Source organism: Monodon monoceros, unplaced genomic scaffold, assembly GCF_005190385.1.
Source record: "Monodon monoceros isolate NGI ecotype Baffin Bay Population unplaced genomic scaffold, NGI_Narwhal_1 Super_Scaffold_12, whole genome shotgun sequence".
NCBI lineage: Eukaryota > Metazoa > Chordata > Mammalia > Artiodactyla > Monodontidae > Monodon > Monodon monoceros.
In genome coordinates, this window is record NW_021703768.1 from 56,176,828 (window position 1) to 56,304,048 (window position 127,221).

The 127,221-nt window shown below is 37.5% G+C and overlaps 3 protein-coding genes and 1 pseudogene across 10 annotated transcripts in view; 2 read left to right on the plus strand and 2 right to left on the minus strand.

Annotated features, from left to right (window-relative positions):
* Positions 1-4,098, minus strand: part of LOC114892938 (survival motor neuron protein) — a 45,628-nt gene extending 41,530 nt beyond the window's left edge. For all 4 annotated transcript variants that reach the window (XM_029218308.1, XM_029218311.1, XM_029218309.1 and 1 more), the window contains exon 1: positions 3,978-4,098. In XM_029218308.1, the coding sequence (XP_029074141.1) occupies positions 3,978-4,064 (87 nt within the window). In that variant the 5' untranslated portion in view covers positions 4,065-4,098. The remainder of the gene's footprint in view (positions 1-3,977) is intronic.
* A 6,535-nt stretch (positions 4,099-10,633) lies between these two features.
* On the plus strand, positions 10,634-11,059 carry LOC114892904 (annotated as a pseudogene).
* Positions 11,060-24,137: 13,078 nt separating this feature from the next.
* Positions 24,138-27,876, minus strand: LOC114892667 (small EDRK-rich factor 1). The gene is made up of 3 exons (XM_029217857.1): positions 27,664-27,876; positions 26,760-26,868; positions 24,138-24,514 (listed from the first exon to the last, which is right to left on the minus strand). The coding sequence occupies exons 1-3, from the start codon at positions 27,668-27,670 to the stop codon at positions 24,442-24,444; spliced, it is 189 nt and encodes a 62-aa protein (XP_029073690.1). The 5' UTR covers positions 27,671-27,876; the 3' UTR covers positions 24,138-24,441.
* Positions 27,877-32,156: 4,280 nt separating this feature from the next.
* Positions 32,157-117,887, plus strand: BDP1 (B double prime 1, subunit of RNA polymerase III transcription initiation factor IIIB). Of its 5 annotated transcripts, none has more exons than XM_029217257.1 (39): positions 32,157-32,572; positions 34,814-35,090; positions 36,680-36,789; positions 38,017-38,076; positions 39,774-39,902; positions 41,633-41,766; positions 42,756-42,850; positions 51,496-51,550; positions 54,244-54,387; positions 56,774-57,055; positions 58,153-58,300; positions 61,939-62,097; positions 64,957-65,116; positions 66,790-66,881; positions 68,896-69,091; positions 70,014-70,147; positions 72,252-73,296; positions 73,982-74,169; positions 74,622-74,844; positions 77,061-77,239; positions 77,959-78,163; positions 79,473-79,609; positions 81,609-81,810; positions 82,068-82,258; positions 83,087-83,474; positions 87,857-87,982; positions 92,569-92,605; positions 93,091-93,183; positions 94,497-94,719; positions 95,075-95,226; positions 100,816-100,966; positions 101,175-101,355; positions 103,499-103,553; positions 103,940-104,117; positions 104,870-105,074; positions 109,777-109,816; positions 111,283-111,547; positions 113,295-113,541; positions 117,170-117,887. In XM_029217257.1, exons 1-39 carry the CDS (start codon positions 32,361-32,363, stop codon positions 117,299-117,301), a joined length of 7,230 nt encoding a protein of 2,409 aa, XP_029073090.1. In that variant the 5' UTR covers positions 32,157-32,360; the 3' UTR covers positions 117,302-117,887. The 5 variants fall into 5 exon arrangements, with proteins under 5 accessions (XP_029073090.1, XP_029073092.1, XP_029073091.1 ...); XM_029217259.1 differs by having other exon boundaries at positions 94,557-94,719; XM_029217258.1 differs by having other exon boundaries at positions 61,942-62,097.
* The last annotated feature ends 9,334 nt before the right edge of the window (positions 117,888-127,221 follow it).

Here is a 127,221-nt window from a genome sequence, read left to right on the forward strand (position 1 = left end):
TAGAGCCCGTGAGCCACAACTACTGACCCCATAGGCCACCGCAACTACTGAAGCCCGCACACTCTAGGGCCCGTGTGCCACAACTACTGAGCCTGCATGCTGCAACTGCTGAAGCCCACGCACCTAGAGCCTGTGCTCCGCAACAAAGGAAGCTACCTCAATGAGAAGCCCACGCACTGCAACGAAGAGTAGCCCCCACTCACCACAACTAGAAAAAGCCCATGCACAGCAACAAAGACCCAACACAGCCAAAAATAAATAAATAAATAAAAACAATAAAATTCAACTTAAAAAAAAAAACCAAAAGAATTAAAATAGGGAGTTCCCTGGTGGTCCAGTGGTTAGGACTCCGTGCTCTCAGTGCCGTGGGCCTGGGTTCACTCTCTGGTCAGGGAACTAAGATCCCACAAGGCATGGGAAAAAAAGAAAAAAAATTAAAATATATCTACTCCATGACCCAGGTGTTTGCCAAAGAGAAATGAAAGCATATGCCCATACAAAGTCTTCTGCACTAATACTCATGGTGGTTCTATTTGTAACAGCCCCAAACTGAAAGCAACCCAAATGTTCATGAACAAGTGAATGGATAAACAAATTGTAGTATATTCGTGCAACAGGATCCTACAGCAATGAAAAGGAATGAATGACTGATATACACAAGAAAATGGATGAAACTCAAAATAACTATGCTGAGTAAAAGAAGTCAGATAAAAAAAGACTCCGTATTTGTAAAATTCTAGAAAATGCAGACTAATCGATGGTGACAGAAAATGGATCAGCAGTTGTCTGGGGACAGGAGATGAGGAGGGATGAAAGGAAAGGATTACAAAGGGGTGTAAGGAAATCAAACCATCCCACACACTGGGACCACATGGAGAAGCCGAGACAACATGAAGAACAGAGATGGTCTGTCAGTCCCTAGCAGCTCAGTCCCCAGCTATTGTAGCTCCAATTACTATGTGGATGCAACTACACGAAATGTCTGAAGGAGAACTGCCCACCAAGGCCTTCACAAACTCCTGACCCACAGAAACTATGAGAGAGAATAAAAAATGATTATTGTTTCAAGCCACTAAGTTTTGGGTGATTTGTTACACAGCAATAGCAAAGAGAACAGACCATCAGGACTGCCTTTATATCTGTTTCTCAGTCACCAAGAGAAGCCCACCTCTTTCCTTGCAGGCATTTCAAAATGAAATGTTTTCTTCCCCATATCCCTCAAATTACTGTACCAGAGGTGGGGAAGTAATCTTCCTTGTTCCTCACTTCCACTTCCAGATTATTCTTCCTCCCTAAAAACTCCCAGGTTTGAAAATCCCGTCACCAAACTCCACTGTCCACTATCCCTCCTCATTGCAGTCATCTATATCTTCCTGGGTCACTCTTCCTCATTCCTTGAGGTTTATATCCCAGTACTCCCTCCAACACTAATCCTGTCATAATTTTTGGTTATTTAAAAACCCATGTACAGGGACTTCCCTGGCGGCGCAGTGGTGAAGAATCCGCCTAATGCAGGATACATGGGTTCGAGCCCTGGTGTGAGAAGATCCTACATGCCGTGGAGCAACTAAGCCCATGCACCACTACTGAGTCTGAGTTCTAGAGCCCGTGAGCCACAACTACTGAGGCTGTGCGCCACAACTACTGAAGCCCGCGCACCTACAGCCCGTGCTCTGCAACAAGACAAGCCACCGCAATGAGAAGCCCTCGCACCACAACGAAGAGTAGCCCCCACTCGTCGCAACTAGAGAAAGCCCGTGCATAGCAACAAAGACCCAATGCAGGCAAAAAAATAATTAAATAAATAACGATAAAGAAGTATTACTCAAAAATAAACCAAATAAAGTAAGAAATAATTAAAAAAAAAAAACCACGTACGTGATCCTTCCAATACCCTACCCTTGTTACATCTTTTTTTTGTGTGTGTGTGGTACGCGGGCCTCTCACTGTTGTGGCCTCTCCCGTTGTGGAGCACAGGCTCCGGACACGCAGGCTCAGCGGCCATGGCTCACGGGCCTAGCCGCTCCGCGGCATGTGGGATCTTCCCGGACCAGGGCACGAACCCGTGTCCCCTGCATTGGCAGGCGGACTCTTAACCACTGCGCCACCAGGGAAGCCCTGCTACATCTTTAAATGCTTCGCTACCAATGACCTTTTATAGTACCCAATCTCAGCTACTCACTTCTATGGTCTTTATTATAACCATTAACTATAACCTCTCCAAACACTCAACTGCAAGAATCCTACTCTCCAACTACCACCTTCTAGGCTCTGCAACTTATTCCTTCTAGTAGGTTGATGATGACAGTCATTCCACTTCACTGGGACTGGTAAAACAATGATTCTCACACTTTTTACACTGCTTCTCACCATGGTAATGTCCTCACTTCCTTTCTTAGCCAGCTTTAATTCCACCATCGATCATTAAGACAACTCCCTGTACCGCCCCCTTCTCACTTCATACTAGGTAAAACTACAACCCTATTAATTTCAACTACTCATTTACTTTGTGTCTGCCCTCACACACCTGAATTTGAATTTAGCTAGCAAAAAATACAATCATGCTGCCTAGTCTCCTTTTCTTTTTAAAATAAATTTATTTATTTCTGTCTGCGTTGGGTCTTCGTTGCTGTGCACGGGTCTTCTCTAGCTGTGGCGAGCAGGGGCTACTCTTCGTTGTGGTGCGAGGGCTTCTCATTGTGGTGGCTTCTCTTGTTGCAGAGCACAGGCTCTAGGCATGCAGCCTCAGCAGTTGTGGAGCACAGGCTTAGTTGCTCCACGGCGTGTGGGAATCTTCCTGGACCAGGGCTCGAACCTGTGTCCCCTGCATTGGCAGCGGATTCTTAACCACTGCGCCACCAGGGAAGTCCTAACTAGTATCCTTTAAACTCATAACCACAAATCTGAAGTAGGCCTTTAATGTTGCCTAGATTTCCCTAATGCAACACTCATCCACTCTCCTAGACGTTTACTTCCTACCTTCTCTCTTCTCTAATCTCCAACACCTGCCCCCTGCCCCTCCTCACTAGTAGGCTGATGCCCTTGCTTCTTTTACTGAGAGAACAGCAACAATCAAAACAGAATTTTCATGATCTCCTGCCACTATATCTGCCCATCCACACAAATCTGTACCCATATAACTGTCACCACATGAACTGTCAATATTTCTAACAAAGACCAAATCCATTCCCTCTTACTACGTTAGAATGTTGCTTGCGCAATTCTCTTCTCTCCTGCAACGTCAATTATACCGTCCTTACTGGATCTTTCCTATCAGCCCTGAAACATTTCTCCCATCTTAAAAACAAAAACACAATTAAGAATCCTCTTTATCTCACTTCCCTCTCCATCCATTGGTCAATTTCTCTATCTTCCAGTACCCACAATAAAACTTGAAATATTTGCTCACATATGTTGCCTTGAATTTCTCCTCTCCGACTCTCGAACTCGCTCCAATCACATTTCATCCAAGAATGAGTTCTAATCTTACCCCCTTATAAACCTGCCTTACTTGCAGTCTTCCCCATCTCAGGAAAAGGCAACTTCATCTTTTCAGCTGTTCAGAGCAATCCTGGAGTTATCCTTGACTTTCCTCTCTCAAGCCTCTATTATCGCATACCCGTGCACAACCTGTTGCCTCTGATTTCAAACTATATCAAGAAGCCAAGTAACCGGCTGTCCACTGCTAACAGCGGGATTATTCCAATAGACTCCTAACTGGTTTCCCTGCTTCGCCCTGGCCTGCCCCCGCACACCTCACAGTCGGAGACAGAGGTGGACGACCAAGGCACAATCGAGTAGCAGTAGGGCCTAGGCTCAAAGTCATCGGGAGCCCAAACTGGGCGAGGAACGAGCTTGCGGCTGAGGCTCCAAAGTGGGGATGTAGAAACATGCGGCCCCACCGCCTCGCACTGAGCCGACTGGCCGGGGAAAGAGCGCAGGGGGCTAGTCGGGGACAGCGCCGGCTGCGACCTCACCTGGCCTGTGCCGCGCCGGAACAGCACCGTGTCTTCCGGCTCTGGGACGCCGCTGCTACTGCCGCCGCCGCCGCCACCCATCGCCATGGCTAACCTGCTGCCGGGTACGCGGCGTGGCCTAGGTCCCTCGGCGAGTGACGACTTCCGCCGCCCGGCCTCCGGGAGCGGAAGAGCATGGCGGCCTGAGGGCCGTCGGCCGGCGGAGAGGAGTCCCCGCGCTTTCTGCCCTCGGGCGCCGCCTACCCCTGTCGGCCGCATAGGTGTTTCTTCTCCGTATCCTCTCAATTCTTTGATTTCACTTTTTCATCTGTTCCGAGAGTGATTCGACCAGAGTTTTTGTTTGTTTTAAACAATAAATCCTCTTAGGAAAATAGCGTTCGTTGCAGGTCACTTAGAAAATATGAGTAAGCAAGCAGTAAAATAAAAAGCAGTCCCTTGGTAACCAATAAAAATATAGCTACCATTTTTAAAAAGTGCTTTTAAGAGTTTTATATACTTATTTTAATTTTATTTTCACAACTCTATGAATTAGGGGCTATCTTCTCATTTAAAGATGGGAAGCTGAGGCACAGAGCGTTTACACAAATGCCCGGAATCCAGCATGTCTGTAACATTTCCCAGCCTTAGCATTTAGTTTAATATCTCTTCTCCCAAATCTTCTCTAGTAACTTTCTGAATTTAAAAACATGAGATGAATTGTTGTATTGTTTAAGAATGTGCTTTTTGTTTGCTCGTTTTTTCATGTTTGTCTTTACATGGGTCAAGCGGGCTTTTAGTTCTCAGTAGGAGCTTACCCTCTATTTTTCCAGTATTCTTTATTAAACATTTAGGATTGCTAAATGGCTTCCAAGTACCTATTGTCATTTTTTTCTTTTTTTTTTAAAGGTCACCCAGGGAACTTTGATGGCTTCCTTTGGCTTCTGTAGATAGCAGAAATAGATGTATTTTTTAAAAGCTCACTTAGATTTCTTCCATCATAATTCTCACAATGGCATATGATGCAGAAATTTAAACAATTTGGAACCAGGTTTCTTCTTATTTAGTTAGTTTTTAGATGGAATTTACATACCATAGATTCATCATTTTAAAGCATATGCAATTTCGTGGGTTTTGGTATGGTCACAAGATTGTGCAGCTACCACCGCTGTCTAACTCCAAAACATTTTCGTCACCCCCAAAAGAAACCTTGTATCCATTAGAAGTCACTCCACAGCCTCTCCTCCTTCCAGCCTCTCACAAGCACTGTCTCTATCGATTTACTTGCTCTGGATATTTCATAGAAATGGAGTCATATAACGTGACCTTTTGTGTCTTTTTTCACTTAGTATAATGTTTTCAAGGAGGAATTAGCTTTAATGAATTGCCAGCTGTTTTCAATGGCAAGTTCTTTGTTGGAAAAGTATTTCTACTTATCAGGAAGTAGATAAGTAGATTTCCACCTACCTTGTTCCTCAACAAAAATGAACCTATGGCATTTTTTGTCCTCAAAGAAAACATGTTCTTTTTTTCTTGATGGTGACATCCAGATTTGAATCACCATACGTATTTTACAGTTATTCCATATGATAGACAAAGCACTCAAAGCATAATGGAGAGAATTTCCAAAGGAAACCGTTTCATCAGATTTGAAGGCACTTACGTAAACATTAAATTTAACTATGATCATGGGGGGTTGCCAATCTGAGTACCATGCCTGGCACCTGGCAGGTCCCCCATACACATGGCTGAATGTGTAAATCCCCCAGCTGCAGGAACAGCTCCATTTTCTGAGGGTCCCCCCCCAGGATTCTCTTACAGGCTAGTCCTTATGGTTCTGCCTTGTACACACAACACTTTATTTTCATATTCTGTTTTCCCTGCTAGCAGCCCCTGTGACCAGGCGTCTTCATGTTATCTCTGTACCTCCTACAAGGCCAGAGTAAGTGGTGCCAGAAAAGTTTGGTAAATCAATGAATTGTGGGAACCCAACCCAGCTCTAGCACTTTTGTCTGCAGGCTAGTCTACCAGATTCAAAAAGAGGAAGGTTATTCACAAGTGCATAAATTGCACTTGCATAAGAAAGAATCTCATTAAGTAGACCTCCATAAAGTTCAAATTTTGATGATCTGGCCATATCCGAGGTGAAGCTTACCCAGCTTTATAATGAATTTGCTGGAAAGTCACGTAGATAGTCCAGAATATTTTTTAGAAAGCACTTATCCGCCTCCAGGTGAGCAGGAAAGGAAGCTGGGAGGTACACGAGAGGCCCCAAAGAGGGTCTGCTGGGCCATTTCTTAGCATCTGATCCAATTGGTGAGGAAAGTGACAGCAGTCCAAAGAAGGCTCAAAGAAACAGAAGTCTTGGGTTTCCCTGGTGGAGCAGTGGTTGGGAGTCCGCCTGCTGATGCAAGGGACGTGGGTTCATGCCCTGGTCCGAGAAAATCCCACGTGCCGCAGAGCGGCTGGGCCCGTGAGCCATGGCCGCTGAGCCTGCGCGTCCGGAGCCTGTGCTCCGCAACAGGAGAGGCCACAACAGTGACAGGACCGCGTACCGCAAAAAAAAAAAAAAAAGAAAGAAACAGAACTCTTTGCTGGCAATAGCTCTTTTGCCTAAAGTAGCCTTCCCACTGTCACATGGTGCAGTTTTAAAGTTATGGTGAAATGCTAACAAGCAGTTTGGATTAAAGTTAACAGCAAATCATGGCTTCACAGATTAATTGCTGCACAAATAAATTGATGTATAAGTATTTGCTTTTAAATCTTACATGGCAAGAAGTAAATTAGAAGTCAAACCATTTTTTTCTCTGAAGAACTAAAAGGACAGAATGTCTTTGATGACCTTGAGAACAGCATACTGGTTTCAAGGCAGACTGTTGTTGTGTAATCTAACCAACAATGATGTAGAACGTTTTAAAACTTTATTTATTTTATTTCTGGATGTGCTGGGTCTTCATTGCGATGTGGAAGCTTCTCAGTGTGGTGGCTTCTCTTGTTAAGCACGGGCTCTAGAGCGCGGGCTTCAGTAGTTGTGGCACACGAGTTTAGTTGCTCTGTGGACTGTGGGATCTTCGCGGACCAGGGCTCGAACCCATGTCCCCTGTGTTGGCAGGCAGATTCTTAACCACTGTGCCACCCTGTGAAGTCCCTGATGTAGAACTTTTCTTAACAGGGTTATAAAATAAATCTTAGAAGAAAAAAAAATAACTTCATGAACTGGAACCAATCTTTGCGCATATGGAATTCTCATACCAAAAACCTACATTCGGTGACTCTTGGAACTTGCTGATGATAAAGGATTCAAATGACTAGTGATCAAGTTTCCAGTTAGGATAATATATATTGGTATTGTCATGTAGAATAGCGAATAAACAAAAGAGAAGGCCAAAACTAATTAGTTCCTTACCCTTACCTTACCTTCAGAGTCTAGGGTCAGGAGATTAGAGATGTGTCAGTGATTTGTGTACAAGAATGCTCACTGATTGGGATTGACATACATACACTACTGTATAAAACAGATAACTAATGAGAACCTACTGTATAGCACAGGGAACTCTACTCAATGCTCTGTGGTGACCTAAATGGGAAGGAAATCCAAAAAAGAGGGGATATACGTAAACATATAGCTGATTCACTTTGCTGTACAGCAGAGTGAATACAACACAACAACACTGTAAAGCAACTATACTCCAAAAAAAAAAAGACTGCTCACTGAACTATTACTGCAGCAGAAATTTGAAAATTCCAAATGATGTTTTGGAAGAATATTTGAATGATATTATGGACAAATGGTAGTATAATTCATAAATGACATAGATCTAATTAGTCATCCAGTATGTAAGGCTTGGATTCATTACCCTCACATCATATACCAAAATACATTCTGGGTGACTTTTATAAACTTGGGATGGAGGAGATTTTAAGATAGAAATAAGAAACTATGCAAGGATTGAAAACTCGAATACATTTTTGGGGTCAGGCAGGTAAAGGAGATGAGTTAAAGAGGAGTAAGCAATAAGGGGTGGTGGGTACTGTAACCAGTTACCTTGAGACTATCCCTCCACACCCCCCCCAACTCATTCCACCCACTCCCTGCCCAAAGGCATTCAAGTTCATATTAAAAATTCTGGGGGGAGGGGGAATGGGGGAGGGATGGAGTGGGAGTTTGGGTTTAGCAGAAGCAAGCTATTATATATAGAATGGATAAACAACAAGGTCCTACTGTATAGCACAGGAAACTATATTCAATATATTGTGATAGACCATAATTGAAAAGAATATGTATATATGTATAACTGAATCACTTTGCTGTACAGTAGAAATAAACACAACATTATAAATCAAGTATACTTCAGTTTAAGAAAAAGTGGAAAAAAATTTTTTAACATGTCAGGACAAGTCTGTGGGCTGTCAGTCTGCATCTTCAGTTAACAAAGAAACTAGGCATTTAATTAAAAATTACGATGAGGTATCACCTCACACTGGTCAGAATGGCAATTATCAAAAAGTCTACAAATAATAAATGCTGGAGAGGGTGTGGAAAAAGGGAAACCTCCTACACTGATGGTGGGAATGTAAATTGGTACAGTCATTATGGAGAACAGTATGAGGTTTCTTAAAAAACTAAAAATAGAGCTACAACATGATCCTGCAATCCCACTCCTCCTGGGCATATATTTGGAGAAAACCATAATTTGAAAAGATACATGCATCCCAAAGTTCATTGCAGCACTATTTACAATAACCAAAACATGGAAGCAACCTAAATGTCCATGGACAGATGAATGGATAAAGAAGATGTGGTATAGGGCTTCCCTGGTGGCACAGTGGTTGGGAATCCGCCTGCCAATGCAGGGGACATGGGTTCCAGCACTGGTCCGGGAAGATCCCACATGCCGCAGAGCAACTAAGCCCGTGTTCCACAACTATTGAGCCTGCACTCTAGAGCCTGCGAGCCACAACTACTGAGCCCGTGTGCCACAACTACTGGAGCCCATGCTCCGCAACAAGAGAGGCCACCGCAGTGAGAAGCCTGCACATGGCAACGAAGAGCAGCCCCCCCCCCGCCACAACCAGAGAAAAGCCCGTGTGCAGCAATGAAGACCTAACACAGCCAAAAATAAAATAAATAAAATTAAAAAAAATAGATGTGGCATATATACACAATGGAATACTACTCAGACATAAAAAAATGAAATAATGTCATTTGCAGCAACGTGGATGGACCCAGAGATTAACATACTAAGTGAAGCCAGAGAAAGACAAATATCACACGATATTGCTTATATGTGGAATCTAAAAAAAAACCAAACAAATGAACTTATATACAAAACAGAAATAGACCCACAGACATAGAAAACAAACTTATGGTTACCAAAGGGGAAAGGGAGGGGATAAATTAGGAGTTTGGGATTACCATATACACACTATTATATATAAAACAGATAACCAACAAGGACCTATTGTATAGCACAGGGAACTATACTCAATATTTTGTAATAACCTATAAGGGAAAAGAATCTGAAAAAGAATAGGTATATATATGTATTACTGAATCACTTTGCTGTACACCTAACACAATATTGTAAATCAACTATACTTCAATTAAAAAAAAGAAAAAAAAAGAAACTAGGCATTTGATCATGTGAATAAAAATTCTGGCAAAAGCAACAAATAAAACGAAAGGACAGACAATAGTTTAGAAAATATTTGTAACATAAGAGAAATGAATATTCTTTTATATTAAAGAAAAACTCTGTCAAATAAAAATAACAGCAAAGCAAGCTATTCATAGAAGAAAAAACCAAAAGGGCCAATAAATATGAAGATATGCCCATACTCTGGAAGCTCTGTATTCTGTCTGCTTGGATTTATATCCTTAACCTGCCATTTACTAGCTGGGTGGCCTTGGGTAAATTCCTTAACCAAAAATCTCAATTTGTATAAAATCTATAAAAATGGACATAACCGTAGTACCTACATGTGAAGACTAAGTGAAACAAAAAGCATAAAGTAGAGAGAAAAAACATAGGTATTTCACAAAAAGGAAAATCCATGGGACTCCCCTGGTGGTGCAGTGGTTAAGAGTCTGCCCCCAATGTGGGGGGCCTGGGTTGGATCCCTGGGCAGGGAACTAGATCCCACATGCATACCACAACTAAGAGTTTGCATGCCACAACTAAGGAGCCCAGGCGCCATGACTAAGAACCTGTGCAACCAAATAAATAAATGTTAAAATATACATATATACCCCCCCCCCAAAAAAAGGAAAATCCAGGGAATTAATTCCTTGGCATTCCAGTGGTTAGGACTCAGTGCTTTCACTGCCAGGGCCCGGGTTCAACCCCTGGTCGGGGAACTAAGATTCTGCTAGCCACATGGCCAATCAATCAATCTGATAATAAAAATAAATAAAAATTTTAAAAGAAAGAAAATCCAAATGTCCAATAAATATATGAAAAAATGCTCAACCTCTCTGGTCAGAGAATTGCAAATTAAAAACTAAGACACCAGGCGCGGAGAAGTCTGCAAAACAAGAGGTGGAAGATTGGGTTAGCGACGGAACAGTTCGCGCCAGAGCCGCAGGCAGCAGTGTCGAGGTCTGACCTGGCCACTGCACGGTACTCTGAGGAAAAGCTACCGCCAGGTGGACGTGCCGCCGCCACCGCAGCAGCACCATCATGGGGAAGGGCGACCCCAACAAGCCGTGGGGCAAGATGTCCTCATATGCCTTCTTCGTGAAGACTTGCCGGGAGAAGCACAAGAAGAAACACCCTGACTCCTCGGCCAACTTCACCGAGTTCTCCAACAAATGTCCTGAGAGATGGAAGATCATGTCTGCCAAGGAAAAATCCAAGTTTGAAGATATGGCAAAAAGTGACAAAGCTCGCTATGACAGGGAGATGAAATATTATGTTCCTCCCAAAGGTGACAAGAAGGGAAAGAAAAAAGATCCCAATGCGCCTAAAAGGCCTCCATCTGCCTTCTTCCGGTTTTGCTCCGAACATCACCCAAAGATCAAAAGTGAACACCCTGTCTTATCCATTGGAGATACTGCAAAAAAAGTGGGTGAAATGTGGTCTGAGCAGTCAGCCAAAGGTAAATAACCCTATGAACAGAAAGCAGCTAAGCTAAAGGAGAAATATGAAAAGGACATTGCCACATACCGTGCCAAGGGCAAGAGTGAAGTGGGAAAGAACAGGCTCCAAGAAGAATGAACCAGTCCAATGTTCATAGCACCACTATTTACAATAGCCAAGATATGGACACAATCTAAGTGTCCATCAACAGATAAATGGGTAAAGAAGATGTGGTCTGTGTGTATACACACACACAATTAAATACTCAGCCATAAAAAAGAATGAAATTTTGCCATTTGCAACAAGTATGGACTTAGAGGGTATTATGCTGAGTGAAATAACTCAGACAGAGAAAGACAAATACTTATGTTATCATTTATATGTGGAATCTAAAAAATAAAGTAAATTAGTGAATATAACAAAGGAGAAACAGACTCACAAATATAGAGAACAAACTAGTGGTTACCAGTAGGGAGTGGGAAGGAGGGAAGGGCAAGATAGAGGTAGGGGATTAAGAGGTACAAACTACTATGTATAAAAGGAATAAGCTATAAGTATATATCACAGGGGATATAGTCAATAATTTATAGTAACCAGTTTTTTTTTTGGCTGCACTGCACAGCATGCAGAACTTCCCCGACCAGGGATCGAACCCTTGCCCCCTGCATTGGAAGCACAGTCTTAACCACTGGACCACCAGGGAAGTTCTATAATAACTATTAATGGAATATAATCTTTAAAAATTGTGAATCACTATGTTGTACACCTCAAATTTATAATATTGTAAATAAACTATATCACAATTAAAAAATAAAAACATAAAATGTGGGAGGGGGAGAAAAAATGTAGTGTTTTTAGAATGTGTTCAAACTTAACCAGAAACTTAAAATAGATACACAAACTATAATACTAAAGAAATATAGTTTATATATAGTTATATAGAATATATATAACTCTATACAAAATCATCAAACTACAAGGGAACAGACAAAGAGAAAAATAGGGAACAGAGAAGAACTACAAAAACAACCAGAACAATTAACAAAATGGCAATAGGCATATAACTATCATTTATCACTTTAAATGTAAATGGACTAAAGACACAGGGTGGCTGAATTGATTTTTAAAAAAAAGACCAATCTATATGCTGCCAACAGGAGATTCACTTCAGATTTAAAGACACACTGACTGAAAGTGAAGGGATGGGAAAGGATATGCCATGCAAATAGAAACAAAAAGAAATCTGTGGTAGCAATACACATATAAAACAAAACAGACTGTAAATAAAGATTATAATAAGAGACTAAGAAGAGCCTTTCATAATGATAAAGGGGTTAATCCAAGAAGAGGATATAACATTCATAAATACCTATGCACTCAACATAGGAGCACCTAAATACATAAAGCAAATATTGACATAAAGGGAGAAATTGATAGTAATACAATAATAGCAGGGGACTTTCATATCCCACGTGTATCAAATGGATAGATTATCTGGACAAATCAATAAGGAAACACTGGCTTTAAACAACACATTAAACCAGATGTACTTAATACATATATACTGAACATTCCATACAAAAACTGCAGAGGGGGTAGAGTCAAGATGGCGCTCTAGGAGGACGCGAAATCTGCATCTCTGCACAACTAGGGCACCTAGCAGGCACCAGTGGGGGACCACGGACACCAAAGGGGATGGGAGGAACCCCCACGTTGGGTGTGGGGGGAGTGAAAGGGGAGGAGAACTGGATGTGGGACAGGACTGGTGCCCCTGAGGGGCGGCTGGGGGAGGGAAAGGGATCCCACGCCTGAAGGGGGAAATTGGGGAACCATTGGGAGGGCAGAGGATCAAAAGGGAGCGTGGTCAGGTTTACCCTGCCCACTTGGACCCCCAGGAACCTGTTCAGATCCTGAGCCTGATCCTCTGCCCACCTAGGTCCCGTCCAGCCATGCGGGCCCTGAGGGAGTGGGAGGGAGGGAAGGGGGAGCAAAAGTAAAGGCTGGACCTCTGGGACTGGCACCCCTGAGGAGTGGCTGGGGAGGGAAGGAGTTCCTACAACCAACAGGACCCACCCATGGTCAGGGGTCCAGTGGCAACGGGGGAGACGCTGGGAGAGAAGGTGGGGGAGGGGCACGAAGGAAAGGAAGGGAACTCAGCCAGTGCTTTCCCTGTCCACTTAGGCACTGGGGAGCCTGTTGGGCCCCTGGGCCTAATCCTCTGTCCTCGGAGCTTCCCTCCTGCCATGCAGAATCCAAGCCTCGCCCCTACACGCCCACCCAGGGCCCTACTTTTACACTTGGAGACCCCCCTCCAACGAGCTGGGCCTAAACTCCACCCACACACCCTCACTCAAGGCCCCATACTCCAGAACTCAACACTCTAGAGACCCTCCTTTAGACATGCTGCCTCTCCCCTTCGCGCAGGTCCTAAGCAGAGGCACCGCCCTAGGCCCTGCCGCATGCTCAAATGTCACACCACTCCCGCCTAGGTTCTGCCCCACCCTAAACCCCACCCCTGCCTAAGTTCCACCCCTCATCTAAACTTCACCAGCAGAGCCAAGGCTTTTTATTTCTTCCTTTCTTAGATTGGGGTTCTGTTTTGCCTTGTTGATTCATTGCTGTTGATTCTTTCATATTTTTAATTTTCCTAATAAATCTTTTATTTTTCTAATTTTATTTTATTCCTTATACTTTTTTAGTGATCTTTCCTTTTGGCTTGTTCCCACCCCCCCTTTTTTTTTCTTTTCTCTGTTGTGGTTTTATTTTACCTTGTTGCAGTTGTTTCAATTATAATTTTTCCTAATACATTTCTTATCTTTATAATTTTATTTTATTTTTTATTCTTTGATATTGTACTGCTTTTTGTTTGTTTTTTTTTTTAACCCCACCACAAAGCTTGCGTGATTTTGGTTCCCAGGCCGGAGGGCAGGCCCAGGCTCCTTTGGTGGGAGCTCCAAGTCCAAACTGCTGGACTAACGAAGAACCTCAGACCCCAGGGAATATCAATCAGAGTGAGGCCTCCCAGAGGTCCTCACCTCAGCACCAAGACCCAGCTCTGTCCAACTGCCTGCCAACTCCAGTGCTGGACATCTCAGGCCAAACAACCAGTAAGACAGCAATACAGCAGCACCCATCAAAAAAAAAAAAAAAATGAAACGACAAAAAAATATGTTACAGATGCAGAAGCAAGGTAAAAACCTACAAGACCGAATAAATGAAGATGAAATAGACAACCTACCTGAAAAAGAATTCAGAGTAATGATAGTAAAGATGATCCAAAATCTCGGAAAAAGATTGGAGAAAATACAAGAAACATTTAACAAGGATCTAGAAGAACTAAAGAGCAAACAAACTGATAAACAACACAATTACAGAAATTAAAAATACTTTAGAAGGAATCAATAACAGAATAACTGAGGCAGAAGAACTGATAAGTGAGCTGGAAGATAAAATGGTGGAAATAACTGCCAGGGAGAAGAATAAAGAGAAAAGAATGAAAAGTATTGAGGACAATCTCAGAGACCTCTGGGACAATATGAAACACACTAACATTCGAATTATAGGGGTCCCAGAAGAAGAAGAGAAAAAGAAAGGGTCTGAGAAAATATTTGAAGAGATTATAGTCGAAAACTTCCCTAACATGGGAAGGGAAATAGTCAATCAAGTCCAGGAAGCACAGAGAGTACAATACAGAATAAACCCAAAGAGAAACACGCTGAGACACTTATTAATCAAACTATCAAAAATTAAATACAAAGAAAAAATATTGAAAGCAGCAAGGGAAAAGCAACAAATAACATATAAGGGAATCCCCATAAGGTTAACAGCTGATTTTTCAGCAGAAGCTCTGCAAGCCAGAAGGGAGTGGCAGGACATATTTAAACTGATGAAAGGAAAAAACCTACAACCAAGATTACTCTACCCAGCAAGGATCTCATTCAGATTCAATGGAGAAATTAAAACCTTTACAGATAAGCAAAAGTTAATAGAACTCAGCACCACCAAACCAGCTTTACAACAAACGCTAACGGAACTTCTCTAGGTAGGAAACACAAGAGAAGGAAATGACTTACAAAAACAAACCCAAAACAATTAAGAAAATGGTAATAGGAACATACATATCAATAATTACCTTAAATGTAAATGGATTAAATGCTCCAACCAAAAGACACAGGCTGGCTGAACGGATACAAAAACAAGACCCGTACATATGCTGTCCACAAGAGACCCACTTCAGACCTAGGGACACATACAGACTGAAAGTGAGGGAATGGAAAAAGATATTCCATGCAAATGGAAATCAAAAGAAAGCTGGAGTAGCAATTCTCATATCAGACAAAATAGACTTTAAAATTAAGACTATTACAATAGACAAAGAAGGACACTACATAATGATAAAGGGATCAATCCAAGAAGAAGATATAACAATTGTAAATACTTATGCACCCAACACAGGAGCACCTCAATACATAAGGCAAATACTAACAGCCATAAAAGGGGAAATAGACAGTAACACATCAGAGTAGGGGACTTTAACACCCCACTTTCACCAATCGACAGATCATCCAAAATGAAAATAAATAGGAAACACAAGCTTTAAAGGATACATTAAACAAGATGGACTTGATATTTATAGGACATTCCATCCAAAAACAACAGAATACACTTTCTTCTCAAGTGCTCATGGAACATTCTCCAGAATAGACCATATCTTGGGTCACGAATCGAGCCTTGGTAAATTTAAGAAAATTGAAATCGTCTCAAGTATCTTTTCCGACCACAATGCTATGAGACTAGATATCAATTACAGGAAAAAATCTGTAAAAAATACAAACACATGGAGGCTAAACAATACACACCAAATAACCAAGAGATCACTGAAGAAATCAAAGAAGAAATTTAAAAATACATAGAAACAAATGACAATGAAAACACAGCAACCCAAAACCTATGGGATGCAGCAAAAGCAGTTCTAAGAGGGAAGTTTATAGCAGTTCAATCTCAACTCAAGAAACAAGAAAAATATCAAACAAAAAATCTAACCCTATACTTAAAACACCTAGAGAAAGAATAACAAAGAAAACCCAGAGTCAGTTGAAGGAAAGAAATCATAAAGATCAGAGCAGAAATAAATGAAATAGAAATGAGAAACAATAGCAAAGGTCAATAAAACTAAAAGCTGGTTCTTTGAGAAGATAAACAAAATCCATAAACCATTAGCCAGACTCATCAAGAAAAAAGGGAAGAGACTCAAATCAACAGAATTAGAAATGAAAAAGGAGAAGTAACAACTGACACTGCAGAAATACAAAGGATCATGAGAGATTACTATAAGCAACTATATGCCAATAAAATGGACAACCTGGAAGAAATGGACACATTCTTAGAAAAGCACAACCTTCTGAGACTGAACCAGGAAGAAACAGAAAATATAAATAGACCAATCATAAGCAGTGAAATTGAGACTGTGATTAAAAACCTTTCAACAAACAAAAGCCCAGGACCAGATGGCTTCACAGGCAAATTCTATCAGACATTTAGAGAAGGGCCAACACCAATCCTTCTCAAATTCTTCCAATATATTTCAGAGCGAAGAACACTACCAAACTCATTCTATGAGGCCACCATCACCCTGATACCAAAACCAGACAAAGATGTCACAAAGAAAGAAAACTACAGGCCAATATCTCTGATGAACATAGATGCAAAAATCCTCAACAAAATACTAGCAAACAGAATCCAATGGCACATTAAAAGGATCATACACCATGATCAAGTGGGGTTTATCCCAGGAATGTAAGGATTCTTCAATATATGCAAATCAATCTATATGATACACCATATTAACAAACTGAAGGATAAAAACCATATGATAATCTCAGTAGATGCAGAAAAAGCTTTTGACAAAATTCAATACCCATTTATGTTAAAAACTCTCCAAAAAGTAGGCATAGAGGGAACCTACCTCAACATAATAAAGGCCATATATGACAAACCCACAGCCAACATCATTCTCAATGGTGAAAAACTGAAACCATTTCCTCTAAGATCAGGAACAAGACAAGGTTGCCCACTCTCACCACTATTATTCAACATAGTTTTGGATGTTTTAGAAACAGCAATCAGAGAAGAAAAAGAAATAAAAGGAATCCAAATTGGAAAAGAAGAAGTAAAACTGTCACTGTTTGCAGATGACATGATTCTATACATAGAGAACCCTAAATATGCTACCTGAAAACTACTAGAGCTAATCAATGAATTTGGTAGAGTAGCAGGATACAAAAGTAATGCACAGAAATCTCTTGCATTCCTATACACTAATGATGAAAAATCTGAAAAAGAAATTAAGGAAAAACTCCCATTTACTACTACAACAAAAAGAATAAAATACCTAGGAATAAACCTACCTAAGGAGACAAAAGACCTGTATGAAGAAAACTATAAGATACTGATGAAAGAAATTAAAGATGATACAAACAGATGAAGAGATATACTATGTTCTTGGAGAGAAAGAATCAACATTGTGAAAATGACTCTACTACCCAAAGCAATCTACAGATTCAATGTAATCCCTATCAGACTACCAATGGCATTTTTCACAGAACCAGAACAAAATATTGCACAATTTGCATGGAAACACAAAAGACCCTGAACAGCCAAAACAATCTTGAGAAAGAAAAATGGAGTGGGAGGAATCAGGCTCCTGGACTTCAGACTATACTACAAGGCTACAGTAATGAAGACAATATGGTACTTGCACAAAAACAGAAAGATAGATCAATGGAACAGGATAGAAAGCCCAGAGATAAACCCACGCACCTATGGTCATCTTATCTTTGATAAAGGAGGCAAGAATATACAATGGAGAAAAGACAGCCTCTTCAATAAGTGGTGCTGGGAAAACTGGACAGCTGCATGTAAAAGAATGAAATTAGAACACTCCCTAACACCAAACCCAAAAATAAACTCAAAATGGATTATAGACCTAAATGTATGGCCAGACACTATAAAACTCTGAGAGGAAAACACAGGCAGACACTCTATGACATAAATCACAGCAAAATCCTTTTTGACTCACCTCCTAGAGAAATGGAAATAAAAAGAAAAATAAACAAATGGGACCTAATGAAACTTAAAATCTTTTGCACAGCAAAGGAAACCATAAACAAGACAAAAAGACAACCATCAGAATGCGAGAAAATATTTGCAAATGAAGCAACTGACAAAGGATTAATCTCCAAAATACACAAGAAGCTCATGAAGCTCAATATCAAAAAAACAAACAACCCAATCCAAAAATGGGCAAAAGGCCTAGACATTTCTCCAAAAAAGATATAGATTGCCAACAAACACATGAAAGAATGCTCAACATCACTAATCATTAGAGAAATGCAAATCGAAACTACAATGAGGTATCACCTCACACCAGACAGAGTGGCCACTGTCAAAAAATCTACAAACAATAAATGCTGGAGAGGGTGTGGAGAAAAGGGAACCCTGTTGCACTGTTGCTGGGAATGTAAATTGATACAGCCACTATGGAGAACAGTATGGAGGTTCCTTAAAAAACTAAAAATAGAACTACCATATGACCCAATCCCACTATTGGGCATATACCCTGAGAAAACCATAATTCAAAAGGAGTCATGTACCACAATGTTCATTGCAGCACTATTTACAATAGCCAGGACATGGAAGCAACCTAAGTGTCCCTTGACAGATGAATGGATAAAGAAGATGTGGCACATATATACAATGGAATATTACTCAGCCATAAAAAGAAATGAAATTCAGTTATTTGTAGTGAGGTGGATGGACCTAGAGTGTGTCATACAGAGTGAAGTAAGTCAGAAAGAGAGAAACAAATACTGAATGCTAACACATATAGATGGAATATTAAAAAAAAATGGTTCTGATGAACCTAGGGGCAGGACAGGAATAAAGACACAGACATAGAGAATGGACTTGAAGACACGGGGAGGGGGAAGGGTAAGCTAGGACGAAGTGAGAGTAGCAATGACATATATACACTACCGAATGTAAAATAGATAGCTAGTAGGAAGCAGCTGCATGGCACAGGGAGATAAGCTTGGTGCTTTGAGACCACCTAGAGAGGTGGGATAAGGAGGGTCGGAGGGAGATGCAAGAGGGAGGGGATATGGGGATATACGTATACATATAGTTGATTCATTTTGTTATACAGCAGAAACTAACACAACACTGTAAAGCAATTACACTCCAATAACGATGTTAAGAAAAAAAAAAAAAAAAAACCCAAAACTGCAGGGCATGCATTCTTTTCAAGTGCACATGAAACACTATCTAGGAGAGATCACATTAGGCCACAAAACAAGTCTCAATAAATATAAGGAGACTGATATCATATCACGCATCTTTTCCAACCACAACAGTATGAAACTAGTAATCAGTTGTAAGAAGAAAACTGGAAAACAGACAACATGTGGCTGTTCAGTAAACCACCAATGGTTTAATGAAGAAATGAAAAAGGAAATTAAAAAATACCTTTAGACAAATGAAAATGGAAACACAATTTTCCAAAATCTATGGGACACAGCAATAGCAATTCTAATTGGGTAGTTCATAGCAATACAGGCCTGCCTCAAGAACAAGAAAAACGTCAAATAAACCATTTAACTTTCCATCTAAAGGAATTAGGAAAAGAAGAACAAAGCCCAAAGTTAGTAGAAGGCAGGAAATAATAAAGATTAGAGCAGAAATAAATGAAATAGAGGCTAAAAAAATCAATTAAAAAGATCCGTGAAACTAAGAGCTGGTTCTTTGAAAAGATAAACAAAATTTATAAACCTTTAGCAAGACTCATCAAGAGAAAGAGGGGCACCAAATAAAATCAGAAATGAAAGGGCAGAAGTTACAATTAATACCACAGAAATACAAAGAATCATGAGACTACCACAATTACACCAACAAACTGGACAGCACAGAAGAAATGGATAAATTACTAGAAACGTACAATTTTCCAAGAATGAATCAGGAAGAACAGAAAATCTGAACAGCCTGTTTACTAGTAATGAAATTGAATCAGTAACCAAAAACTGCCAACAAATAGATGTCCAGGATCAGACAGCTTCACAGGTAAATTCTACCAAACATTTAAGGAACAGTTAATTAATACCTACCCTTCTCAAACTGTTCCGAAAAACAGAAGAACAAGGAATGCTTCCAAATTCATTCTACGAGTCCAGCATTAACCGATCCAAACCAGACAAAGAGAGTATAAAAAAAGAAAATTATAGGCCAATATCACTGATGAACAAAGATGCAAAAATCCTCAACAAAATATTAGCAAACTGAATTCAACAATACATTAAAAGGATTATACACTATAACCAAGTGGTATTTACCCCTGGGATGCAAGGGTGGTTCAATATCTACAAATCCATCAATGTTATATATCATATTAACAAACTGAAGAATAAAAATCATATAAGTAGCTGCAGAAAAAGCTGTTAAGAAAAATTCAACATCCATTTATGATAAAAGCTCGCAACAAAGTGGTTACAGAGGGAACATACCTCAACATAATTAAGGCCATATATGACAAACCCATAGCTAACTTCATACACAATACGGGAAAGCTGAAAGCTTTTCCTCTAAAATTGAGAACAAGACAAGGACACTCTTGCCACTGTTATTCAACATAGTTAGACATCCCAGTCAGAGCAATCAGACAAGAAAATAAATAAAAGTCATCCAGGGACCTCCCTGGTGGTCCAGTGGTTAAGACTCTGTGCTTCCACTGCAGGGGGTGTGGGTTTGATCCCTGGTTGGGGAACTAGGATCCCACATGCTGTGCAGCACGGACAAAAGCCAAACAAAAAGTCAACCAAATTGGACAGGAAGAAATAAAACTGTTACTATTTGCAGACGACATTATACTATATATAGAAAACCTTAAAGATGCCAGCAAAAAGACTATTAGAACTAAAAAAAAATTTAGTATAGTTTCAGGATATAGAATGAATATACAGAAACCTGTTGCATTTTTATACCTTAATAATGAATTAGCAGACAGAGAAATTAAGAAAACAATTCATTTGGAATTGCATCACAAAGAATAAAATACCTAGGAATTAATTTGCTCAAGGAGGTGAAAGACCTGTGCTCTGAAAACTGTAAAACACTTATGAATAAAATTGCAGGCAACTCAAATAAATAGAAAGCTATTCTGTGTTCATGGATTGGAAGAATTATTATTGTCAAAATGTCCATAACACCGAAAGCAACCTACAGATTCAATGCAATCCCTATCAAAACACCCATTGCATTTTTCACAGAAAAAGAACAAATCTTAACCTCAAATAGCCAAAGCAATCTTGATAAAGAAAGGTTGAAGGTATCATGGTCCCTGATCTCAAACTATACTACTAAGTACCAGTCATCAAAACAGTATGGTACTGGCACAAAAACAGACATATAGATCAACTGAACAGAATACACAGCCCAGAAATGAACCCACACTTAAATGCACAATTAATGTACAACAAAGGTGGCAAGAATACAAAATAGGGGAAAGACAGTCTCTTCAATAAGTCATGGTGGCAAAACTGTAGAGTTATATGTAAAAGAATGAAACTAGACAATTTTTTTACACCATGTATGAAAATAAACTCAAAACAGATTAAAGACTTACATGTAAGACATGAAACCACAAATCTCTTAGAAGAAAATATAGGCACTATGTATGATATTTCACATCAGCATTAGCAGTATTTTTTTGGATCCGTCTCCTCAGACAAGGGCAACAAAAGCAAAAATAAACAGGGAATTCCCTGGCGGTCCAGTGATTAGGACTCTGTGCTTTCTGTGTAGGTTCATTCCCTGGTTGGGGAACTAAGATCCCACAAGCCACATAGCACAGCCAAAAAAAACCCCCAAAACCAAAAATAAACAAATGGGACTACACCAAACTAAAAAGCTTTTGCGTGGCAAAGGAAACCATCAACAAAATCAAAAGGCAACATCCTGAATGGCTGAATGGGAGAAGATATTTGCAAATGATATGTCCAATAAGGGGTTAATATAAAAAATACAGAGAGAACTTATACAACTCAATATAAAAAAAAAGAAACAATCTGATTAAAAAATGGTCAGAGGATCTGAATAGATATTTTTCCAAAGACATACAGATGGCCAACCAATCCATGAAAAGAAGCCTACCACCACTAATCATCAGGGAAATGAAAATCAAAACCACAATGAGATATCATCTCACACTTGTCAGAATGACTTTTATCAAAAAGAAATAATGAGCGTTGGTGAGGATGTGGAGAAAAGGGAACTCTTGTGTACTGCTGGTGGGAATGTAAATTGGTATAGTCACAATGCAAAAGAGTATGGAGGTTCCTCAAAAAATTAAACATATCTGAAGAAAACAAACACACTAATTTGAAAAGATTTATCTATCCCTATATTCATTGTAGCACTTACAACGGCCAAGATATGGAAGCAACCTAACTGTCCCTTGAGAGATGAATGGATAAAGGAGCTGTGGTGTATATGTACACATATACAATGGAATATTACTCAGCAATAAAAAAGAATGAAATCTTACCATTTGTGACAACATGAATGGACACAGAGAGTATTATGCTAAGTGAAATAAGCCAGATGGAGAAAGACAAATACCATATGGTTTCACTTACATGTGGAATCTAAAAAACAAAACAAATGAACAAACATAAACAAAACAGAAATTCACTCACAGGTACAGAGAACAAACTGGTGTCACCAGAGTGGAGGAAGGTGGGAAAATGCACAAAATAAGGGAAAAAGATTAAGAGATACAAACTTAGCTATAAAATAAAAAAGTCACGGGGATATAATGTACAGCGTAGGGAATATAGTCAATAATATTATAGTAACTTTTTGTGGTGATGGTGACTAGACATTGTGGTGATCACTTTGTAATGTACAAAAACACTGAATCACTATGTTGCACACCTGAAACTAATATTCTTTTTTTTTTTTTTTTTTTTTTTTTTGTGGTGCACGGGCCTCTCACTGCCGTGGCCTCTCCCATCGCTGAGCACAGGCTCCGGATGCGCAGGCTCAGTGGCCATGGCCCACGGGCCTAGCCGCTCCGCAGCATGTGGGATCCTCCCGGACCAGGGCACAAACCCGTGTCTGCTGCACCGGCAGGGGGACTCTCAACCACTGCGCCACCAGGGAAGCCCTGAAACTAATATTCTAAGTCAATTATACTTCAACTAAAAACAAAAAACATTAACATATCCACACACACAAAAAAGGCACTCTTAGAAGGCAAAGAGTGAATCCTAATGTAAACTATGTACTTTGGGTGATAATGATGTGTCAATGTAGGTTCATCAGTTACAGCAAGGATACCACTCTGGTAGGGGATGTTCATAATGGGGAGGCTATGTATGAGTAGGGCCAGGGGGTAGATGAGAAATCTAAATTTTTTTGTGACCCTAATTTTGCTCTATAAAATAAACTCTATTAAGAAAAAAAAGGCAGGGGCTCCCCTGGTGGTGCAGTGGTTAAGAATCCACCTGCCAACTCAGGGGACATGGATTCGAGCCCTGTTCTGGGAAGATCCCACATGCTGTGGAGCAACTAAGCCCATGTGCCACAACTACTGAGCCTGTGCTCTAGGGCCCACGAGCCATAACTACTGAGCCCGCATGCCACAACTACTGAACCCGCATGCATAGAGCCCATGCTCTGCAACAAGAGAAGCCACTGCAATGAGAAGCCGGTGCACCACAACGAAGAGGAGCCCCCATTCGCCGCAACTAGAGAAAGCCCGCATGCAGCAATGAAGAACCAACACAGCCAAAAATAAAATAAATTTCTTTAAAAATAAAAAAGAAATTCTTTTTTAAAAAAAGGCACTTATTCCAGAAAATTTTAAAGCTGTAAGTAGAACCCTTACTGAGACCTCATTTAGTTTATGTTCATTTAGTTGCTATTCCAGGTGGTTTTTACTATTTTTTGTAAAATTTTCAAGCAAACTAGTTGATTACAAAGCAAAATTAGATAAATGTATCTTAAATTCTATTACACAATAAAGTCGACTTTAAAGATTACTTTAACAAAGTTTATGACAAAGATTCTAGATTTATATACAATATCCTGTTACCTGATCATATTACCTCTCTAATAAATTGTATAAATGCTCACTGGTGATAAAAAACAATGTTCACCAATATGTCACATGCACAGTTAGTGTTTTATTCTTTGAAGAATGGTTCTGAAACATCACACTAAGTCAGGCTGAAAGGTAAAGTTTAAAATAGTTTTATAAGGATATAACATATGTACTGACTGTTCACTCTACAAAATCTTGATCATAGAGCTTATGATACACTTAGTTAGCAGCAGCACCCAGGTTTTCCAAATAGTCATCATTTTTCTCTTGTCTGCATAGACTTCTTCTCATTGGCTGCCTTCTGCTTTTGCTGCATGATCTCAGAGTCCCTATATGGGGGGAAAAGGCTGTAAGTTGTTACAGGAAAACTGATTTTATGTTCTCATTTGTTTTCTATAATAATCCATTCAGTATATTAGAAAACAATTTAAAAGAAGATATAAACTTTCATGTCTTTCCATTTTCATGGACGGAGATAGAATGGTGAAGATAGAAGGTGAAGAATGGAAAGGCTTTGAAGTCAGATCTTATTTTGAATACAATCTGTACTGTTGTCATGACCTTGGATAAATGACCTCCAAGTCTTTTCAAAATTAGAGTAATACATATCAGGTTGTTCTGAGGAACACATACACATACACACACACACACACACACACACACACACAAGCACACCATCTGACATGAGGCAGCTATATGTAGAAATAATGGCAATTAATCTTGGTTGTCAACAAAGTTAATTCACTATAAATTTTTTCGTGAATGAAGGGGCATTTCAGCAGTCTTCTAGATATCCTAAGTGGTACCTAGGGTTAGAACATAGATGTTATGAATCAATTCAGTTTCTTACAAGCCAAAAAGCAGGATATTCAGGGCATTTTCCTAACCCTTTGTGTCTCTGGCTGAACCTTCACATACTGTGAACTAAAACCAGATTACCTGGGCTGGATGGTCCATGAGCCCATATTAAAAAATATATTAAATGGCTATGTATTCAACACCTACTATGTGCCAAGCACTTTGCTGGCTCTGGATTAAGTCCCACGACAACTCTGAGTTATTGTCCCTGTTTCAGATTTTAAAAAAAAGTTAAAGGCTTAGAGCTAAATAATTTGCCCCAAATCACACAAAAAACTAAGGTCTGTCCAATTTCAAAGACCAGGCTCTTTCCTATATTGTTATTGCATATATTTAGTATTAGATTTTAATTCAGGATGAGTAGCTCTGTCCATGTTAGTAAGACATTTCTGAGAGGCCAATAGCAAAAACAAGGAATGAGAAGGAAGGAAAAACAAGACAGCTACAAAAAAAATGAGGTATCCTGAATAAAAACAGTAATAGTTATTTTTCTGTTTGTAACCAAACTCTGCTGTGCTTGCTGTGTGATCTTAGTAATGTTATTGAAGTTCAGAGCCCCAGTCTCTCATTGCATGTATTGGGGCTAATAGCACTTTTCACAATTATGATGAATAGAGGTAATAAATATAGAGCATCTAGCACAGAGCTTTGTAAGCAGTGGGTAGTCATTAAGCAGTGACTATCACTGAGCCAAACTACACTAAGTTTCTCAATAAAAATATTATTTCAGGGTTACTGATCTGTACCATTCCACTGACTGGTTCACTTCTACTCCAATGTAAGTAAACAAATTTAAAGCAAAGCTTATCACTTTAACAATAAATGTCATAGAAAGACAGTGTGAAGTGATAATTAAGGGCTTCAACTTCATTAAATTCTGACTGCATATCAGAATCACCTGGGGAGCTTTTAAAGTCAGGTTTAACTTAAGTATAATAAAATTTACCTAGAGCACCTTTTAATGTCCAGCCCCACACCAATTAATTCAGGGCTGGGTGTAAGGCACAGGCTTGAGCAGACATCAAGTTTTCCCAGGTGGTTCTAATGTGTAGCCAGCCTTGAGGACCACAGAGAAGCCACGATGGAGCCTGTGTAGTCAATTCTTCACCTGGCCTCCGAGTTTCACATGAACAACAAAATTTGATTTTAGAATAAAATGAAATTTGGCTAACCTTTTTTAGAAACATGAATGCTTTTTTTTAAAAAAAACTTAAGCTGTAGTCTCAAAGTATTGATATTTCTGTAGCAGTTTTGTATTGTCACTTGTATGTCAAGGCAGTGCACCTGCATTCTCTCCAATCCAATGGATCTTCAGAAGTCAGTATAACTACATATACTTTGTGTCTCTTTCAGAAGTTATCAATATAATTGGTGACCTGTCACCCAGAGTAGTATGAGTAGGATGTCTGCTTGGAAAATGTTTACCCTCAGCACCTAACAATGCCTTGCACATGGAAGCTGAATGAAATTCTTATGGTTGTGGTGGAGCTGCATGAGATTCTCTGCAAGACAAATTATAGCTTGAGAGCTTTAAATTCTTCATCCATGGGTTGGGATAATGACTATCGCTTATAATTTTAGTATGCCTGGCACACAACAGATATGCAGCTGTTACCCCTTCCTTGCAGGCCTAGTTCTACTAAGGATTTTAAAACTGCTTTCCATTCTCCAAAATGAAAACTTCTGTGACTTGAGAATTCCTTTAGCATAACTCACCTCTGTTTCCTCTGAGAGGCAGTCAAGCTATCCTCTTTTCTTTTTCCTTTACTAATTTCCTGGGATTTCTTCATGTTTTTCTGGCGGGCAAGTTCTCGTTGATTTCCACCTACAAAGAGAAATAGTGATGTTATTTTTCCATCTCCAAAATTAATAATTCCATTCTAAGGGTCTTATTTAAATGCATCTGAAGTTTGCTTTTTAAGAGATAAGCCAGCAGAGTACTGCACTGAATGGTGTTCCGGGGATCTGACGACAAGGAGGAAGCTTAAAGGTAAACACTAAAGTTCCTAACAGTATTATGATACCAGTTAAGGTGTTCACTGGCTATAAACACCAGATCTCTTAAAGGAGGCGTTCCAATCGTCTGTCTCTATGGGCCAGTATTCCAAAATAAGTTCTGGCTTTTGAGAGTTGTGGGTGGAGAGAGAAAGATACACCACAGATTACACCTCGCACACACGTTGGCCCATCATAATTCAACTGTTAAGCGAGCATTACAGATGCTTGTAAAACATTACCTTCGAGGGCCAAACAAAAGAACTAGAGAGGAGACTTAGAGTTCCCTGTCCTCGTTAGGCCTCACGACCTTAATTAAGTATTGAGTACCAGCTATAAACCACCTCCAGACCAGGATCCCTCCCGGGGCTCCACACACGTCACCACCGGGGAGGTGTTCCTTACCGTGTAAACTCGCACCCGAGGGGCAGGCACCTGCCCGGCCTTTCAGGCCGGACCGGAGCCAACCGTCCCTCTCCCTCTGCTGACTAAAAACCGGGTCACCACCGCGCCGGACGTAAGGGGTTTCACCAGCTGGCCCCAGCCTGCCCGCCCGCCGCGCCTTGGAGCTCGACTTCCTCGCCGGACGCTCCCCGCCGCTTCCCCTACCCGTCCGCATACTCACGGGCCATGTTGACCACCGGACCGACCCTGGAAAAGAGCGACTCGGAAAAGCAAAGACTTCTTCGCACGCTCAGCGGCCGTCCCCACCCGTCAATCTGGAAGTCTAAGCCCGCGCGGGCCCTCAGCAGGGACACGCCTGTGCTCCGTGGACGGCCCAGCCCAACGAAGCCAGACAACAGCAGTCGCCGTGGCCGGCGAGTGACTGCGCGTGCGTGGCCGTTGGGGGGGGCGGGGCGGTGCCCGAATAGGGCCCAGGAGCCGCAGCTCCGGGGTTAGTCATCCGCCCCCGGGGCGTTTCGGCCGTGCAAGTTTGCTAAAGTCGAGAAAGCGGCCCTGTGTCTGAGCGAGGCATAGACGTGTGTAGATTTTCCCTCGGTATACCGGTCACTGGGACTTAGCCAGCCCCTATTTTTTTGATAACGACGTTAAACGCTACAATATCTAACTTTTCGAAAAGGAAAGTTAGCTTTTTTTCATCCCGTTGCAGAGGCGGGAAAGGGAGGAAGGGGACAGAACAGATTGAGGGTTAACTCTTTGAAAGCCAGTGTTGGCCCTTCATAGTTTCTTTCTTTCTTTTTTTTTTTTTTCTGGTACGTGGGCCTTTCACTGTTGTGGCCTCTCCCGTTGCGGAGCACAGGCTCCGGACGCGCAGGCTCATTGGCCATGGCTCACGGGCTCAGCCGCTCTGCGGCATGTGGGATCTTCCCGGACCGGGGCACGAACCCGTGTCCCCTGTCATTGGCAGGCGGACTCTCAACTACTGCGCCACCAGGGAAGCCCCATATTTTCCTTCTTTATTCACGCACCAAGCCTGCAAGGTAGACTTCGTTGTTCTCATTTTACGAAACAGGCAACTGAGACTCTGAGACCAGAAGCGCTGACCTAATAGGTAGGGACGGGTAGAAATAAGATTCAAATTTAAAACGGACTCTAAAGTCTGTTCATTTCCCGTTTGATCCCAGTGCGCTTGTCACGGTCGACAGTACTTTAGGAGTTCTGTGGCTCTGTGCCTGGGTTGTGTGATGGGGAGAGAATGCTAGGGAATGCAGTCTTACCACGAATTCAGAATAGCCCAGAATAACCTTAAACCTATGTAAAAGCTATGGAGCATCTGCCATTGCTAGAAACAGACGTGTAAAGATGCTTGATACTTATTTTCTTCATCTATTCCGTTCATTATTACAAACTGAGAAATGTGTAGAGTTAGTCTGGACACCCTGAAATCACCCTTTTTTTTTTTAAAGTTTTTAATTTGGAAGATTTCAAACATATACAAAAGTATAGAAAATACTATAATGGACCTCCAAGTATATAAGACCAAGCTTCAACAATTTTTATTTCATCTCATAAAAATTACCTGAGGGTTTTGGAGATGGAATGTCTGGGTTGAAAGCCCAGCTCTCCCAATGAGTAGTTGTGTGAACTTGGGAATGTCATTTCATTGCATTAAAGCTTCCTTACTAGTAAAATGGGGAGGTAACTGTACCTCCTTCATTAATCAAATTAATATATGTGAAGTAGTAAGTGCCCAGCACAGGATAGCACTCAACATATTAGCTATACTTGTCATCATTCTTTCAACCTCAGAGAGCCTTTCATGCTTATCACTCTCCCTACGTCCCACCCCTCCTCCTCAATACTGCTTACAGGCCAGGTGTCTCCACTTAGGGACCTCTTCTGCAGTAACTTTAGCAGGGGAAAAGATTTGACTTTCTGGCCAGGTTCTTGATAAAGAGACCATCTAAAGAGGAAGGGAGGGAAGGAGTTTGGGATTGAACTTAAGTAGAGTTGTTTCTGTATGTGGTCTTAAGAGTCTAATTGAGCTTTTTCTTTGCAACTGAAAATATAGTTTTTGAGTTGTAGGGATACACATGATGTATCCCATGCATACAAGGAATGTTGGGTGTGTCTGCCAGAGAAAACTAGAGACTTTTAAAATTACTATGATGCCGTTAAGACGGTACAAACTAGGAGGAATTATGTGACCGCCCAAGGTCACACAGCTAGCCGTGAGCTGAGCCACGATCAAAACGCGAGTCTCAGAATTATTTTAAAATGATGAATTGGGCGATTGGGATTGACATGTATACACTGATGTGTATAAAATTGATGACTAATAAGAACCTGCTATAAAAAAGTAAATAAAATAAAATTCAAAAATTCGAAAAAAAACACTGTACAAACTTGGGATGTGTAACAAATAGCTTATGATTTTATGTTAAATAGTAAAATTGAATCTGACTCTGTTCCCATCCCTTTACAAATAGGAAATTAAATCCTAGTCATTATTTACTTCTTTACCTGCAGAAATGTGGGAATACCATAGACTCTTAGGTGAAACAGAGCGTTTGGGGAAAGGCCTTATGTCTTCAGTCTATACTGGAATATGTTGTTCAAAGCTGTATAGTTCTGGCAGTAGCTCCAAGATTCCTGAGATATCTGCAGCAGGGGTTATTTTTCTCAGGTCCTTGAGCTTCCTTAGGTGTGTCTGAGGTCCTATTCCCTCTCCAGAGTACTGGAGGGAGCCCACAGACCTCCATTTCCTTCCCAGTCTTGAAAGAATCTTTTGTCTCTGTACTTTCAGTCTTGCTTTCCTACTCTTAGACACTTGTCTCTCTTCTTTCTCCTTCTGGACCTAGCAATCTCTTCAATCAGTTCGGGATTTTATTCCTTTGACATTTTGTCATTAATGTAGCAGGATGTTCTTGTAGAATTTTCTTCTCCTTCCAAGAAGGAAGTCAGGCCTTTGTTTTCTATGCATCAGGGGAATTGTACTACTGGTTCAAACACTGGCCCATAATCTCTAGAGTCAGCCTCATCTCTGGACATTTTTCCTCTCATCATAGAGGACTTCCCTAACCACCCTACATAAAGTAAACCAGCCTCTCATTAACCTCTGTCATATCACCCTATAAATTTCTTTCATGGCATTTAATAATTCTTAAATTATCTTGTTCATTTGTTGAATTTTCCTTTCCCACACAGAATGTCTTGCTTATTGCTCAGTTGCTCTCTCCTGAAGCAGATTAAGAACGCTCACGTTAATTTACAAAGTTTTGGGACTAGCCTGGTGGTCCAGTGGGTAAGACTCTGAGCTCCCACTGCAGGGGGCCCGGGGTTCGATCCCTGGTCAGGGAACTAGATGCTGCATGCATGCCACCAGTTAAGATCCCGCATACCACAATGACGATCCCGAGTGCAGCAACTAAGACCCAGTGCAGCAAAATAAATTAGAAAAATATATATATATATTTAAAAAGTTCCATGTTTCTCCTAAAATGAGCCTAATAACATATTTTTTTAAAAATTTACAAAGTTTTAACCATATTTTTTTCCTTTTTTCTTCTTTTTAAACTTTTGGCTGTGCCGCAGGGCTTGCGGGACCTGTTTCCTGATCAGGGATGGAACCCATACCCTCAGCACTGAAAGCGCGGAGTCCTAGCCACTGGACCGCCAGGGAATTCCCATTAACTATAATAATTTTTGAACAGGTATTACAGTCACATTAAAAAGTAAACAAGGGTATACAGTGAATGTTCTTTTTTCCCACGATGTGTTTCCCAGGAACTCAGTTCCCTTCCTAGGAGTTATCTATTATCACTTTCTTCACACTTTAATTTCTAATCTATGTTTTACTCATTTCAGAATTTTTAAAAATATATATTTATTTATTTATGGCTGTGTTGGGTCTTCGTTGCTGTGCTTGGGCTTTCTCTAGTTGGCGGTGAGCGGGGTCTACTCTTCGTTGTGGTGTGAGGGCTTCTCTTCTTGCGGAGCACGGGCTCTAGGTGCGCGGGCTTCAGTAGTTGTGGCACATGGGCTCAGTAGTTGTGGCTCGCGGGCTCTAGAGCTCAGGCTCAGTAGTTGTGGCGCACAGAGATCTTCCCCCGCCAGGGCTCAGGGCTCGAACCCGTGTCCCTTGCATTAGCAGGCAGATTCTTAACCACTGCGCCACCAGGGAAGTTCCTCATTTTAGAATTTTTTTTTTCATTTTAGAATTTTTAAGCCTTAGGGATGCGCTGATGAACAGGCAGCGTTCTACAGGACCCTCTTAAAAAAAAAAAAAGCCAGCAATTTGTTTTTGTTTTTGCCTGCATTCTCACCCCCCCCACCCCCCCTCGCCGCGCAGCTTGAGGGATCTTAGTTCCCAACCAGGGATGGAATTCGCACCACCCCCAGTGGACGCGCGGAGTCTTAACCACTGGACAGCCAGGGAAGTCCTACGGCCAGGGATTTTAATAGTTCCTGTAAGAGTTTGGGCTGAAGGACTGCCTACCTCCTTCTGCTCTTTTGAACAAATCCTAAGGAGCCCTGGAGAAGGAAGAGTACACCGTCTGGCGTCTCAATTTCCGGTTCACCGGTAACCCAGGCTCCATAACTTGACGGTTACCATGGCTCCGGTGCTGTGCGTCATTCCGCGGCGCTGGATGATGACGTAATCAGTTCCGGCGCCCTCTGAGGGCGGGGAACGAGGTACCGGGGGAAACTTAGCTATTAGTGTAGCAGGGTCATGAAGAAGAGGCGGCGGCGGGAGATCGGAGGCGGCGGCGGGGGCGTGAAACTGCGGTAGCTGCCCGCTGAGCTGTTGGTGTGGCTTTGTGGGAAGGGCGTAGTTCCTAAAGCCCTCTCCAGGCAGCGGTCGGGGCTCGGGGTTGAGAGCGGCCGTGGGGTCGCCTCCCCGGGCCCCCTGGCTCCGCCATGTTCCGCAGGGCACGCCTTAGCGTGAAGCCCAATGTCAGGCCTGGAGCAGGCGCCAGGGGCTCCACCGCCCCCAATCCACAGCGTGAACGAGAGGCTCCCAGGCCGCCGGAGCCTGCAGCGGCCTCTGTCCCGGAGCCCGCGGAATCCACAGATGTGCCCCCGGTGGATTGTGGGGAAAAGGAGCTCCGAGAAAAGACTCCCAAGAGCAGGTAAGTACTTGCAGAGGGGAGCATTTTCATCTGCCCCGCCTCTCCGGGCGTGTCACCTGGAAGCTGAGCAAAGAAACTTTACCGTAGAAGTACCCCCTCGCTTGTACTAAGCCTGACAGTTGAGGCCGAGGAACACGCTGCCAACTGTAGTTGGTCCCTCTAACCACGGTGAGGCAAGTGTGGATTTTGTTACAGCGTGTAGATTCTCGGGGAGGCGACCATGTCTTCAAGTGGTGGTGGGAGGAATCCAGGTCTAGCAATCTTCAAGAAAATCCACACGTGGTACTATTCATTAGAGCATTTAGATTATCGCAGTTTTCATTCTTTTGGAGTACTTTACGGGAGTAAGTTTTTTTTTTTTTTAATCTTGAAAACATTTATTTTTAAAAGAAGAGCAGTGTTACTTTGATTCTGCTGATTTATGTCAATGGAAAGGAACTGGTTACTTGTTTTGATTTGAGGGTGTGCCCCTTTAACTATGGTGACCATGTTTTCTGAACAGAAAAGCATGTGTCATGTACCACATTACGTTCAGGATTCTTCTACTTAAGTTAACAGTTTATGGACTTTACCCAGGCAGAATGTACTCATCTGCAAAACGGGGATAATGTAACTCTTTATTGTGGAGATTAGAAATAACTGATATAAACTGTCTTGCACGGGACATGACAGAATAGTTGCCTACCTTTAGGTGTTTAAAGGTGATGGAGCAAAGTAGTTAAAGTTAAGACATGTTGAGCTAATAATGGCCTCTGTTTTTATACTATAAATGTGAGGAAACCAATGAAAATCAACCCTATTAAATAACAGTGAGATGGTATAAATTTATACTGTGACAGGAAGGTGACAATTTTATTCTTTTCTCTTTTGGCTTGGCTTCTGTTGACCTCAGCTGGTGCTTAGTATAGAGTATTATTTTGATAGCTTAATGATGCTTAGTAATTTCCAAGTTTCTTACATGAATTTGTTTCAGAATTTCTCCCAACAGTGGAATAGAAATACCAGTTACTGTTAAATTAATAAAGTTCACAGAGATCCTGTTAACTTCATGTGAATGTATGATTATTGATAATTTAGTAAATTACTTATTCTGTAGTCTTGAGACATTTAAGCTCAAGGATATTGCTTTCTTAGACTTGACATTTAGGGACTATACTCGGTTTTTTATCATGTGTTTCCTTTTTCTTTTGGTGGGTCTTTGCTAATTGTAAAAATCCATAGGGTATATGTTCTGTCCTTATGCATTCATCTTGATTGGGTGAAATGCAAATGGCACATGTATCACATTATAAGGGCTGAGATAAGAATTTAAATTGGATACTTTTTGGAAAAGTTATTCTATAGTTTAGGCATTTTTTCACTTTTATATAAAACTAATCATAACATATGAAAAAAGTAGACTGCTTTTAATTCTTGACTTACACCCTCTTAATTTGCTTTTAAGCAATTCCTGAAATATTTATATCCAATCTGAATTTGGATATGTAATTTGAAGTGACTGAGTACTTTTTTTGAGTGAAGAGTTTATTTTGATAGCTGAATAAGTAGAGTTATACCTGACAAAAGATAAATGATTTTTGCCTCAAACAGAATTTGGTTTGATTAATGTAGCTAAATGAATGTCTTCAAATACTGCAATACAAATATTTCAGAGGTTGATATTTTGTTTGGTTTAACTTATCTCAAGTTGATAATTAAAGTAAAATGCCAAAAATTTAGATCACTTTAGGAAGTGTCAATGTGGATTATAAACTTAATTTTAAAAAACAACTCTCATTTAATGGTGTACAGTCTGTAAAAATACTGAATCACTATGCTGTGCACCAGAAACTAATATAATATTGTAAATCAACTATATACTTCAATTAAAAAAAATTTTTTTAGATCAAAAGAAAACAAATCTCTCAGTTATCGAATAATTCAAATTAGGCAAATTAAGCTTTGTTTTGTAACTTAGGTTTTTTTGTTTGTTTTTTGAGGTACCTAGGATGAGCATAAAATTATGTGCTATAATGTTTTTAGGGATTTGAAGTTTGAAAAGGATCATCAGTCTTCATTAGAATTCCATATCTGTTAAAAAGATGTACTGAACAAAAATTTTATTGCAACCTCTGTTGAAGTCATTGATTATTAATAATGAGATTTTGCTCTTTTGGATTTTTGTCAGACTAGTTGTTAAGGCTGAAATATTTAAAAGAAGATCCATGGTGCCCTTATTTTTTTCTTTTAAAATTTCAACAGTGATGAAAAGACTGATGGTGGGAAGGATGTTGAAGAATCCAGTAAATCTTCCTCTACTGTTTCACAGAGAAGAAAGCGAGTATCAAGTACTTTTAGTCTGGTTAAACCTAGTGTCAGTGTTCCTTCAGAACCTCATCCTTTATCTACAGTTAATCAAGAAACTCCACAGCCAAACCCTGTTCCAACAAAAGAGAAACAGCCATGCTCAGACAGATACCGAATATATAAAGCCCAGAAACTGAGAGAAATGTTAAAAGAAGAATTGAGGAAAGAGAAGGTATGGTAGAAAAATCAGAATTTTGACTGTTGCCTGCTAGATTTCTGTTTTTATGTTAGGCATCATTCAGAGGAAGAACAAGCATCTGTAGCATTTTGATGAGGGAAACAAAACCAAGTAACATCCCTCATGTTAATAGAATATCCCCTTTTGTTTGTTTGTTTGTTTTTTGGCTGCTGGATGTTTCCCAACCAGGGATTGGACCCGTGCCCCCTGCAGTGGAAGCGCAGAGTCTTAACCACTGGACTGCCAGGGAAGTCCCAGAATATCCCCTTTTGTTAACAGAACGATTGAGAAGCACTATAGAGTTAATAAGCTATTTTTTTCACGATATTAATTTTTGTATATATTTTTTATCTATATCTTTCATTGTTTTTGGCGGAGGCCACAAACAGAAGTTTTACGTGTGTGCACACACATATACAGATACACGTACAGATGTATTTATAAACTAAACCTTCAGTGAGATTTTTCCTGAAGATGTCCAATTGACGCGAGTTATATTCATTTGAATTAAGACAAGTGTAGTTGAGCAAAATGAATTGGTGATGTTTTCTAAATTGACAAATTTAGACTAGTGTCTAGCAAATAGTAAGAGCCCAACAAATGTCAGCTCTTATTATTAATTTATAGAATGCCCTCCTTTTTTTAACTAAGAGGAAGGCACTTATCTTGGTGCTTTTTTTTTTTGGCCGTGCCGCACAGCATGCAGGATCTTAGTTTCTTGGCAGTAAAGCATGGAATCCTAAGCACTGGACTGCCAGGGAATTCCCCCTTGGTGCTTTATATTCGTTATCTCATTTAAATATCTCAGCTGTGCGAAGTGGCTATCACTATTTACACAGGAGGAGGAGGAAATAAGCTCAGAGAGGTTGTTTGCTTTGTGTCAAACATCAGTGGAGGATATGGGATTTGAATTCATATCTTCTAAAATCTAAGCCTCTAAAAATGTTCTCTGTTTTATAGAATCTGCTTAATTAGATTTATTTGAGGGAATTAAAAATTTGCTTCAAGAATTTTATAAAATATACAGAATTCCAACTCACTACAGGGCAAATAAAAGCTATATATAAATTTTCAGTACACTATTGTAGTTAGTCAGCATCAGTAAGCATGATTTTATACGTTGAGCTTTTATGCAGTCCCAGTCACTTTATTTATTTATTTATTATTTTTTAGCTGTGCCACGTGGCACACAGGATCTTAGTTACCTGACCAGGGATCGAACCCCGGCTCCCTGCAGTGGAAGCCTGGAGTCCTAACGACTGGACCGCCAGGGAAGTCCCAAGTCCCAGTCACTTTAGTGTTTTAAAATTCCTTTATGTGCTACAACTTTTTAATATAAGTTTATAAATTTTTTCCTCAAATTAGGCATAATTGTGATAGGAATAATCTTCAAGCATTTGCAATGAATACAGCAGTAGGCTGTATACTTAAATATATACATGTAAAATTCTTCTTTTTTAAAATTTTTTAAAATTTATTTTTATTTTTTAAAATAATATTTTTATTATTTTGGACTGCCAGGGAATTCCCCTAAAATTCTTCTATTTTTATAGAAGTGTATCTCTGTGTGTTTGTGTATCTAGAAGCAATGGAAAAACAAATATGCTGTAAATGAAAGTCAGAGGCCACCAGATCGTTCCAAAATGACTATGAGAGACTTCATATATTACCTGCCAAATAACAATCCAATGACGTAAGTAAACTTTATTTCTATTTTACTTTCTTTGAGTATATGGTGATTTAAGTAAGTATCACTTTTAAAGTATGGTTTCATGTTTTCCAACAACATGTTGACAAAATTTATAGCACATATGATGTCCTTTGGATAAGAATTTTATAACAAAAATTAGTGCTAGTTCAGACTTCCCTGTGGCTCAGTGGTTAAGAATCCGCCTGCCAATGCAGGGGACACAGGTTCGATCCCTGGTCCAGGAAGATCCCACGTGCCGCGGAGCAGCTAAGCCCGTGTGCCACAAATGAGCCTGCGCCCCAGAGCCCGTGAGCCTGCGCCTCAGAGCCCATGAGCCACAACAAGAGAAGCCCATGTGCCTAGAGCCCGTGCTCCGCAACAAGAGAAGCCACTGCAGTGAGAAGCCCGCACACCACAATGAAGAGTAGCCCCCGCTCGCCGCAACTAGAAAAAGTCCGCACACAGCAATGAAGACCCAATACAGCCAAAAAAAACAAAAAAACAAAAAAAAAAATTAGTGCTATTTCAAGTAACTGTTTTCTTGGGATGGTAAAGATGCCCTTTACCTCTGAGATTAAAAAAAAATTTCTTTTGTTTTATTACCGAGATGCAGTAAAACCAACTAAACAACTTTTCTCTAATCAAGTTTGCCATTTACATTTCTTACATACTATAAGGTGATCTAAAGGGGTGATCTTATTTTTGTATCCTACCTCCTCATTAAATACAGTGGCATTTGATTAACAAATCCTCCAAGAACAAAGCTTCTTTAATCAAAGTTAGCCTGGGGAGGCAGAGAGTTTATAATAAATCTCCTCACTGTGTTGTTGATGGTGTAGCAGGTGGATGTAGGAGTAATGGCATATTTTCAGTGTAGTCTTTTTCAGGCTCAGTACATCTTTGGCTTAGTTAAGAGAAGAGCCAGAAACCTAGGTTTTGAGTTGTTTGACGTCTAGGAGTTGGAAACAAGCCACTTAGGTTGTTTCATGCCTTCACTGAGGAATTAGAGGGAAGAGTGTTCCCTACTTAGGGCCTAACAAATTATTTATATTGATGACAAAAGTTTTTGACTGGAAAATGGAGTGTTGGACCACACCATCATTAATGGTAGTGTTATGGTATATCATTAAAAAATTGCAAGTTAAAATTATTTGCTTCTTCCTCAGATAGAATTGACAAAATGTAAATTACTTATTTATTAAAAGGTATGTTTTGACTTGTGTTTAATAGTTCTTCACTGGAGCAAGAAAAGAAAACTGAAAAATCATTGACACCAGTCCAGACAAGAGAGTAAGCATCTCATCTGTTTTGAATATATTCTGTTATGGGTAAATTTTTAAAAAAAATGAAATCAGGGCTTCCCTGGTGGCGCAGTGGTTGAGGGTCCGCCTGCCGATGAAGGGGACGCGGGTTCGTGCCCCGGTCCGGGAGGATCCCACATGCTGCGGAGCGTCTGGGCCCGTGAGCCATGGCCGCTGAGCCTGCGCGTCCGGAGCCTGTGCTCCGCAACGGGAGAGGCCACAGCAGTGAGAGGCCCGCGTACCACAAAAAAAAAGAAATCAAATGATGCTTCCTGTTTTAGTTAAATTACATGTGATAGGAATTTTTAAATGGAATCACAAGAATAAAAGTTACTGCTTGATTTAAGTCAACATGAAAGCCTCACACTCCTTGTATATTACATGTATAAATAGAGTTATGATTTTAAATTAAAGCGTTTAGAATTAAAAAAGGTTTTGTTTCAGAATAGTAATATTCACATGGTACAAAATTCAAAAGGAACAAAAGTGTACTGAGAAAAGTTTTCCAATTTTGTTTTTCTGCCGTCTAGTCCGTCTTCCTGGAGGCCACAAATGTTACCACATTTTTAACTTATCTTTCTAATGCTAGTCTATGTCTATGCAAGCAAACATATAGTTTTTTTCTATTTCCTCCTTTTTCTTTCCTTTCTCCTTTCCCCTTCCTTTTCTTTTTTTTTAAGCATTTTGTATACACTGTCCTTCAGTAGGTATAGTTTTGTTTTTTGTTTTTTCAGTAGGTATAGTTTTGATGCCAGTTAGAGAGTCTCTTTTTGTGTTCAAGCCTTCACTGTCATATATTAGTTTATTCCTAAGAAATCCCTCTAAGAGACCTCCTAGGAAGTTATTGTAGACTTGTAATTCAAGGTAGGGAATTGTGGAAAATTAGCAGAAACATTGGGACTTTCTGGTTGTTGCTTCAAGTAACAATCATTAAGTAATGATTACTCTTTTTTTTTTTTTTTTCCACACCGTGTGGCTTGCCGGATCTTAGTTCCCCAATCAGGGATTGAACCCGGGCCACGACAGTGAAAGCGCCAAGTCCTAACCACTGGACTGCCAGGAAATTCCCTGTAATGATTACTCTTTCTTAGAATCCACATTGTTTTAAAGCAGAACTCACAAGCTTCAGAAATAGTTATGTTTTTACAGATTTATAGGTTATGTTTCTTTCAATAAGACCTTAAAGAGATAATGTAATTGAATGGAAAGTATATGGAATTTGGAGTCATTATTTGGAAAACTGTTTGGCTTCTTGGTCTGTTCTTACTGTTGTGTAATCTAGAGCAAAACTAATTTATCTTCTCCAAGTTTCAAATGGGCATGAAAAACTAACCCCCAAGGGTTGTTCTGAAGAGGTAATAACATGATCTGGAAACTAATGCTGTAAGGGTTATTTTTGTTAATTCCATACTATTGGATGGTTTACTCTTATACTCTATTGAGATAGAAAATATGAGCACTTATTTCTCTTTAATAGAGTAAAGACTCCTATTAAATGCTACTAGATAAAATTTGAGAAAATCTTATAACCATGGCCTTAACAACACATAGTATTTTCAATTAGGTTATAGGGAAAGTGGGAAATAGCTAGAAGGTTGAAAGTGCAGTAATTTGTTTTAGAAGTTCATAATGTTCAAGGAATATTTCTCATAGCTGTATGAATTAACCTACCTTTACATTTGGTAGGCAAGAAGGTAAGAGTACTCCTGATGGTGAAGATAATGAAGAAATAGAAGAGGAGATGGATGATGGGCCATTGCTGGTTCCTCGAGTAAAAGTGGCAGAAGATGGTTCTATTATTTTGGATGAAGAAAGGTAAGTTAAAAAAGAGAGAGAGATAGATTGTGGTTTTATGAGAACAAATGAGCTTTGTCTAATGAGAGACATTGAGTTTCTGTATTTGTCACTGTCACTTAGACTTTAATGTTTATATTTGCATAATGGATGTTATAAATAGAAAGATGGGTTACATTCATTTATAATTTTCAGAAATTTTTATAATGCTGTCCTTTATATGAGAAGATGGTACTGCTGACCTGCCACCCACTAACCTACTACCATTGTTTTACTAATTTTACTGGTAATTGAGATGAGCTATTGAACTAATCACATGATGTCCTCCACTGAGAATATATTTCGAAGATTGACTCAGCCTTGATGTCAATATTCAAGCTATGTATTATTAACTAATACCGTATTCTGGTGTGTGGTGTTAACTATTGAAAATACAATGAAACATAGGTTTAACATATTTTATGATTTTTAATTGACTTTCTGGCTTAATTTCTTAGTTATAACATTAAATTTCTCAAATTTGGCATTGTGGAATTTAGTTGTCTTTCCAATGTGTTTTGTTTTTTTTTTTTTCTAATGTGTGTTTTTAAAAAAAGAAGATAAGGGACTTCCCTGGTGGACCAGCGGTTAAGACTCCGTGCTCCCAATGCAGGGGGCCCAGGTTCGATCCCTGGTCGGGGAACTAGATCCTGCGTGCCGCAACTAAAAGATTCTTGCATGCCACAACTAAAGATCCCGTTCGAGGGTACGAAGATCTGTGTGCTGCAACTAAGACCTGGTGCAGCCAAATAAATAAATATTTTAATTTATAAATTTATTTATTTGTTTTTGGCTGTGTTGGGCCTTCGTTGCTTCACACAGGCTTTCTCTAGTTGTGGCGAGCGGGGGCCGCTCCCTGCTGCGGTGCGTGGGCCTCTCACCACGGTGGCTTCTCTCGTTGCAGAGCACGGGCTCTAGGTGTGCGGGCTCTAGGCGTGCGGGCTTCAGTGGTTGCGGCCCGTGGGCTCAGTAGTTGTGGCTTATGGGCTCTAGAGCACAGGCTCAGTAGTTGTGGTGCACAGGCCTAGTTGTTCTGCAGCATGCGGGATCCTCCCGGACCAGGGATCGAACCTGTGTCCCCTGCATTGGCAGGCGGACTCTCAACCACTGCGCCACAAGGGAAGCCCCTAAATAAATACTTTTAAAAATAAAAAAAGAAGTTAAATTAGTAAGGAAATAAAAAAGAGGGATGGAAAGTCTTCTGACAGTTTTATTAGTAATAAATTGTTTTATACTATGTAAATTCTATGATAAACGTAAATGTAATGCTATTAATGATAATTGTTTTTGCATATTGTTTCCACTATTTGGTGATGATGATTTTATTGGTAATTAAATTCTTAAAAGCATATTTAACTGCTTTGTGTGCAGGAATATAAAATGTAAATATAAAATGCTTATATTTCGCAGTATCCCCTGTTGGGTATTGCATGATAAGATAATACATATTAAATATAGGGGACATGCAGAAGTCAGTAAAAAACAATTATTTAGGTGGCCTAAAGATATTTTGTAAATTTTATATTGCTGTTAAGGATTTTGAAAAAAAGTTGACATTTCTTTTTGCTTCCTAGAGTGAAAATCTGCAGATTCTTGGAAAATATGCATACTTCAAATGTATATTATACTTTTGATATGATTTTACCATGGTAAATTTCAAAATATAGCTATTAAAATCTCACTTACTGTTTGTTTCCTTACTTGTTTTTCAGTTTAACTGTAGAAGTTTTAAGGACCAAAGTCCCCTGTGTTGTTGAGGAAAATGACCCCATATTTGAGCGTGGTTCTACAACTACATACTCCAGCTTTAGGAAAAACTATTACTCTAAACCATGGTCAAATAAAGGTAACTGATTTTCATTTTAAATTGTGTAGATTATTTATTGGAAATAAGGTGAATTATTTTCTCGGTTTCTGAATTAAACCAGGTCTCCCCTAAGTAAAAAAAAAAAACAAAAAAAAACAAACTAGCAAATTTTTTTCTCTAGCTAATTTTATTGGCACCTTTCCCCTGCCCCCCACGATGGGACTATACCTCTGACTTTATCTTAGAAATCTTTTGAGGAGTTAGCATTATGGTCATTTTGGCTGGAATATTCTTTGTCAAATCCCTGTACAACAAATACCATTTTAATGAAAAATGAACAATATTTTTAATGCTCCTAATAATGTTCTACCTCAGTATTGTGTAACACAGTCTTTAATGATAAAAAGTACACAGTTAGAAAAGTATATATTACCTATTGCAAGCTGTTGCTTAGTACTTACTTTTATTATAAAAATAATACAGTTTATTTTGGGAAAAAATTCAGACACAACAGAATAATACAGAATGAAAAGAAAGATTCACTTCTTTGACTTCCCCAATCCTGTTCTCTTGAGGTTACTTCTATTAGCAGTTTCTTGTGTATTTTTCTAGCTACTTTCTTTCACATACTACTTAGAACGTCTTAGTTGCCTACGTAGCAGCAGTATTATACTGGTTATGACTGACAGTTTTCTTCAAGGCACTTGAGACCAGATAGGCAGAATGTCTTTTTAAAAATTCCAGCTGCTTTGGTTTGAACATGCAAATTTCTTAAACCATGTTTTTATATAAAAGTTTAAAGAAGGTGTTTATAGATCCATGAGGTTCCTTGCAGTAAAATTGAGATATGTCTATGTACGTGTATGTAGATATATATTTCTATGATAAAAGATTTACTGGACTTTAATAAAAAACTTAAGTACTGTCAGATTTATTTTTAACTCAAAAAATATACTTAGGTAAGATTTTTTTCCTCTGAAATATTTAGAAGATTATTCTCAGTCTTTCTAAATCTTCTACTTTTACAGAAACAGATATGTTTTTCTTAGCCATCAGCATGGTAGGAACTGACTTTTCTATGATTGGACAGCTTTTTCCTCACAGAGCAAGGATAGAAATTAAGGTAAAGTAAACCCATTATGTTTGTTGATCGAAAAGAGACTAAAAATTACTATTTTTTTAACCTTTGGTTGAAATCTCAGTCCATCCTTTTTCACTACTGTGTTTTTGGTACATCTGTCCTTTATAGCTCAAAAAGTAATGTAGTATTTCTCAATTCTAAAATGAGTACAGGGCTTCCCCGGTGGCGCAGTGGTTAAGAATCCGCCTGCCAATGCAAGGGACACAGGTTCAAGCCCTGGCCTGGGAAGATCCCACATGCCGCAGAGCAAGTAAGCCCGTGTGCCACAACTACTGAGCCTGCGCTCTAGAGCCCGCAAGCCACAACTACTGAGCCCACGTGCCACAACTACTGAATCCTGCATGCCTAGAGCCTGTGCTCTGCAACAAGAGAAGCCAGTGCAATGAGAAGCCTGTGCACCGCAACAAAGAGTAGCCCCTGCTCACCACAACTAGAGAAAGCCGGCGTGCAGCAACGAAGACCCAACACAACCAAAAATAAAAGAAACAAATAAATAGATAAATTTTTAAAAATAATAAAATAAAATGAGTACAATCTCTTTAACCTCAGTATTATATTTTCTTATTTATATCTTCCTATTTCTAAAATGGATTTGAGGGAGTACCAATAAAGCCAGTGAAACTAAGATAAAAGAAGAGTTAGGTAATGAAAAAGGTAGATAAATGTACCAGAACTTTTGGGTTAAGGGTATATTTTGAACACAAAATATATCTCTGAATTTCCTAGGAAGAGAACATGCTGAGTTATATAGTTCTCAATATCTGGTCTAACCGTTGCTTTCCTAGGCCACCTTAACTTTGGGGGCAACCAGTGATACTATTTTTCTTTTTTCCAGTGATACTATTAACAACAGCAATGATGTTAATCAATTAGTGCTTTAATATGCCTAAAAGAATGATCTTTTTCTATCTTATAGTTCCTTTTGCTGAGAAACTTCATTACAAGTTTCCTGGGTTGGAGTGCATTTGAGTGCACACCATGTTGCTCTAGTGCATTTCTAATTCATAGTGAGATTTTTATCTAACCATGGGCTTTTTCTTTCATTAATTAAAGGGACCATTAAGAAAGATTTTTTTTTTCTTGAACTAGACTAGGCATGGACTGATTTACTGGGAACCAGTGTACATTGTAATAGTCATTCTATTTCTGCAAAAGATGAGGGATTTTTTATATTCTTTATGTTCCTTTTCAAATGTTGATCTCTGATATAAGGAGAACAGAATGTTAAAGTTCTGTGAAGGCTAGAAGTTGATCGTATAGGGGAGCCCTCAGATGTGACTAATGATAAGTTTGTCAGTAGACTATTTCTTTTAGAAGCAGTTTAGACTCTTCCATTAAAAGTTTAGTGTGGTCCCAGCAGGTCTTTGGGCAAAGTATAGAAAAGTAAAAATGGACTAGTGAATTACATCGATTTTCAATTTTTTTAAAAAATTTTATTCATTTTATTTTTGGCTGTGTTGGGTCTTCGTTGCTATGCATGGGCTTTCTCTAGATACGGTGAGTGGGGGCTACTCTTCGTTGCGGTGCACAGGCTTCTCATTGTGGTGGCTTCTCTTGTTGCGGAGCATGGGCTCTAGGCGCGCGGGCTTCAGTAGTTGTGGCACATGGGCTCAGTAGTTGTGGCTTACGGGCTTAGTTGCTCCGTGGCATGTGGGATCTTCCCGGACCAGGGCTCGAACCCATGTCCCCCTGCATTGGCAGGCGGATCCTTAACCACTGCGCCACCAGGGAAGTCCTTGATTTTCAAATTTTGAACCAACCTTGTATTCTTGTGATAAATCCCAATTAGTCATACTGTATTCTTCTTCTTATATGTTGCTGATTTTTGTTATATTTTCTTGAGGATTTTTTGCATCTTTGTTCATGAGAGTATTGGTTCATAATTTTCTTTTAGTGTCTTTGTGTTTTTGGTACCAAGGTTATGGTGGTCATAGAAAATGAGTTGGAAAGTGTTCCCTCTTGTTATCTGAGAAAATTTGTTTAAGATTAGTATTATTCCTGCTTTTAATGTTTGATAGAATTTACCAGTGAAACCATCTGGGCCTATGGTTTCCTTTGGAGGAAGGGTTTTGATTATAAATGCAATTTCTTTAATACATATAGGGGTATTTATAGTTTCAGTTTCTTCTTGTGTCAGTTTAGATGCTAAGTTGTTGAATTTATAGGCATAAAAATTTCATACTATTCACTTACTATTTTAATGTTTGTAGGATTTATAGTGATATATCTCATTGATTAATGATTTTTCTTTCTCTTTTCTTTTTTCTTGTCTTGCTAAAGGTTTTTGACTTTCAAAAGTCTTTTAATGAGCCAGCTTTTAGCTATGTTAAGTTTTCAATTGTTTGTGTGTTTTCATTGGTTTTTAAAAAACTCTTTAGCATTTCTTTCCTTCTTCAGGCATACCTCGTTTTATTGCATGTCACAGATACTGCGTTTTTTTTTTTACAAATTGAAGGTTTGTGGCAAACCATCTGCATTGTCAGATGATGGTTAGCATTTTTTAACAATAAAATATTTTTAAATAAGTATGTACATTGCTTTTTTTAGACATAATGCTATTGTACACTTAATAGACTACTTCACTGTGATGTAAATGTAACTCTTGTGTGCACTGGGAAACCAAAAAAAAAAAAAAAAACCTGTGTGACTTACTTTATTGCGATATTCACTTTATTGCAGTGGTCTGGAACTGAACCTGCAATATCCTCAAGGTATGCCTGTATTTACTTTGGGTTTAATTTTCTGTTTTTTTCTAGCTTCCTTAGATGAAAACTTAGAACATAGATTTTAAACCCTTCTTTTTTAATGTAGACATTTAAAGCTATACATTTTCATCTAAGCTGTAAATGTATCCCATAATATTGATACACTGTTTTCATTATCATTCTGTTAAAAATATTTTCTAGTTGCCCTTATGATTTCTTTTTTTTAAAATTTTAATTAATTAATTTATTTATTTTTGGCTGCATTGGGTCTTCGTTGCTGCGTGTGGGCTTTCTCGAGTTGTGTCGAGTGGGAGCTACTCTTCGTTGCAGTGCACCTGCTTCTCATTGCGGTGGCTTCTCTTGTTGCAGGGCATGGGGTCCAGGCACATGGGCTCAGCAGTTGTGGCACATGGGCTTAGTTGCTCCACGGCATGTGGGATCTTCCCAGGCCAGGGCTTGAACCTGTGTCCCCTGCATTGGCAGGTGGATTCTTAACCACTGAGCCACCAGGGAAGTCCTTCCCTTGTGATTTCTTCCTTGACATGTCAATTGTTTAGAAGTGTGTTTAATTTCCAACATTGGGACATTTCTAAATATCTTACTGTTATTGTTTCTTTGACATTCTGAATGTCAAAGGACATAATCTGTAAGATTTAAAGCTTTTTGAAATTTGTTGAGATTTATTTTAAAACCTATCATACTTGCAGCACTTCTTTGGTGGTCCAGTGGTTAAGATTCTGACTTCCACTGCAGGGGGTGTGGGTTCGATCCCTGGTCGGGTTATAAGATCCCACATGACGCACCGCATGGCCCCCAAAAATAAATAAATAAAGCTTATCATACTCTCACCTTGGTCAGTGTGCACTTGAAATGAATGTATGTTCTGCAGTTGTTGGGTGTGGGGTCATCTAGTTCTGTCAGTTACTGAGAGAAGAGTTGACACATCTAACCACAATTACAGATTTGTGTTTCTCTCTTTAGATTGATCCATTTTTTTCCTTTCCTTTTCTTTTCTTTTTTGGCACAGATCATTTATTTTTATTTTTTAAATTAAAGTATAGTTGATTTACAATGCTGTGCCAATCTTTGCTGTACAGCAGTGACTCAGTTATACACAGAGACATTCTTTTTTTATATTCTTTTCCATTATGGTTTATTATCACAGGATATTGAATATAGATCCCTGTGCTATACAGTAGGACCATGTTGTTTATCCATTCTAAATGTAATAGTTTGCATCTACCAACCCCAGACTCCTAGTCCATCCCTCTCCCCACCCTCCAACCCCCCAGGCAACCACAAGTCTGTTCTCTATGTCTATGAGTCTGTTTCTGTTTTGTAGATAGATTCATTGTATCTACAGGAAATGTTCATTGTATTCTTATGTTGCCCCTGATAAAAATAAAACAAAATGTCTGTTTTACATTTCTGTTAACAACTTAGTTCATTTATGTTTAATGTGATAATTGATATGGCTGTGTTTAAGTCTACCATCTCACTATTTCCCATTCATTCCATCTGTTTTTTACTCATCTTTTCCTGCTTTAAATGGGGTTAATCAAATTTTTTTAGTATTTTATTTCTGTTGTACCTTTTTACTCTTTACATAATATCCTCTTAGAAGAAGAATTCTATTTACCTTCCATCCTTCATTCTATTACATGTTTTACTTCTACTTATAAACCCTACTACCCATGAACTTATTTTAGCTTAGAGAGTCTTTTGTTTTTAACGGAAATTTAGTAGATTAAAGAAACTACAGTTAACCCTTGAATAATGCAGGGGTTAGGAGTGTCGATCCTCCTTGCAGTGAAAAATCTGAGTATAACTTATAGTTGGCCTTTCATATCTGCGATTCCTCTGTATCTGCAGTTACGTATCCATGGATTCAGCCAAACTCGGATTGTGTAGTACTGTAGTATTTACTATTGAAAAAAATTCACATATTTAAGTGGATCCACACAGTTCAAAGTTAGGTTGTTCAAGAGTCAACTGTAGTCTTTAATATTTAGCCACATGTTTACCATTTCTGATGCTTTTCACTCCTTGTAGTTCTGAATACCCTATCAGCTGTTGAAAAATTCTTTCAGCTTTCATTTTTCTGAAAGACTTTTTTTAGTCTCATTTTTGCTAGGTATACAAGTCTGGTTGGATAGTTTTTCCTTTCAGTGCTTTTAAAATGTCATTCCATTGTCCACTGGCCTCCAGTGTTTCTGATGAAAAGTCAGCCATCACTCATGTCATTCATGTCATGAATTGCTTTTCTTTTTTGTTTTTAAGGTTTTCTTTTTTTTTCTTTTTTTTTTTTTTGCGTTATGCGGGCCTCTCACTGCTGTGGCCTCTCCCGTTGCAGAGCACAGGCTCTGGATGCACAGGCTCAGCGGCCATGGCTCACGGGCCCAGCCGCTCTGAGGCATGTGGGATCCTCCCAGACTGGGGCACGAACCCATGTCCCCTGCATCAGCAGGCGGACTCTCAACCACTGCACCACCAGGGAAGCCCGGTTTTCTTTTTTAATTTACTTTATTCAAGTATAGTTGATTTGCAATGTTGTGTTAATTTCTGCTGTACAGCAGAGTGATTCAGTTATACATATATATGAATTGCTTTTCTATGACTGCTTTCAAGATTTTTTCTTTAACTTTGGTGTTCAGCAGTTTGTTTATGATTTGCCCAAGAGTTGTTTTTTAAAATGTTTTTTCTGCTTTGTTCCCTGCTTCTGGTACTCCGCTTACCTGTGTTAGTTTGCATGACATTGTACTACAGATTACCAAAGCTCTGTCCATTTTTTTTCCCAGTCTTTTTTCTTTATTTCAGTTTGGTTAGTTTCTGGTATCATGTTTATAAGTTCACTGATCCTGTCTTCTGCTATCTTCAGTCTGCTGTTAAGCCCATTCAGTGAATGTTTCATTTCTGATATTATACCTTTCATTTCTGTGATTTCACCTTGGTTATTTTTCTTAGTTTCCATTCCTCTGCTAAGATTTCTGTATCTGCTCATTCCATATTTTCCTTCAAATCCTTGAACATATAACTGGTGCTTTAACTTTCTCGTCTGCTAATTTCAACATCTGGGTCATATTGGGATCTGTTTCTGTTGACTCTTCATTTCCTTGACTGCATCACATTTTCCTGTCTTTTCTCATGTCTTGTGGATTCTTTTTTTCAGTTGCATGTTGGACATTGTGGATATGTTGCACAGTGTCTGGATTATGTTTGTTTTTATTTTGTATTTTTTTCCTTTAAAGAGTGTTTAGTTCTAGAAGGCAGTTAATATATTGCCAACTCTCCTTCTTCTTTCCAAGGCTTGATTTTAGGCTTTATTAAGACTGGTCCTTACTCTAGGTTTCTCATCTGAACTACAGAAAATAATTTGTGTTACTGTTTTCTAATCTTTTCTAAGGGTGGTCATATTACACCATTCTAGGTGTACAGGAAAGAAGGTGATTCATTACATGTAGTATATCCCTTAGGGCATTAGGGCTTAATTCTCATGCTAGAACCTCAATTGAGAAAGGCTACTCTAGGGTGTGATCCCTGTCTCTAAGTGGTGGTTGTTCTGGTGTCTGAGGTGAATGTTTGGATGTTAACAAAATCTTTCCATTCATGTGGGAAGAACCCTGTCATCTCACTATGTTATGTGACCTCTAGTATCTTCTTTTTGCTCCTGTCCCTGTAGTAGCTGTTCTCCACTAGAGCTTATGCTCTGGGCATATGGAACCCAGACCAACAGCCTATGGGATACTTCTACCAGGCTTGTGAGACTCCTCTTTAAATAGCTCTCTTCTCTGTAGAACCCTGCCCCTAAATATTATCTACTTCCTCAGCTCAGTAGGATCTCTGTTCTCTGTTTGGCCTTTTTCTCTCTTTCATTGGTTAGGAAATTTAGCCCAGGCAGACAGCCAGTGTGAACGTTGGTACATCTTTTGTGTTTCCCTTCTCTCTGGGATTGTGGGATTGTAGTCTTGCTCTGCCTATTGTCTAGTGCTTGAAAATAGTTGATGCATTTATTTTGTTTGGTGTTAAAATTATTTATGTTGGGTTGGATATGTGGAAAAAGCCCGTTACCAGTTTTTGTCAGGGCCAGAGATGGAAATTATGGGATTTATTTTATAATTGTGGAATTTGGCCTACAGTGGTTCCTGCCTATGAATTCAATGATTAATATCAGGGAATTCCCTGGCGGTCCACTGGTTAGAATTCTGCACTTTCACTGCTAGGGCCTGGATTTGATCCCTGGTCTGGGAACTAAGATCTCACAAGCTGTGTGGGGTGGCCAGAAAAAAAAAAATGATGAACATCAATACATTCTTCAAAAATATTTTAACTTGTTCTGGATTATAGTCTCAATTAAGTAAAATATGATGTAGCAATGTTTTAGAATTGAATAATGCCTAAAGCCTACTGTTATTTCTCTCAGGATGTTTAATTTAGTAATTGTAGTCTGTCACTTTTTATGTGACTTTTGTTACATGTGGACCTGACTTTTGTTAACTTTTGAGGAAATGTTTAAAGAATAATATGATCTTTTAAGGGAGAAAGATGATCTTCCTTGAAAACTTCTGTACTACTTGGTAATAAGTTTTATGAGGAAAAATAAAGAATGGAATAGAAGGATAATCTGTAGGTTGAAAGATGTTAGTCACATGAAGTTTTAAAAAAATAGGAAAGGCTAAACTATAGAGCTTAAGGATGTACGCTTGGATGATAAACAGTGAGGAAATGTAAGAAAGTGATTGCTTTAAAGTCAGGTTAGGACTTCCCTGGTGGCGCAGTGGTTAAGAATCCACCTGCCAATGCAGGGGACTGTGTCCCTGGTTCGATCCCTGGTCTGGGAAGATCCCACACGCCACGGAGCAAGTAAGCCTGTGTGCCACAGCTACTGAGCCTGTGCTCTAGAGCCTGTGAGCCACAACTACTGAGCCCACGTGCTACAACTACTGAAGCTGGAGCGCCTAGAGCCTGTGCTCCGCAACAAAAGAAGCCACCTCAAGGAGAAGCCTGTGCACTGCAGCGAAGAGTAGCCCCCACTCGCCGCAACTAGAAAAAGCCTGTGTGCAGCAACAAAGACCCAACACAGCCAATAAATAAATAAATTAATTAATAAAAAATATAAAGTCAGGTTAGTGGGTAGTTTCTTTTGGAGGGAAGAATGGGGCCGTGAAGAGGTTCTTTATTTTGTGTGATTTTTCTCTCTTTTTTTCCAATAAAACAATTTTTGTATTTTTAATAAAAGCTTTCAGACCACTGATCTGTAGAAGGGAGAGATTGGCTGATCGTTCCCTCCTGCAGGGTGTGTTTGTGTATGTGTATGCCCTCAGACTTTCTAATGACCTTAGGATGCATTGAACCCTAAACCTTAACCATCTCCATCTTAAAGGAGGTAATCTGGAGTGGAATTGGGAATGGGGCTCTTTGGTGCTCAGAAAAGCATGAGGAAATGTTCTTAATATAAAGAAGTTTCTAAACATAAACTTGGCCTGCTTCAAAATTTTGCTTAATTGTTTCTTTACAGTTTCCCCTCCATGCCATTAAAAACAGAATAATAATGTAAGAGGTTTAACTTGATATGAATATACTAGTTTTTAAAGAGTTAATACTGGTTAGCTTAATTGATTACTGTTTGATCTGTTTCCATGCTAGTTGACTTTATTTTTTTTTCTATCCTCTGTAAATCTAGTTTTCATTGCTAATTCATGTTATTGATCATAAGGAGGAGCACAGAGCTCAGTATAAATCTTTCATTTCTATTTTTTAAAAGCTAAGGGTTTAAGTAACTCGCCTATTAGCAAAGACGTATTATTTATTAGAGAATCATATGTTATTATAAGAATTTTATTTTGATGCTTTTTTTAAGACATAATCTGCACTTGTTTAGTGGGAGAAAATTACCAAAGAGTTTTTGTTTTGTTTTGTTAACAGAATAAATTTAAACGTGAAGAGAAAACAAATGGATGGAGAATAGACAAAGCATTCCGTAAGTATTAAGACCTCTTTCACAAGGAATCATTTGGAGATTCTAAAAAATGACCAATGTTTTGTCTTTGGTTCCAGTGTGTTTTAGATTTGTTTCATCCCTATATTGTCATAGGAAGAGTAAGACTGGAAATTTTTCTCTTTAGCAGTTCAGGTCTGGCAGTTCATATAGATCTATAGGCAAGGGAATAGCTAAAACATCAAGAAGCAAGTAAGCAGAGTTCTGAGTCCAAGAAATTAGGGGGACTGAAGATACTATTTCTAGGTGCTCTTTATTCTGGGGGAACTGTACTGAAGAAGAGGTTAATTGTTTCTGGAAGATATTACACTATAGATGATTCCTTACCTACTGTGGTAAGTCTGTCATTCAGTCAGTAATACAGACCACCTGCTGTGTGCTAGTCACTGTTGTAGGCATTGAGGATATCATGGTGAACAGGGCAGATGGAGAATCCTGCTTTTAGAGCCTTAAGTCTAATTGGGTGGAGGAGGAATATAATTGGTAAGCAGGATAATTTCAGATAGTGATTAATTTCTAAGAAGAAAAAAGAGGGAGTTAGGGGGTGGGTGTTTAGATTGGGTATTAAGGGAAGTTCTGTCTGAAGACGTGTTTTTTTTTTTTAATAAATTTATTTGTTTTATTTATTTATTTTTGGCTGCATTGGGTCTTCGATGCTGCGCACGGGCTTTTCTCTAGTTGTGGCGAGTGGGGGCTACTCTTTGTTGTGGTGCGCCGGCGTCTCACTCCGGTCGCTTCTCTTGTTGCGGAGCACGGGCTCTAGGTGCACGGGCTTCAGTAGTTGTGGCTCGCAGGCTCAGTAGTTGTGGCTCGTGGGCTCTAGAGCACAGGCTCAGTAGTTGTGGTGCACGGGCTTAGCTGATCCACAGCATGTGGGATCTTCCCGGACCAGGGCTCGAACCCGTGTCCCCTGCATTGGCAGGCAGATTCTTAACCACTGTGCCACCAGGAAGTGCCTGAATAGGTGACGTTTGAATTTATACCTGATTTGAAGAAATGATGTATACCTTTCAGCTTTTAACTAATAACCTCATTAAAATGAACATTGTTTCTTTTTAAGTCCAGAGAACTACATCAAGGGATCTGTAAAGAAAAACAGAATTAAATGTACTATTTAAAGTAGTTCCTGTATTCTTTGTTTGGAATATAATTACCAACGTTTCATGATTAATAAATGTATTCAGTGTTCATTTGCCATAGTGCTAATCTTAGAAAAAAATTCTAAAGAGAGGTACTTAGATTGTATAGCATGTACATTTATTTTATGAGTAGACACAAAGGTAGATGAGTGGACCCTATACCTTACAAATGTGGTATTGAGTCCTCAGGAAAACCACTTTTAGGAATGGCTTCTGGAATATCTGGAATATTTTAGTCCTCAACCCTCTCCATTTTAGAGAAGTGGTCTTGAAACTTTTCGTTATGTTTAATGAATTATAATCAGAAAAGAGTCCATAAATCTATAAACAGTCTTTATGGGGTGTGGAACCATTGTTAAAACCATTATAATAGAACCTTTAAAATTCACTGTTTGATGCTTTGTAGTGGAAATTGTTAAAACACAAACACAAAAAAACCCAAATGGTGTTTTTTAGAACTTATATTTTTAATTCCTCTGAGAACTTTATGGATTATTTTAGTGCTGTGTTTTTCAGAATCATTTGTGTGGAAGGTCAGAACAGATAAAAAGCTGGGTCCACAATAAAATAGGGCTTTCAAGAATCTCAGGTTTGGGCTTAGTTTCCTGAGGCTAATTTACTTTTGTTTTGGTATATACCTCTTTTTCTGAGGCCATCTTGTGATCATTTTGTAATCAGAACAATCTTGGAGCTTATGTATATAGAGCACCATTTTCCCTGTATTCACTTCTCTGTATTCACTGTATTTGTAGACACAGAGCTGAGGCAAGGATTGACTCCTGGAGTGGATTCATTCTGGTTTGTTCATAGATTACTCTTTCTGATATAATACTGGTCATAGGTATTTAGTGAGAGTGGTCCTGATCAATACTCATTTACTATCCTCTTCGCTGATATTTGGAAGAGTAAGAGTTAATAGTGAAAGAGTTGTAATAAAGTGAGGACATAAAGTGGTGGATAGGCTCTTGAAGACTTCTTAATCATCCTAGCCTTTTAAAAAAGTGTATTTATAATTATGGACAGTGCAATTTATAGTTTGAGTTTTGACAAAGAGTACACCTGTGTAACCACCACACAAAACAAGCCATGGAACATTTTCATCACTCCAGCGAGGCCACTTCTTTCCCTTTCTAGTCAATCTCCACTCCTAATCCTGACCCAGGCAACTACTATTTTCATTTGAATCATCATAGGTTAGTTTATCTTGTTCTAGAACGTCTTATTCATAGAATCATACAGTATATACTCATTTGTGTTTGGCTTCTTTCACTCAGCATGTTTTTGAGATTCACCTGTATTATTGCTTGTATCAGTAGTTCATTTTCTTTATTTTTTAAACTAATATAGTTTGTTCCTTTTTATTGCTCAGTGATGTTCTGTTGTGTGACTGTACTACAGTGATTAGAGTTCTTTGTCCGTTCTGCTGCTAAGCCCATTCGCTTTTGATATTATACTTACGAAAAATTAAAACTTGAAAGTTCTTTTCCTTTTTTTAAAATAAAAACTTGAAGTTTCTTTTTTTTTTTTTTTAAACAGAGGAAAAGCGCCCTTTTGACTTCGATTTTTTTGCTCATTTGCTTCAGAAAGTTCTTGCTGAAGAAGAGAAAAGAAAACAAAAATCTGTTAAAAATCAGACTTTAAAGGAGAAGAAGTCCTCTAAATCACGGAAAAATGTAAAAGGTATTTATTTAAAAGAAAGTGTGTTATTTTACTTAATAATAATAGGCTTGCAATATTGTCCCTCAAGCCTTAGGGTGTTCATATGTAGTTCAGGTAGTTGAGATCATCAGGACATCCGATTGGATGGAATTGATTTTTCTTCAATCTTCTAGTTATCTGGCCCCAAACAGCAGCTCCCTTTTAAATTTTATAATTGGATGGCTGGGTTATTTGACATCTTTCTTGCATTGAGGGCATAGTTGTAGCTAATAAAGGAGCATCAGAATATTGGGGTGTCATGTTTGGTTACTTATTATCATTTTTCTCTGTAAAACAAATCTGGCACAAAAGTCTAAAAAAAAAAAAATGGAACTGTAATACTTTGGGCTTGTGACTCAAAGCCCACCTTATTTCTGAGTGTTAATGTTGACTTGTACCAGGTAGGAAATTGTTCATATGTGAGTATTTCTATTTTTAGGCTTATATTTTCTTAACTATTTGAATTCTGATCTGAGGACAATGTTTAGCTATAATCACGTAATTTAAAGAATCTTTGAACTACAGGGAACCTTATATATTAGTTATACATTCCAGCCCCATTCCTTTTGTTTTAATAACCCAGAAATAACCTCAGAGATCCTAAGTCATTTTTTCCTAAGATCTCACAGTGTTAGTAGTGGTAGAGGCAGGATTCAAGCTAGGACTGTGAGAGCCTGTGTAGGGGGACCCCAAGAGCACCCCCAGGTTCAATTATTTGCTAGGACTCATAGGATTCAGCATATAGTTGTACAGACAACTGAGATTTATTACAATGAAAGTATACAGAGCAAAATTGGCAAAGGGAAAGGCACATAGGTCAAAGTCTAGGGAAAAGAAGTAAAGCTTCCAAGAGTCCTCTCCCAGTAGAGTCACACAGGATGTGCTTAATTCCCCAAAAACAAGTAGGAATGAGGTGTAAAAAGCTGTCTACCAGGGAAGCTTGTTAGAAACTCAGCACCCAAGATTTTTATTAGAGGTTGGTCATGTAGACACCTTCTTCCTGGAATGTACCACAATTCAAAAGCCCCAAAAGGAAAGCATTTGTTCAGCATAAACCACATTGTTTATTTAAACAATTTAGGTATAGCGAGCCACTTTTGTCAGTTAGGCTGATGGGAACTCTCCCCAAACCCAAGTTTACAGACGCAGCCCAAGGGCCAACCTTTTTAAACATTTTTTTTTTTTTTTTTGCTGTACGCTGGCCTCTCACTGCTATGGCTTCTCCCGTTGCGGAGCACAGGCTCCAGATGCGCAGGCTCAGCGGCCATGGCTCTCGGGCCCAGCCGCTCCGCGGCAAGTGGGATCCTTCCGGACCAGGGCACGAACCCGTGTCCCCTGCGTCGGCAGGCGGACTCCCAACCACTGCGCCACCAGGGAAGCTGAGGGCCAACCTTTTAAGCAGGCCTTTCAAAGGAGAGCAGTGAGGCCGGCTTTGTTAACTCCTTCTGCACAGAGCCAATATAGAACTTCTTTTTCTAGAGCATAGTGCCCCTATCTTTTTAAAAGTAGTATTGATAACTGCAAAGTTATTTCATTCTTTAGTCATTTTTTTAACTTACATAGCCCTGGGAAATTAAAATAGATATATTAATCTATCACTAATCTTGTGGTTATTATGTTACGGTGTTAGCATAAGTAACTCACTGTATCTTATTTAATGTGAGAACTTTTCAGGTACTTTGTTACAAGTCTCAGAATTTAAAAATTGCTGATTATTATTCTGATAAAGAATAAATCCAGCATATTTTCTTAGTTTTAAAATCTTCTTTTGACTTTTTTTGAATAAAAATAAATAACATTTTATTTTTGTTTTTTAAAATGTAATTCATTATTTTCATCTTTTGATACAGTTAACTATTAATATGCCTTCAAAAAAAGGCACTAGAAATTGTTTAAAAATATTTGTTAATAAGGTTGTTCATTGAAAAACAAAGGATACAGAAAATAAAATACTTGAACTCTCTCTTGTACCCTGCCCTCAAAGTCTTAGCTTTCTTAGGGATGATTGTTAGTAAACTCTTTTCTATGCCTATAAATGTGTATGTGTCTTAGAGTACATGTAATTGTTTTTCTTAAAATAAAAGTGTGGTGATACTGTGTATATTGTTCTGCAACTTGATTTTTTTTTTTAAGGCAACAATATTTTTTGAAGTCTTGTACATGACTACATACAAACCTACCTCATTGTTATTTGCTGCATGGATTTCTATAGCATAAATGTATTATAACTTATTTAGTCATTCTCTATTGGACAGTTTAGGTTGTCTTTAAATTTTCGCTCAGACATCCTTATGTGTTTATCTTCTCCACCTTTAAGAATTTTTCTGTAGGCTGTTTTTATATTTATAACAATTTCTCTTACTTTAAGTGAAAAAAGTCTCCAGTGAAAGAGTGAATGATAATCCAGATGAGTCTGTGAGCACTAGAATTTCAGACACAGAAGGATCTCAAAAGGATGCTCAGACAGTTGAAGAAGAAGAACAGTCTCTGACTTTATCAGGACAGGATTCAGAACAGAATGCATTAGAACAAGATATAAATCAAAAGAAAAGGAGAAGAAAGAATCAGGATGAAAGTAGTGAACAAGAGGTAAATCTTTCAGGAAATGCCACTGTTCAGCCAGGCTCTTCTAAAGGAGAAAACCACAAAAGTAAGTGTATTACATATGTTAATAGCCCCTATATTACTTGTGAAGACACGTACACTAATATGATGTATAACTTAACTACTTTTCTTCTGGATAGTAGCAACTAATAATGCTTATTAATTGGTTCTGTATTCATGGTACTGGGTTAAACCCTTTTACTTTTAATTTAAAGAAAAAACATTTATTAAAAAAAGAGTGAAATGGGGAGATATTTCTCTCAAGTTTGTCTCTGAGATGTGTTACCTCCTATGTGTTCACATTAACAATTATTCTAAGTCACGTGCATATAATTAAACGTGTATTGTGTCTGTTAATAAATCACAGGTTTTCATGTTCTGTCTCTACAGAGCACCTCTATGAACCCCAAATAAGTTGTTTAATTTGTATAAAAGGTACTAGAATAAGTATTCCTCTCATTTTTCTTTTTCTTTTTTTTTTTTTGCGGTACGCGGGCCTCTCACTGCTGTGGCCTCTCCCATTGCGGAGCACAGGCTCCGGACGCGCAGGCTCAGCGGCCATGGCTCACGGGCCCAGCCGCTCCGCGGTATGTGGGATCCTGCCGGACCGGGGCATGAACCCATGTCCCCTGCATCGGCAGGCGGACCCCCAACCGCTGCGCCACCAGGGAAGCCCTCATTTTTCTTTTTTAAAGCTCCCTAGAATACAGACATTTTGACACTTGTGAGTCACTAGGGAATGAGAGCCAAGAGTTTAGGGAAGTCTCGGTCTCTTTCTTGAAGAATTCACATATAGATTACTTAAAGCAGATAACCAATTAAAGAGAGGAGAAAAAATAGTAACAGATCAGAACAACCTTTCTGTAGAATTTAAGTTTTATGTGGTTCAACTTCACCAATAAGATTTTAGTAAGTGAACCCTGATAGATAGCATAGTGTGATTTATAAGCATCATAATATGCTCTTTGTGGCTTACTAGTAAAGACATTACATATAAAGCAGAATAGCTCAACTTTTAAGAAATTGGACTTTGGGATAATTTCTTAATCATTACATTACAGTGTTATATGTAAATTCCTTTGTGCTTTAAATATATATGTTTTTGCTATCATTTTTATAATAATATGCATTTTGTATTAATAGATAAATGCCTGTCTTTAAGTCCTGAGATAAATGAAGATGAAAGCAATAAGGAACAAAAGCTTCCCTGTGTACAGAACACAGATGACATTGTGGATCTATCCTCTAATGAAAAGGCTGAGAAAAGAACTGACCCTGCTCTTTCACCAAGGTATTTTATGTATCTTTACTCACTTTGTCTACATCTTCTATCAGTTACCAAAGGAGTGGGAAATCTCCACCTGTAATTGTGAATTTGCTTATTTCTCTTTTCAGTTCTATTTGTTTTTCTTCGTGTCTTTTGAAGCTCTTTTGTTAGGTGTATACATATCTAGGATTGTTGTATCTTCTTGGTGAAATCACCCTTTTATCATTTGTGTGATATCTTTCTGGTATTGCTGTTTGTTCTGATGATTGCGATGCCACTACAGCTTTCTTGTGGTTAATGTTTGCATGGGTTTATCATTTTCTATAAAGATTTTCTCTTGATTTTTGGTTTTCAGCAATTTGAATGTGATGTATCCTGCTGAGGTTTTTTTGTTTGTTTGTTTTTACTTGTGGTAAAAAACACATAACATGAGATCTGCTCTTCTTACGAGTTTTAAAAATGTACAGTGTTGTTAACTATGAGCACAGTGTTGTACAGCAAATCTCTAGAACATTTTCATCTTGCATGGCTGAAACTCTGTACCTTTTGAACAGTAACTCTTTATTTCCTCCTTACCCCAGCCCCTGGTAACCACCATTCTACTTTCTATGAGTTTGGTTACTTTAGATACTTCATGTAAGTGGAATCATAAATATTTATCCTTCTATGAGTGGCTTATTTCACCTAGCATGATGTTTTCAAAGTTCATCCATGTTGTAGCATATGAAGGATTTCTGTTTTTATGGTTGAATAATATTCCATTGTAAGTATATAGCACATTTTGTTTATTCATTTATCTGTCAATGGACATTTAGGTTGTTTCCATCTCTTGGCTATTATGAATAATGCTGCAATAAACATGGAACTGAAGATATTTCTTTGAGACCCTGTTTTCAGTTCTTCTGGGTAAAAACCCAGAAGGGAAATTGCTGGATCATATGATAATTCTGTTTTAAATTTTTTGAAGAGCCTCCATACTGTTTTTCATTGTGGCTGCATTTTACATTCCTACTCACAGTTCATAAGAATTCCAGTTTTTCCATACTCTTGCCAGCATTTATTATTTTCTGTTTTTCTAAAAAATTAATATATATTTTTTAATTAATCCTTTTTTTTAAGTACATATATATTTTTAAAAAGTAATGTTAGTATAATATAACAATTCCTAACAGGTGTGAGGTGATACCTCACTGTGGTTTTGATTTGCATTTCCCTGATGATTGTGATGTTGAGCATCTTTATTTTATTTTATTATTTATTTATTTATTTACTTTTGGGTGCGTTGGGTCTTCGTTGCTGCACGTGGTCTTTTTTTAGTTGCGGCGAGTGGGAGCTACTCTTCGTTGTGGTGTGCGGGCTTCTCATTGCAGTGGCTTCTCTTGTTGCAGAGCACAGACCCTAGGTGTGTGGGCTTCAGTAGCTGCGGCACGTGGGCTCAGCAGTTATGGCTTGCGGGCTCTAGAGCACAGGCTCAGTAGTTGTGGCACACGGGCTTAGTTGCTCCACGGCATGTGGGATCTTCCTGGACCAGGGCTCAAACTCGTGTCCCCTGCATTGGCAGGCGGATTCTTAACCATTGCGCCACCAGGGAAGTCCCTTGAGCATCTTTAAATATTACTTGTTGGCCATTTGTATGTCTTCTTGTGGAGAAATGTCTATTCAATTCCTTTTCCAGTTCTTTAATTGAGTTATTTGTTTTTCTGTTACTGAGTTCTAGGTGTTCCTTTTATATTTTGGATATTAAGCCCTTATCCAGTATATGGTTTACAAACCTTTTCTCCCATTCCATAGGTTGCCTTTTGACTCTTGATTGTTTCCTTTGCTGTACAGAAAGTTTTTGGTTTGATATAGTCCCACTTGTCTATTTTTACTTTTCCTGCCTGTGCCTTTTGTGTCATGTCCAAGAAATTATTACCAATACCAATCTTATGAAGCTTTCCCCCATGTTTTCCTTTAGGAATTTTATACTTTAAGGCGTTACCTTTAATGCAGTGGGCCTGGGTTCAATCCCTGGTTGGGGAACTAAGATCCCACAAGCTACGTGGCATAGCTGAAAAAGAAAACAATAAAAGGTGTTACCTTTAAATCTTTATTCCATTTTGAGTTGATTTTTGTGTATGGTATAAGGTAAAGGTCCAGTTTCTCTTTTTTTGCATATGGATATCTAGCTTTCCCAGCATCATTTGCTGAAGAGATTTTCCTTTTCATTGTGTAGTTTTGGCACCCTGTCAAAGATCATTTGACTGGGTGCATGGGTCTGTTCTGTTCCATTGGTTGGCATGTACCCTCTTCTGAAAATTTTGATGAAAGCCATTTATTCTCATGTAGAAAAATACCTATATGCACCTGTGCCAATTTATTCATACAATACAGAAGATTAATAATTTCTTTGAAGCCAAGCCATAGACCTCAGGCCCTTAACTTGCTGGGTGACAGACATCTAAATTCTGACCTCAGAGACACAACTAATTTCATAGACTATGCACAAAACAATACTGATGACATTTTTTATGGGGGAAAGCTACCCTGTAATGACTGTTAAAATACCAGTTGGTTTTGTAAAACAGTGAACTGATTCTTATTCTAAAGCTAGAGTAATTAAAAGAGTGTGGTACTGGAAAAGGCCAGACAAATTGACTGAGAGGAAAATTGCATGTAGAATCTAGGAAGAGAAATTTAGGCATCATTTAGATGGCAGAGGTAGCATTAGAAATTAGTGGGAAAGATTGAATTAACCATTCATTAAATGGTGCTTAGATATGAAAAAGATAATAGTAGATCCCTATTTTACTCTGTGCACTAACCTCCTCATAGATTAAAGGCTACATATATAAAGCAAATCTTTAAAACTTTTAGGAGAAAATGTAGAAAAATAATTTTGTGATGTCAAGGATTTCTTAAGACATAAAAAGCACAAACTTTAAAGGATGAAATTGATAAATTCAACTGCAGTTAAATTAAATACTTCTGTTGACAAAAGGCTCCATGAAGAAAGTAAAAGGCAAGCTATTGATTGGGAGGTTTTATATGCAACATCTAGCCAAAAAAGAATATAGAAAGAGCGCTGGGAAAAGACAAACACCCAGTAGAAAAAAAGAACAAAAAAACAAAGCATGGCTGAATGTGAATTTGCGTTGAAACTGAGTGCTCGTTAGTACATGGCCATCATTTATATTATTGTTAGTCGAAGTACTTCCTAATACAGCAGTCCTCTCTTTGCACGCTACAGCATTAACTGCAACTTGTGCATGTTGCAACTGTGTCTTCGATTTCCATGGCTCTTGGGTAACACAGTACCATGCAAAGCAAAGACTGACAATACAAAATTTTAATGAAAGATAATTCCTAAACATTACTATGATTTTACACATACATTTGATTTGTGAACCCCATGTAGTTATGAGTTTTTCATTTTGTGACTTCTTGAGCACTTTCCCTGTTCATTTGTGACTGTTATTATCTCCTAAGATACAGTGTTTTATTAACATGGTGCAAGGAGGATCATAGAGAAACCAAAATATCCATTTTGATTATTCCGTGATATGAAGGATCATCTTCCAGAGTTTTGGCTTTGTATATTTTTTAAAAAATCTTTAAAATAATTAGTATAAAATGTGAATTACTAAGGGTTCTTTTCCCCTGATATATTTTCATTTCCGTAGTAGTCAACAAGATGCCGTATCAGTAGCAACTGAGACTTCAGAATCAAGCACTTCATATTTGCCTTCATCAGAAGGTGGAATTAGAGCATTGTGTGAGGTGAATAATGCTGAGAGTAGTTGTACAGAAGAAGGAAATGTTGACCTAAAAGATAAAGCACTGTAAGTATTTTACATGGTAGGATTTTGAAATTTGTTTTCAAAATTTTGATAATTTATTATCATTTAAAAAATGATAATAATGTTGCTTCCTTTAGGAATTAGGAGAGGACTGTAGACCATTTAATATGTAATTGTACTGTGGTCTTAATGACATTAAGGTTTTTCACTTTATATTTCATTATAGAAAGATTATCTTAGTGATACGAGTTATAGCAAACTGGTAACTTATGATGAAATTCTAAAATAATTTGGAAGCCAAATATTTGCTATGAGATTTAACTTTTACTTGGTTTGAGTTATTTTTCATACCTGTTGTCAAAGTAGTAGATTTTGATATTGATGACTTTAAAGAGATTATGTATTATGTTTTCTAGTATGAAAATACTGATTAAATTGATATCTTCACTAAAAACAATAAAAGCACCACAAGAATCTCCCTTTGAAAAGATATCTCAGAAGTTCAGACTTCCTTTTTATCTCCTCCATAACTCCTCATATGGGCTTAAAAGTTTAGTTTATGAATTTTTATTTTCAGTAAAGCATAGTCACATTGAGAATCAAACTTTTTTTTTTTAAAGATGATTTTAAAATTTATTTATTTATTTTTGGCTGCGTTGGGTTTTCGTTGATGCACGTGGGCTTTCTGTAGTTGCAGTGAGCGGGGACTACTCTTCCTTACGGCGCACGGGCTTCTCATTGTGGTGGCTTCTGTTGTTGCGGAGCACAGGCTCTAGGCATGTGGGCTTCAGTAGTTGTGACATGTGGGCTTCAGTAGTTGTGGCACGCAGGCTCAGTAGCTGTTTCTTGCAGGCTCTAGAGCGCAGGCTCAGTAGTTGTGGAGCACGGGCTTAGTTGTTCTGCGGCATGTGGGATCTTCCCAGACCAGGGCTTGGACCCCGTGTCCCCTGCATTGGCAGGTGGATTCTTAACCACTGCGCCACCAGGGAGGTCCCAGAGAATCAAACTTATTTTTTTAAATAAAAATTTAAACTAGTCTTTGGAATAGGCAATATATTCCTGTGGTTCAAACATCCAAAAGTGTAAGAAGGTATAGAGTGAAGTATCCCTCCTGTCATGTCCCCATTTACTCTAACAAGTAACCAGTGTTATTTATTTCTTAGTCTTTCAGAGATTTAAAAAAAAAAGACATTAAAGCTAATACAAATACATAAAGTTTATATATATCTTACTCTTTTTAAAACCCTAATGGTAGCATAGTATAATACCATTTTGTAATTTTTTTATCTTATATCGTCATATCTTTACTTAAAGACCTTTATTCTTTTTATAGTTGCATAGTGTTCTGTTGTATGGATGAATCACACTTCATATTATCGGTGCCCTGTTGATGGCTATATATGTTGTTTTTACAAACAATGCTTAGAAACTTATACCTCTGTCCTTTCACCTTTGTGCCAGTCTATTTGTAGGGAAAGTTCCTAAAATGAAATTGCTAGCCCAAAGGACACATTTGTATGTGAGTGTGTGTACATTTATACATTTATGATTTTGATAGATACTTCCAAAATGCTCTCCATAGGAGTTACTCTAGTTTATATTCCCACTAACAGTGTAAGAAATGGCTCCCTACCAACAGTGTTATTAAACTTGGATTTTTGCTAGTCTTGATAGATTATAAAATAAAATAATATCACAGTATAGTATATATACCCCAGTCCTCCTTTTCTGACAGGGGTAGATAATTCTTTTTTTTTTTTCCCTTCAGTTGCTTACTTAAAAATTTTCTAACCTAAGGAAAAGTCAAAAGAACAATGAACATCAGTATATAATTCCCCTTAGATTCTCTGATTCTTAATATCTTTTCACATTTGTGCTTGCTCGCTCTACTTCTTTTTTTTTTCAATCTTTTTTTTCTTTCTTGGCCGTGCTGTGCGGCATGTGGAATCTTAGTTCCCCAACCAGGGATCGAACCTGCACCCACTGCGTTGGAAACACGGCGTCTTAACCACTGGACCGCCAGGGAAGTCCAGCTCGCTCTACTTTTAATTTGTACATTTCTTCCTGGGAGTGAAGCTGAGCATCTCTTCACATTTAAAACCTATTTTTTTTTGTTTTTTTGTGAGTTCGTATCCTTTGTCCAGTTTTCTAATGAGTTACTGGTATTGTTCTGTAGGAGGTCTTTACATTTTAGAGAGGTTATTAGCCTTGTGATATGAGTTGTAAAACATGTTTTCTTGGTTTGTAGTTTGACTTATGACATATGTTTTGGACATGTAAAAGTTTTTGATTTTTATGTTGTCAGATCTCTCTCCTTTTTTTTTTTTTTTCTTTTATGGCTCCTGATCTTTTAATCAAGTTTTAGAAAGGCTTACTCTACCTCAAAGTTACAAAAGAATTCATTCATGTTTTCTCTATGGTTTCACTTAAATCTTTGATTCATTTAGAATATATTGTGAGTACAGTGCAAGGAATGGAGCTAATTTTATTTTATTTCCCAGTATTACTAGTTTTCCCATCACTGTTAATTTAACATTTATTTTAAAAAATATATTATTTTTGTGGTCATCTTATTCTATTTTGAAATGACAACTTTATTGTATACTAAAATCATGTATTTTGGAGTCATCATCTCAGTTTTCTTTTGTGTTTCATTTATCTTTTATTCATGTGTTAGTACCACAATATTTTAATTATTGCTGCTAAGTAGTATATTTTTAACATCTGATAAAACAAATTAGTTACCCTTCATTGCTCTTCTTGTTCAGTCTTCTTTGCTACGTTTATTGTAAGCTTAAAGGAGTTCTTTTCTAGCTGTGAATGGATTTTTAAAGAATTTTCCAGAATTTCTTTTGAATATGCCTGCATGTTGGTACAATTTAAATAATGTTAATTTTCTAGGGAAACTGGTCAAACAGGAAGTATTAAACCGAAGACAAGAGGACGACTCCAGAGACCTAAACCCAATTTATCAAGGGCAGTTGGGAAGAAATCAGTTCTTTCACAAGGGAAAACAGATACAGAGAACAAGAGTTTACATACAGAAACTTCAGTTGAAAAGGTATGGAGTAAGAGACTTAATGGAGATTAAAATTATAAAGTATTTTTTCTAAATAGTTGGGAATAAAAATGTTTAACTTATAATTACGAAGTAATGTTACCAATAGTAAAGCCAAGGTATGAGAACTTCAAACATTAATATTAAATTTGTCTTACTAGTCTCATGTTGTATACATTTTCTTTAGAATATAGGATATATCATTTCGAACATCCTTAGCAGTAACAAATATATCTTTTGTTTACTTATATAAAATATTTATTCAAAATATTTTTTAAACCAGCTATAATAAAATTATAACCACAACCCTCTTATCTATATACAGAATATTCCTCTGTTTGTCCTTCATAAACTTTATTTCTCTTTTTATGGAAGTAAACATTTTTGTAGTTTTTAGCCATATATAATATTTAAAACATTTTTCTCTGAAACTATCCATTTACCTTTCTTGGGGTTAATTGATCTTTTTAATAGCTGCATCAGGTTAACATTATTATTAATTTACCTAACCATTTCTCTAATGTTTAGGTTGTTTCCATTTTTTTAACCCTTGTAAATAAAAGCAAACAATTTTGTAAATAGGCAAAGAATAAATTTCCAGAGGTGGTGGGATTAATGTGCCAAAGTATTTTAAATATTTTTTGGCTCTTGTTAGGAAGTGTCAAACTGTCAAAAAAAGGAATCTTGGGAATTCCCTGGAGGTCCAGTTGTTAGGACGCTTTTACTGCCTGGGCCCGGATTCGATCCCTGGTCGGGGAGCTAAGATCCCACAAGCCCCGTGACCAAAAAAAAAAAAAAAAAAAAACCAGGATCTATTTACATTGCTTTAAGCATTAAATGAATGTTCCTGTTTCCTTGTATCCTTGCCAGCATTATATTGTTAAAAATGTTTTGTTTTTGCTAAAATAATTTTTAAAATTTTATTCTTTTTTCCTTTTATGTGAAATCTTTTAAATCTTAATAATATAACTATAACTATATTATTATAATCTTATGAGATGTTTTTAAATTCTAGAAGGTTGGGAAAATACAGATTCATGTAAAAGTTAAAACAAAAGTTAATTTTATTATCTACATGCAACCAACATTTTAGACTATATCCTTCCAGCTTTTCTTTTACATTCTTGAGTAGTAGTATTAATTCACTTTTGTATCCTTCTCTGGTATTTTAACATTTCATAAATATATTTCCATATCATTAAATATCTTTTGAAAACATGGTTTTTAGTGACTTCATAATATTCTATCAATGGGTATAACTGAATTTATTTAACCGTTTATTTATTATTGGATATTTTGTCAGTTTACAGTGTTTGCTGTTTTGCATAATGTTCCAGTGAACAACTTTGTACTTAAATCTTTGTCTAGATATTTTTTTAGAGTAGAGTCTTAGAAATGATATTACTGGGTCAAAGAATATGAACATTATTAAAGTTCTTGATCCATGTTGGCAAAAGGCTTTCCAGAAAGGACATACCAATTTGTGCTTCTATCAGTGACGTATGAGATTATATGTTTAAAAGGTTCTCATCTGCCTTTATGATTTTAACAACTCTCTTTTAATAATTAGAAGTACAAAAAAGTGAAATTTTATTGTTTTAATTTCCATTTATTTATTTATTACAAAGTTTGAACTTTATGTTAAGTAGATTAAATATAAAAAATTAAATTCGTAGAATCATATGGAAAAGGATAAAATGAATACACTTGGTATTTCTGGAATGGAGAATAAAGAGAAAGAGAATCCAGAGGCTGATACTGCATCTAAGTAAGTATTTAGGAAATAGAATAAAAATAGTAACTCTTAGGAATGATTGTAATGACTTATTTTCTACTTAATGTCTGCATTTTATTTTCAGCTAGTGTATTTAAGTCCATTTTTAACTATAGGGATTGTTGAAACATTTTAATAATGATCTTTATGCTTGGTATTGTAGAAATAAATTATAGTATGGATCCACTGGTGAGCAATTACATTTCTCCCTCAACTTCCTAACAAGATTTTAACAAAGTCTTGTTAGATGAATTAATGGTTAAGATATATGTTTCTGGATAATTTTATTTATAGCAAGGGGTTTCCAAAGGGAATATTTAGGGGAATTCCCTAGTGGTCCAGTGGTTAGTGCTCCATGCTGCTACTGCTGGGGGCACAGGTTTGATCCCTGGTTGGGGAACTAAGATCTCGCATGCTGCGCAGTGCGACCAGAGAAAAAGGGCGGTGGGGAATCTTTAACTTAGAGTAGAGATCTAGAATAGGCCTGCTCCAATATAAATCTGAACCAGTGGATTCTGGACTGTATGTTTATTCCATAATCTGTGTCCAGTGCCCTGGAGGTGTACACAATGGTGTCCTGGGGAATAGTATTCCATGCTTGTCAGGTATAGATTTTTCCAATTTTGTGGTGACAATTTGATTTTAAAATGCTTTTTTTATAGTCATGCTTTTAGGGCTATGTCTGTTCTAGAGGGTTAAGGTATAGAGGTGTGTGTTTCTTTGAGGGTGCTCTTAAAGACACTTGTGAATTATTTTTTTTTTTAAACATCTTTATTGGAGTATAATTGCTTTACAATGGTGTGTTAGTTTCTGCTTTACAACAAAATGAATCAGTTATATATATACATATGTTCCCATATCTCTTCCCTCTTGCGTCTCCCTCCCTCCCACCCTCCCTATCCCACCCCTCCAGGTGGTCACAAAGCACGGAGCTGATCTCCCTGTGCTATGCGGCTGCCTCCCACTAGCTATCTACCTTACGATTGGTAGTGTATATATGTCCATGCCTCTCTCTCGCTTTGTCACAGCTTACCCTTCCCCCTCCCCATATCCTCAAGTCGTTCTCTAGTAGGTCTGTGTCTTTATTCCTGTCTTACCCCTAGGTTCTTCATGACATTTTTTTTTTCTTAAATTCCATATATATGTGTTAGCATACGGTATTTGTCTCTCTCTTTCTGACTTACTTCACTCTGTATGACAGACTCTAGGTCCATCCACCTCATTACAAATAGCTCAATTTCGTTTCTTTTTATGGCTGAGTAATATTCCATTGTATATATGTGCCACATCTTCTTTATCCATTCATCCGATGATGGACACTTAGGTTGCTTCCATCTCCGGGCTATTGTAAATAGAGCTGCAGTGAACATTTTGGTACATGTCTCTTTTTGAATTCTGGTTTTCTCAGGGTATATGCCCAGTAGTGGGATTGCTGGGTCATATGGTAGTTCTATTTGTAGTTTTTTAAGGAACCTCCATACTGTTCTCCACAGTGGCTGTATCAATTTACATTCCCACCAACAGTGCAAGAGTGTTCCCTTTCCTCCACACCCTCTCCAGCATTTATTGTTTGTAGATTTTCTGATGACGGCCATTCTGACTGGTGTGAGGTGATACCTCATTGTAGTTTTGATTTGCATTTCTCTAATGATTAGTGATGTTGAGCATTCTTTCATGTGTTTGTTGGCAGTCTGTATATCTTCTTTGGAGAAATGTCTATTTAGGTCTTCTGCCCATTTTTGGATTGGGTTGTTTGTTTTTTTGTTATTGAGCTGCATGAGCTGCTTATAAATTTTGGAGATTAATCCTTTGTCAGTTGCTTCATTTGCAAATATTTTCTCCCATTCTGAGGGTTGTCTTTTGGTCTTGTGAATTATTTTGTATTCCAAATGGTTTACTTATTTATACCTGGGAGAAGAGAATACTGAAGACAAGCATGTATGTGATATACAAGTAATTATGTGACTTCAGAATAACCATTGATTTTATTCCTTTGTAATTACTCTAGTTTGAGTGAAAAAATTTGTCTGCAGGAAGATGATCAACTAAAGGCTTTCAGACCTGCACGCCTAATGAGGGGCTTATTGCAAAGGCCAAAGCCAAATGTAGGTAAAGCTGCTGAAAGAAAAGAAACTGTTACATCACAGGAAAAAATTGGAGCCAGTGTAGAAAAGAATGAAAATGAGTCCTGTATCGATAGAGATGTAAGTACTCTGATGCCCTCCAGTTTTTTGTTAAACAAATACATAAGCCTCCTTTCATCCCCCTTTGTAAACAGCAGTACTGTATACGATTATGTATATTGTTCTTTAAATTTAATGCCCAAATCTCATAGCCAGCAGCTTTGCTAATTGTGAAGGCACTTAGCTCTCAGCTCTGTGGATTTTAAGCATTTATATGATGAATCATCTGCTTTCACCTTACTCATGTTTGGACTTGCCTTCCCCCATCACTCAGCAGGTGTTTGAATTCTACTTCCCTTCTGAAAATATAGCTATGTATATGAATTTTAATACTGACTTAAACAAAATAAAATGTTAAAAGCTCCCTACTAAAATATTCCAACAACAAAGATGATAAATTTTAGATTATTTACATAGTAACTGGTCTTTGTGATAAGAGTAAGAGTTGGCATTATTTGAGATTTGAATTTCTTCTATTATGATTCCCAGGGTCTATAATGTGATTGTAATAATCAAAAAGATTTAGAAAGATAGACCCCAAGGGATAATTTTAACAGATCAGACTGAAGCAGTTACTTGCTTTCGGATTAGGAGGAAAAGAATGGGGGCTTTGAGATGAGGTAAAAGGTGTGGCTTGTGAAATTTCCTATATCTAAAGAACAAACATTAAAAAGTGCCCCTTAGGAAATTCCCTGGTGGTCCAGTGGTTAGGACTCCGTGCTTCCACTGCAGGGGGCCCGGGTAAGATTCCGCAGGCTGCACATCGTGGCACCACTCCACACCCCTGTCAAAAAAAAGTGTCTCTTGAATATCATTTTATAATTTTGAAATGTTTACCATTTTCCTTGTACTCAAGTCGTACATAATTTTCAATGAAGTCTTTTATAAATGTGTGTTACATTGTGAGACCTAAAACTTTTTTAAAAATGTATTTGTTATTAAGATTCCTGAACAAATAGAAGATCAGGCATGTAAAAATTTTGATTGTGAAGACATCACATCACAATCTGAAAAAAAAGATACTTCTTTTCAAAATGTGCAGTCAGATGAGCCCAAGGCTCTTAATGAATGTCTGAGGTAAGCATCATCTTATTAATGATATAATAGTTGAATTATGTGTAAAGTTTTAGAAATTCTTAATCATTTTTTAAAAATAGCAAATCAGACTGATTTTGTTATCTGTATATCAAGTTACATAATATTTACAAGTGTAAATTCACCTTTCAAGGCAGTTTATCTCATTGCCTTCGTGTTGATTTCTCACTTTTTGGTGTTTTGATGAATTGATTTACCCATCGCAAATTAAACCTTGAGTTAACATGGAGAGTATTATCACTTCACATGCATAGTAAATTACATGTTTATATCCAGATGTGAAAATGCTACTTACTTTCTTAATATTTGTTTCTTTGGGATTAGATTGATCACATATTACCTTTATTTAAGGTTTATGTAAATTTTAAGTAAAACTCATACTTCCCATAGTCAAAGCTCTCTGAATTTGTTGTTTCCCCTCTGCAGGATATTAAACCAGATCAACGGAATTATTAGTGTGCTTTTAAAACTTTTTTCCTTTTGGGAATATTCAATGCACAGAAGTACTGAGAACAGAATAACAGACTCCCATGTACCTACTATCTAGTTTCAACAATTATTTATATTTTACCAATCTTTACATTTAAAGTCTGGCCTATTGTATACTTTATTACAGCTGTATGAGCCTGTTTAAATACTACCTAACCTGAGAGTGAAAGCTAGGTTTCCTGAACTACTCAAAAGATCTTTATTTGAAGACAGAAAAATTCCTTTATTCCTCTCTTCTTTCTCTATTCCTTTGTACCCCCTCCCTACACCCCCAGCCTATTTTACTTCTCTGCCACACAAACTCTGGGTAGAAGCCTGTACAACTGCATTACTGCATTGTTGCATATCTCTGATACAAATATTAATTACAGATAGCTCACAATTTGGATATTTTGTTTGTATTTTTTTAGTTTAAACCAGACTCCATTTTCATGTGGCTTAGTAGAAAACCAAGTTTTCCCTGAGTGGCCTTTGGGTTTTAGAACCCTGCTGGATTGTTCATAACTAATATCCAGTCTGATATCAACAACTTTCCTCTCCAAAGGCAGTGACCTTTCTGGCCTTTGAATCTCCAGTATTCACAGAAACAATTCTAAGATTCTGTGTTTTATCAAATCATATTCCTGTTTATATCCAGTAGGCAGTTTCCCTCCTCCCCAGTCTCAAACACTTTGAACTGTTCAAGATGCTATGTAAGAAACTGAAAGAAGAGAAATATCTACCCAAGAAAAGGGCCTCAGAGGTCAAAATCTTAACCAGTCACTAAGTACTCTTTCATTCATTTGTATATTTTTATTGGTTTTACTCTATTATTATGATAAAGCACAAAGCAGAGCATGCTGCTGCTTTTTTGAAGAACAAGGTGCTTATACTAGATAGTGATTGTTGTGTGCCCAGTAGCATTCAACAGACTGCAAAAACAGACTGTTGTTGTTTATTTACTCTTTTCTTTCATTCCCACAATGTATTATGAAATCACAAGCTTTTAGAGAAGTGACTGTACAGGAAATCTCATTTTTAATTGTTTTTAAAAAGTGAGGAGGGGCAGACCTAGTTTTTAGTCATAAGACTGTACCTTATTCAAATTATACCTCCACCCAGCTATTTGAGATCCTGGTTAGTTCTGGCCATATAAATGAGTTCGTTAACTCTTACAGCAAGACATATGTCTGGATAAAGGAGAGTAGGAGCAAAAAGGTAGGAATAGCAGCCACAGATTGGTCTAGCTCCGATGTAGAGGACTTGGAGAGTCTTTCTCAGCCAGTATTTGCCAAGGATGATGTGGATGACAATTAGAAAGAGACTATTTAGGCCTGATTAGCTGCTACTCTAATTGACCTTATTGATAGATTTCTCTGTATATATGTCTCTATATAATAAATATATTTAATTTTTAAAAAAATTTACTGTAATTTCCAAGGATAGAATTTTTTCTGTACTTTAATTTTTAAATTTTGCCCAGAGATTCTTGGTGCTTCATTAATTTTTTTTTTTTAATTAGAGAATTCCTGGTTTTTCAGTAGTGATTTCTCAACCATATCTCTTCAGTTGGCAGTCTAGTTTACAATTTGATTGTGTATCTTTTTTTTTTAAATAGTATTCAAGAGGATAATAAAGCAAATAAACAGGTTCAAATTCTGAAGACTCGATTTCAGAAACCAAAGCCAAATATAAGAAGAAGAACTGGAAGAAGAGAAATTTTCTCAAAGGAAGAAGAGGTACCAAAGGAGGTTCTTGCCTCTGAGGAGATGACAACAGCTTTGAGAGAAACTGCAAGATTGGAAACCTCACCAAGGGAAAAGGTACCTGTGGAGACTAATACTGCTAAGGAAATGGAGTCAGATTTAAAAGAAACTGAAAGGAAAGATATCTCTCCCAGGGAGAAAATACCAGGAATGATTGATGTCACTGTGGAAATGGAGACAGATTTGAGAGAGACTGGAAGAGAGATTTTCCCAAGGGAGAAGATAACAAAGGTGACTGATGCCACTGAGGAAAGAGAGACAGATTTGGAAGAGACTGAACGAAGAGAAATATCCCTACAGGAAAATGCCCCAGAGGAGGTCGATACTATTGGTGAAGTGAAGACAGGTTTGAAAGAAACTGGAAGAGAGATTTCCCCGAGGGAGAAGATACCGGAGATGATTGATGCCGCTGAGGAAGTAGAGACAGATTTAGAAGAAACTGAAAGAAGAGAAATACCTACACAAAAGAAGTCCTCAGAGCTCAAAACTATAGATGATGAAATGGAGACAGATTTGAACAAAATTGGAATAGAAATTTCCCCAAGGGAAAAGGTACTAGTGGGGATCAGTGCCACAGGGGAAAGGGAGATTGATTTGGAAGAAACTGGAAAAAGAGACATTTCCCTGATGGAAAAGGTATCAGGAAAGATGACTGCCATTGAGGAAACAGAGGCAGATTTGAAAGAAACTGGAAGAGAAATTTCCTTTAGGAAAAGCCGATCAGAAGAGATCAGTGCTTCTGAGGAAAAGGTGGCAGATTTGGAAAAAACTGGAAAAATAGACATTTCTCTAAGGGAAAATGAACCAGAGGAGACTGGGACCTCAAGACAAACTGAGTCAGATTCATTGCAGAGTGGTAGTGGTGACTGCAGTGCTGTGCCTTCACTAAATATTAAAGTATGTATTTTTCTGTCCTTTAAAAATATTTTTTTGAATACTTTTTCAGAGAGAAAAATATCAAAATAATTCCAGGATTATTGCCCTTAAGTCCAACAACATTTAAAGTCTCTAAAAGCATAATGTCTTTCCCAGCCCTAAATTCTGTGTTTCAGGACCTTAAAGAAATTATATATTCTTTTTTTTTTAATAATTGGAAACATTTTATAATTGTAGAAAAGTTACTGTTCTTAACTGTTCTTAGTTTAAAGTTACTCTTAGATAAAAGAAATACAAGAGATTGGACTGAATTTGTGCTAATTCTAGTATGAACATACACTGGAATTATTTCTTTTGACCCTATCTGTATCAGTTTTTCTCTTTATTTCCTGTCCCACCCCACTTCGCTCCACTTTTAAAAGTTCATCTTATTAAAAGTTTCCAGTTAATTGAAGTTGAAGCAATTCTAACATTTTCCAGTTTTCTAACTTTTTTTTGGATAGGTAATGGCATTTGTAGTTTGGAAAAAACATATAATAATATGCAATATAGAAAGAAGAGTTTTCCAAATTCTGTGTTTTAGCATTTGTAAATTAAATTTTATTTTACTTAAAAATTAAAACCCCCCAAACTTCTGGATTTTTAAAAACAGTGTGAAGAATATAGGTGCTTAAGGAATATTTTATATGTGCTGATTTATTTCCAGGACATTAGCAGTGAAGTACAATCCGTGGTGGATGTATCTGTAGAAGAAAAAAGAAATTCTGAAAAGGAAATATCAAGTCAGTTGAGTCATTTGAACATTTCTTCACAGACTTCTGAACTTGATAAAATAGAAGACCAGAGGATGCGATCTCCAGATGTTCCAGAGCAGTTTTCAGATATTAATTTAAGGTACAAGTATATAGGTCTGTGTGCTTGTAAAGAGGAAGCATATAAAGTTATATTTGCAGATTATGTTAAACTAAATAAGGTTTTAAGACATATCATCTATAGCATAGTGTTGAAAATTTTAAGCTGGTTTGGGGAAGACTGGGAGAGATTTGAGGTCCTTCTGACAGTAGATTGTGAGAATTACTAACATACAAAATTGTGTACAACACATACTTTTAAGTCAGTACAGGTGTGACAAACCTGTATTTTCTTTGTGCGAAGATGATGTAATTCCTAGGCTTATACCTGGATTGTACCACTCATGTTTTTCAGGATCTACCAAATAGTCTGATCTGTTTTCCTGTTAAGAATTAGAATTAAATATTTACTGCCAGTCTCTAAGGTTGTGCTAAGACTCCGCTCCCACTGCCCCTTCATTTCATCCTAAAGCTTGATAATCCTTGTTCCAAAAGCAAATCTCTTCCTCAAGAACAGAAGCCATTTGAAGTGAAACCAGCACCTTTTGTGAGAAGTAGATTCAAAAGACCAAAACCAAACTTAGCAAGAGCAGCTTCAAAAAGAGAGACTATAGAAGCAGAAAAACATGCACCTGGGAAGAAAGTGGAAGCTGATAAAAAAGGGACTGTTGTGATACAGCAGAATGGGGAACAAATGAGAACTCTCCCTTCTCAACGTGTGAGTGTTATTTAAGATGGAGGTTTTCTGTTTTAGTTATTATAATTACTAAGGTAAAACACTCGGAATTAAAAATTCACAAATATTTCCTTATGTAATTTTTGCTGTGTGTGATATTGGTGCTGTACTTAATGTACCTCATTGTTCCATGTGGTTTGTGTAAGAATCTTGAACCTCTGATGGTGGGCAAATGTGTCATGGAAAGGATTTTAAGAGGCCCAGGCTCTAGTTCAAGTTCTGACCTTTATTCATTATGTGACCATAGCCAAATGATGCAACTAGTTTCTTCACAGAAAAAATGAGAATGAGAGTCCATCTTTACTTCACTCTGTTGTGAAGGTGAAATAAAAAGTTAAAAGCTTGATATGAGTTAAAAGGAGATTATTTTATTTACTTGATTAACTTGGTCTATAAGAGATTAAGATGTGTGATACAGCATCAAAAACCTTGAAATGAAACGTTAACACTCATAAGTTGAGCGTTTAAACATATGAAGTACTTTTTTGAATTAAAGTTCTTCTTTTACATCTTAGCTCAGTTCTTACTGTGCTTGAACATTTGTACTTTTTCCTCCTAATCTTATGTTTAAAAAGGATAAATCATGGGAATTCCCTGGTGGTCCAGTTGTTAGGACTCTGCACTTTCACTGCCGAGGGCCTGGGTTCAGTCCTTGGTTGGGGAACTAAAATCCCACAAGCTGCGAGGCATGGCCAAAAAAAACAAAAACAAAAACCCCACCACTTTCATTTATTTATTTTATTTTATTTTATTTTATTTAATTAATTTATTTTTTGGCCATTCCATGTGGCATGTGGGATCTTAGTTCCCTGACCAGGGATTGAACCTGTGCCCCCTGTGGTGGAAGCACAGTCTTTTTTTTTTTTAATTTATTTTTTGGGTTGCATTGGGTCTTCGTTGCTGCGTGTGGGCTTTCTCTAGTTGCGGTGAGCAGGGGCTACTCTTCGTTGTGGTGCGTGGGCTTCTCATTGCGGTGGCTTCTCTTGTTGCGGAGCACGGGCTCTAGGTGCACGGGCTTCAGTAGTTGTGGCATGCGGACTCAGTAGTTGTGGCGCACGGGCTTAGTTGCTCTGCGGCATGTGGGATTTTCCTGGACCAGGGATTGAACCCGTGTCCCCTGCATTGGCAGGCGGATTCTTAACTACTGTGCCCACAGGGAAGGCCTAAGCGCAGAGTCTTAACCACTGGACCGCCAGGGAAGTACCCAAAATCACGTTTTATTGATTATTTTAAATGATTATAAAAATTGCAAATTGGGAAAAATATATCATCTAAAAAGTGAGAGTCCTTTATAATATTCCATCTTTCCCTGCCAAGTTAGTCCATCTCTCCCTCCCAAGTTAGCAATTTTGAATATGTCCACCTAAACTTTTCTGTATAGATACTTATTTATATAAATAATAAAATGTGCGGGTATTTATTTTCATTGTTTTACAAAAATGGCATCATATCCTGCCTTCTGATTTTTTTTTTACTAAACACAGTATTGTGAACATCTTTTTTTTTTTTTTAATAATTTATTTATGGCTGTGCTGGGTGTTCGTTGATGCACACGGGCTTTCTCTAGTTGTGGCGAGCGGGGGCTACTCTTCGTTGCGGTGCAGGGGCTTATTGCAGTTGCTTCTCTTGTTGCAGAGCATGGGCTCTAGGCGCATGGGCTTCAGTAGTTGTGGGCTCAGTAATTGTGGCACATGGGCTTAGTTGCTCCGCAGCATGTGGGATCTTCCCGGACTAGGGCTCGAACCCATGTCCCCTGCATTGGCAGGCAGATTCTTAACCACTGCGCTACCAGGGAAGTCCATGAACATCTTTTTGGATCAGTATATAGAAATTAAACTTCTTTTAAATGACTCTGTACTGTTTCATTGTAAAGAAATTATAATTTATTCAGTTCCCTACTGATTTGTCTTGTTTGCAATTTTTTGTTTTTCCTTTTCTTTTTCTTTCCTTTTTTGGGGGGCTATTATATTGCTGTAATAAATATCCTTGTGTATAATTTTCTAGATAGTTCTTTGAGTGTTTTTATAAGATATATTTCTAGAAGTAGAATTGCTGGAAATTAAAATTCTTGATAGATATTGCCCTGGTGTCTACAAAGACCATATCAGTTAATTTTTCTAACAGTTTATTAAAGTTTCTATTTCCCTATACTTTTACCAACCCTCGATGAAATTTTTTTTTTCTAATCTACCTTCTAGGATGTGGCTTCCCTAATGGCATCAACAGAAAAAGACAAATCAGATCACAGTCAAGAGGAGGCTGTGATATTACCATATGTACAGACTGAAAAGGACCTTTCCCCTTCGAGTTCTTGTGAACCTATAGAGGAGTCTCAGTCTACACAAGCCCAGGAAAAGGAATTAGTTGTCTCTATGGGGTAAACAGTGATAGTTTTATTAAAATCTAAAATGGGAGAATTATTTCAAATAGTTCTTCATTTCTTTTTAAGAAATGTGTTAATGTATTTTGAAAGTGAGTATCAAGAATACTTGGCTTATTTTTATTCATATGGCCTAAAATACAAAATCAGGTTGAGTTCAACACCTTTTAACACTTGCCTGCTTATATTCACTGTTAGCTGCTTAAGATCTTATACAAAGCAATGCATTTAAAAATATATGTATATAAGGTATGTATTCATTACCTTTTTAAAAATTGTAGTAAGATACATATAACATAAAATTTACTATTTTAACCATTTTTAAGTGTACTGTCCAATGGCATTAAGTACATTCACATTGTTGTACACCATTACCACCATTCATCTCCAGAACATTTTTCTTCCCAAACTGAAACTCTGTACCCATTAAACAATAACTTCCCATTCCCCCTACCTCCAGTCCCTGGCAGCCACCATTGTGCTTTCTATTACTATGAATTTGAATATTGTAGGTACCTCATATAAGTTCAGTACCTTTTGAGAATTGAAATAACTATTTTTTTATAAAATGAGGTATAATCAGAAGGTAATTTAATTTTCCTTTAATGTACAAAATATTTTTACAGAGTTTATTGGATTCAAATTTTATATTTTTATAGTAGTTTTCATCTTTTTACAATCAAGCTTTCTCTCTTTTCTCCTGTCCCCTTTTCTAGGACTTATCATATAAACACTTGTGAACAAGAAATGAAGGAAAGCGCTATCCAAACTGCTCCACCAGTAAGGGGCCGACTTCAGAGACCCAGTCCAAACTTAAGAAAGGTTGGACAGAGGCAAGTAATAGAAAAAAATGAAGCCAAAGAAACAATTAAGGAAGAAAGGACACTACAAAAAGATGAAACTAAAAAATTCCTGACTGTGGTGAGTTATTGCTATGTAATTAAATCAAGCTTCTTAATGCATATTAAAATATCAAATGGTAGCTCAGACTTGGCTTAGAATATGGGCATCTGATACTTACTCTACTTCATACATAGCGTGTCTAGTTTTGTTTCAGATTTACCATTGTAGATTTTTTTTTTTAATGAAAATAGATTTTTTTTTCTTAACTAATGAACCTATTCATTGTGAAAATGTTCAATCAATACAAAATAATATAATAATTACCCCTAGTCTCACCACTCTGAGGTAACCACTGAAAACCTTTTGACATATCTTACCGGATATATCTCCATGCATGCATGTGTGCATACTCATGTAAATTTAAATAATAAAATCATTGTAATCATGTTATTTTGTGACTTACTGTTTTTCACTTATTATATTAAGTGGCTTTCCATGTCATGAAATACGGAGATACATCATTTTTAACTGCTGTGTAACATACTGCTATTTGGAATGACAGTTTAACCAATCTCTTATTGATGGATCTTTTGATATTAGAAACAAATCTAAGTAGTTTAATGCCCATTTCAACAGATCTTGTTTTTCTGTCCTTTTCTCTACCAAGGGAAAATCTACATTTAAAATAAAGTGATTGTAATCCTTATTTGAACCACCCCCCCCAAATTAAAAAAAACACATTGAACTTTTTGGGAGGGAGGTTCACAACAGATGGTTATTGTAGTTTTTAAAGCATTATGTGAACATATTACTGCAGTAATCTTTGAAACTTTCTCTGTGAATAGGAAATTTTGTTTTGGGCAGCAAAACATGAACATTGCATACTCAAGTTTGAGACTTCATTTTAAAAAACTAAATACTTTTCTTTTTTATTATTATTAATTAATTTATTTATCACTGCATTGGGTCTTCGTTGTTGAGCATGGACTTTCTTTAGTTGCGGCGAGCAGGGGCTACTCTTCGTTGTTGTGCACGGGTTTCTCATTGCGGTGGCTTCTCTTTTGTGGAGCATGGGCTCTAGGCGCATGGGCTTCAGTAGTTGTGGCACATGGGCTCAGTAGTTGTGGCTCACGGGCTCAGTAGTTGTGGCTCACAGGCTGTAGAGCACAGGCTCAGTAGTTGTGACACATGGGCTTAGTTGCTCTGCGGCATGTGGGATCTTCCTGGACCAGAGATTGAACCCGTGTCTCCTGCATTGGCAGGTGGATTCTTAACTACTGTGCCACCAGGGAAGTCCCTAAATACCTTTCTTAATGATTAAAATATTTTAGGAGGTATGTTCTGTTGTTAAAAAAAAAAACAAAACTAATATAGTTTTGTATTTCAGCCAAATTCTCAAATTGCAATGGAAATTGAAGTTGTATCCTCCAAAGTTTCAGAAGGCAGAATGTATGAAAACCAGAGTCACGTTCTTTTAGAAAACCTTCATGTTAACAAAATAAATATTTCAGATGAAAAGACGAGGTGAGTTTGCTTTTAATCAGAAAAGCATAAAACATTTCAAAGATAAAGGTTGGATATCTGAATAATCGATTTTATGTAATTTTACATTTAGTAAGTTTTATGAAAGAAAAAAGTAATTATGAAACTAGAATAGTCTAAATCTGCTGAACAGCAAAGGGAGCCAGTGTGAAACAGGGGAAGAGAGGAAGAGTAGTGAGTGGGGGGAAGCGCAGATTATGTAGGACCATTGTAAGGATTTTGAGTTTTACTCTAAATGAGCCTTTAAAGACCAGTGACCTTTGAGGTCAGCCTTTCCTAATGCCTTCATTTATAATTGACTGTATGGATCTAGAGGATTTAAATGGCTTGCTCAAAGTAACATTGGCAGTTTAGTTTTTAAACTTAAGTTTTCAGGATTTATGACTTTAAGACTAGCAAATTCCTATAGTTTATAGGCAGAGCTTCCTGAAAGAAACTTTACATGTTTCAAGAGATTTTATGCTCAGCCTTTGCATTTTTAATGAGCAAGATCTAACTTTCAAATTTCCTGTATAGAAACCCATTACTCACCCACCCCTCTTTTTAAAATCTTTTCTGTTTATGAAGTTTATTCAAGCTTTTAGCTTTATCATGACTGATACTTCCTTCAGAGTATATATTCTGCATAATTTTAAGTTAGCTTATTCTTATGTCCAGCAGTTTCTTACCCCCTTTTAACCCCAGTAGCACGTTGAGCTTATATATATATATATATATATATATATATATAAAATTCTTAAGTACCATTGTAGAATCACACTTGATCGTAAGTACCTTATACTTAAGTTAAATATAACATGTTTTCCCAAATACATTAGCCTACACTGGAATGTATTAACCAGCATCATTACTTTGTTAGAACTTCCTGTGAACTTCCTTGGTATTTCACTGCTGGAAGAACTTAGCAGGATTGGAACATTTGGAAATGTAACTAACTACTTTCTCTTGTAGGTAATTTATTACAAACATTACTTAAGATTAGTCTTTAATACAGATTTTTCAGAGAACTTATGATCGATACTTACAGACCCAGTTTTTCTTTATAAGTATCCAGATTTATATTAGTTTTTTTTGTTTTTTTTTTTTTTTTAGCGGTACGCGGGCCTCTCACTGCTGTGGCCTCTCCCGTTGCGGAGCACAGGCTCCGGACGCGCAGGCTCAGCGGCCATGGCTCACAGGCCCAGCCGCTCCGCGGCACGTGGGATCCTCCCAAACCGGGGCACGAACCTGCGTCTCCTGCATTGGCAGGCGGACTCTCAACCACTGCGCCACCAGGGAAGCCCCTATATTAGTTTTAAACTTGCTAATTCAGATACTTGCCAGTTATTAAATATTTTCCAGGAAACCTTAAGGCAGCTGTTTGTGTTGCCTTGGGAGCTATGGCTACTGTATTGAATGTTAAAACCTTGTCTTTCTCTGATTTGGCAGATACAAATGGGTTATATTGAGATCCTTATGACACTGTTGTCAATAAACCCTTTTCTATGAAGTGACAGGCATGTGGTAGGAGAACAGACTCTAGCTTTCAAGCCTGCTCTTGAACTAGAAGGACCAGGGTTGTTGTGACCATTGTATATTTATTCATGCTTCAGAGCCCAGTTGAAGCATTTGTTTAAAGTGTCATTATGAAGTCCATCTTCAACTATTGACATTTTTGTTTTGTATCTAGTTATTTCTCTGAAAATTACTTAAAGTAGCATACAACGACATACCAGAATCAATGAATGAAAGTAAAAAAACGATTAAATATTATTGTGAAAGTATTCCCCAGGCTATATAGAAAATGGAAGTTATAAAAGCTTCTATGTTCTTTCTTTCATATCAGCATGTGTGGTTTCATTTTATATGTTTAGTTTTATAGCCTATTTATATATAGTCCTTCGCACATAGAATTGGTTTGTGCCCAAAAATTGTTTAACAGCAGATACATCAACAGGAATTCTGATTTTCGTTCTTCAACATGATTTGTATTTCATTCTAGACATGAACATAAAACGTATGTTTCTAGTCCACCACAAATGATAAGAAGCCAATGCCAAAAGGCTAAGCCATATTTGGGAAGAGCACAAGGTAAGAAAGAGGAATCAGGCATAGGAACAGACAGAGCAGATCAGAGTAAGGCAAGGAAGCCAGAAGATAATTTGCTGCAGCATGGAGATTCTGACACCCAGCTTCTTCCAAAAGTAAGTTTGAAAAAAATAATTTAGTAGTGGGCTCTATTTTATCAATATCATGAAGGAGAACATTAATAAAATAGTTTTGCCTTTTGTACTATAACTATTTTCATGAAAATTGATTGACTTTCCAATATTATGAAAGTTTAGAAACCAGTCACTTGTGTATATGTGTGTAAGCTTAGCGTTTTAGGCCAAACTACCAAACCAAATTACCATACAGGTTGTTTCCATGGTAATATTAATTGTTTCTTCTCAAATTTAAGGGAAAAGCTGAGTTTCTGACATCTCTGGAGATTTCAGCAAGAAAAGGTTCTGTAGGTTCCAAGGAGATTGGTTTGGCAAAAAAAGATGCTCAATCAGAAGTTGGACCATCAGGAAGTGTTGGAGAGAAAACCGTAGGCAATAATTCTATGTGTTCAGTTGTCGAAGAGCAGTATGTCAGTAAACCAGCAAGGTAAAGTTTTATTTAACAAGTACTTTCAGAATAGTAAATACAAGTAACTTATTCTTAATGGATGTCCTACTCTAACTTATTGATAGGGTAAAAAGATGGTTTGTTAACAGAAGTATTGGTTGTTTTTTATTGGCAGATCTGTTTCTTTCCCACTTTTGATTTTTATTTACTAAAATTTCCTTTTTTTATGATCTCAGAAAGATTTTTCTTTCCTACATTTAAAATTTCTGGGTGTTGAGTATATTAGACATGAGCAGAAGCCTGACGAAAGAGTAGTACATATTACCTAAATAACTAGGGTGCTGATTCAAATTGGAGTCACAAACACAAGTGAAGGGTACCTTTCTTCCACAGTTTTCAAGGAAAGTGGAAGGGACCCTAAGTTCTAAAAAATGTTGTTCTGTTGGATTTCCTCATTCTCCTTTTTTCTTTTGACCTAATCTGTTTACCCAATAGGATAAACAGTATCACTTTTTGGTCTCATATTCTGTATTTATTGGTCCAGTGTTCTTGATCCCATTTTCTTCTAACAATTTCCAGTGTTGTATTTCATCACCACTTAAATAGCAAGGGGGAAAAATGGCTCAGAATTTAAAACTTACTGTGAAAAATTTGTAGGTAGATAACTAATGTTTAACTTTGAGTGAGAAACTAAATCCTAACAGTAAATTCCGTTCATTCTTGTCGTAGCATTAGTGTTTGATAGAATGGGTGGCAGGCATTTTATATTAATGGCTTGAATTGAGATTTCACTTTATAAGTTGGGTTTTCATTAAAATTATCCTTATGCATGTAATGACTATGTCGCTATTTTGATTAAACCTCCAGCTCTCCACAACTGTTAAAAGAATCAAATTATTCTAAAATTGCTGTGGATCGAAGAACAGCTCTCTCTTCTGCCTCTGAATGTAAGATAGATCGTAGTGAAAGGAGAATGCGTCGAAAGATTAAACCAAACGTCCCCAAAGGGCGTGGATCAAAACGAATTCGGAGTAAGACCTCTAAGAAGGAACCTAGAGCTTCTAAGCCTGTGCTGGTGACTCTTCGAGCTTCCCAGGAAGAAGACGAAGATGATGCGGAAGACTTTGAGTCTGACTATGAAGAAGAAAGCTATCATCTTGCTCCAGAAGAAGTAAACAAAGCTCCAGTGTTTGTACCTGTTGGCCTCAGATCTCCTGAACCGGTTTCTGCTCAGATTGAAGAAACCATGGAAGAGGTAGTTTGAATTTTGAATCCTTGGAACTTTATCTTACTTGTTTTTTGCTTTCAGTGGATCATTATCTCTTCTCTTAGTGATTATTAGGATTTGAAGGTTATTAGAGTAATTTGTTTGGGGCCTGCTGCATAGCCTAGGAAATCAGTAGAAATAGGCTTGTGTGATCTGTGTTTACTCAGCCCCTGCAACCCAGGCCCAGCACAAGGTAATCAGTATAACAATACTGAGAGAAATCTAATTTCACTTGTATCTGGGGGCTACTTAATCTCCTTTCTGGTTAATTTTTAAAAAAAACAAAAAACTTGGCAGATGTTTTCTATTAACTCTTTGTGGTAAGCTCAAGTTAAGCTCTGGTTGGTAGAGAAGGTAGAAGGGACATATTTCTTTCTCTTTCTCTCTGTCTCTTTTTTTAAAATAAATTTATTTATTTTGTTTATTTTTGGCTGCGTTGGGTCTTCATTGCAGTGTGCGGGCTTCTCATTGCGGTGGCTTCTCTCGTTGTGGAGCGCGGGCTCTAGGTGCGCGGGCTCTAGAGCGCAGGCTCAGTAGTTGTTGCGCACGGGCCCAGTTGCTCCTTGGCATGTGGGATCTTCCCGGATCAGGTCTTGAACCTGCATCCCTTGCATTGGCAGGTGGATTCTTAACCACTGAGCCACCAGGGAAGCCCTCTCTCTTTTTTTAATTGTGGTAAATTACAGGTAACATAAAATTTACTGTCTTAGCCATTTTAGAGCCTACAGTTCAGTGGCATTAAGTGCATCCATCCACAGAACTTTTTTTCATCTTGAAAAACTACAACTCTGTACCTATTAAACAATAATTCTGATTATTCCCTCCTCTCTAGCCTGTGGCAACCACTTACTCTAGGTCCCTCATGTAAGTGGAATCATACAGCGTTTGTCCTTTTTGTGACTGGCTTATTTCACTGAGCATAATGCTTTCAAGGTTCATCTATACTGTAGCATATGTCAGGATGACTCTTTTTTTTTTTTTCTGGCTGCATTGGGTCTTCTTCTGGCTGCACACGGGCTTTCTCTAGTTGCGGTGAGCAGGGGCTACTCTTGTGGCAGTGTGCGGGCTTCTCATTGCGGTGGCTTCTCTTGTGGAGCACGGGCTCTAGGTGCGCAGGCTTTGATAGTTGCAGCACGTGGGCTCTAGGGTGCATGGGCTTCAGTAGTTGTAGTGCACGGGCTCAGTAGTTGTGGCTCGTGGGCTGTAGAGTGCAGGCTCAGTAATTGTGGTGCACGGGCTTAGTTGCTCTGCGGCATGTGGAATCTTCCCAGACCAGGGATTGAACCTGTGTCCCCTGCATTGGCAGGCAGATTCTTAACCACTGTGCCACCAGGGAAGTCCAGGATGTCCTTTTTAAGGGCTAAATAATATTCCGTTCAGTATATACAGTACCACATTTTGTTTATTCTTCTGTCAGTGGCCAGTTGGGTTGCTTCCAACTTTTGGCTATTATGAAGAACACTGCTATGTACATGGGTATACAAATATCTCTTCTAATCCCTGCTGTCAATTCTGCAAGTGGAAATGCTGGATAATATAGTAAATTGTAAATCAATGTTTAATTTTTTGAGCAACCCCCATACTGTTTTCCATAGCAGCTGCCTTATTCTACCATCTTATCAATAGTGTACAAGGGTTCTAATGTCTCCACATCCTTACTAACACTTGTTTTTTCTGTTTTTTTTTTTTTCTTTTTGATAGTAGTCATCCTAATGGATTTGAGGTAGAGGAACATATTACTTCAACTTACTTTTTTTTTTTTTTTTTTTTTTTGCGGTACGCGGGCCTCTCACTGTTGTGGCCTCTCCTGTTGCGGAGCACAGGCTCCGGACGCGCAGGCTCAGCGGCCATGGCTCACGGGCCCAAGCCGCTTTGCGGCACGTGGGATCTTCCCGGACCGGGGCACAAACCCGTGTCCCCTGCATCGGCAGGCGGACTCTCAACCACTGCGCCACCAGGGAAGCCTGTCAACTTACTTTATTATGAAAGCTCCTTACTCTTTTGCCTCTTGGTCTAACTTTGTAACTTCAAAGTTTTCTATTCTGCCTCAATTTTCAGTAACTTATTTTGCTTATAGAGCATCATATCTGAATCAGTTTTGTATTCATGGTAGATTCAAAAGCCATTTGAATTACAAATAGAATTCCAAACTCACCTTTTTTTATTCATTGTTAATAATACCATGCTAAATGTTATAAAGTTAGTTGGAATGGTTGAAGCTAAATAAAAATGATGTGAAGTGGTTTCTTGTAATTAAAGTTCAAAGTAAAGATAATGAATTTAAATTTTGGTTGAAACCAAGAAAAGGTAAAAGGAAAGTTAATTTTGTGCAAGGACGGCTGGTTACCACTGCATGAAAATTCATTTAGCTATATGTTTTGTATTTTACAATTTCTTTGGGTGAAAGGCAAATTGCTCGTGAAAACTAATACTAGAAATTAACTTCTGAAAATCAGGTTCTAGGATATATCCCTGAATTAATACAGAATGCCTTCCTTTTTTAAAAAATTTATTTTATTTATTTAGGCTGTGTTGGGTCTTCGTTGCTGTGCGCGGGATTTCTCTAGTTGCGGAGAGCGGGAGCTACTCTTTGTTGTGGTGCGCGGGCTTCTCATTGCAGTGGCTTCTCTTGCTGTGGAGAATGGGCTCTAGGCACACGGGCTTCAGTAGCTGTGGCACGTGGCCTCAGTAGTTGTGGCACACGGACCCTAGAGCACAGGCTCAGTAGTTGTGGCACATGGGCTTAGTGGCTCCGCGGCATGTGGGATCTTCCCGGACCAGGGCTTGAACCTGTGTCCCCTGGCATTGGCAAGCGGATTCTTAACCACTATACCACCAGGGAAGCCCCACAGAATGCCTTCTTAAATAGCATTGATTATAATAATTGAGCAAGGAAAGCTTAAATTGTATTCTTAATGGCCAGTTTACTAAGGCAGGGAAATTTGTTTATTTGTTAGAAAATGTCCCCTTTAAAAAGCGTTGAAATGCAATGGCATATTATTAAATCATAAAGGGATCTAAAATATTGATATATACTTCAACATGAACCTTGAAAACATTATGCTAAGTGAAAGAAACCAGTTAACAAAAAAATCACATATGATTCCATTAATATGAAATGTCCAAAATAGGAAAATCTATAGAGACAGAAAGTAGATCAATGGTTGCTTAGAGATTTGGAGATGAGGAGTTAAAGGAGTAGGTATAGGGTTTCTTTTTTGAAGTGATGAAAATGTTCTAAAAGCAACTATGTTGATGGTTGCATGTATCTGTGCTTCCATCACCAAAAAACATTGAATTATACAATTTAAATGGGTGAATTGTATGGAATGTAAATTATATCTAGATAAAGCTGTTAAAAAGATAAAGCTTTGAAACTGTGTAGTGCTTACAGAACCAACTTTCAGTTACCTAGAATATTCCCATTATCTCCCCAATCCCAGCTTTTCAGAAAATATTTTGTCTTTTCAAATCACTCGAACTTTTAAAATTCATCCCAGGCCTATAGGATATTAGCAAAGATTTTTCTCTAATTGCATCTGAGCAGACAGACACAGAACACATAGGTGTTACTATAATAAATGTCTCAAAGGTAGATTTTCAAACTTGACTGCTCAGTTTCTACTGAATCACAGTCTTTTATACTCATCTCTCTGTTAATAAGGGAATAGAAGCCAGACTCCCTTGTTTATAGTCTAGGAGATAAATTTTAGTGTTTTTAACCCCCAGACTGTAGGGATCTTTGAAATAAGCCTGCTAAATGAAGAGTAAATGTGAGTTGGACTCGTTATTTTACATGGCCATTCATTGCTATGAAGAATCATACAGGTTTTGGGGTTGTGGGAGTCATTGCCTTGGTGGGTCATGTGTATGATAAATCTTTTTAAGTGCTTTCAACTCATCTCTATGATAGCACTTGGAGCAGTGTATAGTTGATTACATGTCTGTGTTTCTTAGATTGTGAGTTCCTTGCAGGCAGGGACCGACTTGTCTTATTGAGCTTTGTATTCTTGTACCTGTAGCCCTCTAGTTTTTAGGAAGCATTTCATAAATGTTGACAGACTGATGAGAGAAACTGGGAGAAATTTGGGACAAACTGGGGATAATGGAAAATGCAATGCTAGGTACTAAGTAGATTAGCTCTGGAAGTTTTGCTTATTGTTTGTAGGAATCACAGACGCCTCAAAAACATTAAATGTTTCACTTTTGCCCAGTTGATGTCAATCAGTTTAAGAATTACTATATTTCAGTTTTTTAAATCATGTATAAATGTGAATTCTTTCTTCAGTTTAATATTTTATTTTATGATTCATTTTGTTTTTCTGTGATGATATGCCAAAATGAAATAATGAAACTTTTCATTTTGACAGCTTGAAATACCCATGAATATCCCAGATGTAGGATGCATAGCTGTTGTTGAACATCAGCTCTCATCAAACATAGATTTGACTACTGAGGAAATGAAACAAGAAGAAAATCTGAACGCATTATCAATTGTAAGCATCCATTTTAATATGTTTTGTCTTTAATTCTTTGTTTACTTTCAAAAGACTAAGTTTATTTTGAAAGCTTTAGGTTTACAGATGGTTCTTAACTAGTATGATAGAAATTATTCTATTATTTCTAGGAGCTGTAAGTATGAATGTTAGAAACTAGTGAATAATTCATAGATTTTTATATTTGACTTGAAAAGCATAGATTCCTGTGTGTGGGCGTAGCTCAATATCTTCATAGACTTATGTTAAAATTCTGATGCATTAAATATATACTAAATGTAAATTATTTAAAACATATTTAGTTGCCTTTTGCTTGGCACTCTTCCTTATTTAGTTGGTATTTATCTTGTTTTTGTAAATGAAGAGTTACAACTTTTTCAAAAGCAGTTTTATTAAGATACAATTCATACACTATACAATTTATCCATTTAAAGTATATAATTCAATGGCTTTTAGTGTATTTACAGCCATATGCACAATTTTAGAACATTTCCATCACCTCAGAAAGAAGTCTTATGCCCAGTGGCAGTTGTTCCCCTATTTCCTTCCAGCCTTCCCCAGGCCTAGGCAACCAATGATCTACTTTTTGTCTCTATAGATTTCTCTATTCTGGAGATATACACACAGTATGGTTCTTTGTGCCTGGTTTCTTTCACTTAGTCTAGTGTTTTCAAGGTTCATTCATGTTGTAGCATGTATCAGTACTTCATTCCTCTTTGTGGTCAAATCATATTCCATATGAATATGCTACATTTCCTTTATTCATTCATCTGTTCATGGACATATAGGTTGTTTCCATCTTTTGGCCATTATAAGTAATGCTGCTATAAACATTTGTGTACAAGTTTCTGTATGGACATATGTTTTCATTTCTCTTGGGTACCTTTCTAGGAGTATAATTGCTGTGTCATGTGGTAACTTTGTTTAATCCTTTGAGGAACTAGCAAACTGCTTTCCAAAGCTGCTGCACCATTTTATATTCCCACCAGCAGTGTATGAGAGTTCCAATTTCTTCACATCCTGACAATATTTATTTGGTTTTTTGGATCTAACCATCCTAGTAGGTGTGAAATGGTACCTCATTATGGTTTTGATTTGCATTCCCTATTGATTAATGATGTTGAGCATCTTTTCACATGCTTTTATTGGCCATTTTTGTGTCTTCTTTGGAGAAACGTCTATTTTGAGTCTTTGCCCATTTAAAAATTTTTTTGGTCTATTTGTCTTTTTTTTATTGAGTTGTGAGAATTTTTTTATATTCTGGATACAAGCTCCTAATCGTATATGTGATTTTCAGATATTTTCTCACATTCTGTGGGTTCTCTTTTCATTTCTTGATGGTTTCCTTTAGAGCAGGGGTCCCCAACCCCTGGGCCGTGGACTGGTACAGGTCTGCGGACTGGTACAGGTCCACGGCCTGTTAGGAACCGGGCCGCACAGCAGGAGGTGAGCGAGTGAAGCTTCACCTGCCGCTCCCCATCGCTCCCCATCACTTTCATTACCACCTGAACCATCCGCCCTCCTCCCCCATCCATGGAAAAATTGTCTTCCACGAAACCGGTCCCTGGTGCCATAAAGGTTGCGGACCACTGCTTTAGAGTACTTGGACTTCAGTTATCTATTTTTTTCTTTTGTTGCTCATGCTTTTGTTGTCATACCTAAGAATCCTTTCCCAAAGCCAAAGTCCTGAAGATTTACTCCTGTTTTACATTTAGGTCTTTAATCCATTTTGAGTTAATTTTTTTTTTTTTTTGGCCACGCCACACAGCTTGCGGGATCTTAGTTCTCCGACCAGGGATTGAACCCGGGCCCCCAGCAGTGGAAGCACCAAGCGCCAACTGTTGGACTGCCACGGAATTCTCCCCATTTTGAGTTAATTTTTTATATGGTGTGAGATTAGAGTCCCACTTCATTCTTTTGCATATGACTATCTAGTTGTTGCACCATTTGTTTGAAAAAACTGTTCTTTCCCTATTGAATTGTCTTTTATTTTTGTCAAAAATTCGTTGGCTGCAGATATGTAGACTCTCAATTCTTTTCCATTGATTTATTTGTCTGTCTTTATGCTGGTGAGGCTCTATTGATTTGTTGCTTTGTAATAAGTTTTGGAATTAATAAGTGTAAGTCATCCTATTTTATTCTGTTTTTAGGATTGTTTTGGCTATCATGGGTCCCTTGCAATTCCATATGAATTTTGAAATCAACTTGTCAGTTTCTACAAAGACATCAGCTGAGATTCTGGTTGGGATTGCATTGAATCTGTAGATCAGTTGGGGGAGCAGGTGTTGCCGTCTTAACAATGTTTGAGTCTTTCAGTCAATGAACATGGGATATTTTCCCATTTACTTAGCTTTTCTTTGATTTCTTTCAACAGTGTTTTGTAGTTTTCAGAGTATGAGCTTTGCATTTCCTTAACTTCATTTTCAAGTATATTGTTGTTTTTGATGCTATTGTGAATGGAATTGTTTCCTTAATTTCATTTTTGGTTTGTTTATTGCAAGTTTATAGGAATACATTTGATTTTTGTATATTGGCCTTGTGTCCTGCAACTTTGCTGGACTCATTTATTAGTTCTAATAGTTTAGTGGATTCCTTAGGATTTTCCACATATAAGATCATGGCATATGTGAATAGAGATAGTTTTACTTCTGTCTTTCTGTATTACTTTTGTAGGGCTGCTGTAACAAAGTACCACGAACTGGGTGGCTTAAAACCACAGAAATTTATTCTGTCATAGTTCTAGAGGCTAGAATTCCAAAATCAAGATGCCCCTGGTGATGGGTGCTTCTGGTGGCTCTGAGGTAGAAATCATCTTGGGCCTTTCTCTTACCTTCTGGCACTTGCTGGCATTCCTTGTCATTCGTTGGCTTGTGGCAACACAAGTCCAACCTTTGCCTCCATTGCCACATGGTGTTGTCCCTGTATGCGTATCTGTGTTTCTTTTCCTATAAGGACACCAGTCTTATTGGAGTAAGGCTAACTCTAATCCACTATAACCTCATCTTCACTTGATGACACCTAGGAAGACCCTATTTCCAAATAAGGTCACCTTCACAGTACTGGGGGTTAAGACTTCAACATATCTTTCTGAAAGACATAATTCAGTTTATAACACATTCCAGTCTGGATGTCTTTTATTTCTTTTCTTGCCTAATTACCCTGTCTAGAACTCCAGTACAATGTTGAATAAAAGTAGGGGAAAGCATCCAGTCTTTCATCATTAAGTTTGATGTTAGATGTGGTTTTTTTCATAGATGCCCTTTTTCAAATTGAAAAGGTTCCATTCTGTTCCTAGTTTGTGTGAGTGTTTTATCATGAAAGAGTGTTGGAATTTGTCATATGCTTTTTCTGCATCTCTTGAGATGATCATGTAATTGTCTTTTATTGTATTGATATGATGTATTACATTGATTGAATTTTGGATGTTAAACCAAAAGTTGCATCCCTGGGATAAATTCTACTTAGTCATGGCATATAATTTTTTTTTTGGATATTTATTTATTTTCTTTATTTTTTGGCTGTGTCAGGTCTTCGTTGTGGCACATGGGCTCCAAGGTGCGTGGGCTCCATAGTTTGTGGCACGGGGACTCTCTTGTTGAGGCACGTGAGCCCAGTAGTTGTGGCACGTGGTCTTAGTTGCCCCGCGAAATGTGGGATCTTAGTTACCTGGCCAGGGATCAAACCCCCGTCCCCTGCATTGGAAGGTGGATTCTTTACCACTGGACCACCAGGGAAGTCCCCATGGCATATAATTTTTATATGTTGTTGGATTCAGTTTGCTAGTATTTTATTGAGGATTCTTTTGTCCATATTCATAATAGATACTGGCCTATTATCTCTGATGAATCTGACACCAGGTTCTTGTGGTATTAGGAGCTGAAAGCCCTCCAAATGGGGCCTTCAGGGAGAAGGGACCCTGTTTTCCTGGCCGCAGCAGTCTGAGGTGGAGTCTACCTCACTGAGCTGGAAGGAGGGAGAGAGCAGTCTTAGCTCAAATACCACAGACTTTCACCTTTGTTACTGAATTTTCAACAATTTTATCGAATATATGTGCATCTTACGCCCTTAGGACCATTTCCAGAGGCTTTAAATGGTGGTTCTTTAATAAATTTTACCAGTTTCATTGGGGAGAGGGTCAGCAGAGCTCCTCATGCTGTCATGCTGGACATAGATCCTATAACTTCTTAATTTATTAAAATTCATTTAATTTTTAAGCCACCTAGTAGTGTAAAAAACTTGTGATATTGTTCAGACCTTGGTTTCCATTGAGTCAAAACTAGCAGCAGATGTGACTAAAGTTGAAGGATTATGAAATTGAAGAAGTAAGAAAGGCAGATGCTTGTTGCGTATGATCACAATTAAAATTTGCATATAATACAAGCAAAAGGTAAAAGAAGGAGCAAGAGATGAAAATATTTGGCTTTTAAATGATTTCTGTTCTTGTTTATGAAATTCTATGAATAATTATAAATTTCCACTCCACTGTAACCAAAAGCATAGAAAGACCTGTAAAATGTAGTGCTTTGAGATATGGAACATGTGTTTGGGAAAATACCTAAGCTATTACTTTTCTTTTCCTCTTTTAGGAAATGACCACAGGTGAACATTCCCAAGCTGAAACAGGTAACTGTTAATAAGGAAACAGCTAAAAATACTTGGTTAACACCAACGAACAGAGTGATTTAATAGTGGTGGTAATTAGTAAATGAGTCAGTTTGCTGGAGAATTGAATGAAAAGATCCAGCAGTTTGAATATGTTATCTCCAGGAGAAATTTGGGTTCTTGGAATGCTACTTTAGAGGGTGATTACATGTTTGATAAAGAAGTATTTATTTTCTCTGATTTGCACAGATGTCTTTCCTTTGAAGGTATTAAGTTATTTAACGAGAAGGAGGCATTTTCAGTGAGTAAAAGTCAGCAGTTGATGCTCTATTTATAGTATATAAGCTGAATGAAACACTACCCTAGTAAGGGGTTAGTGGTATGGAGGGTTTTGAAACTTGTTACTAGAGGATAAACACCTAAGTTAAAATTCTTTTCTAAGCAAACAAACATAAATTTCCCGATTCATTTTTCTATTTTAATGTTGATCTGGTTTTTTTCACAAGGTACCAATGATGGAAGCACTGAAGCTGCCATAACTTTACTTACAATGGGAGGTCTGGTGTTGCAGTCAGAAATCAGTACAGAACAGAGTGATGGTAAGAGTAAAAGATAAGTCCTACCAAAAAAAGAAACCTTTAAAATCCAACTTTTAAGAAATATACCCATATTTGAATATTAAGTGAATATCTGCCTTTTACGTTTGAAGTTGGTATCACTGTGTTATTTTTCCAGAAAAGGTAATATGTATGCATTGATCGATCCTACTTACTACTTACTTAGCCCTCTAATGGCCTCCATTTCCATATAGTGCACTGGGTTTATTAAGGATAATTTGTATTTGTAGAACAGTTAATCTAGTGAATCCTCTGCCTTTATCATCATAAACATCATTGGTTAACTGAACTCCTTGACCACTGATCTCTTCACACATGTTTCTTTAGTGAAGGAGCCACTGCTTTAGATAGTCTTCACAATTACATGACAGTCAAATACAGTATGAAGGGGCAATATTAGTTACTGAGATAATTTAGTTTAGACTATTCTGTTAGTTTGGACTGAGCCAAAAAATATGTCAACCCAGACTCTTAGTATTTTATTTTCGGCTTATGGCCTTTACTATCAAAGTACCTTCTACTTTACATTAAATGGATAATCATGTTACTTATAATCCTGTTAATCATTTTAACTGCTGATGAGTGACCTGCCATTTGTTTCAAGTGTCAGATTTCTTGGCCCATAACTATATATTTATCAGGAAAGTCTCTGATTTGTGTTCCCTATAGGGCTCCTTTTTCAATGGCAGAGTATCGCATTGTAGCCTGTCACAAATATCTAGAATGTAAAATACAGGTTTTAAAAAATTATAAATGAAGATAATCCTATCTGGAAATTCATCTGAGGTTATATAGTTACTGAAAGTAACAAAAAGATTTATTTTTAATTATAGTAACAGAAAAGTTTCAGTCTATAAGCATTATTAAACTTAGCACATGTCAAATCTCTGGCATGAAATATGAGGTCATAAATTTAAACTTGGAGCCAAAAAGAGCAGACTTTAAAAATAACATAGATAGTTTCTCAAATGTGTTTTACCCATTTTATCATTCTGCTAGTCCTCTCCTAATGAACTGAATAAATCTTTAACACATTGTTTACTCAAAAAAAAAAAAAAATTAGGGAATTCCCTGGCGGTCCAGTGGTTAAGACTCCCCGCTTTCACTGAAGAGGGCACGGGTTCAATCCCTGGTTGGGGAACTAAAATCCTGCATGCCACGTGGTGCGGCCAGAAAAAAAAAATAAAATAAAATAAAAATAACATAGAATTTTACCGTTGCTGCATGTTGAAGGATTTATTTGGACATCTGTTTGTATTTGGTCAATTTTAATTTTCTGTTTTTTTCTGCAATAGGAGTATGTGTACTTCCTGATGTTCATTCAAACGATAAAAGCCATATTCCTTTTTGCCCAGATAATACAAATCTCAAAATTGTTCATGAATGTCAGGAACTTTCTTCACCTATCTGTAGTGCATCTCCATCAGTAGAAGAAAACAAGATTATATTGGATGAACAAAGTATTAAAGAAGAAATTGGTTTAATGGAAGAAGTAAAGGAAAACTCTATATCGTCCAGGTTTATTTTGCTTTATTAAACTATTATTGTTTTTTGAGTTTTACAAAATAAATTAGTGTTCAATTAATACATATATATAAACCAACCATCAATTTGGCCAATAGCTTTGAGTAACAAATAAATGTAAGGTGGGCAGTGCTAATTTTTCACCCTTTAAAGTAAGGTTTAGCAGATTTTGATTTTAGTTTAATGGTTTGCATATTAAAATTACCACAATGGGTGTTTTAAGCATTATTGAAACAGTTTTATGTAAATATAGTCCCAGTTTTACAGACATGGTCCAGATTCTTACACAGAATCCTGAGAGAATTCTTACACAGTTGATTAATTTCTCTTTCTTCCCATCTCTTTCTAGGACAGCTTCAGAAGTGACCAATAATTTGAGAATGAGAAGTAGATTTGCCAAGCCTAAGCCAAATCTTAAGAAAATTTTAGGGACCAGCAGGTTTGGTGCTCATCGGGAAGTTCCCAGTTTGTTTGTAACTAAAGAAGTGGAAATTCAAAGAGGTAAACTTTATTGTTCCCCTGAAAGTTACAAAATTACTTTGACCCAAGAAATTTCATTAGCATTTCAAATGGAATATTCAGTTGTTACAATTATTTTAACTATTAAAAAGTTAAAACATACAGAAAGTAGAATGAGCTATAAAATAAATACCCATAAACCCACCAACTAGTTTCACTAATTATTACCCTTTCACTATATTTACTTGATCAAACTTTCTCTTCATATATATTTTTTTCTGTGTGTGTTTATACATGAATACTCAAGCAAACATCTCTTAGGCATACATTGCATATGGCAAAAAATAAGACAGTACCCAAAAGTCAAAAATTTTAAAACCTCCCTCTTGGTTCCCAGCCCCTAATCCCATTTCCAGTATCAGTTTTTATTGTAGACTTCTAAAAATGTTTTATACACATATGCATCTAAATAAGGGTGTGTGTATATACACACAAGCACCCATATATATACATACACACATACATATATATGTATACACATGTATATTCCTTTCAGCAAGAACAAAAATATATGTATACTATATCATATATACTATTCAGCACTTCTTAAAAATAACAGTTTTATTGAGATAATTCACATACCACAGAATTCACCCATTTAAAGTGTACAAGTCAGGATTTCCCTGGTGGTCCGGTGGTTAGGACTCCGCGCTTCCACTGCAGGGGCACGGGTTCGATCCCTGGTCAGGGAACTAAGATCCCATAAACTGTACTGAGTGGCCATAAAAAAAGGAAAAAAAAAAGTGTACAATTCAATGGTTAGTATATTCAACTTTTGAGTATTATAAATAATGCTGCTAAGAACAGTCATTTATAAGTTTTTGTTTGGACATATATTTTTATTTCTCTTGAGTTTATACCTACAAGTAGAATCGTTGGGTCATGTGGCAATTCTGTGTTTAACCTTTTGAGGAACTGCCAAACTGTTACAAAAGTGGCTGCACCATTTTATATTTTCACCAACATTCGGTGAGGGTTTCAGTTTCTCTGCATCCTCCCAGACACTTGTTATTATTTGTCTTTTTGAGTATAGCTATCCTAGTGGGTGTGAAGTGCTATCTCGTGTGTGTGTGTGTGTGTGTGTGTGTGTGTGTGTGTGTGTGTTTTAATTGGGGTATAATTGCTTTACAATGTTGTGTTAGTTTTTCTTGTACAACGAAGTGAATCAGCTATATGTATACATATATCCCCTCCCTCTTGGACCTCCCTCCCACCCACCCACCCCCATCCCACCCATCTAGGTCACCACAGAGCACCGAGCTGAGCTCCCTGCACCATATAGCAGGTTCCCACTAGCTATCTGTTTTACACATGGTAGTGTATATATGTCAGTCCCAATCTCCCAATTCATCCTACCCCCCCTTGCCCCCCCCGCCCATGTCCACACATCCGTCCATTCTCTACATCTGCATCTCTATTCCTGCCCTGCAAATAGGTTCATCAGTACCATTTTTCTAGATTCTATGTATATGCATTAAAATATACAATATTTTTCTCTTTCTGACTTACTTCACTCTGTATGACAGATTCTAGGTCCACCCACATCTCTACAAATGACCCAATTTCGTTCCTTTTTATGGCTGAGTAATATTCCACTGTATATATGTACCACATTTTCTTTATCCATGCATCTGTTCATGGGCATTTATGTTGCTTTCATGTCCTGTCTATTGTAAATAGTGCTGCAATGAACATTGGGGTGCATGTGTCTTTTTGGATTATGGTTTTCTCAGGGTATATGTCCAGTAGTGGGATTGTTGGGTTGTACTGTAGTTCTATTTTTAGTTTCTTAGGGAACCTCCATACTGTTCTTCATAGTGGCTGTATCAATTTACATTCCCACCAACAGAGCAAGAGGGTTCCCTTTTCTCCACACCCTCTCCAGCATTTACTGTTTGTAGATTTTTTGATAATGGCCATTCTGACCGGTGTGAGGTGATACCCCATTGTAGTTTTGATCTGCATTTCTCTAATAATTAGTGATGTTGAGCGTCTTTTTATGTGCCTCTTGGCCATCTGTATGTCTTCTTTGGAGAAATGCCTATTTAGGTCTTCCACCCTTTTTTTTTTTTTTTTTTTGTGGTATGCGGGCCTCTCACTGTTGTGGCCTCTCCCGTTGCGGAGCACAGGCCATGAACCCGTGTCCCCTGCATCGGCAGGCGGACTCTCAACCACTGCACCACCAGGGAAGCCCCTGCCCATTTTTTGATTGGGTTGTTTGTTTTTTTTGATACTGAGCTTCATGAGCTGTTAGTATATTTTGGAGATTAATCCCTTGTCAGTTGCTTCGTTTGCAAATATTTTCGCCCTTTCAGAGGGTTGTCTTTCTGTCTCGTTTATGGTTTCCTTTGCTGTGCAAAAGCCTTTAAGTTTAATTAGGTCCCATTTGTTTATTTTTGTTTTTATAGTCATTACTCTAGGAGGTGGGTCAAAAAAGATCTTGCTGTGATTTATGTCAAAGAGTGTTCTTCCTGTGTTTTCCTCTAAGAGTTTTATAGTGTCTGGTTTTACATTTAGGACTTTAATCCATTTTGAGTTTATTTTTGTGTATGGTGTTAGGGAGTATTCTAATTTCATTCTTTTACATGTAGCTGTCCAGTTTTCCCAGCACCACTTATTGAAGAGACTGTCTTTTCTCCATTGTATAGTCTCGCCTACTTTGTCATAGATTAGGTAACCATAGGTGTGTTGGTTCATCTCTGGGCTTTCTATCCTGTACCATTGATCTATATTTCTGTTTTTGTGCCAGTACCATACTGTCTTGATTATTGTAGCTTTGTAGTATAGTTGGAAGTCAGGGAGCCTGTTTCTTCCAGCTCCGTTTTTCTTTTTCAAGATTGCTTTGGCTATTCGGGGTCTTTTGTGTTTCCATATAAATTGTAAAATGTTTTGTTCTAATTCTCTGAAAAATGCCATTGGTAATTTTATAGGGATTGCATTGAATCTGTAGATTGCTTTGGGTAGTATAGTTATTTTGACAATATTTATTCTTCCAATCCAAGAACATGGTATATCTCTCTGTTTGTGTCATTTTTGATTTCTTTCATCAGTGTCTTAATAGTTTTCTGAGTACAGGTCTTTACCTCCTTAGGTAGGCTTATTCCTAGGTATTTTATTCTTTTTGTTGCAGTGGTAAATGGGATTGTTTCCTTAATTTCTCTTTCTGATCTTTTGTTGTTAGTGTATAGGAATGCAAGAGATTTCTGTGCATTAATTTTGTATCCTGCAGCTTTACCACATTCATTGATTAGCTCTAGTAGTTTTCTGGTGGCATCTTTAGGATTCTCTATGTATAGTATCATGTCATCTGCAAACAGTGACTGTTTTACTTATTCTTTTCCAATTTGGATTCCTTCTCTTTCTTTTTCTTCTCTGATTGCCGTGGCTAGGACTTCCAAAACTATGTTGAATAGTAGTGGCGAGAGTGGACATCCTTGTCTTGTTCCTGATCTTAGAGGAAATGCTTTCAGTTTTTCACCATTGAGAATGATGTTTGCTGTGGGTTTGTTGTATATGGCCTTTATTATGTTGAGGTAGGTTCCCTCTATGCCCACCTTCTGGAGAGTTTTTATCATAAATGGGTGTTGAATTTTGTCAAAAGCTTTTTCTGTATCTCATGAGATGATCATATGGTTTTTATTCTTTAATTTGTTAATATGGTGTATCACATTGATTTATTTGCATATATTGAAGAATCCTTGCATCCCTGGGATAAATCCCACCTGATCATGGTGGATGATCCTTTTAATGTGTTGTTGGATTCTGTCTGCTAGTATTTTGTTGAGGATTTTTGCGTCTATGTTCATCAGTGATATTGGCCTGTAATTTTCTTTTTTTGTGATATCTTTGTCTGGTTTTGGTATCAGGGTGATGGTGGCTTTGTAGAATGAGTTTGGGAGTGTTCCTTCCTCTGCAATTTTTTGGAAGAGTTTTGAGAAGGATGGGTGTTAGCTCTTCTCCAAATGTTTGATAGAATTTGCCTGTGAAGCCATGTGGTCCTGGACTTTTGTTTGTTGGAAGATTTTTAATTGAAGTTTCAATTTCATTACTTGTGATTGGTCTATTTATATTTTCTGTTTCTTCCTGGTTCAGTCTTGGAACGTTGTACCTTTCTAAGAATTTGTCCATTTCTTCCAAGTTGTCCATTTTATTGGCACATAGTTGTTTGTAGTAGTCTCTTATGATCCTTTGTATTTCTGTGGTGTCTCATTGTGGTTTTGATTTGCATTTCCCTGTTCACCAATGATGTTGAGTATCTTTTTTTTGTGCTTATTTGCATATCTTCTTTAGAGAAATGTCTCTCAAGATCTATGCTCATTTTATTTTATTTTTTAAGATTTTTTTTTTTTGATGTGGATCATTTTTAAAGTCTTTATTGAGGGCTTTCCTGGTGGTGCAGTGGTTGAGAGTCCGCCTGCCGATGCAGGGAACGGGGGTTTGTGCCCCGGTCTGGGAAGATCCCACATGCCGCGCAGCGGCTGGTCCCGTGAGCCATGGCCGCTGAGCCTGTGTGTCCGGAGCCTGTACTCCGCAACAGGAGAGGCCACAACAGTGAGAGGCCTGCGTACTGCAAAAAAAAAAAAAAAGTCTTTATTGAATTTGTTACAGTATTGCTTCTGTTTTGGGTTTTTTTTTTTTTTTTTTGGCTGTGAGGCATGTGGGATCTTAGCTCCCCGACCAGGGATCAAACCCACACTCCCTATGTTAGAAGGCAGAGTCTTAACCACTGAACCGCAAGGGAAGTCCCTATGCTCATTTTAGAATTGAGTTATTTGTCTTTTTATTATTGAGTTCTTTATATGTTAGTGCTGTTTTTAAAGATTAATATATTGAAAAAAAATCTTTCCGTATGATTGCATAGTGCTCTTACTTCATTTTTTCAATAGCCTCACTATATTTTCCATGTCCCCTCCCTGCCAAGGTCCCAAGGGTACTAGTGGGAGCAGGAAAAGCAGTGTAAGTGGTAGGCTGCCTAGATTATATTCAACCCCATATGTAGAAGATCTGGATGGTTAGCATCATCTTTTCCCTGTTTTGGGGTTCTTGATCCCTGGGATTTTCTTTTAGCCAACAATTCCTGTGGTTCAATTAGTTAATTCATTACTTTGGCTTGATCGGTACCCGGAAGGTCTCTCAGTGTGCAGACCCCAGTTACTTCTTTTATACAGACGTCATTTTCTTCCGCTTTTTGACATTATTCATCACAGAACAGCTCCCTCCCCAACACTTCCCCCAAGGTGGAACCAGCCAGGCCTCATGTGTACCCACCTCTAAACCTCTTCTGTATATGGGTTTCTGATTATACTGCTATTACAGTGAAGTAGAGATACAATAGCTGTGGCTGCCAGGAGTGAAATATGTGCAGTGCAGACTCGTTAATTATCTCATTTATGTTAAAAAGTGTAATTGACCCAGACCACCTTTTTGCCATGTGAATAAGCTTGCTTTTTGGATTAAGGGAAGTTTGGAAGAGCCACTATGTAGTGATCTTTGAAAACAGAATATGTTTCTAATATGGAGATTTTGACTTTACTATTTTGGGCTATATTTTAAATGTATTTTTTATTTAAGAAACTGAGAAAAATGCTTCTAAAGGGAGAGAATTAGAAGATAAAAACCTTGAATCAGTTACAACAGCAGAGAGTAAGGAGCAGAGCAAATTGGCATCTGTACACGGTATTGAAGAAACCAGTATTTCACAAGAAGCACGCCTAACTGGAAGGTAAAAGAGGAAAGATATTCTGGGATTTGATTTATATTCTTTGTCAACTATAGGCATAAGCAGTAGCTGTAAGAATTTGTTCGGTTGCATTAAATCTATCTTAAAAGTTTGAAAACCATTAAATTAGATGAACTTTGACATACCTAGCTTTAAACATAGTTCTGTGGTTGTCTCCTTGATTTCAGATACATACTAATCTGTCTTTCAGAGATGAAGATGAAGAAGGGAGGTCTGCAGAGGTTCAGCTGTCTTCAGTTGCTCCTGTTGTTTCATCTGAGTCAACGCCCCACACACTTGGTTTGGGTATGGGTCTTGGTGAGAGTTCTGTCGAAGAGCCCCTGGAAAAGGACTCTAATGGAGACAGTGTGCTTATACTTCATGTGCCAGAGGTAAAAGAATGTAAAATATAACGGGGTGGCCAGCTGTTTATTCCTTATTTAAAACGTTAAGCTCTAATTTACACACAATAAACTTTATCCTTCTTAGTGTTCAGTTCTACAGATTTTCATAAACATTTATAATCATATAACCAATACATGAACAATTCCATCACTCCCTAACTTTTCCAGGGTCCTTTTTAGTTACTCCTTCTCTCCACCCCCCACCCCTGACAACCATTTTTCTTTCCCTATAATTTTGCCTTTGCAAGAATGTATTGAATATGTTTTTATTCTCTGGAACATAGAGATAAAATAACCAATACCTAGCTTTGTTGTAAAAGCTTTGAAAAAGGAAGTGTTTTGTACAGAGAGAACTCTTGCTTCTTAGCCCCTGGATCTGAGAAGTTCATTCTCAGAGCAAGTGTTTATTGAGATGTTGCATGTGCAATACTATGTGAGATACTTGGAACACAACCTTGTGAGGAACAGGTGAGTAAATGAATGGTTAAACTCAGTCTGATAGGTGTTATGAAAGAGAGTTGTGTGAGACTCAGCTGGAGTGGCCCTCAACCCAAACCAGCGAAACTAATCTGGTGGGGGCAGTGGGCGGAGCCCAGGCATTAGCTTTTTTTTTTTTTTTTTTTTTAAAGTTCCCCAGCTTATTCTAATGTGCACCCAGCACTGAGCAAATCCTTGATCTGGAAGAACAAGTATGAATTAGCCAGTTACAGGGAGAGGAACATGTACAAAGAACAAGTGTGAAACAGTATGACATGCTCAGGGACTGTATAAGTAGCTATGAGTGGAATATAAATGAAGAAAGTGCTTAGAGATGAAGTTAGGTAGCCTAGGGACAGATCATAAAATGAATTTTTATGGCTTGCTAAGGAGTTTGGGTTACATCCAAAGTTATGGGATTTTCCCCTACCACCCAACTTTTTAATTTTTACTTTTTATTTTGAAATAATTTCAAATTTAGAGAAAAGTTGCAAGAATCTTACATAGAAATCTGTTAACATTTTGCCTCATTTGCGTGCATACCTAGTTCTAAACGTTATTTTCTCTCTGTGTTGCTCTCCATCTTGGTAGGTACTTTAAAACAACTAAACCATCAGAAAGTAAGTTGTAGACATGAGTCTTCACCCACAAATACTCCAGCTTGTATCTAAGACCAAGGATGTTCTCTTACAGAAAAATGACAATACCATTACCACACTCAGTATTACCATACTACCTAGCATTGATTTAATAATAATTTGTAATATACAGTTGCAACCAAACCTCTTACAGTGCATTTAGCTGTCATTTCTTCTTACTTTTTTAATCTAGAGTAGTCCTCTTGCCCTTTTTCCTCTTTTCTGTACTTGACATTTTAGAAGAGTCCAAGTTAGTCTATAATCTGGATTTCTTTTACTGCTTCCTCCTTATTAGATTCAGGTTAAACATTTTTTTTGCAAGAGTACTACATAGGTGATGTTTTGCTCTTCTTTTGCATCATATCAGGGGACACATAATGTTGGTTTGTCCCATTATTGGTGTTGCTGACTGATCACTTGGGTAGAATGGTACCTGCCAGTTTTCTCCATTATAATTGCATCTTTTCCACTTAGTAAGTAATTTAGTATGCATTGATGATTCTTGCCTGAGTCAATTACTGACATTGTTGGTTGCAAAGTGAAAGTTTTAAGATCTTAAGTAGTAGAGAGTTACAATTGGAATTGCATTTTAGAGAAAACAATGTTTACAGTTTTGTGGAAAACAGATTGGAGGGAGCCATGCTGGGGACAAGGAGACCAGTTTGCTTCCATATACATGTCACCTACTAATGGTACAGTGGCTGCTGTGATGGGGATAGAGAGAAGGTTGAAGTGTTTGGATCTCCCTTTTCTGTTACTTCAAAAATCATTTCATAGCCTACACGTATTTAACAATTTAGTCATAATTCCCTTGTGTATATATATGTGTTTATTTAAAGGAATCAAAATTTTATTGGTACAACTAAAAGTTTCAAAACACTTGAAAAATTCTGTATATAGGTTAGATAAGTTGTTGACTTTTGAAACAATAACTTCACAGTATCACATTGTCAAGAAAACTTTTTAAAACTGAGATTTGGTCAACCTCACTCTTTCATTTTAATTTTTTATGGCAGTGTAGTATTCCAGAAGTCCAACAAGAGAATATAAACAATCCTCAAGACCTAACAGGTATGATAATCTGCTTCAGTCTTAGAACCTAATAGTATGTTTTTTATTGCCCATTTGACTATGGAAAAACAAAGCAGTTTTTGTTGGTCTATGTTGGCCTTAAATTAAAAAAAACAAAAAAACTTGAACTATTTTGTATATAAGTTTTGTTATTCAGAATTATAAATCTTAAAAAAAAAAGGAATTATAAATCTTCTCCATAGTGAATCATCTTTATCCTTTACGAAATTTTTATTTATTTGTTTCTTGAGGGGTATAATTTAGTTTTTTATTCTTCGGGATAAGTTGTCATGAGACTTTTTAGAAGTGAAATAAATTAATGATTTTCTGTCATTTCATGGTTCAGCTTTTCATTACTAACTTTTAAACTTTGATAATGAATCTAGTTGCTAATGTACATCAAGAAGGTGAGGATGAACAAGCATTCATTTTAACTCTGGTGGAAATCCCAACCAATGCAGTAGAAGAATTTGCTGATACCACTATGCAGTTAATGCCAAACCCTTTACTGCCAGCCCCCATATTGGTCAAATCAGTGAATACAGAAGAAAGGGGGGACATGAGGTAATGAATCAACTAAACTGTTTTTGCTACGGGGTAGGGGTGCTTTATGAATTGAATAGTATTGATTGAACAAGCCATTCACCAACATTATTTGTAATTGTCATGGAGATCTTATTTAGTAATTATGTGGTAAATTAGAGAAGAAATTACTGATTTTATATCTGATAAAGATGCCATTTAAATGTATAATATAATACTTCTGTATGAAACTTTGTTGGCATTTTAAGTATTTTGAAAGCTAAAAAAATTTAGCAATCTGAATCATAAAATAGCATCTGTTAAAGGTTACTTTGTATACATTTATATATTTTTTAAATTTTGAAATAAATATACATTCACAGAAAGTTGCAAAAATAGTACAAAGGATACATTTTAAAATATTTTTGATATTTATTTTAATTCTTTGCTGTAGAATTCTTAAGTTGTATTTTAATAGTCATTGGTTAAGATGCTTTATTGTCTATCAAGTAACATTAGAAATTGAAGCCTTTTATATTAGGAAGAGACATTTTAGACTAAAATTTAACTTTACTGACAAAGAAAACATTATTTTTATGCCTCAGATTTAATTCAATATTATGGAACTTAAGTTGTGAGTTTTTAAGTATGAATGGAGCTCAAAACTAACATTTTTGTGGCCATGGCCATGTATATATTAGTTACTTTGAAGTTTTTTGGCAGTTTTCATTGGAATAGCTCAGGCTTTAACCTCATAAAATAACTAATTTAATGTGTGTGTATTTTCTATGCAGTATCAGTTTTCCAGTAACTTCAGCTGGTCAGGATGACATGTGTTTATCTAATTCTGGAAGAGATGATTCCGAAAAGCCTCCTGCTAATTTGGATCTTGTATCTAGGAAGAGATTTCACTGTAGGCTTGACGAAAGTGACCATGTTCCTCCTGCCAAAAAAAGTTCACTCACTTTAAGAGATGATTGTCAAAAATATACCTCTGAGGTAAGATGGAATCATTAAGCAAGTAAGACGGCCATATTTTAACGGATCTATTTTTCTTTTTCCTTTAGACTCTTTATATAAAGATAGCTCTAGGGGCTTCCCTGGTGGCGTAGTGGTTGAGAGTCCGTCTGCCGATGCAGGATACACGGGTTCGTGCCCTGGTCCGGGAAGATCCCACATGCCGCGGAGCGGCTGGGCCTGTGAGCCGTGGCCGCTGAGCCTGCGCGTCTGGAGCCTGTGCTCCGCAACAGGAGAGGCCACAACAGTGAGAGGCCCGCGTACCGCAAAAAAAAAAGATAGCTCTAATACTTTTTACCATAAATAATCCAGATAAAACCAGTTTTGGATTTTTACTTTCAACCAGTTCTAGGTGAAAATTGATGGATATTAATCAGAAAACCCATTCCCAGCTCAGTGTCATTGGCTAAAAATTAAGCTGAAAGCATCATACAGATGTGGATTTTGGCTGTACCACTTAACAGCTGTGGGATCTTAGGCAAGATTCTTCACTTCTCTGAATGAGTTCCCTGCTGTGTAAAATGGTAATAGTGATATCATCACTACCATTATCATAATGCTTAAAGTTTCCCGTTGCTCTTAGGAATAAAACCAGAACCTCTAAGCCACTGTTTTTGTTTGGCTGTTTTCTGTGTCTAATCTCATCTTGTGCTGGTCTCTGCCTCGCTAGCCATATTGACCATCTTTCAGTTTCTCAAATGCACCGTACTCCTCATGTCCCAGGCTTTTCTTTTGCTGTTTCTTCATTTATGAAACATTCCCTTGCAAAACACAGACTTCTTTAGCTCAGTCATCACTACCTCAGGGACGCCTGACAATACAGTGCAGATTGTTACCAGCCACTGTGTTGTAAGTTTCTTAAGCACCCTCTTGTTTTTGTTTCTGGTAATCATCATAAGTTACTACACTATAGAACAACACTATGGAAAAATTAGAATCTCTATTCTCTAAGGGACAGTTGAAGACCAATAGTCCTTAGATGATAGTAGACAACAGAGGCAGTGTGTTCTGCCATATCTGATCGGTTAAAAAGTGGTATCCTGGAATACTTTTTAATTTCTCTTATGAGTAAGGTTGAACATCTTTTCATATGCTTAAGAACCAGTTGTATTTCCTTTCCTTTGACGTGACTCTATACTCTTTACCCATTTTTCAGTTGGGTTTGTTGATCTTTGTTTTGTAGATTTGGAGGAACTCTCTGTTTTGTATGTCTGTGATATGAGTTGCAAATTTTTTTTTCTCAGATTGTTGTCTTTTAATTCTACTCTTTGTGATTTTCTCATACAGACTTCTTTTGCTAAACTTTTTAATGTGAAAGTTTTCAAACATTTAAAAAGGTAGACTGGCAAGTATAATGTATCCCTATGTATCAGTCATCCTGTTTCAACATTTTGTCAGCATTCCATGCAGACACTGTTTCATTTTATTTTAAAAGTATATTTAATGACATGGAAAAAAGATCAGAGTACATCACTATATGCAAAACTAGGTCACCAGTTTAAAATAGGCCATTTAAAAAATGATAGATATACATTGGTGTGACTAAATATATAAGAAAAGTATGTATAGTGCCTCTTCGGCCTGTTTGTGGCTTTTATTTTCTAAACTGTTTTCAGCATTTTAACGACAAAAAATTGCTTATAAATAGCCAAAGTTATAATTTTAAATTCTAGAATGTATATACACTGTACTCAGATAGACATGCAAATACTTTTTATTTTTCTGTAATCAGATATATCAGTCTTTTGGGGAATTCCCTGGCATTCCAGTGGTTAGGACTCGGGTGCTCTCACTGCTGGGACCTGGGTTCGATCCCTGGTGGGGAACTAAGATCTCGCAAGCCGTGCAGCATGGCCAAAAAAAAAATTTTTTTTTATTAGCCTTTTTTTTTTTAATTAATTTATTTTTGGCTGCGTTGGGTCTTCATTGCTGCGCGTGGGCTTTTTCTAGTTGCAGTGAGCGGGGGCTACTCCTCCTTGTGGTGCACGGGCCTCTCATTGCGGTGGCCTCTCCTGCTGCGGAGCACGGGCTCTAGGCATACGGCCTTCAGCAGTTGTGGCACGTGGGCTCAGTAGTTGTGGCGCACGGGCTTAGTTGCTCCGCGGCATGTGGGATCTTCCTGGACCAGGGCTCAAACCCGTGTCCCCTGCATTGGCAGGCGGATTCTTAACCACTGCGCCACCAGGGAAGTCCCTATTAGTCTTTTTCTGTATAGCTTATGGAGTGTGTTATACATTGAAGGTCTACCTTGAATTTAATATAAATTCTTTTAATTAATATTATTGATTTGTATAGAATTTATTTTGGTTTTAAGAACAGTGGAACCAACTTTAATTTTCACCAGATGCCTATTCGTTTGTCCCAGCACCATTTATTGAATAATTCATCTTTTGTCCGCTGATTTAAAATTCTACTTTTGGGGACTTCCCTGGCGGTCCAGTGGTTAAGGCTCAGAGCTTCCACCACAGGGGGCAAGGGTTCAATCCCTGGTCAGGGAACTAAGATCCTGCATGCTGCACGGTGTGGCCAAAAAATAAAATAAAGGTGTATTTTTAAAAAAATAAAATGAAATTCCACTTTTGTCAGATATTAAATTCCCATACATATTTGGGCATATTCCTGAACTTTCCTTTCTTCTTCATTGATTTACCTATTTGTTCTGGGGCCAGTATCACACTGTTTTAATTATTGTAGCTTTTAAGTGCTTTACTATCTTAAAAAGGGATAGTCTGGGGGTTTCCCTGGTGGCGCAGTGGTTAAGAATCCACCTGCCAATGCAGGGGACACGGGTTCGAGCCCTGGTCCAGGAAGATCCCACATGCCGCGGAGCAACTGAGCCTGTGCACCACAACTACTGAGCCTGTGTTCTAGAGCCCGCAAGCCACAACTACTGAAGCCCTCGTGCCTAGAGCCCGTGCTCCGCAAGAAGAGTAGCCCCCACTCTCCACAAATAGAGAAAGCCCGCGCGCAGCAACGAAGACCCAACACATCCAGAAGTAAATTAATTTAAAAAAAAAAAAAGGGATAGTCTGTCCCTCTCCCCAACCCCCAGTACAATTTTCTTCTTTTTCCAAGTTTTTCCTAGTCGCTTACGTTTTTTCTTTTTTCTTGGCTGTGTTGGGTCTTCGTTGCTGCGCGCGGACTTTCTCTAGTTGCATCGAGCGGGGGCTACTCTTCATTGTGGAGCGCGGGCTTCTCATTGCAGTGGCTTCTCTTGTTGCGGAGCACGGGCTCTAGGCGCGCAGGCTTCAGTAACTGTGGCTTGCAGGCTCTAGAGCGCAGGCTCAGTAGTTGTGGCACATGGGCTTAGTTACTCAGCAGCATGTGGGATCTTCCTGGACCAGGGCTAGAACCTGTGTCCCCTGCATTGGCAGGCGGATTCTTAACCACTGTGCCACCAGGGAAGTCTGCTTATATGTTTTAAAGTTTATATTAATTTCAGAATTAGCTTATTCAGAGCTTAAGAAAAAAACCCTATTGGTACTTGTGTTAGGATCATACTAAGTTGACAGATGAACATAGAGAAAATTGACATCATAAATGTGATGTTGAATCTTCCTGTCTAGAAACACAGTGTGTCTTTCCAATTGTTTAAGACTTCTTTTGTGTCTGTCTCTCAGGGGTATTTTAAGTTTTTCTTCATATAAATCTGGTACATTTCTTATTGGATTATATCTAAGAATTTTATCTTTTTTGTTGCTATTATCATTGAGTTCTTTTTAATCTAGAGAGCTTTACTGAATTACCCTCATTGTGTGTAGTAATTTTTCAGTTGGTTCTCTTGAGTTTTCTTAGTAAACAGTCATATCATCTGCAAATATAATTTTAATTATTCTCTTGTACTTTTTACACCTTTAATTTCTTTCTTTTCTAATTATATTGGGTAATATAACTTTAAAAAATCAGAAAATAGTCCTGATAGTGGACAACATTTTCTTATTCCTGACTTTAATGGGAATACTTCCAGTGTTTATGAAGTGGGATGCTGCCTTTCGGATTGCAATAGTTGTATTTTACGGTGTTAAGAAAATGCCTGTCCAATTTTACAGGTTTTTTTTAAGAATGATATTATTGGACACTTTTCCTGCAAATAGATGATATTATTTTTCTCCTCAGATCTGTTGATTTTTATTAATATGTTTTATAATATTAAATCATCTTTGTATTCCTGAAACAACTTTTTTTTGTTTTTTGGCTGTGCCTCCAAGCTTGTGGGATCTTAGTTCCCTGACCAGGGATTGAACCCGCGCCCTCAACAGTGAAAGCGTGGAGTCCTAACCACTGGACCGCCAGGGAATTCTCAAACAAACTCTATTTGATCGTGATGTTTTAGTCTTTCGATGTGCTGCTAAATTATGCTTGTCATATTTCATTTGATATTTTTGCACTGATTTGAGACTGGTTAGTTGGTATCAATATGATGCTTGATTTATAAAAGGCATTTGGAAGCTTTCCCTCTTCTGCTATGCTGTGGAATAATTTAAATAATAGTTGCAGTGTCTTTTTCATAAATGTTTTGTAGAATTCCCATAAAACATGTCTGACCCTAGCTTTCTGGGAAATACAGGTTTTCTTTACTTAAAAAAGAAAGAAGGAAATAAGATTAAGAAAGAAAGAAGGAAATAAAATTAATTTTATTTGACAAATAGATTTCTAATTCTTTTTGTAAATTTTCTTAAAACAGGTGTGTTCAAAGGAAGTAATAAATGTTTTGGAGAAAACAGGTGAGTAAAATAAATTTTAATGTGGTTGCATTTTGCTAAGTACCCCTGATTATTTTTGATATATCTTGTTTAAATTTGGGATTGAAGCAGAGTCTTGCTCATTTTTCTTTAAGAATCACGCCTTTATTGTTAGAGGTTTTTCTTCCCTTCTGAGATCTTAGATTTGGCACTTTGGTGGCCATGAAAAGCTACTTTCATCCTGTATTTAATAGAAAATCATATGGCTCCAAGATTTCCTGTAAAAGCTCAACAACTACATTTAAGGAATTAGAAAGCTGGGTATTAAGGAGTTTTTATAGGTCCTTAGCTTTATCCTTTTTTGTTTTAAATTAATTTTTATTGGAGTGTAGTTGATTTACAATGTTGTGTTAGTTTCTGCTGTACGGCAAAGTGAATCAGTTATATATATGTATAACTGATACATATGTATATGTATAACTCCACTCTTTAAGATTTTTATTCCCATATAGGTCATTACAGAGTATTGAGTAGAGCTCCCTGTGCTATGCAGTAGGTTCTTATTAGTTATCTATTTTATATATAGTAGTGTGTATATGTCAATCCCAATCTCCCAATTTATCCCTCTCCCTAGCCCCCGCCCTTTCCCCCTTGGTAACCATAAGTTTGTTTTCTATATCTGTGACTCTATTTCTGTTTTGTAAATAGGTTCATTTGTACCATTTTTTTAGATTCCACATATAAACGATATCATGTGATATTTGTCTTTCTCTGTCTGACTTAATTTCACTCAGTATGACAATCTCTAGGTCCATCCATGTTGCTGCAAATGGCGTTTTTCGTTCTTTCTTATGGCTGAGTAATATTTCATTGTATATGTGTACCACATCTTCTTTATCCATTCCTCCGTTGATGGATATTGAGGTTGCTTCCGTGTCATGGCTACTGTAAATAGTGCTGCAATGAACATTGGGGTACATGTATCTTTTCGAATTATTGTTTTCTCCAGTTATGTGCCCAGGAGTGGTATTGCTGGATCATATGGTAGCTCTGTTTTTAGTTTTTTTAAGGAACCTCCATACTGTTCTCCATAGTGGCTGTGCCAATTTATATTCCCACCAACAGTGCAGGAGGGTTCCCTTTTCTCCACACCCTCTTCAGCATTTATTGACTGTAGATTTTGTGATGATAGCCATTCTGACCTTAGCTTTACCCTTAATTAGAAAGTGATCACTTTTTCATTTTGCTAGTTCAAGAAATATTTATGGAGAAAGCTTTTCTAAGTCAAAATATATTGATACGACTATTTTACATCTGAAGGTAGAAGCTGTTACCATAGCTTTTACCCATTATAATATTCCTAATAGTCCACTAATTTTTAATTTAGCTTACTCTTATTAGGGTAGGTTCATGATAGAATATCATGGGTTTTCTTCTTCAAATATTGCAATTTAATTGGACGTATTAATTTCCATATGTGTGCTTACCATTTATTTTCTTTTTTGAAGGAGAGTCTTACAAGGGACAAGGTATCTTCCCTACCTCAGGAAACACACATACAATTCCAGAACCTCAGAAAGAGCAACTTGAACCAACTTTTCAGAGTATCAGATCTAAACCTCTTGATAAAATAACAGATACACAAGAAAAGAATACATCTCAGTTACCTCAGGATGAGATAGGGGTGTCTGATAAGGAAAAAAGAACTTGTGCTGCTTCTAAGTCTGAACAAATGGATAGCATCACATCGTCTTCAAAAACCCCACTATCCAGGTATCATGAGAAAATCTTTAATAAATGTTTCTCTCTCTCCATTTTTCTCTCTCAGTATATAAATATAACCTATATGGAATAGGTGTAACATGTGTAACGACTAAGTCCAGTACTAAGGATGGTGTTTTGTAATCATACCCCTCTGTCAGAAATGTAAAGGGAAGGGGTGTCACCAAAGGAAATACAGTAAGGTCAGACACTTTTGGAGGACATCGCATATGACTAGAGCTTCACTTTAAGTGCTGAAACTTTGATTTTAGATAGAAAATCTTTAGAATTTAGTATTGCACACTTTCTTTTCCAGATTGTTCATGGTTATTATTTTAATAATTATTTATTCTACCATACAGTAGCTGCCAGTGCAGATGTAGATGGTCTGAGACATAGGGCTAACATCAGAAGTAGCTCTGGAGGTTGTTTTATTGAAGTCCCAAATACTGTGTGCGTTTTTCTCTCTTGTGGCATACCAGAGAGGTAAACCCTGGCTTTCTCCCTGTAACACTAAGTGTGGAATTTAAGCCCAAAGCCAGCCTCTCCCACATTATTTCCTCATACTCTAGAAGTGAGTCTTCTGGGTTATGGATAACTATTGGCTTGTTGGCAGCATTCAAATCATTAACGTGGAGTTGGTGAGTTGGAGAGGGAGGACATGTACTAGTCTCCACTAAAGGAAAGTGGGGGAAATGACATGTATAACTTGAAAAGGCATATTTAACGAACCTGTGTTTTTGTTATATAAACTACATCTTTTCTGGCGTAGAGATGTGCTGAAAATAGAATGAGGGTAGCATCATGGGGGTTTGGGTTAAAACAGTTGAGAAGCAGTATTCTAGAACAAGGGTCAGCAAATTTTGGGGGCAAAAGATCATGTAGTATATATTTTAGGCTTTGTGGGCCATATATCTCTGTTGCAACTACTCAGCTACTCAACAGATATGTAATCACATCTTTTTACATATATGGTTACATATTACATATGTGGTGTGTATATATATTATATACCACATATGTAATATGTAACCATATATGTAAACAGATGAGCATGCTGTGTTCCAGTAAACTTATTTATAGAATCAGGTGGTGGACTTCACTTGGCCTGTGGATCATAGCTTGCTGACCCCTGCTCTAGAGCCCTTCTACTCAAAGTGTGGTCCTGGCACCAGCAGCAGGGACATCATTTGAGAACTCAGTAGAAATACAGGACTTAGGCCCCACTTCCCCACCAACTCAGTCAGAATCTTCATTTTGACAAGATCCCCACGTGATTTGTATGCCTTTCAGGCTTGAGAAGTACTGCTGTAGAGTAAGCTTTGACCTTTGTCACAAATATACGTCATGGCAGAGTGATATCAGTACTTAGTGTATCAGTATTTAGTAGGTGTGCCACTCCTGTGGTATCATACCTGCCATTTTAGCATTCATGGAAAGAAGTTGGCATTAAGAATGTGTCTTCCTGGGACTTCCCTGGTGGCCCAGTGGTAAAGACTGTGTGCTTCCAATGCAGGGGGCATGGGTTTGATCCCTGGTCGGGGAACTAAGATCCCACATGCTGGGCGGCATGGCCAAAAAAAAAAAAAAAAAAAAGTTTATACAGATATAGATGTCCTATAGAACTTGGCACATTCCTGCTTTCAGCTTCTTTGCTGCAATATCCTGCCTATGAAAAATTTAGTGAATAAATATTTAAAAAAAAAAAAGAATGTGTCTTCCTGGATATTGTTGAATATCTTTACATTTGCATTTCTAGACCTGGCAGAAGACCCCTGGGATTTTTGTCTTTAATATGTTCAAAGAATAGTTTGGAGTCTGATGAACCTACTCAGGTTCGTAGCAAGAAACGCCTGAAACCTCTCATACCTGTATCAAGACAGAATCTGAAAAGATCTAATCCGCTCAATACAAGCCAGAAAAAAACTCAAGAGTCCTCTGATCTTCCATCTCCAAGTGTTGTTGTTAATACTCAACCTAAAAATATTGATAGTTCAGCAACTCAGGTATGTGATAACTACTCTTTCTTTGTTTATTTGTATAGAATGGGTTGGATATCAGACTCAACTTGGAAAAACATGGCAATTGTTATTTTCATCTGAATATCAGAAATTATTGCAGAGCAACTCCACTCCATCTCCTCCCTATCCTACCCCACTGTACTGGAAGAAGATAAGGTGTTGAATTAGAAAGTTACAGCTAGTTTAATATAGAGCCATTGAACTAACCATAAATGGACACTTAATTGCCATTCCTTTACTGCAGAGACCCTTCTGACCTGTGGAAGCAAAACAAAGCAGTGCTTGCATTTTATTTCCTTTGGGACAAATGTCATGACACCTACAAAAATTCAAGGAACAGTAAAATTAGAATTCGTTTGCATGTTTCATTTCTGTGCACTCTGAAGCTGTAATAGCAAGTACTGGGGCAGAAAATTTTGTGAACTTGTATCAAAGACTTTGGAAGAACATTGGGGTGACTTCAGATCTCAACAAGGAAAAGGCTGGTGACCATCTATTGGATAGCATGAGCCTCAAAGGAAGGAGTCCTTTTGTAAAGAACATTTTTAACGTTTTAAAAATATTTTAAATTATTTCCTACAACTATATTCTGAGACCAGGATTTTATGAGTCTTTATTATTATTGCCAAATTACTTTGGAGAATAGTTGTAATTACCAGCAGTGTAACAGTGCGGTTTAATCACATTCTTGCCAGTCTGAGATATTACTCTTTAAAATACATTTGTTTTTCTTATTTAATATAATGGTGGTGGGGGGCTGGAAATGTCATTTCATTTTTAAAATTTGCATTTCTTCAGTTATTGGTGAGTTGTGTTCTTTCCCATATATTTACTAGATTTTCTGATTTTTTTCTTTTTTGTTCCTATCTTCTGCTGATTTATAGGTTTGGGGATCTTAGTAGTTTTCTTACCAATTTGTATGAGATCCTTATGTATGTAAAGAAGCCACATACCTTTTAGCTCTTTACTGCAAGTATTTTTTCCAAGTTTATTTCCAAGTTTTTTAAATTTGGGGGAATTTTTGTTATACATAACTTTTAAATGTTTAGTCAAATCCATTACTTGTTTCTTTGCAATTTGTTAAATTGCTTTTATGATGAAAAGTTTTTCTCCAGAGGTATAAAATTTTAAAACTTTAACTCTGTTCATGGTTTTTGACTTTGGTATGTAGTGTGAGGGAAGAATTTAAACTAAATGTTATCCTCAAATTGCTTCTTCAGTTTTTTGAGTAAGCAATATATTCCACATGTCTTAAAATTCATAACCTACAAAAGAGAGTTTATAGGAAAAAGTTTCCCACATCTGTCCCTTAGTTTCCTAGTTCCTCCTTTCCACAGGTATATGGTATTATCAGATTTTGGTTTACTTTTCCGGAGACATTTTAATATACACAAATATAAACATTTTTCTTCTTTTTTACACAAATAATAGCGTATCAGTCTCTGCTTTGCTTTTTTCACCTAATAGTATGTCTTGGAGACCTTGCAAAACAGTAGATAAAGGGCTTCCTCCTCTCTCTTGCTCTCTTTAAAAAATTTAAATTATTAACTTCTTATTCTGAGATAACTGTAGATTCACATGCAGTTGTAAACAACTATACAGAGAGATCCCATCTCCCCTTTACCCAGTTTTCCTCAGTGGTAACATCTTACAAAACTCTCGTATAATATCACAACCACTATATTGCATTGCTGCAGTCAACATACAGAACAGTTCCATCACCACAGACATCCTTTGTGTTGCCCTTTTATAGACACACCTACTTCCCTCCCGCTCCCCATTCTCTCTCTATCTTCTGGCAAGCTGGTTGCCATTAAATTTGTCATTGCAAGAATGTTATATGAATGGAATCATATATTTGGGATTGGCGTCTTTTCACTCAACGGTAGTTCCCTAGACAGTCATCCAGATGATTTTATGTATCAAATACTTTGTTTCTTTTTATTTCTGAATAGTATTCCATAGTATGGATGTACCAGTTTTGTTTATTCATTTACCCACCAAAGGACATCTAGTGCTTGCTTTTATGAATAAAGCTGTGAACTTTTGTATACAGCTTTTTGCGTGGACATAAATTTTCCTATTTTCAGGACTAAGTGCCCTCATTATTTTTAATGACTACATAATATTCCATTGTTTGGATGTACCATAGAGTGATACTGGCCTCCCACTGGTAGGCATTTAGGTTATTCCTACTTACTACAAATAATGTGGTAACAGCTAACTTATAAATGGACGATTTTTCACATTTATAGGTTAAATTCCTGGAAATAGAATTGCTGTTCTAAAGGAATGATTATTCTTTTGCCAGACACTGCCTGATTGTCCTGCATAGGGATTATATAAGTTTCTGTTCTTATCAGCAGTATATGAGAGGGCCTTTTTCCTTACATTAGCGTATTATCAGTGTTCATTTTTGACATTCTTCATAGACTTAATGAACACATATGTCTGTGATACAGTTTGTAAATTTTTTTCCCTCTATGGCATTTATCTTTTGATTTTGTGTATGGTGGTTTGTGCCATGCAGACATTTTTTATTTTTACGTATGTGAATTTATCAATCTTTTATGGCTTCTGGCTTTCATGTCATTGCTTCACACACTCTCTCCCCAACTATAGGATTATAAAAACATTTTCCCATGGTATTTTATAGTAGATTTTTTAAAAATGTTTTTACATTTAAGTTTATTGATTCATCTAGAATTTATTATATATTGGTGAAGTATAGGTCTGACTTTTCCTTTATGTGAGATAGTTATACAGTTGTCCAACATTATTTATTGGATCATCCAACTTTTCTCAAATTTTTTTGGAAATATCACTTTTATCAGATACTAAATTTCCATACATATGTGTTAGGGATATTTCTAGTCTTCTATTTCATTGATATGTATGTCTGTTCCTTTGCCAATACCATGCTGTCTTCATTTTTTCTAGATTTATAAGTATGCTAATTTTTTTTTTTTTTTTGCGGTACGCGGGCCTCTCACTGTTGTGGCCTCTCCCGTTGTGGAGCACAGGCTCCGGACGCGCAGGCTCAGCGGCCATGGCTCATGGGCCCAGCCGCTCCGCGGCATGTGGGATCCTCCCGGACCGGGGCACAAACCCGCGTCCCCTGCATCGGCAGGCGGACTCTCAACCACTGCTCCACCAAGGAAGCCCAGTATGCTAATTTTTGATAGGATTGCTTTAATTTCTGTTATTTCCTTACGTACTGTTCTGTTTCATGGGTCCTTCTATTCTGGTCATTAAAATGTTTTCATTATCGATTTAATAATGTTATGTTTTTCAGTATTTATTTTTTTTCACAGAAATTAGGGTGAAGTAATCATGTGTACACTACAGTCAACCTAATCATGTTTTGTGTTGTATATTGGTTGATTTTAATTTTATTATTATAACGAATGCTACAAAGGTTATCTCTTACTATGTTTAGGATTATTTCCTTAATATAACAGCATAGAAATGAAATTATTGGGTCAGTGAGTATAAACATATTTAAAACTCTTAATATTTATTGCTATATTGCTTTTCAAACAGATATCGATTTAGAATACCACTATCAATATATAAATGTTATACTGCATACTTATTTTTATTATCTTTTTAGGTTTCTTGTAATCATCCCTTACCAAAAGGAGAATGTAAAGATGTCCAAAACCGGCTACCGGAAGAGGAGCCAATGACAGTCTCTGAATATTTCTTTAGTGATATCTTTATTGAAGTGGATGAAACAGAATAAAAGTCTTCTCTTTTTTTCTTTTATTTTTTCTAAGGCTAGGATTTCCACAGTCAGTTATATCAACAAAGCAGTATCTAGCAAAATGCCTCACTGGCAATTTTTCTTTAGGTTGATTTTGAATATTTAATAGGCTTGATTTGAAGCTTTTATAATCAGTGAAAAACATTGCTGAGGTTCCTTTCCTTCTGATTGATTCAGCATTTTGGAAATACCAAGCAATTAAGACTGCTTTCTCAGACAGAAGTAACAGCTCTTGTTTACATTTTGACTCTTCCTGTGTTGAATACACATGGACATCTTGGAATGTTGTGGATAAATGTCTCTGTATAAATCACAGTGCCGACGTATTTGGAGATGGATGGTAGTTAACATTTAGCAAACCTTTTGTGAAGGTTTTTTTCTGTTTGTTTAGTGTTGGTTTTGTTTTTTGTTTTTTTGGATGGTGAAGGCCTTTTCAGTTGCCTCTAAGTGTGTGAAAGGAAATTGTGAAACTCCACTTTAGTATGGTAAATGTTAAAAACTTTTCTATTATCAGCTATTTGACTGAAAAATGTGTATTTTTCTAATTCATGTTGATGTAACATTAGTCCTAATTGAAGAACTAGTATTTAAACGTACTATTTATAAAGATAAAACATCAAAAAGCTTATTTATTTTTAAATTTTTTATTTAAAAGAATATTCAGTTTTAATTATCTTTACCCCTGAGATTATGGGTAAAGAAAGCATTAACAAATTTATGTTTGTCTCCTTTCCCTCTTTAATTTTAAAGGTATTTAAAGTGATAAAACTAAATTGTTTGGATAGTATATACTTTTTGAATACATTTTTTTCTCATAGTTTAGTATATTGACTTTGTACTGTGAATTTTTTGTTTTTCTTATTTCTTGGATAATCTCAGGATTTGTATGGGAAAAAAATCCTTAAATTTATTTATGAGGCAAATTTCCATACAAAACTCCATCTCCATTACACACACATATGCTCACATACACACATTCCTTTTTTAAAAAACAATTTCTTGGTAGTTTTTTTTTCCCCCATTAAATTCTCCATGAGGAACTAAGTACTTAGACCTTTATGCACAGAACATAATTGTGATGTTAAAAACAGAAAATAAGATAATAAGACTTTATTAAGTCAGTGATTATCATCAATATGATTTTAAGGGTTGGTTTTAATTTTGAGATTTTGTGATTTACATAGGTAATTCTGTTACCCACCCAAGCCAATCTCTGGTGGTTCAAATTAAACTTCTGAAAGAACAGATTTATTCTTTTATTTGAAAAGCCTTCTGGGTTGATTAGATCAGGAGTCAGAAACATTTTCTGGAAAATATTTTCGAGTTTGTGGGCCAGATGCCCTCTGTGGTAACTACTCAACTCTGCCACTTCAGTATGAAAACAGCTACAGGCAATACTTAAATGATGGACATGGATGGGTTGGGTTTTTAGTTTGACCCATACATTAGACAGTAGTTTTCTTACCTTAAGGTGCCGATGTCATTACCTATGAGATATTTGTCACTGGAGTTGTGAGTTGTGCCTAACACTTAAACCCTTGATTGCATTATGAAATCAGTATTTCAGTTGGGAAGATATTTTAATGTCTAATTCTGTTTGTAATTTGAAAAAAATGGTGGCCAGTTTTCAAGTTCATTAGTAAAATTGGATTTGGCTTGGCAAGTATAACAGTAATCCTAATTTATGAAAACAATTGATATTAGAGCATTCCTTATTCATTGCCTTATAGTGAAATTTGCAGTTTAAACTTTTTTGTCATAAAGGAGGATCTATAAGGAAATTCTCTATAGATATGCATTTATTTATTTCATGGGCTTAATATGTCACAGAAATCATAGTAGCAAATCACATAGCTATTTTAATGCCCTGTTTTTATAAATTTTAAAAATCTCATATTCTGAAAAGGCTTCTTTCATTTAGTTCATGTTAGTTTGGGTGTTTGGTTGTCATAGCTAAACTATTATTTTATCCCTTGTTTAATATTACTTTTTAACTTTGTTAACATCTGTCTCTTGTTCATCTACAATGAGCTAATTTTATGGAAGATGTAACTTCTTACTCTGTGAAGGATAATTTTGTCTTTGGGCATTCATTGTGTTAGAGAATCAAGTCAGACAACTAAATTATCCTACTATTATATCCTTAAAACTACTCTTGGAAAAAGAAAATCAGTATATTTACCTTACAAGGTGGAAAGACTTGTTCACACCTGTGTTTAATCTGACTCATGTAAAGATGATGTTGTGAAGAATTTGTATTTTATAAATCTTAAAAGAGATATGATTAAAGGTCTTTATTTTTTTCTTGACTTTTCCTCCTGAACACTTACGTCTTAGCAAGTGATCAACAAGATGGCTTCAAAGCCTAATTGTTGGTAAATGATTGAGGCACATAAAAATATGAATATCCACTGTTTACCACCATTTTTTTCTGAAATAGAAGTGACCATGTATACTATCTTGCTTGAAGAAGTCTTTGACAAAAAAGCAATATCTGTCATTGTAAATTTTCTTGTTCTAAAGAAAGCAGTTATATTCTATAGATGTAAATTATGTAAATAAAAGTTATTTTATATTATTTCTGTTGTGTCCTTTTTTTCAAATTGACTTAATAAAGATATTAATGTGTTAGTGAGCAAAAAATAGTTTTGTAAGTACAGCTTACCCTTCCTTCCTTCCCTCCTTCCATGAGAGTATAGTATATTTGGGAGAATTAATTTTTTTCTTATGTGCATGCTCTGAAGGATATTACTTTGATTTTGCAAGAATAAAAATAGACTTTCCCCCACATTTGGGACATAAGAAGAGTCGCTTACTTTTTTGTTTATTTGCTCCTTATGCAATGAATTTTTGGCTAAAAGAACTCAATCTCTTTTACTCTTTTTTTTCTTCCCACTTTTTTTTCTCTGTAGAGAAAGACAAATGGGAAACTTTAGTTATGGATATACTATAAACCTGGACTTTTTATATGGTCAGTTGACCTTTTATTATGGTATATAAGGATTTTACTTTCTTGCAATTCTCCTCCTCACTCTTTTCCTGCTTTCTCCCAATGTTAATCACAATTTGGGGCTAATCCATATTCAGTATTTGTACTGTTTTAATTGTAATTTTTCACTGCTGTACCACCTAATGAACTAAGATGACATTTCCTTTCTGGTACAACTTTTTGTTTTTCTTGGAATTAAGAAGTGTTTCACTTTTTCATTTGCTTTGGGTTTGTTTTTGAACCTGTGGCTTAACTTTCAACATCCTCTGGCAAGTCTGTTTATACTTAGTTATAAATGCTCTGTTTATACTTTTCACGTGGTCAAGCTGTCAGATAAACTGTTTCCTTCTCCTTTTTTCCTGGAAAACTTTATGGAGCTCTTCCTTCCTGCTTTAATCTGGACTGAGGCTTCACAGGTCTCCATGTGCAGTGCAGCTGCCATGCCGGGACTTCTCTGAATTCCCTACCCATCTTTTCTGGTTTGGATTCCCTATTCTGGAGCCAGTGTCATTGTCTTTCTTGAGGAGAAGCACATCTTCCACTGTTAAATGCAAAAGGTGCATGGATGATAACATAACTTGAGACTTTACATGTCTGAGAGTTCTTTATTCTACTCTCTCACTTCGTTGGGCTCTGAATAGAAATCTTGAATAATTTGAAAATAATTTCCACTTCATTTCAAAGTCATGCTCTGGTTATATTCTGGTTTTCAGTGTTTAAAAATCTTTTGCCATTCTGATTCTCTATCCTTCGAATGTGGCCTATTTACATATTCTTTGACCCTGGTATTCTGCTCAGTAATGTGCACCCACCCTTTCCTGCCCCTACATTCATGCTGCTGGGCATGTCATGGGCGTTTTTAAATATGGAAACTCATTTCCTTCCCTTCTGGGAAATGCTCTTGCATTATTCCTTTGATAATTTCTCTCTTTCACTTTCACTGTTCCTATATCTGGAATTCCTATTAATCAGATTTTTTAATCTCCTTTACTTGTTCCCTAAGTTATCTTTTCTCTGCTATTTTCCATTTCTCCACCCCCTTCTCTCTCTCCTCATTTTTTTGTTCGCCCCTTTTTTTGCGGGGGGGAGATTTTCTCAATTTTTACTTCTATTGGAGAAAAATCAAGTGTCAATTCCTTTTTAGAAGTAACTGTTAGTCAAAAGCCGTAGAGAGAAGGCTAAGAATCTTTTTTTTTTTTTTTGCGGTACGCGGGCCTCTCACTGTTGTGGCCTCTCCCGTTGCGGAGCACAGGCTCCGGACGCGCAGGCTCAGCGGCCAAGGCTCACGGGCCCAGCCGCTTTGCGGCACGTGGGATCTTCCCGGACCGGGGCACGAACCCGTGTCCCCTGCATCGGCAGGCGGACTCCCAGCCACTGCGCCACCAGGGAAGCCCAGGCTAAGAATCTTGATGCTTCTGATTAACAAATGTGCAGAATCAAAGTCACAGAATGTGAATCATCCTTTGACTTAGTTCATAATTTTAAATCAACACAGTTTTCTGCAATGAACGTTTTTAAGGCATAATTTACATTTAATAAAGTACACAGATCTTAAGCTTTCAGTTTGATTACTGACAATGTATACACCTGTGTACCACCCCACAAGACAAATAGACATTTCCATCATCCCAGAAAGTTCCTTTAAGCCCTTTCCCCACTGCCACCCACAGATTAGTTTTGCCTGATCTTGAGCTTTATATATATATGCAGTATATGAACTTTATATTATGTATACTTTTGTATCTGTTTACTTTTGCTCAACACATTTTTGGGATTCATCCATTTTCGTAGCGTATTAGTAGTTCCTTGTTGCTAAGTTGTATTCCATTTTATCCATATACCACATATGAATATACCATAATTGCTATCTATTTTCCTACTGATTGTTTCCGAATTTTGGCTCTTTTGAATAAAGATACTATAAATATTGTACAAATCTTTTTGTAGACGTGTTCTTATTTCTCTTGTGTAAATGCCTAGGAGAGGCACATCTTTTAGATTTATTTTTTAAGTACTTGATGTTCTCTGATACCTTTATAAATGGTGTTTTTTAAATGCTTATTTTCATTTGTATGTTTATTGATGGAACATAGAAAAACAGTTGATTTTTGTATTGCAGTTAAGATTTTAACAAATGGGGAATTCCCTGGCAGTCCAGTGGTTAGGACTCCATACACTTTCACTGCCGAGGCTGTGCGGCATGGCCAAAAAAAAAAAAAAAAATTTAACAAATGTACTTTCTTCTTTTTTTTTTTTGCGGTACGCGGGCCTCTCACGGTTGTGGCCTCTCCCGTTGCGGAGCACAGGCTCCGGATGCGCAGGCTCACGGGCCCAGCCGCCCCGCGGCATGTGGGATCCTCCCGGACCGGGGCACGAACCCGTGTCCCCTGCATCAGCAGGCGGACTCTCAACCACTGTGCCACCAGGGAAGCCCTATACTTTCTTTTTTTTTAAATTAATTTATTTTTGGCTGTGTTGGGTCTTCGTTGCTGCACGTGGCTTTCTGTAGTTGCAGCGAGCGGGGGCTACTCTTTGTTGCGGTGTGCGTGCTTCTCATTGTCGTGACTTCTCTTATTGTGCAGCACGGACTTCAGTAGTTGTGGCTCACGGGCTCTAGAGCGCAGGCTCAGTAGTTGTGGCCCGCGGGCTTAGTTGCTCCGCGGCACGTGCTATCTTCCCGTACCAGGGCTCGAACCCACGTTCCCTGCATTGGCAGGAGGATTCTTAACCACTGTACCACCAGGGAAGTCCGCAAATGTACTTTCTCTAACATCCTCTCACAGCCTAGCCCATGGAGCTATTAAAGCAAGATTTTTTTTAAAAGTATTATAGGAATGCTCTTTGTTCTTAGCAAACAGACTTAGAAACTGAATTATAATGATAAGATAAACAGGATAAATATAAACAAGTAAAAATTTAAGTAACTATAACATTAAATAAGTATAAAATGTAATGCCAATGGGAAATATTTGCTAACCTCTCATTTATTTAATAAATTTAAAGGCTAGTAGAGTATCTTATCTCCTTAGAACATCTGTTTTCCCATCCTTTTAATAATTTCTCCCTAGGGAATTCCCTGGCAGTCCAGTGGTTAGGACTCCCTGCTTCCACTGCAAGGGGCACACGTTCAATCCTTGGTTAGGAAACTAAGATTCTGCATCCCGCGTGGCACAGCCAAAAAAAGAAAAAGAACTTTCTCATTAAATGGCTAATTAAACTCTGTAACCTCTAGCTTTTGTTACATTTTCTAGACAAGGAATTCTTATTTATTTATTTATTTATTTGGCTGTGTTGGGTCTTAGTTGCAGCACACATGATTTTTGTTGCGGCACATGGGGTTCTTCGTTGCAGCATGCGGGCTCTAGAGCACATGGTCTCCGTAGTTGTGGCACACAAGCTTCTTAGTTGTGGCACACGAGCTTAGTTGCCCCGTGGCATATGGGATCTTAGTTCCCCAACTGGGGATCGAACCTGCGTCCCCTGCATTGGAAGGCTCTTTCTTAACCACTGGACCACCAGGGAAGTCCCCCAGCCAAGGAATTCTTGATTTTATATTTTTTTCAAAAGCTTTTAAAAATTTTTTCATAATCCTGGTCTTTGATGGATGCAGTATATTTTCATTTCTCCAAGGATGTTATAGTTTCTTCTGTTCCTTGCCCTGATGGTTTCTTTTTGTTTGTTTTTGTTTTCTTGGTGGTAGTGGGTGTCTTTTTCTTTTCCTTTTAAACATTTCTTTCTTTCTGTTTTTGTTTTTTTTTTTCGTATTGAAAGCTTTCTTCAGAGTCCAGAGTGTTAACCATTATGGAACTGCAATAGAAAGCTTTCTTCAAATGCCCATTGATCCTTGGCTATCCATGCATATGTTAGAGAAAGTGTCTAAAAAAGCTGATTAGGAGTTTTTTACAAGCTTATTGGAGGGTAGGTAGGATATGTCAATTTGTAGGTTACACTGTAGGTCAATTTTCTTCTTTTTTGTTTTTTTTCTTTTCTTTTTTTTTTTTGCGGTACGGGGGCCTCTCACCGTTGTGGCCTCTCCCGTTGCGGAGCACAGGCTCCGGACGCGCAGGCTCAGCGGCCATGGCTCACGGGCCCAGCCGCTCCGCGGCATGTGGGATCTTCCCGGACCGGGTCATGAACCCGTGTCCCCTGCATCGGCAGGCGGACTCTCAACCACTGCGCCACCAGGGAAGCCCCAATTTTCTTTTTTAAATGTTGCTTTTTTTGTTTTTTAATTGGCTGCACTGGGTCTTAGTTGCAGCATGCAGTATCTATTTCCCTGACCTGGGATCGAAACTGGGCCCCCTGCATTGGGAGCAGGGAGTCTTAACCACTGGACCCCCAGGGAAATCCCTGTAGATCAATCTTCCAGGGAGTTTTTTCGCTGGAGAACCTCAAATGTCACTTTGTAGATCTTTTCTGTAAAATGGTAAGGTTTCTCTAGACTCCCTTCTATATAAATCTGGTAGCCAGCATTTTGGAACTGGGTGGGAAAAGAGACTTGGGGGGAGGGGGCTCTCTTGATTTGGCCTTCAGACTGTCACTTAATCTCTCTGGTCTCAATTTGGCACTTCACTAGTGCCTAGTGTCCCTAAATTTGGAACATTTCAGATTCAGTTTCTCCAGGGAATATATATCTCCTGGACAGACTGGGGGGTGGAAATCTGCGGTTTTAACTACTTCTTCTGCAAATTTTCAAGTAGTTCCACCATTTCTTGGTCTCTACCACATTTCTCCACTTCTATGCACATATTTCTCTACCTGGTACCACCAATTCCTGGTACCACCAATTCTGAGAGGCAAATTGACTTGTTACTTGTTTGTATTTTCCACTGCAAGCACTTAGATTTCAACTTCTTTTATTTTGCTAAATTTATTATTCCAATTTTTGCCTATTGTCTTTATATATCCCCTAGTTTAACTGAAGGTGGGATATGAATTATTTTTTGTGTTCCTTTGTTGCTCTGGGATCATTTTTGAGAGAAGGAGGTTAAAAAATACTTTTATTTTCATGATAAAAGTTGAATTATTGTATTCCCTTAAAAATGAAAATTAATAAAGAAAAATGTAAAAAGTAAATCTGAATACTATGGACAACTGAACACCAACAAGTTGGATTATCTAGATGAAATGGACAAATTCTTAGAAACAAAACCTACCAAGACTACATCACAAAGAAACAGATAACCTGAATAGACCTATAACTAGTAAGAAGACTAAACAGTAATCAAAAAATCTCCCCACAAAAAAAAAAAAAAAAATCTCCCCACCTAGAAAAGCACTGAACATGATGGCTTCACTGGTGAATTCTACCAAACATTTGAAGAACAAGTACCAATCTTTCTCAAACTTTTCCAAAAACTTGGAGAGGAGGGAACACTCCCTAACTCATTCTATAAGGCCAGCGTTATCCTGACGTGAAAGCAGGACAAAGACGCTACAAAAACAAAAAAAACAAAAAAAAACCCCAAAAACTATAGACCAATATCCCTTATGAACACTGATGCAAATATCCTTAACAAAATACTGGCAACTGAATTCAGCGGCATACTAAAAGGATTATATATCATGACCAAGTGAGGTTTATTCCTGAAATGCAAGGATGGTACAACATAGAAAAAAATGATCAATGTAGTTCACAACATTAACAGAATGAAGGAACAAACTTCACATGATCATCTCAATTGATGCAGAAAAAGTAGATGACAAAATTCAAACTTTTTCATGATAAAAATATTCAACAAACTAGGAATAGAAGGAAACCTCCTTAACATCATAAAAGCCACATGTGAGGGACTTCCCTGGTGGTGCAGTGGTTAAGAATCCCCCTGCCAACGCAGGGGACATGGGTTCGAGCCCTGGTCCGGGAAGATCCCACAGGCCGTGGAGCAACTAAGCCTGTATGCCACAACTAGTGAGCCTGTGCTCTAGAGCCCGCAAGCCACAACTACTGAAACCAGCTCTCCGCAAATACTGAAACCCGCGCGCCTAGAGCCCGTGCTCCGCAACGAGAAACCACCACAATGAGAAGCCTGTGCACCGCAACGAAGAGTAGCCCCCCCCTCACCACAACTAGAGAAAGCCCGCGCGCAGCAATGAAGACCCAATGCAGCCAAAAAAAAAAAAAAAGCCACATGTGAAAAACTCACAGCAAACATTACACTCAATGGTGAAAGGCTGAAAAGTTTTCCTCTAAGACCAGGAAAAAGGCAAGGATGTTCACTTTCACCACTTCAATTCAACATAGTACTAGAAGTTTTAGCTGGAGCAATTAGGTAAGAATGAGAAATAAAAGACATTTAAATTGGAAAGGAAAAAGTAAAATTATCTCTATTCACAGATGACTTTTACAAAGCCCTAAAGATTACACACACACACACACACACACACACACACAAAACCTGTTAGAATTAATAAATGAATTCAGCAAATTGGCAGTATACTAACTTAGCATGCAAAAATCAGTTGCATTTCTATACACTAATAATGAACAAACTGAAAAGGAAATTATGAAAACAATTCCATTTACAATAGCATCAAAAAGAATAAAATAGGAATTAACCAAGGAGGTGAAAGACTTGCGCAATGGAAACGAAAAAACACTGCTGAAAGAAATTAAAGAAGACATAAATAAATGGAAACACATCCCATGTTCATGGATTGGAAGACTTAATATTGTTAAGATGTCAATGCTACCCAACATGATCAATAGATTCAATGCCGTCCCTATCAAAATTCTGGCATTTTTTGCAGAAATAGAAAAACCTACCCTAAAATTAAGATGGAATCTCAAGGGATCCTGGATAGCCAAAAAAATCTTGAAAAAGAACAAAGCTGGAAGACTCACACTTAATGATTTCAAAACTTACTACAAACCTACAGTAATCAAAAAACTGTGTGGTACTGGCATAAA

Coding starts and splice junctions, on each gene's coding strand:
- LOC114892667 (XM_029217857.1), bottom strand. Junction 24,515..26,759: donor GCCTCTCAGAGGAAACAGAG/GTGAGTTATGCT, acceptor CCCCCCATATAG/GGACTCTGAGATCATGCAGC.
- BDP1 (XM_029217257.1), top strand. CDS start 32,361: ATGTTCCGCAGGGCACGCCTTAGCGTGAAGCCCAATGTCAGGCCTGGA. Junction 42,851..51,495: donor GAGCAAGGATAGAAATTAAG/GTAAAGTAAACC, acceptor TTTTGTTAACAG/AATAAATTTAAACGTGAAGA. Junction 66,882..68,895: donor GAGGCTGATACTGCATCTAA/GTAAGTATTTAG, acceptor TAATTACTCTAG/TTTGAGTGAAAAAATTTGTC.